This window comes from Scleropages formosus, chromosome 14, assembly GCF_900964775.1.
Source record: "Scleropages formosus chromosome 14, fSclFor1.1, whole genome shotgun sequence".
Lineage (NCBI taxonomy): Eukaryota > Metazoa > Chordata > Actinopteri > Osteoglossiformes > Osteoglossidae > Scleropages > Scleropages formosus.
Window position 1 is genome coordinate 914,131 of NC_041819.1, and position 142,608 is coordinate 1,056,738.

General features: G+C 46.2%; 6 protein-coding genes and 1 pseudogene across 9 annotated transcripts in view; 3 read left to right on the forward strand and 4 right to left on the reverse strand.

Annotated features, from left to right (window-relative positions):
• The first annotated feature begins 1,292 nt into the window (after positions 1-1,292).
• Positions 1,293-39,492, forward strand: LOC108942470 (bone morphogenetic protein receptor, type II b (serine/threonine kinase)). 3 transcript variants are annotated; one of them, XM_029258035.1, is made up of 14 exons: positions 1,293-2,673; positions 22,487-22,669; positions 23,745-23,924; positions 29,925-30,029; positions 30,127-30,218; positions 30,353-30,583; positions 31,213-31,327; positions 33,375-33,535; positions 33,940-34,087; positions 34,180-34,316; positions 34,556-34,767; positions 34,871-35,619; positions 35,845-36,213; positions 37,050-39,492. In XM_029258035.1, exons 1-14 carry the CDS (start codon positions 2,601-2,603, stop codon positions 37,334-37,336), a joined length of 3,042 nt encoding a protein of 1,013 aa, XP_029113868.1. In that variant the 5' UTR covers positions 1,293-2,600; the 3' UTR covers positions 37,337-39,492. The 3 variants fall into 3 exon arrangements, with proteins under 3 accessions (XP_029113868.1, XP_029113866.1, XP_029113867.1); XM_029258033.1 differs by having other exon boundaries at positions 34,871-36,213; XM_029258034.1 differs by having other exon boundaries at positions 34,556-34,728; positions 34,871-36,213.
• Positions 39,493-42,280: 2,788 nt separating this feature from the next.
• LOC108942463 (protein FAM117B-like) lies at positions 42,281-68,621 on the forward strand. Of its 2 annotated transcripts, XM_029258199.1 has the most exons (9): positions 42,281-43,166; positions 49,426-49,613; positions 57,804-57,896; positions 58,840-58,953; positions 66,586-66,729; positions 66,817-67,057; positions 67,159-67,279; positions 67,551-67,641; positions 67,943-68,621. In XM_029258199.1, the coding sequence occupies exons 1-9, from the start codon at positions 42,494-42,496 to the stop codon at positions 67,976-67,978; spliced, it is 1,701 nt and encodes a 566-aa protein (XP_029114032.1). In that variant the 5' UTR covers positions 42,281-42,493; the 3' UTR covers positions 67,979-68,621. The 2 variants fall into 2 exon arrangements, with proteins under 2 accessions (XP_029114032.1, XP_029114030.1); XM_029258197.1 differs by having other exon boundaries at positions 67,551-68,621.
• A 5,152-nt stretch (positions 68,622-73,773) lies between these two features.
• On the reverse strand, positions 73,774-97,079 carry LOC108942208 (islet cell autoantigen 1-like protein). The gene is made up of 10 exons (XM_018765360.1): positions 96,939-97,079; positions 95,925-95,981; positions 95,644-95,822; positions 92,673-92,745; positions 92,366-92,489; positions 92,004-92,202; positions 89,805-89,816; positions 75,655-75,900; positions 75,127-75,228; positions 73,774-73,791 (listed from the first exon to the last, which is right to left on the reverse strand). The coding sequence occupies exons 3-8, from the start codon at positions 95,734-95,736 to the stop codon at positions 75,664-75,666; spliced, it is 738 nt and encodes a 245-aa protein (XP_018620876.1). The 5' UTR covers positions 95,737-95,822; positions 95,925-95,981; positions 96,939-97,079; the 3' UTR covers positions 73,774-73,791; positions 75,127-75,228; positions 75,655-75,663.
• A 1,296-nt stretch (positions 97,080-98,375) lies between these two features.
• wdr12 (WD repeat domain 12) lies at positions 98,376-105,876 on the reverse strand. The gene is made up of 13 exons (XM_018765914.2): positions 105,664-105,876; positions 105,317-105,411; positions 103,760-103,854; positions 103,541-103,647; positions 100,890-101,005; positions 100,547-100,701; positions 100,240-100,285; positions 100,020-100,105; positions 99,656-99,796; positions 99,457-99,562; positions 99,191-99,323; positions 98,904-98,976; positions 98,376-98,716 (listed from the first exon to the last, which is right to left on the reverse strand). The coding sequence occupies exons 1-13, from the start codon at positions 105,702-105,704 to the stop codon at positions 98,645-98,647; spliced, it is 1,266 nt and encodes a 421-aa protein (XP_018621430.2). The 5' UTR covers positions 105,705-105,876; the 3' UTR covers positions 98,376-98,644.
• A 5,073-nt stretch (positions 105,877-110,949) lies between these two features.
• Positions 110,950-114,753, reverse strand: LOC108942451 (nucleolar protein 58-like; annotated as a pseudogene).
• A 778-nt stretch (positions 114,754-115,531) lies between these two features.
• Positions 115,532-118,183, forward strand: LOC108942533 (small ubiquitin-related modifier 1-like). Its single transcript, XM_018765949.2, has 5 exons — positions 115,532-115,701; positions 117,421-117,495; positions 117,694-117,771; positions 117,859-117,930; positions 118,081-118,183. The coding sequence occupies exons 1-5, from the start codon at positions 115,690-115,692 to the stop codon at positions 118,147-118,149; spliced, it is 306 nt and encodes a 101-aa protein (XP_018621465.1). The 5' UTR covers positions 115,532-115,689; the 3' UTR covers positions 118,150-118,183.
• A 22,694-nt stretch (positions 118,184-140,877) lies between these two features.
• The window catches only part of LOC108942272 (frizzled-7-A-like), a 3,314-nt gene continuing 1,583 nt past the window's right edge, over positions 140,878-142,608 (reverse strand). Inside the window, exon 1 of the mRNA XM_018765472.2 lies at positions 140,878-142,608. This exon is cut by the window's right edge and continues 1,583 nt beyond it. Within this exon, the coding sequence (XP_018620988.2) occupies positions 141,788-142,608 (821 nt within the window). The 3' untranslated portion in view covers positions 140,878-141,787.

The following is a 142,608-nucleotide window of genomic DNA, read 5'->3' on the forward strand; positions in this document are numbered from 1 at the left end:
AAAATATTCCTCTAATTCCAGTTGGATTTCCAGATGAGGTGAAGGAAGATTAAAAAATATATATGTATGTTAAAATCAATGGTTAGCTAATATAGTTAGCTTCCGATCGCGTCACGATCCACAGTGAACATCTGGTATATTTTTGGTAGTTGACGCTGTCCGTCATTACTGCTGCTCGCACGTATCCAGTGGTTGCCCACCCCTCCTGGGCATTCTAGAAAATAATAATTGTAAGCCAGTGTAACAAGTAATAATGATTATGTTGCTAAACGGCATCTTGGATCCCCAGCTCAGCATGGAACGTCTCGTTTGTCATGGCAGAAATGTGCATGATGGTATAACAAATAATACCAATGCCTCACACCTGCACACACCAGTTGTTTGTTCAACTGTGGTCATATGAAGATCTATTATGTTCTTTGTTTTCTTCTTTTAACTGATCATCCATCACACAATCTGTATCATTTATTGGACAGCTCTGTTACAGGGATGCTAGTGGCATAGCAATTAGAGCTGCTACCTTTAGACCAAAAGGTCACAGGGTCAGCTCCAGCTGTAGTACCAAGGCTTGAGCAAGGTACTTACCCTGAATTGCTCCAGTAAAATTACCCAGCTGTATAAATCGGTTAATAATTGTAGGTAGCTTAACTGTTGCAGATCGCTTTGGGGAAAAGATTCAACTAAATGTATAACTGTGCGAAGGCCAGAGATCTGAAAGTGGAGGGGCTTCCAATGTAGCAGTCACTCGGAGTAACCAGGTAATTATAAATGACCTTATTGTTGCCACGATAATTACAGTTAAGGTATTCCAAACAGTCTGTGCAGTGTGTGTTCCACGTTCCCGTGGATTTTCCCACATGGGTGAGTGATGGGCCAGCAATGAATGGGCATCCAGCGCGTAGTGCATCCTGCAGGTGCACTGGCATCCTGCACTGCATCATGGGATTGACTCTGGATCACTGTAACCCTGAGCTGAATAAGCAGCGTGGAGAATGACACGCAATGCTTACAATTGCTTCAGCAATAATTCGCAATGCCAAAATAACGTCTCTTTTGATAGTCTTTAAAAAAAAGCATGTATACTTTAAACAAGACATTTCAGGTTTCCCCTTCAAAACGCACAAATCTTTTAAAAAAAAGACATTTCGGTAAGTTCTTCCCACCGTTTACACCCCACCCCATCGTCGGAGGCGCTGCAGGGAAACCGAACAGATCTTAACTGATCAGATGGGTGTGTAACGCTAGGGGGCGCTGCGCCTGTTTTCCCGCATGAACACAAGTTGAACAGACAGGCTCGTTTTCCCTTTTATGTGCGCGGCCAAGTGAGGGAGACGAGCCGCGGTCGGGCGCGGCGTTTCTAGCTGTTTCGTGGAAGCGGCCGCTGCCGAATCACTGTGTCGAAGAGGAGTCCTCCTTTTCTTCAGCCTCGTCCACAAATGACCGGATTTATTGTGTCACCCCGCTGGATACGTGCGAGCAGCAGTAACGACGGACAGCGTTGACTACCAAAAATACACCAGACCAGACGTTCACTGTGGACCGCGACGCGATCAGAACAGAAGCTAGCTATATTAGCTAACCATTGATTTTAACATACAATTTTTTAATCTTCCTTCACCTCCTCTGGAAATCCAACTGGAATTAGAGGATTATTTTTCTTGTTTTTTCCCTCACATTTTAGCAAAAAAAAAACGCGTAGGCTTCAGTATTATTTTTCCCAAAACAAAACGAACGGGTTTTCAGAACCTTATCCAGAATCTTGGAAACCGCTGTGTGGTTCGCGAGCGAAGTGCGCCGCGCTCCCGGTACACGGGAGCGAGCAGTGCACGCGGGCGACAAGTCACTGCACTACCGAACGGGATTGTTTATTAAATGGGAAACGTGGGGGGGGGGGACTAGGGATTGAAACAAAATTTTAGTATGCGCAAGATAGACTTTGTGTGAAGACAGAGATATTCCTGCCTAAATCTGTTTTGCATAGTTTTTTTTTTTTTTATTTTTTTTTTTTTAATTCGGAGGCCTTGCTTGGTTGAAGTCAAATGGACGCGTCATGTCACCGAATCCGTGAATTTGCAACTTGCAAGTGATTTGTTAACACCTCGTTTGATATACTGACTCTATTTGTACGAGGCACTTTTGAGCCTTTATAACTAATTCAACATTATGTCATGTAAATAAAGGTTGGAGTCCGTGGTCTCCGCCGAGCGGTTTGTCCACACTTGCACTTCTTTCATCTCCTCTGGCCTCTCGGTCATTGTGTCTGCGTGTTTCAGTCCTAAAATATGACTAAATACCTACTTGGTTAGTTAATATCGAAAATTATGAGGACAAAGCTGCTGTAAGGAACACAAATTTGAGACGTAAACACGGAAAACGTCGACGACGCTACGTTTTGACGGTTCACAAGGACGCGAACCGTGAGCGCGCTTGACAGACGGAGACATGAGTTTAAACTTTGACATCAGTGAATGCTACGGCTGCAGTGAATGAACTGGGACAGTCAGCGGTGATAAGTGTTTTTTTTTTTTTTTTTTTTCCCCCCCTTCCCTTTTTAAAAAACGGTGACTGTGTCGGATAGGAGCCGAAGGCGCGCGACAGCCATGGCCGTTACCGCGCGGAGGCGCGCTCTCGCCTGGGGACTGTGCGCCGTGCTGCTGCTCGGACCCGTGGCAGGTAAGAAGCTCTCACGGGTGGGAGGGCCAGAACGCGTCCTTCAGCCGTTATGTACACCGAACAATTCCACTCTCACCGTTGCTGTATGATTTCTATAATCCTTCCTTCATGTAGAATCAGTCCCTCGGGGGCATCGAACCCATTCAATGCCTACAACGTCATCAGCCAGATTTCTCATTTCTCTCTGCTGCTTTCTTCTCTGACCCTAGGCTAGTAGCAGATTGTGGATTTTGCTAGACAACCCTGATTGTCAACCAAACTGAAGTGGATTCTTTTTTGATCTATGCCATGGGTTCCGGACATCTGATTTATTCTTGTACAAGACTGGTCCAATGTGCGTCCATATCTCCTGCAGCCTGGGCATTGATATGCCTGTATGGACGAGCGCCTAGCCCTAGGTCAGATATGTAGGCTCATCGACAGTTAGTCCTTCCAAATTTATTGCTATTCATCTACACAACAAACAATTCCATCCTAATACAGCAGGTGGCATAGTAGTTGGGGACAAGGACTTGTAAACCCAGTGGTTACTGTTCCCACCTGCACAGCTGATCTACGAAGTACAGGTGGTCCCCGATTTACGATAGGGTTACCACCTGTACTTATATTGAATTTCCACTGTGAAAATACACTGTTGTATAAATGGGTGAAATGTTCTGAATGCATAAAAGTGCCAGGCAAAATCAGCACCTCATTCGCTTGGTAATTTTATAGATCTCATTTTTAATCTTTAGCGAATGGGCAGATTCCTTTATAATGGCTAAGCCGAGGTTGCTTATGCAGTTGCATCAAGGAAGATTTAGATAAGTGATTCTTTGTTGGTTGTTTGTATATGTTCTGCAGCTAAGATCAACTGGTCTCTTGCTGGCGAGTTGGTTTAAATTCGGTATGTATATATACTTTAATGGTCTTCTCATTGAGGGTGCCTTGAAGAGGTTCAACTTAAGAGCCAAAAAGACACACTTCAGACAAATACTGTTAGTAATAATGACATTAGTACCATATTATAGAGGGGTGCAATACACAGCTAATGAGGTTTTTTCAGTCTCGGTTAATGCTTATAGTAAGCTCCTTGAGATTTTGGAAAAATGTCTGAAAATAATGTTTTATGGCTTCTGTGCAGCATCAGCGTGATTTGGGTGACACAGTGGCATGGTGCGTCAAGGCCAACAAGCCAGGGGCCCAGGAAGCAGGAGAAGGTAGTGAATGGAAGTCAGGCCCTTGGCGTAGGGCTGGGAGGCAGAACCGAGCTCCCGTTCAGCCTTGAGTCAGATAAGATAGCCAGTGGGGTAGAGGAAGAATGGGATATGGAGGCCTTTGCTGTAGAAGTAAAGAGGGAATAAGGAGCAGCCCTCTGTTACATATTAACACAAGTGGTGTTTCTATTCTAGACCCAGCAGGACCCAGCAGTTTCACATCAGCCACTTCCATATATCTGGAAATGCTGCTTTGTGGTCCACCAGCCCTTGGTCTCCCATCAGGGACAAGCCCACGAATATACTCAAAAACCATCTTGCTTTGATACTGGTTTTTATCAACATCCTGAAGGATTTCAAAATAAACCTCCACACAATCTATTGGACCACAGTAGAAATGATCCAGTTTTGACTTCAATAGGACCTTGGTGAAGAAACTTCCATGTGCTCACCAAAAAGCCAGCAGAGTGGGGAGGCACCAGAGCTCTCCCAAGTCCTGCTTTTTCTGGATCCCATCAATCACATACAGTGATGCAACATAGCGTTCCTTGTGTATCAAGCAACATTTTTATTTGCATTTTGGGTGCCCTTGTCTTTGACCAAAGCCATATATAGCAAGAGTTGTACTTACGCCATTCAAATGATTTCTCTTGTGGAAGGATATGGCTGCTTTATCTGTCTCCTCTGTCTCCTGGTCATAAGATCATGCAGTTAAGACCCTTAGAAAAACATAGCTCTTAGGAAGAACTGTAATGTTTTAGGACATAATCAGGTTTTTGCACACTGAATCATATCACAGGCACCACATTGTGAGCTGTTGACTGTGTTTATCCTGTCAATGTGAAATGGTAGTTAGCCACTTACCATACAGTCTTAGACTTTTCAGAAGCATTTTCCAGTTAACTCTTGTTTTGTGTTGGTGGCTGCCAACACAGGTAGTGTAGTGGTTAGAGCTGCATCTTTAGACCCAAAGGTTATATGTTCAAATCCCACTTCTAGCTGTAGTACACTTGTGCAAGGTATTTATCCTAAATTTACCCAGAATTACCTAGTTGCATTAATGGAGTAATAATAAGTAGCTTAACATTGGAAGTAATTTGGGAAAAAAGCATCATTTAAATGAATAAATTTAAATGTGTTCTCATAGTGTAAAGTCATTTATTTGCTAAGCCTGTTCTAGCTTTTTCTTGGGGGGGATGACAGCTCAAAAACTGAACCTGGACTTGTAAATTGAAAGGATTCCAGGTCAAGTGTGAAATGAGTCTTGTATAAGTTGGATAGAGAGAAATAACTTCTGCGTTTATTTTAAGTCCTCTGCATGACATCAGAATTCGAAGCACATCCATACTGTACATATATTTTTGTGTTTCCTTTCAAATGGACAATTTGTGCTGGCAGGGAAAGCTGATAAGGTTTGGTTTGTGGATCCTGGCTTGAGCCTTTGCTGCTGTTGCTCTTCAGCTTCCTCTGTTAGCACTTGTTACTCTTGCTGCATTTTAACGGAGGACCGTGGAGGTCCATGACAGCTGGGCCCCAGACTCACGCATATATGATATTTGCATGCGATTCAAGTATCAAGCATCATTGCTGCAGTGATCAAATCCTATGTCACAGGACATTATGCGAGAAACATTACATTTCGAACCCAGAGCCTCAGAGTGCTGGTGTGTGCATTTGCTAGTGAAGCTTCTGACCTGATAGGAAGTAGATGAATTTTACTACTCTCAGCTTTGGACTGGCCCATCCTCAGTGGACCCCCCCCCCCACTTTTGTTCTCTGTTTTGTGAAGACAACTTCTAAAGGAAGATGAATACATACCCTCTCTGATCTGGTATCTGCTGAGATCTACACATTCCCACATATGAGAGTTTACTGTGCTGTCTTTAATGTATGTAGAAAAGGTGATTAACTATTAAAATCGGTTCCTTCTGATATTTGTAAGTTATTTTGAGACATTGAGTTGGAGGCTCTTGAAGTACCTTGCTAGTCTCTTTTGCCTTTCCTTGTTGGCATGTCATGGACGGTGCTTTTAGGAATGCAGTCTAATGCCTCTCAATCAGTAAAACACCATTGTTATTAGAAGGATGAAAGCAAGGATGGATGACTGTAACATATAACCTGAGTTTGCACTTTTTCTTTTATGGGCTTTTAGACCATAGTGAAAGTTTTTGTATTTGGCACCCATCTATAGAGACTGGGAGTTTGGGGCCGGATTCCAGGTATACAACTGAGTGTCCCTATGCCCCTGTTACCTCCTCTGCTTGTGTTCTCATTCTTTAGCAGTATCAACTAAGCTGTTTTTTTCCCCAACACTTTGTATTTCCTTAAATTTACTGAAGGGTCAACTGAGGAAATGGGAGGTTTTGTGTTTTTTTGATAGTTGTAATGGAGTAAACAATAAAAAGCAAGGTCACTTGCTATCTCTGTGGATGCATCTGTTGGTTCTTTCAAACCAAGGCTGCCTACAAGGATAAATCGGGCAGAACTAGATTTTTTGGCCCATATTGTCTATTTGGACCAACTCTACATTCATTCTTGACACTGAGCAATGAAAAGTTTAACACTTAAATGGCAATGCTTTAGTCTTAAAATGCAAATGTAATCATCCCATTACACATTAATCTGAACTTTGTGTGTGTTGGATTTTGGGTAGTTTTTTTGGGTATAAATGTAGTTTTCATGTAAATAAGGTGATATATGTTTAGAGTTAATACACTGATCACACAAGTTTGTAATCTAAGCTGTTCTGTGTAATGGAGCAGTCTGTTCAGTTAATTATAAAAGTTGAAATCCAAGATGGTATGTTTATCTACATTTATTCATTTAGCTGATGCTTTCTCTCCAAAGTGACTTACTCTGTTAAGGTTACAATTATTATAGTTACAAGCTTACAGTTATTTACACATTTATACAGCTGAGCAATTTTAAAGTATCTTGTTCAAGAGTACAACAGCAGAAGGTGGGGATTGAACCTGCGACCTTTAGATTGAAAGACAGCCACTCTAACCACTACACTACCAGCTGTCCTTCATATTGAGATATACTGACCAGATAACAGTTCCCCTAAAAACATCCAACCATCATTTTGAGTGCAAATTAGTCATGCTCTGAAATTTTTCCAGTTGGATAAAAAGACCCTTTCATCAATGACATGCACCACCTATCTGGTAGTTTAGAACAAACACTACAAATACATTATTAATGACAAAATCCATCCACATAAAACAATTCAGTATAGCATCTTCCACCAGACAAACTAGACATTGCATATAAAAGCATTAAAAGTGAATGTTTTTTATGTCCACACAAATTTTTTCACGTCCACAAAGTATCTAAGGGAATGGTATGGCTTGAACTTTTAATGCAAAACTGGCCCCTTGTTTTTGAAACTACTAAACATTACTTAGAAATGAAACCCTGGGATGGGACTCGCTTCTCAGTTGTGGGAATTTTTTCTGATGCTGACGCCCTACCCCAATGCTCTGTTGTTGCTGCTGTGCGTTTTCTCCGGTGTGAGAACATGAGGAGTCGTCCCACTGCAATCTTTCTGGTTCACAAGTGATGTTTGCTGCCCTCATTTGTCACTGCCCCAATGTTGCACAGCCTCTTCCTACTCCTGATAGTATAGCAGATTCCCCACAGCTCTCGGCATCACAGACATGCCTGCGGTCAGCACTACATCGTGTTGTACAGCTTATCTGATGACCATCAGAGTTGGATAGTAAAGTGGAGGTTTAAAGGGGTTAATAGCTTTTATGTTTCTCATGCTGGGTGTCAGGAGCTTTCTTTCCCTGCCCATCTTTTCATTGTTATCACTGCCTCCCTTTCTCCATCCCCCTTCTCTCTCTTGACTTAGGGCAGGGGTGAGAGGTACAGTTTGCTCTGCTGCAGCAGGTTTAGACTAAACAATAAGCCTCTCCTTGGCTCCACAGGCCTATGGGGGGAGGACAGTCTCTGTCTCAGAAAGGGGGAAGGGACAGAGAGACATTCCCATGTGATGACGTTTACCTCCCCCCCATCTCTGCTGTGGCTGAACAGATTGAATCTGAGGTCCCCCCTCCCTGTTTTTTTTTCCCTTCTTTCACCTAATGATTGGTTTCCTAGTTTCTCCTGACACATTTCACACACTAATTGAAAAAATTTCTTCACCAAAGGAATATCCCTTTTTGCAAGCTTTGTAGGATGTTTTCTTTTTTATTCTTTTTATGCTCTGCAGCTGCCCCCCCATTAACAGTAAACCACCCTCCTATCAGCCAGTTATGTATGTGATTGCTCCTTTTCTCCCTTGTCCTTCTTTTCATCTCAGTTTCCCTTATATTTTGGCCTCACAAGTGTTTATTCTGCTCCCCTGTTTTCCCTTGTCCTCCCTGGTTTGCCTGTTGCAGACCATAATTCACCCACAGTAATACACTTGTTTGAGTGTGTGCCTGCTTTCAGCAGGTCCCCAACAGTCAGAGCAGTACATCACCTCTTGAATGCTTTGTTGTTAGCCATCTTGGAGTTGGGTGTGTTTGTTTACCACCTGCTGAATCGGCATCTTGAGCCAAGCAGACGACAACCTGGTTGCTCTCTCTGCCCCCCATCAGGGCTGCCCACTTTTCCCACCACAGCAACCATGCCTTCTTTGTTTGGCACTGTCAAGGTTAGTTTTTCTGTATACATGCACACTTTCATGCACTTGTAAAGATTTGATGTGCTTATAAATGCAAATAAATAGCTGATTAATAGATTCTGTTTTCAGATTGTGAAGTTTTTGCTGGTGGTATAGTTTGGAGACTGAAGGATGGAAACATGCTTGGTAAGGATAGAGTTGGAGAAATGGGATATAGGAGTTCTTCCATATCTGATGACCAAAACCTGCAGCTAGAAAACAGCCCTGCTTGATGACTTGCAGCTTTACTGAAGAATTTTCACCAGAAAGGCAATGAACATCTAGGAAACTTGATGTTTCAAAACATTAGAGATATTGGAAAAATGAATTATTTGTAGTAAAGGCTTGCCTAAATGTGACTTCCCCCACCCCCCCACCCTGGCTTGCCCTTGTCGCCCTCTGCTCTGTGATTTGTCTTGATCGTTAACTGCACTTTGGATCAACTACAACTTGTTACTCTGTCTTTAATGAAGGAATCTTGGTAAGCAGTCAACTTAGTGACTTATCCTGTTTACTATGTAATGGCTGGTTTGTGCTGTGGGTTTATTCTTGCATAGGTGACTTTTGTACTAGCACTCTGAAAGCACTATTTTCGGACAACCTTGAGGACTAATTCTCTACATCTTTGTGGTTTGACTGCTTTTTAGAAGCATAACATCTGCTGAGTTTTCAGGGAATGGGTTTGAGTGGAACCTTTATCTCTTGTTGATGTACAGTGGGACTGGCTCAAATATAAGTGTTTTATGTGGGGTAGGTGACAAAATCAGGTATTGTTACACTGACAGCACAAAGCAGTTGGAAGAGCAGTGTTGAGGTGGTAGAGGCCTGCTGCACTGTGAGAAATGACAGCTGGACTGGATTCTGGCTTGGAAAATGGTGAAGCACATTTGCCTTCCTCCAAAAATGGTCTGCAGAAATCTGGTTGGTAGAAGTCACTTTTTTTTTTTTTTTTTTGGTAAATGTGTCTGAACGTCTGGGTGGCAAGGAGCAGGAAAACGAACAAAATTACAGCATTAATGAGGAACGTGTTTCAGAAAGCAACAATTCTGGCACCCTGCTGCAGAAAGGCATTTCCAGTGGAAATATGGGTATTACACAGCTGGTCAGACAGCTTCCTGTGTCATGGCACACAGTATCCTCACATTTTACCCATTCTATTGCTGTATAGGGAGCAGTGTTGTAACTTGAACACCCAAGAGATGTGCTTTTCCTGTCTCTGTCTGAAAGTGAGCAGTGGTGGCGTGTGACAGTGCGGTGCACTTTCTAATGTTGTAGTGAGTCGGTGTATGAGTGCACGTTGTCTTACTGTTAGTCATACCTCATCTAATGCGGCTCATGACTCTTGGACTCCCCTAACAGGGAGGCCATGCTTTTCCTTGTGTCCTTTTTAATCCTCCTCCTTCACCTTCATTGGCAGTATCGATTCTAAAAAAAAAAAAAAAAAAAGCAAAATGGAGCAAGGGAAGCAGTAGCAGCTTGTTGTTTGCATAGAACTGTGGACAGTTTTCCTTGCACCATATTGCAGCACTTCTCTATACCTCAACCCATTTTTCCTCTTTTTTTCTCAGCACTGCATGTCAGAGGGAGGAGTAGTTTTCCTGCAATCTGTTATTGGTAGCTGTACATAATTTCACATCTTCATTACATTTACATTCATTCATTTAGCAGATGCTTTTGTCCAAAGCGATATACATCTCAGCAAAAGTACAATTTATGCATTACATTGAGAGAAAGAGACATAGCTGCAGATATGAAAGTCTCAAGCAAACCCAGTCCGCTCCCCACCACCTGCTACACCGAGGCCCATCGCCCAAGCAGGTGCACAAGACACAGACAAATCTCGATACCGACAACAATTTTTTTTTTTTTTTTTTTTTTTTTTTTTTTTTTTTTTTTTAATTAAATATTATAAGATAGGGGGTGCGGTGGCGCAGTGGGTTGGACCACAGTCCTGCTCTCCAGTGGGTCTGGGGTTCGAGTCCCGCTTGGGGTGCCTTGCGGCGGACTGGCGTCCCGTCCTGGGTGTGTCCCCTTCCCCCTCCGGCCTTACGCCCTGTGTTGCCGGGTAGGCTCCGGTTCCCCGTGACCCCGTATGGGACGAGCGGTTCTGAAAATGTGTGTGTGTGTGTATTATAAGATAGACAAATGAGCAGTACAATACCAGAGTAATGGCTGAATAGAGGTTGTATCTGGGATGCTTCTGGAGTTACGATGCATGAACAGTTACACCATAGACGATCTGAAGAGATCTTGGACAAAGTGGATCTGGAAAAGGTGGGTTTTCAGACCCTTCTTGAAAACAGAGTTTCCACAATTCTGAGTGACGGGGAAGGTCATTCCACTACAACGGACCCAGAACCGAGAACCTCCGAGCTTTGCCTTTCGTGCGTGGGACCACCAAGTGAGCAGAAATAGATGAGCGAAGGGGCCTGGCTGGGGTGTACTGGTTGATCAAGTCCTGTAAATACCTGGTGAAGGTAACCCTAGTGTTTCAACAATGAGTAAGAGTTTGTTATTAGGAATATGGCATACTGAACTCAAATTTTGGGGATGGATCAAAGTAGTCCCTCAATATTCAGTTCACTTTTAAATGTTCTTTGTGAATGCCCCCCCCCTTAACACCACAGAATCTTGATTGCAGTTCATGTCATTATTTTTCAAACTTGTTTTATGGCAACATGTAGATACAAATAAAGTTGTCATGCATACATCTAGGTGAATAAAGGAGTCGAAATGGGATGTTGCAATTTCTGTTTAATGAATTGTACTGTGAGACCTGTTGAGTAAAAGTAGTGGTTTTGGCATCTATGGATGCGGTAGCATGTCACATTCTGAGAAGCAAACAGACCATGAAATAAATGCGCCTGTACATTCCGACAGTGTTTATCGTGGAGCGGATTAGCATGACTGCCCTTGAGTCTCAGTCATTGAGGTTAATGATGCTGGTGTGTAAAGAAAATTTGACGACTGAACAATGTGAAATGGTGTGCTGTAGGTCTGAGATAAGCCACCTTAATGTAAGCATGTCCTGTGTCTTATGTGTTTGTGTTTCCTGTCTGTAGTCTGAAAGGAGCTGTTTGCTTAGTAACAGACTTTACTGTCACATTGTCAGTGGGTGCTGAAATGGAAGCAACGCTCAAGAAGTTGCTATGGTGACGGGGATGAAGCCTGAGGAGGATGTGGGGAGGGATTTGGCGATAGCCATGGCAGTATTTGCACGTCCTTGTATCTGCTGGCTGTCAGCACATGACTTGACATATTATGGTCCCACAAACCCCCACATCTCAGTGCCCCTACCCTATAATCTGAGGTTTTATCCTTGTGAACATGAAGTGTGAGTAAACAGGCCTGAAAAGCACTAATGTGAGCCTGAGGCGAGCTGGGTAAATCCCTGTATACCCTAGACACCATCTGTCTAGGTGGTTTTCAGAGCCGTCTGACTCTTTTCAGTGACCAGACTGCTGTACCCCATACTCGAGCAGTGCTTGAGTTTCTCCACACAGAGAGCCCCAGAAATCCTGGAGAGGACAACCTCAACTTGGAATGACCTGCACCTTATAGTATGGACTGTTCATTTTAGCGCATGAGAAGTTATGGTTCAGTGACACCTCAATAGTGCTGTCAACATATGAAAACCATATCCATAGTCCCTTAATTCCCAGACTGCTCAGAGTTTTAAAATATATTTTAAATTCAGGACGTGCATAATTTAAAATACATTGATCTGTTTATCTGAAGTTGTCTTTCAATGTAAATGTTCAAATCGATGCAAAAATGTAAATTTCACCTTGAAGTTTTTAGTTTGAGAAGGGGGTGTGGTGGCGCAATGGGTTAGACCAGGTCCTGCTCTCCAGTGGGTCTGGGGTTCGAGTCCCACTTGGGGTGCCTTGCGACGGACTGGCGTCCTGTCCTGGATGTGTCCCCTCCCTCTCCAGCCTTACGCCCCGAGTTGCCGGGTTAGGCTCCGGTTCCCCGCGACCCTGTATGGGATGAGCGGTTCAGAAAATGAGTGAGTGAGTTTTTTTTTTTTTTTTTTTTTTTTTTTTTTTTTAGTTTTCCAGTACCATATTTGAATTTAAATTTTTAAAAATTGCTTTAATACATTTTTAACATTTATATACAGAGCACAGGGGATGCTGAATGTTTCAGGTATGATTGAATTAAAATCCACTTATTGGCTGTTGGGTTGACTCATAAAATATTCAAGATCATGAACGTCTCATCAGATTTAAAGTACCTAACACTTGACTAGTACCCCCTCCTTAAAAACACCTGTTCACCAGCCTGGTTTGGTGTCCTTGTTGACTCTTACAAAAGTGTTTGGGATGAATTGTACAGCTATGAATTTTACACAGGTGTGTTCTGAACATGTTTTAATCTTGGGTTTAAGGTTACATTCTTGTGTTATAGCTGAAATACTAAGCCCTTGTTAAATGCAAGATCAAAGTTCCATGGTTTGAAAGAGTATATTGACACAGGGCTGGTATTCATTGATCTACACTGACTTTTTTGATAATTCTATAAGTTTATGAATAAAATGCAGAGCAGGTAAGTGGTGTCAGTTGTCAGTCAGTAAAGGAAATCTATCGATCACAACTTGCTCAGAATATTCACTCCTAGATTGAATTATCTGTTTTCAGCACTGATTGAAAATTTAATTTACAGAAAATATCAAGTTAATTGCCTTAGCATTGCACTAAATTATGCACGCAGATATCATCTCCATGGTAACTTCCTTTATCTAGAATATAAAAATGCCACACTTTGAAAAATGCATTTAAGATAAAAATTATAATACTGGTACCAGTGGGACTGAAAAGCATGCAGAACAATTGTGTGCTGTTAATGGGGAGAATGTTTGTGATTCAGAATCTTAAATTCTGTGTGATATAATTTTCAGGCTTATTTGTTCATGGACAATGGGACATTCTTTAGTGCTTTTATTGTGGATTTTACCCTAATCTGGATTTTGTGTTTTCATTCTATGTTCCGGTAGCTGCAACAAGCCTTGAAGACAAGTGTGCTGCATCAATTAAACATCACAATGCTGGTTTACACTGCAGGTTATGGTACATGACTAATAGAGGAGTTGAAAAGACAGCTTCATCCCTTTCTTTTAAAGAACAATTGTAGTGTGGGCTGAGAATAAAGCTGAAGCATTTTCACTCTGAGAAAGTTTATGCACCGGTTCTCCTGCTGGACTTGCTTCTACTGTGGGAAATCTGTTCCCCAATCTGCCGTCTGGTGAGCTTACAGACCCCCCCCGGCCAGTGCTGTTTACATAGTAGTCATTAGCAGGGCTTCCAGCTCTTGGTCACCCTGCTTCCCAACTTCCTCACAAATGCTCACCCCATCAGCCTGTCTCCAGTCCCCTTGGAAAGATTTCCAGTTTCTTGATTAGGTGCTGGGGTGTTTTAGGCTTCCTTGAACCCTCTGAGATTATGGGAAATTTGGAGTAATCATCCCCCTGTGCTTTGATGTTATAAAGTGCAAATACCTGGATTTTTATTAATGAATCACTGTAAGTAAAGCTCTTTTTCCATACACTTTAACTTGCAGAAAAGAGTTTGAGTTGCTGTACTTTTCTCAGTGCATAATGACCAAACGGAGGTTTGATTTGTTTGGTTACTAGCCTTCATTCAGAAATCATGCTCCACTTCTTAAATGATGTAATACTATTCATTTCTACTGTTTAGTCATCCTTATGTATTTCAGATATTGCCTTGTTTCCTCATCTTATATAAGGGAATTACCTCAGTGTGTCTTTGTGTTGCTGCTTATCTCTGTGGGTCTGACAAGTAAATAAAAGAGCTTGTGACCATGTGGTCAACCTGTAAGCTGGCAACATCATTGCCTGTTAGACCTTGTAACTGCAAGGGGAAGTGCTGTAAGATGCAGGCACCACCAGAAAATGCAGTGAAATGGTGGGTTCACAATGGGGTCACCAGTACTGCCTCCACTAGTCTCTGTCATGGCTGTCATGGTGCATTTTATTTACAGCCTAGAGGGATTGATATGGGACCTGGCCCCCACGCCTTTACTCACTTTCCTGTCTCCCAGACAGTGTCCGCATTGCTAAGGGGAGCCTCCAAAAGCTCATTATTCAATTTCTGAAGTTTCTGGATCACTGCCAGATCTGCAGGCTCCAGAGTCTGCTGGGCCTGAGCTGGGGAAGGGTAGCTGAAAGGAGGTTGGGGCGGGGGGGGACAGGATTTGCTGCTGGACTGAATCCCCTTCCAAATGTGTCACCTACAGACTGCCACCTTTTGTTCAGCTTGAAATGGAATAGAATACAGGAGGTTACTTTGCTAGGGTTAATTTAAAGGAATTTCTAAAAATGTAATCTATAGTTTGGGGATGAGAAACACACCGGCAGATAATGGCCATGCAGTCATGCTGAATAGCTAAATCTGTGTGTTGGTGTTTATCACCATTTTGTCAGCTGTATGTGTCATTAATGTACCACTGCTCAGCTATGTTTGGAGCCGAAGTCTCAGCTGCAGGAAACCATTAAACTGCATTTGTAATACTGGGATGCCTGCCATTGTACCTTTGCAAATGATGTACAATCTCATTTCCACTAAAAGTGCATTTATAATTGTTCGTAACACAGGATTACTGCATTGTGTCATGTTCCTCTAACCTGTTGTAGATGGACATCTGAGTCAAGTGACCACTTTGTTTTAAGCATAGTTGACATTGTTTAGCAAGGCAGATGTCATTTTATACTATAGAGTGGACAGTTCAGCTCTATACCCATGTGACAGCTCTGGGGGTCACACGCTGCCCAGTTGGGATTCACATTGTGGTTGATAATACATGCCCATTACTAGCCCAAATCTAGCATCTTTTCGATCACCCTGCTCTCTGCCACAACTGAACGGGACGTGACGTGACCATTATTAGTATAAATGGCCATGCTGGACCCAGTGGAAAGCCCACGGGACCTCATTTGCCTCACTCAGGTTTGACTGGGCCTGACCCCTTTAGTGAGGTAAGTTCAGGCACCTACACGCATTTGCATTTCCTCACCAGCTGTCTCCTAACTCAGACTGCTGCATGCTTACTGACGCAAATCAATCCTGTCCAGCAATTTTGTGACCTGCACGCTTGCTTTAATATGCTCATTTAGTTAGGCTTTTGGTGCAAGCCTGAAGTCAGGCAGTGCTGCTCTCCTCCTGTTCACCGTTTTTCTTCATAGTCTGTCATAACTCTTATCGGGTTCACAAAATGTAGTTTTGGCACTCTGTGAAGAGAGGGATGTAAAAACGATAGGTTGAAATTGAGATGAAGCGTAATGGATTTCCATGGTGTCTAATCACTACTTTTACTAAGATAGACTGGAATCTATTGATTCTGCTTGAAACCAGGCTTGTGATGTTTTTGGCATCACGGAAGATGGGGCTGTCAAACCAAAGCACCCGTCTTCTATGCTTGCACAAACCTTTTTTAAAATTCCCATGTGCTGCTGTCATATGATGATAGAAGTTTCTGAGGTGAAGAGTGCATTGTCACTGCGTATGGAATGTTGAACCTGACTGTACCCCACTAGTTTATTCAATCTGAAGTGGAAGGACTTATGACTGTTGGCTGTTTCGGAGGAAAAACTGGAAAATATTTCCACTAAAGAATGATTTTTGCAGCTCCCAGAACTCACTGGTGAACAGCAGCAAATTAGAGATAGTGTCAAACATTGCTGCATATGGGAGAATGCAGGTTGTAAGGTTAATAGTGTGGCAGCGTCAGTTGGGTTCAAGCATCAGGATGGCTTGTGACGGTGAATAGTTGGCCAGATGGACAAAGAGCAGTGTGTTTGGACAGAGTAGACCAGGCTGCCCTCTGTGGGCTAGATGTGAACTCCACACTTACCTAGTGACTGGGAAGACTGCTAGATGAGCCTGTCTGTCTAGACCTTAGCCTGTTTCATTCCCCTCATATATCCCCTTTAAACTCAGCAGATTTTGTGGCTGCGAAGAAACTAGAGATTGTCATAGTTTGGTCACTAGTTCAAATCCTGGGGAATGTTCTGCTGCTGTTCCAGGGTCAAAGTGCTTGACCCATTAAAATCATTGTCATCACTGGAAGATTTTTCCATACTAAGGATGAGGCTCAGGAACATTCACAGGTATTTGAAGCTCAGTGTTTAGAATGGAAATAGGGCGGAAGCTTCGGGACTGATGACTTCTTCCCCTGGCTAATTAGTGTTAATGAGCAGGACCAGAAGGAGGAGGAAATGGAGTTTAACACCATTTTCCCCACAATGCAGCGAGATCTGCCTCTGTCCTGAATGGAAAGTAAAGGCCTACCCTAACACAACAGTACTGTCTATTAAACATTCCAGAATATTTTGTAATAAATGTATTTTGGTTTTTACCCCGTCTGCTTTTATTTATTTTTTTGTTTTTTTGGTTGTGTCCCCTGACAGGCTCTGCTGCGGTTGTCAGACTTGTTCAGGCACAGCTGCTGACAGTTCTACATCAGTAAGGGCCGTTTGTTTTGTTTTCCCCAGTAGCCTCAGGCCTTGAGCTCTGTCTTTAGCCACCGAATGCTCTTGTTAAAAATGAGGGATTTTCAGTCCCCAGGGATTGGGGAAGTCACATGTTTCTGTTTTAAGGTGAATGATGCTGGGAGTGGAATTGATGTCATAGATCAGCTCCTTGCTGTCATGGTCCACACTGCCAGGGAAAACTACTTTTGTCACCACCTTGAGATGTGGGCTTTATTTTACTGGCAGTGTCTTGCCTGTTGGCAGGCTTTTCTGTCTTCCTGGGTAAAACTGCAACTGCAAGGCAAAGCAGCGCTTTAGGTTCATAGGTGATGTCATGTAGAGTGTGTGTGTTCTCCACACTTGCTTTGTTCTGTCCTTTCCTCTCTGTCTCTGTCCAGGTGACAGCTGCAGCTCAGGTACTGTGCATAATGGCATGTTCTCTGAATCTGTGCTCGTGTAAGTATTGCTGGTAATCACCACGGTAACAGTGCAGGCTCAGGTAATGATGTTACAATTCAAGTGCCTCAGTTGTGGGCTTTGTAATAGAAGCCTGACATGTTATAGTGCATTATAATGATTGTTTTCTATTGAATGTGTCAGTGATTGACCATCATATGGTACATTTTTTGCTTCATCCACTTGTTAAATGCATGTATGCAGACCTGATTTCCACAGTTGCTAGTTTGTGGCCTTAAAAGAAATTTTTGAAGAAAATTCTTGGTGAAGCAAAAAAATTATGGTAATGAAGTCTGAGTTTAAATATGAGAAAGTGCTCCTCTCTGGCACAAGATTTGCTTACCTCTGAGGCCACAGCTCATAGGTCATCAGCTATGCACCCACCTCCTATCCAGACCTGTCTCCTGATCTGTTGAAACCTGCTTTGTTTCCTCTCATTGGGTAATAACAGGACCTTTTTCCTGCCCCTCTCCTTGGTTAATCTGGAGTTAGAGTAAGAAACCCCTGACTGTTTTGAGCAGAGCAGAGAAGAGTTTGTCAGTGGGGGGTTTCTCAGATGGTCTTAACTGTGTTTTTGTGGAGGAGAATTTTTCTTTTATACTCACACAGTGGTATGTAGCATCAGCAATCTGTCATTCTGTGTTTTTTTTAAAAAAAGTAATGTATTGAATTGAAGCCTGTCGTTGTAATGCTGTGCAAAACAAGATTATAATGATATTCCCCAAGTTCTTCAGACAGCAACATAAACAACAATATAAAAGTAGAAACCTTAATGTCTATAAAGGTGACAAGTGAAATTTTGTGACTATATGTACACACTTGAGTTAAAATACCTGTGAGGTGAGCATGCCTTGTGTCTCGAGTGAGATGTGGCTGAAGTGATTGAGTGACTAGCAAAGTGTGCCGCAGCAGACGGTATGTAAACAAGACCTCCAGTGTTCCCCAAGCTCTCTCAGTAGGAGACGCATTGACTCCTTTGTGCTGCTAATCTCTTGACTAAACCAGTTTCCTGCAGACCTGCTAGACAACACCTCCCATGTATTGCAATCCCTCCAGAGAGCAGGCTATGATGTGAGACAGACACAGAGTTTATATATGCCAGTTGCCTGTGTGTTTTTTTTAATTTTATTTTAAACTTTACAGTTACATTTATTAATTTAGCAAATGCTTTTCTCCAAAGCGAAGTACATCTCATAGAAAATACAATGTGTGCATTACATTAGCAGAAAGAGAGCCATAGATGCAAACGCGTGGTTCTTAAGTGCAGTTAGCTTGTTTCTTTCCACTGTACAGTGTTCATCACACAAGTAGTTGCATAACACTTTATCGAAGTATCAGTGATTCCAAATTACCTTCCTAGTAATTTTTTCTCTCCACCCCTCCTCCCTACTAACCTTTCAGAGGCTTTCCCTCAACAGCAAATGTGAGAAAATCCCCTTAAGCTACTTTCCAAGAGCCCAGCCTCATAGTGTTTGAAACTGAAGTTTGTTGGTTGTCTTTTGGCGTGACTAGACTTCCTCTGCATTAGCATTGCCCTCAGGGGGTTGAGACCTTTGACCTTTCATATGGCAGACCAACTTAGACAACTTTAGGACCAGTGATATAATTACTAAACAAGAAAATGCCCAGCCAGAGGATTCTATATGCATGTTTTTGTATAAGAATGTGTTTGTGTGTACAGCCTGGAGCCTTGTGGTGAGGCCTGCAGGTGCTAAGTAAGCAGTGTGTTGCATATCCTGGGAGTCTGCGAAGGCCTCAGACTGCTGGGGTGAACCAATCTGCTGGGACATGGGGGGAAATTGGCTCCACTCAAGTTCATGTGGAACTGTGCTTCTAAGAAACCAGTGCCAGACTGCTCTCTTCGTCTCACGTAATCACTTACTTTCCATGGCTTTTTAAACAAGAAACCCCACTGTGTGCTGCAGTGGTTTCAGCTGTGTGTCGCATCATTAAATAAAATACCCATGATGCCATGTGGTGTCTGTGCTCAATGGGTGGCTGGTGCCAGCATATTGTCATTTCTAAAAATAAACAGCTCAGGCACGCTGAATCCTGTTGTTCCTCCCTAACTCTCTGTCAAGCTGTTGTGTAACCTCAAGTCCAGAGGTCTGTCCATGCTGTTGCAGGGAGCTTGACGATTAAACTTGGATGGTCCTCTAAAGGCCGTCCAGCACAGATGCAATTCAGGGGGTGGAGCTATTTGTGGGACCTGGCTCTCTGTCCCCCCCCCCCAACAAATACTTTCAAACTGCAGTGGTAGAGAGAACCCATCGGAATATTTGCGCACAGGCCCAAGAGAAAAACAAGGCTTAGAGTTATTGCTGTAATTAAAATTTTTCTGCTAGTCCAGTGTGGTGCTTGTGCGTCACAGTTCAGTCAGTATTTGTTTTGGTTTTCAACCACTTTTTCTGAAGTCTGCAGCTGTGGCCCCTATTTTTTTTTTCCATCTATTTTCCCTGTCTGCAAGTTGCCCTGGTGTCACTTTTGGCTGATGATTTCCAAGGCCAGTTGCTCACTTTGGGACAGTCTGAAAGATGTTCAGTAGAATGGTGAAATACTTTGGTTTTTTTTTTTTTTTTAAATAAATTGTACAGATGCCTGCATTGCTTTTTATCTTAATCTCCCTAAGACTTTTGTGGCTGCACTTTGCCCTTGTTCTGTTCCCCTGTGACAAATGACTGAGTAAATGTACTACACATTGAAATCCTGTAGGTGGACTTTGAAGGAAAATATGTATAATGTCAGGGTCTCGCAGCCTGTTTATTTGCTTGCATAACTACCTATCCCTTCCCATTTTTAGAGCAATCAGAGGTGGGATGGATAGGGGCAGGCCTGTTTCTCCCTGTTCTTTGCTAATTGAGTAGCTTGAGGTCTGCTCTGGGACAGTGAAGCTTTAGCAAGATCAGACCTTCCACTAAAGGGGAAAGAGGACGGAAGGGAATCTCTGAAGAGCTGGGTCCCTGCTCTATGTACAGTTAGAGAGAATGGTGTAGTGTTTCATTAGCCAGCCTGATCTAGGGAGGGGAGGATCTCTACTCCAAATGCCACCTTCTTCTAGGCTGTTCCAAGAATACTGATGGTGCCTAAGACCACACTCATGGCGTGGTGGGTGTGTCTGTTCCTCCTGTGCCAAGCCGCAGCCTACCAACAATCCTGTGTACACTCTGCTCTGGTGGTTTGAAGCTGCAAGACATATTTTTGCATAATTTTCAGAGCAGTTCTGTGTGCCTTGTACTACTCACAGTGGGAAGGAGACCCCTCCCCCACACTCTCACACGTGGCCTGTACTGGTCGCCACTGCATTTCCTCCCAAATTACAGGAAACCATAGTAACTAATGACCCGTCTCTGCTTTTGTTAAAAGAACCAGGCATGCAATCATGTGTGCAAGCATGCAGAGATGATTCCTTGTGCATATTGTGATGTTTCTCACACACAGTTTGTTGTCCAAATCCTGGGAAGTAAACAACTTATACTTAACCTCAATTGCTTTAGTAAATGTGAGCCTATTTGAATAAAAGTGTGAAAGCAGTTCCTGAGACAGTGCTAAGAAATAAAATTGAAATATAATTGTTTTCAGTATTGTATAGTAGTGATGACCACACATCAATAAACATGATTCATTAATGAAATCTAATTACTATGTTATAACAATGTAACTTGTCAGCTTTGAACAAACTAACAGTTCTCAGAAATATATATTGAAGTTTTTGCCAATAGAATGATGGCAGAGACTCAAATTTCCAGCACATTCACTTAAAGTGCCTACAGGCTGAATCAACTGGGAAGTTCCTGCACTTGTCAGTTTCCCATTAATGTGGTTATGAATAACCAGAAAGGAATATCTGCCATGGTTTTTTTTTTTTTTTTTTTTGGAAGAACTCAGTGCACAAAACTTGTGCTCTTCACGTTCTTAGATTGAGTGTGTATGTCTTATGGTTCTTCAGCCCACTTGGGGAAATGGCAGTTCTTAATCTGCAGGGCATCAAGGAACTCAAGAGGGACTGGAAGGTGGTTCACTTTTATTGTGACAGCCCACCTAGACATGCTTGAGCTGTAACCTTGTGAATAAGCCCCTGAATTCACTTTTGGAGAGGGATGCAGTATTGAAAGTGGTATGCTTTGGGAGGAGATCTCCCATTAAGGTCATGCAGGCCTCTGGGATGGTGCCCAGCCTTGGCTCTTTTTGTGGACGGCAACAAGTAATTTATTTCGTAGTGCTTTTGTCAGCAGACTTTTCCCTATTCTGTTCAGGTTCCTGGTTCAGTTGTCATCACTGTCACCTTTGCCTCAGTGTGTACCACAAGCCTCTGAACACCCTCATGTCTCAGCCTCTGACTGTTGCTTGGTGGAACAGCATCGCTTCTCCATTTCCATCCTCTCCTGTACTGTGCAAGCAGGAGATGGAATGGATATAGAACGATCAACAGAATGATTACAGAATGGTCTGTGTATCCGTGAAGCAGACACACTAAGGTATTTTATTTCACACACATCAGTACAGCAGGAAGTAGTTGTCTATAAATGTCACTGAGGAGGAGACAGTTGGGGAAGGAGTTGGTGGAGTGATAGATGACAAGGGGAGCCAGTTTCACAGTCTATCCACAATGAATCCTGTGACATAGACCCAATGGGGGCTTGAGTGGGGTAGCATACCTACTGGAACAGGACACATCCTTAGTGGTCCGCCTTCTGCAGTTGTTGCCATGGTGCTAAGAGGTTGGAATGACTGCGGCGAATTGCGTATATCTGTATGCTATGAGCATATGTCTGAGCAGGGTGCTGTCAGGAAACAAGAGGATCAATAAGATACAGTCCCCCTGAAAATGGTTTCTGTATCCAAAGCCCAGTAGCTAAGTTTCATTTGAGCTGGTGGCAGATGGGCCTGTGGTATAACCCTGCTTACCACCCTTCTGTGGAAAGCTCCCTTTTCAGGCACATGTTTCTGTAAAGTGACTGAGTTGTGTTTGGGTGTGTGTGTTTTTCTTAACCACCCACTGAACATGTCCTCTCCATCACCCAGCTGCTCAGAGCGAGGAGCGGGAGTGTGCCTTCAACGACCACCAGCAGCAGTTTGATGAGCAGCACGTGGGTGGTGATGGACGTATCTCATGGGAGAATACCACCATTCGCTGTGCCAAGGGCAGCCGCTGCTATGGCCTGTGGGAGAAGGCCCACGATGGGAACATCCGCCTGGTCAAGCAAGGTGGGTTTTTCCCTACGGGGGGCAGGATTTGGGGGTGGAGCCTGTATTTGCATGTTTGTGATTGGTGTGCATAAGATCTATGTTGACAATATAGAGAATATTTGGTTTTGTGCGGTGGTGATGAAGGCAGCTCATCGGACACGTGCGTGGAAGCGTCGCCAGAGAGAGTGTCGCGGTCTCCGCGGTCGCTCACTTTCAGCGCTGAGGGCGAGCCGCTGCCGCACACGCGTCCGATAAGCTGCCTTCATCACCACCGCACAAAACCAAATGTGTAAAAGCGCAGTACTAGTTGGCAGTATAAGTATTTCAGATGATGAGTGGAAGAGCACCGGTCCATCCCCACATGATGATGGGGTGGGATTTAGAAAGATGAACCCAACATCTTTGCTTCTCGTGATCAAACCATAGAAGAACATTTACTGGACTCTCGTGTTTAGTTCTATAAACGTGTAGATAAAGGATCACGGTCAGACCCCCCATTGTGAACTGTGGCTCCGGGTTCCAGTGCCTGTCCATTTCCGTGAAGCTCCTTCCAGTGTCCTTCTTCCACACAGGTTAATATTTAAACGACACAGTGCTGAATGGAGCCTGCATCCAGTAGCTGTGATCAATAATCCATTTGACCGCGCAGCCCAGATACGCGTTGTGTGAGAGAGGAGATATCATGGCTCGTATTTGCATTCGTTCGTTTTGCTGATGCTCCTCTCCAGAGCAGCTTATAATGTTAAGATGCCTACGGTTATTTGCCCTTTTATACAGCTGGGTAATTTTATTGAAGAAATTCAGGGTAAGTACCTGCTCAAGGAGGGAGGCGGTGCAGTGGCGCAGTGGGTTGGACCACAGTCCTGCTCTCCAGTGGGTCTGGGGTTCGAGTCCCGCTTGGGGTGCCTTGTGACGAACTGGTGTCCCGTCCTGGGTGTGTCCCCTCCCCCTCCGGCCTTGCACCCTGTGTTACCGGGTAGGCTCCGGTTCCCCCGCAACCCCGTATGGGACAAGCGGTTCTGAAAATGTGTGTGTGTGTGTGTGTGTGTGTGTGTGTGTACTAGAAGCATATTTTTCCTCATATCTGTCACAGGTTGCTGGGCTCACATTGGTGACCAACAGGAGTGCCATGATGACCGCTGCGTGGTGACCAACACCCCCCAACTCATCCAGAATGGCACCTACCGCTTCTGCTGCTGCAGTACCAACATGTGTAATGTGAACTTCACAGAGAACTTCCCCCCGCCCAGCCCTACCAGTGCCCAGCCTATCCGTAAGTCATAGTCATCTTCATAAAAGTTTGCAGTGGTCACTTTTCTCTTGCTGACTATTCCTTCATTAATGTACAGAGGCAGCCATATTGCACTATTACAAACTCTCCCCTACTGAGGTCAGCCTGAGACCTGTCTTGTTCTTCTGACAGATGTTGTACTAAGTTCTCAATTTGCTGCCTCCTTTCCCTTCACGTGAACTCCATTAAGCCCAGGACAGCACACACCCCTGACCAGATATTTCAGTTCATCCATCAAAAGCAGTAAGGCTGTGGACCCAGTGGGTGGCACATTGCCTTCAGGCAAAACAAATTTTGCTTTCCTTCATATCTCTGTTTCTCTTACATTTATTTATTTAGCAGATGCGTTTCTCCAAAGTGACTTCCAGTGAACTCTGTGTAGTGTTATCAGCCCACACACCTTATTCACCAAGGTGACTTGCACTGCTAGATACATTACTTACAATGGGTCACTCATCCATACATCAGTGGAACACACTCTCTCTGTCACTCGCACACTATGGGTGAACCTGAACAGCATGTCTTTGGACTGTGGGAGGAAACCGGAGCACCCGGAGGAAACCCATGCATACACAAACTCCACACAGACTGCACCACCCAGGCGCTATGAGACAGCAGCGCTGCTCACTGTGCGTCTGTGCCGCCCTGTTCTTTCCCTCCCCTCTGGCTGTATGAGTCGATCTATGGAAATTCTCAGCTCTGCCATGAACAAGTAAAACACTGCAGACTTAAATCACAGCAGGATCACAGTGGAGAGTGAATAGAAGAACTAAGCAATGAATGGGTCACCAGGCGTCGTGCGAGTTATTGTCCTGTGGCATGCGGCTAGGGACAGCCTTGGAGCCATTTTCCTTATATTCCTTTTTGGCGGATGAAAAGGCCTCAAACAGTGTGTTAATTTGAGATGCGAGGGTGTGGGCTGAGGAACTGTATAGAGAGGTCGGTTGTGGAGTGTTGAATTCTAGTGGATAACATTTTGCATACGTTGATAATGTGGTATGCAGCTAACCATGCATGTGACAGAACTTCCTACTTTCCTGTGTTGATAGTTCTGTGCCAGACACAAGGGCTGTATGGGGTAAGGGGGTGGTGGGAAATTTTAGTGGTCCTACTACCCATCTGTCCTAACAGTCTGTTTCACAGACAGAGTTGCTGGGCATTTGTAGCTCTCACTGCCTTTCCTCACTTCAGGGCTGTGTGTCTGCCTCTAGTGACAGTGTGATGGTGACAAGATGGTAGGTATGTGTTTGGGAAAGTATATTGAATCGGAGCAGAGATTCACAAGACACACCCATGTACACATACACGTGTGCGCATGGGCACTCGCTGCAAATATGTAGACCTCTGTCCAGACATGCACTGCTATGCATACAAATGCATACACAGATACCAGACAGGCTTACAGACACACATACTTTCACCCAGACAAGCAGACGTATTTACACACACCTGTGTTCTCACCTCAGACACATACTGTCTCCTGTAGACTTACCAACAAGCAGTGATTCACACAGACATGCTCACACCCACACTGATGAGTTGAGGAGCTTATTCTGATGCAAGACTCAAGGCTGATTGACAAGCAGCATCTCAGCGTGAGCGCCTGCTAGCTGCAAAGCCCAAGCTCATTCAACAGAGGATTCCATTTCCACCAGGCCTGCCACAGCCTTTTAACATCACCTGTATGGCCACTGTGAAGGGAGATGTTTATGAAAAAATGTCAGATTCCTACAGGAGGGGATCTGAGGGGTGTGTCAGACAGCTGTGGCTTGGGGACAGGCTCATGAATAGACAAGGGGTCTCTACCATGTAATATTGCATGTTTAGATTGAGATGATTTGTAAGAGCTGTCTGTCACAGGGGTAGTCTAGCCTGATGGCTGCTGTGTTTTGTGTGTATGTATGTCTTTAAGGTTAATGCATATGTGATGAGGTTATGCCCTTTGTCCAATAGAAATAAAGGTGTTGTGAAGCCTGGAAAGGTAATGGTAAATCAGGTGGGCATCAGTCCAGAGACTCTTTAAATCCACAGAACAAGGGAGACAATCGGCCCTGTCCATAGGCATTTGTACAAATCCCTTTTAGATGAAATAGTAATAAAGATGAGCTCATTCACTCTGGACCCTTTACAAGGCTTGCCATTTGGATTTATACCCGACTTCCCCCAACATCATTGATTCCCCCTCCCTCTCTCTCTCTCACTATTGCAGTCTTGAGATGGGTGGAAATTTTTCCAGTGATAATTTAATTCTGTTTTCCAGTGATAATTTAATTCTGTTTGCATTGTGTTCGTAAGGGGAACCAGTAACAGTACTGGTGTTCCTTATAATAGTCTCCTCTCATCTTAAACTGCCAGACTTTCCACTTTTTTTTCGAGACCATTTGAAATACAGGCGTATGTGGGCGAGACTCAGACGGATAGGCCATCCATCAAGTGTCATGTTCTAGCCTGAGGACGTTTGCCGTCTGCTTCACGCCCAACTGCAGACCTGTGGGTCAGACCGTTGGTTAGATAAGAAACTGTCTTATTCATGCTGCTTTTTGAAAGTGTCTCATTGTAATCCAGGTTCCCTTGTGAGTCTCTAATTAGACACGTCACCTGGTGCGTAAAGTCTGTGCTTTATGTTCCTTTATTTACATTTACATTTATTCATTTAGCAAATGCTTTTCTCCAAAGCGATGTAGATGTCATAGAAAATACAATTTGTGCCTTACATTAGGAGAAAGAGACATAGCTGCAGATGTGACTCTTTAAGTACAGTTAGTTTCCTTCACCGTATGCACCGACATTCATTTTGTTCATTCAGTTCATTCAGTCAGACACCTAATTAGAATCTGATGTACGTATGGTGGAAGAAAAAGGCATGTACAAAAAGTAACCCATTAGACTCATATCAGCGGGTATCACCTCATATTTGTGCTTTTTTTTAGTGTGTCTTTGAGCAACACAAAGCTGTGGGAATTGCTGACATACACCCGTACGCACCTCCACAGTCAGAGTGCTGATAATCTGTTCTCGACGCCAGCAGTCTGTCGGGTGGAATCCACGCGTTGTGGGAGTTTTGTTCTGGTTTGTTCAGTGGGATGCTTCTGGACACGCACAACCCCACCCCCTATGCCACAGCAGACTAAAAAGGGCCCCCCTTCCTTCCGTCTCCTCCTGCCGACAGAGATAACGCAGGAGCAGGAAGAGGCCTGCACGGAGCTTGCTGAGGAGCACAAGAGCGATGCAGACTCCTGCTGGTGTGGGGGTGGGGACAAGGATTGTTAACAGCGCCTTCATACTTTTACATTGACAGTGCTTTTTCTATAGCTGTGTCATACATACAGTACATTGAGCGAAACCGTATTTGTGGGCCACACACTGTTAGTGTTTACTAAATAACAGGACTTGACCTTCTGCAAAGCTGTCCAGCGTGTATAAACACACAGATCAGAATGATGTATGCCAGACACACAGACCTTTGGGCTGTGAATGTTTCACACCCATGTCAGCAGTTCAAGGGGTGTGTTGGTGGGCAACCTGCCTATGCTGTGCTGAGTATATGGGAGGTTGTGAAAGCAGATGGGAGTTTTTGCCATGAATGCATTACTCACTGTTAAGGGGCTGCCAAGTTGACAGTGATAATGAAGACACCTTACTTGCTGAGGGGAAAACTGGTCCAACACACCATCTGGACTGGTTGGGGGGTACATGCATTAGCTACACCATAGGTTGAGTCCCACTATGGGCAGAGTGAGATGCAGTCCTCTGAGCTGTGTGCAGCTGCACCATTCAATACAGTTTTCCTTCTGGTCCTTCTGCCCCGTCTGTCAGCCAACTCTCACCAGCTCTTCTCTGGTATGGAGATGAAAAAGAGCACAGTGCAGATGTTTTGGTAGGTGGGGGGGTAACTGATCCCCTTGTACGTACCAAGCCCTGAACGCTGCGCTTGCTGACGGGGAGGGAGTTGGAGCCATTCATTCTGCAAAGAGTAAACAAATACATTGATTGCCCTGCTGGCTGAAATAAATTGTATTTAGTTTTTTGTTATCTTGTGCTCTGCAGTAACATACCACTCTGAAACTGAAGAGTAATGAAATGAGTGCTTTGCAGAAATTATTACTATTCTGGTAATAACCTAATTCATTAGGCCATTTCACCTGCTTGCAGAACAGCAGCGCTAATGGGAATTGAGTGCTGTTTGGCTCCCAGATATAAGTAACGACTAATCTGTGACGTGCGGTCGCAGAATGGCCCTACGATGAAGGTGTTTCGTCACGTGCAGTGTTGATTACACCTATGAGGGTTACTTTAAAGTTAATGCTGCCCGCTCTAGCAGATGTTGGTGTATCTAAAATAAGTTTTCATGCCAGTATTGTGTATCCCAAACTCGCTATGTGACTAGCTTTTTGTTTTGTTTGAGGTGCATGCATGTTGATTGTCAGGTTATTTCTGTATGTGTGTGTCTCAGACTCTGACTTTCAATCAGGTGTTCGTGTTTGCTTGTCTGTACTGTATGTGTATGTATGTCTTTCCTCAAGCCTCTTTTCTCAGCACCTGGGATTTTAAATCATCCTGGAATCCTCACTACTTTCTCTCATGTTCTTCTTTGTCCCTACTGCTGTGAGCTGGCCCTCTTGTGCTGTGTTGATAAGCCAGAAAGTGGCCATGTAAGACAACCCAGCTCTTTGCTGCACCGTTGTTCCAGTCATCCCTCTGCTGTCTCAGTCTAGGGAAGTGTAAATGTGCCCTAGTTCTCTTGAACATCTTGTCATTTGCTTCCAAGTGCCCTCTTGAGAGAAGCTAGAAATGGAATACACACTTAGCTACTTGTGGAAAGATTTGTATTGTAGTTGACACAGGAAAATGTTACTTTCCTGCCACTTTGGTTAGGCCTTGTTTCCATGTCATTTTGAAAAAGCTGTTTCTTCCTTGTTAGCAGAGAGAATAAATGTTCCTTCCAGTTTCCCATTTGGGAGAAAATCCCTGTCCTTTCAGGAGGCAGGTTTATATCCAGCCTTTCAGGGCAGTTGTGCCCTTTTACTGAACCTGTTACTTAAAGAGCTGGGAAATGTGCAGGAAGTGCAGCCTTCTGCGACCAGGGTTCTGAGAGTCCAGTCGCACTCCTCCTTGGCTCCATAACACCATTCATAGCACAAGACGCCAGTCTGCCTGAAAAGGGTGGGGTGCCTTCCTCCTCCTGTTTTTATTTCTTAATAGGAGGCAGGACTGACATTTCCAATGTTTGAGTCACAGAAATCCAAGGAATAAATGAATGCATGTGTTAGATATGGAAGGCAGGAGTGTCTTACTCCCAGGAGCTGGGCAGAATTCAGTGACAGAATTATGGGCTTATGGGGGAATCAAGGTGAAGGAGCAGCTGAGGAGGAGAAAAGAGATAAGGAGCAGGAGGCAACAGGAGAGAAGAGGGGACTGGGCAGAGTGGAATTCCACAGGGCAGTGAGAGGGAGGGGGCACTAGACGCTCCATGACATGCCAACATGGCTCTGTCTCCAGTACACGTAAACACTCGAGAGAGAGTCTGGTCCCACTGTCATTGTCTGTGTGTGATTATTTTAGAGGGTGAGTTTGCAAGTACTTGTGTGTGTTTGTGAGCTTATACACATGAACTAGCATTTTATATTTATATTTCATTTAGCAGATGCTATTCTCCAAAGTGATGTACTGTTATATATACTGTAAATGTTTGACTTGAGCCCTTTAGTGTGTATGTGAGACTTGTCATTCTGCTGTGGTTGATGTTGCTTTTAGCATTCAGGAGAAATCTGCTTTTTTTGTAGTACTGTATTGTGGGAGTTTCTAATGTACAGTTGTATCAAAGCATCATCTTTGTACAGAGGATGACATGAAAAAATTGAAGCAGTTGGAAGGAAAAATGTGTGAAGATAAATATCTGCTGGCATGGTGTGGAACAACCTGCAGCAACCCAATTATGCAGCAGTGCGTTGCTAAGTGATGCGTTCTTTCCACTTTTCTCAGAGCCAAAGCTGTATCGTGAGGAGGCAATCGTCATTGCCCTGGCATCGGTCTCCATTGTTGCCGTTCTCATTGTTGCACTCTTCTTTGGATATCGAATGCTGACAGGTGAGTAGCTATGTGATGGGGTTTAGAGGAGGCCTTCGTATGACCTGGTTCATGATCCCTTACCCCAGCCTCTATGTTGTTGTGTGTCTGGCTGAAGGAAACAGAAAGCAGGGTCTGCACAACATGGATGAGATGGAGGCAGCAACGTCTGAACCCTCATTGGACCTGGACAGCCTGAAGCTGCTAGAGGTGGGTCCTCTGAACTTTATTTTTGTTAACTCTTCTTGCTTTGGACAAGCTCGTATCCTAATGCATTTATATAGCCCACAATTTTACATGTAATCCTTAAAATTTTAAACTACAGTTTTGGCCATTCTCCTCAGCTGATTGGCCGAGGCCGGTATGGCTCGGTGTACAAGGGCTCTCTTGATGAGCGGCCCGTGGCAGTCAAGGTGTTCACGTACGCCAACCGGCAGAACTTTGTGAACGAACGCGGAATCTACAGACTCCCTCTGCTGGAGCATGACAACATTGCACGGTTCATTGTGGGTGATGGGCGCCTGACAACGGACGGCCGCATGGAGTATCTGTTGGTTATGGAGTACTACCCACATGTGAGTAATAAATGGAATACAAACACTTTGGACTACGGATTTCAAGGTGTGGCTGTCCAATAGGAGGTGCAAAACACACATTGACACCACTTCCACTGAAAATTAAAGGAAAATGTGAAATTCAAGCTGAAAACAAATTTGTCATGAGATTTAGAAAACAGTGATTAGAGTGAGGGTTTCCCTCCCCTTATCAGCTGCTCATTCGTTTATACCTTCAATTCTTTCTTAGCTGATGTGTGGTCCCAAGGTTTCTAACTGGATTTGTAGAACCATGGCAGTAATTCTAACACCTGCTAGAGAATATTCTGTTAGCACAAGTGACATGGGCCTCTGCTGAACCGGGATGCACACCAAACTTTGTAGGTTATGTTCAGTTAATATATCAGAGGAACGTTGTAACGTCTACGTGGACATTACTATGGTACTTAACATAAAAATACAATGTAATGAGGTGATATAGTTGATGAGCTGCCCTGTGTGTAAAGTTAAATTCTGCTTGTATTTTTCTTTGTGTACCCGTTTTCCTTTATCTCCGTAACCCTACTTTTTCCTGCTCATGTTGTCTTTCACCTCCACTGGTCTCTATCTGCTACTGTGCCCCCTCCCCCCATTGGTACCCCTCTGGACAGGGTTCTTTGTGTCAGTACCTGAACTTGCAGGCAGGCGACTGGGTGAGCTGCTGCCGTCTGGCCCACTCAGTCACTCGAGGCCTAGCCTATCTCCATACGGAGCTGGTGCGAGGAGGTGAGTTCTGCGCCCAGACCATGGTCAGCTTGCTGGTCTTGCACGGAACATTCTTTCCAATCTACTGTACTTCTACCATGCTGATAAGCTGCTGTGTCTTTATAGATTTTAAGAAAATGCAAACAAGCCATGAGTTGATTTCTCAAAAGAAAGTTAAGTTGGTTACACTTAACACATATCTGTAAATGCTGACTTGGAAAGAGAACTCACAGGCCCTGGAAAAGGAGATGAAGTGGAACAAATCAATAATTCATGGCTTTAAAGGACAAACTGCAACCAGCATCTTCTGTTTGATGTGGACAGCTGAAGGTCATTCCTTACGCCAGACATCAGTTGAATATTAGTAGTAATACCACTGAATGCTGAGATCTGTCATCAGTGTAGTCCGTTCATAATTCATTGCACAAATGATTAGTAGATAAATGGAATTGTGGCAATTGAAACAAAGTATATGTCAAAGCAGTGCCACAAATATTATGCCAGTTCATAGTTTTCATTCAATTTCTGGATATTTCACTACACAAAGGGTGACCTTTCTATCCATATGTCCATCTGTCAGACTAGGCTTTGATCTTTCCTGAAACCTGACCTCTGAGTGTTATACTTTCCCTATTGTAGTCTTTATTTAAATAAATGAAATGGGATCCACAGTGACCCCTTGATGTGCTGAGTATATGTGGGGATCGCTTGGAGATTTGAGGTAGAATGTGATGGTTTGTAGAAATCCTGTAATAATGTCTGGAACTCATCCCAGCAGTAGTTGAAGCGTTCTGCTGCAATCAATGAACCGGGGGGGGGGGGGGGGGAATAAGTACTCCCTACCATATAGCAACATGTCCAGAAATAGACTGTTACTAAAAACTGTCTTGTGCACATTTTCATGTGCTTGGTGAAATATTACTCCGAGCTCTTGACTCATTGTTTATTTTTAAATATACCACTCTTCAGCCCAAGGCCGAAAATAGACAAACAATAGACAGCAATCCTGAAATCTATGGAAGGGAGCTATACTTAAGCTTGGAAACTCAGGAAGAGGCTTGGAGGAACGTTTTTCTGTAAAAACTGAACAGTCGCGTGTAATTCAAGTCTAAACTTTTGGAGACAAGTTCAGACTGCAGGCACTGAGACGGTTGTTTGTTTAAAGTGAAATGCATACACTTTCTCTTCCATTTGAACAAATTTCCATTGGTGCTGAGAAAATAAACACTGTGGCACTGTGAGGCATTCAGGGACACGTGATGCCTGTTCTCAAAGCATTGATACTGGTGAAAGAGGGGAAGTCATGTGAAAAACAATGAGCGCATGTGGGCCAGGCAGAATCATCTTTAGAATGATTTTTTTTTTTTTTTTTTTTTTTTTTTTATTATTTTTAAATGGGGGGCAGGGGGAATTATGTGCCATAGTAACAGGTTTTTTTCTGCAAGGTTGATTGGACAGCTAAGGCCCACCTTGTTCCTATGATAAAGTCCCCCTGATGTTACACTGAAATTATTGTAGTGGTTCAGAGTCCTTTGATGTACTGACAATAGTAACTATGAAATTTGCAAGGAAAGGGATAGAAGGCCCATCTTCCTTCCCTCCTTCCAAAACCACAGTGCTTTCTTCAAAATGCCTTCTGTTTTACTTAGCGCCTTCTAGTGGAAAACTATGTGCAGTGTGAGTTTGAACATTAAAAACAAAACAAAAAAACAAAAATAAAATAAAAAACAAAATAAATTAACGGTGAAGCTGTGGAATTTAAATGACTAGCAGCAGAAATGCGGTACATTCAAGGAAACAATGATAATATGGACTTAGGAGATTCTAGTGTTTGATATGGATTCTGTTTTTTAAAAAAAGGACCCTTAATCATCTTCAGTTCATATTCAGTTGAAGTACTTTAAGAATCTGTAGAACTTGCATGCCACGTCAAGTGAACTTGGTAGTTTTCTTCTGTTTTTAAAAAGAGTTGTGAATAGCATGAGTACAGTTGTTCTTTAAAATATGTTCCTTATGACCAGGAGCTGACAAGGGTTAATTCTCAGCTGCCGTTTCCTCTACGCTTTAGACTTGTACAAGCCAGCAGTTTCCCACCGGGACCTCAACAGCAGGAACATTCTGGTGAAGAATGATGGCACGTGTGTGATCAGCGACTTTGGGCTGTCCATGAAACTCACTGGGAACCGGATGGTGCGGCCTGGCGAGGAGGAGAATGCTGCCATCAGTGAGGTGAGACTCTGGTTTAGAAGCCCATGTATAAATAATCCTCTGACGTTGATAAAATAACTTCAGTTGACAGGATCTTCTCACTTTTAGCTCTTGCTGATGATGCTATATTTTCATTTAGCTGATGCTCTTCTCCAAAGCGACTTACAATGTTAATCTTCCTACAATTACTTACCCATTTCTGCAGTTGGGTAGTTTTTACTGGAGCAATTTACGGTAAGTACCTTGCCCAAGGGTACTACAGCTGGAGGTGAGATTCCAACTTGTAACCTTTGGATCTAAAGGCAGCAGCTCTGACCACTACAGTACATTGTCACTACTCACGCCCAGTGTTATATGGCTATTGAAGAAATCTGTTGGAAGCTAAACCAAGACCCATTTACCCCTCTGTTTATCGCCTACTCCAGGTGGGCACCATACGTTACATGGCTCCCGAGGTGCTGGAAGGGGCAGTAAACCTGCGAGATTGTGAGTCTGCTCTCAAGCAGGTGGATATGTATGCCCTTGGCCTCATCTACTGGGAGATCTTCATGCGCTGCTCTGATCTCTTTCCTGGTGAGCCTCCTTCCATCAACATCCTCAGTCCTATGAAATTTCCCCTTCAATGCTTGAAGCCCTGACTGACCCTCTTCACAATCCTTCTGTAGGGGAGACAGTGCCGGAATACCAGATGGCCTTCCAAGCAGAGGTGGGGAACCACCCTTCCTTTGAGGACATGCAAGTTCTTGTGTCAAGGGAAAAGCAGAGGCCAAAGTTTCCTGAGGCATGGAAGGAGAACAGTTTGGTGAGGACCAGGAAACACCTCTCTTGTCAGCATGATGCACTTAACCAATAAGTGACCTCTCTGTTCAGTTTCCCTGTCCCTGAGAGGCAACATTATAAAACTCCACCCCCTTTCCTTTGGTTGGTTAGACATACCTGTCTAGATCCTTCTAACTCCAGTTATTTCCTGACCCCAGAAAAAGGGCCTTCAGGCTTGCCATAGCTGTGAGTGTTTGGCTCATCTTCCTTTTCTCCTAACAGGCAGTTCGTTCGCTCAAGGAGACAATGGAAGACTGCTGGGACCAGGATGCAGAAGCGCGACTCACGGCTCAGTGCGCAGAGGAGCGCATGGCAGAGCTGCTACTCATCTGGGATCGCAACAAGTCTGTGAGCCCAACAGTTAACCCCATGAGCACAGCGCTGCAGAATGAGAGGTGCCTTCTACAAACCAGTCTCCCATGTATCACAGAGGGGTAATGGAGATATTGAGATGGAACCCAACAGACCTGGCTACTAAGGTTCCTGGTGGTGTGTCACAACTTCCGGCATACTGACTGGTTTTGTCTTCTCTTGCAGGAATTTGTCTCACAGTCGTAGGGTGCCCAAAATGGGGCCCTACCCTGACTACTCCTCCTCCTCCTACATTGAGGATCATGAGGGCATGGTGAAGAACCTGCAGAGTGAAGCCTCAATCTTGGGAGGCTCTTCAGGTGGTGGGAAGGGTGGTCAGGGGAGCGGTGGCAGTACTGGAGCAGTTGGGGTTGGAGAAAAGAACCGCAACTCCATAAACTATGAGCGGCAGCAGGCCCAAGCACGACTGCCTAGCCCTGAGAGGAGTTCAGTAAGTCTCTCCAACAGCACCACTGCAACCACCAGCACTACTGGCTTGACGCCTAGCACCATCATGACCACCATTTCTGAGTCAGGCCACCCAGAGGAGGTAGGCACCAGTGCTGGGGCGACAGTGATACCAGTACCTGTGTGCCTGCAGCTCACTGAAGAAGATCTGGAGACCACTAAGCTGGACCCTAAGGAAGTGGACAAGAACCTGAAGGAGAGCTCTGATGAGAACCTGATGGAACACTCATTGAAGCAGTTCTGTGCTCCTGACCCACTCAGCTCTGGGAGTTCCAGTCTGCTCTACCCGCTTATTAAGCTGGCTGCTGAGGTCACAGGGGGCAGTGGGACAGGGGCAGTGGGGCAGACCGAGTTTGGAGTGGGAGTTAGTGGGATTGGAGATGCCCAGACCACTGTCTTCCCTTTGCCCAAGCAGCAGAACCTACCCAAGCGGCCCACCACTCTGCCGCTGAATACCAAACCCCTGGGTAAGGAGTCATCCTCCTTGCGCCTCAAGTTTGGAAAGCATGGAAAATCCAACCTGAAGCAGGTAGAAACTGGTGTAGCTAAGATGAACACAGTAGTTGCTGTTGAACCCCACCTAGTCACAATCACAAACAACGGGCCTGTGGTCCGGGCTGCTGCAGCTGCTGCAGCTGCTGCAGGCGGGTACACAGGCCCAGCCGCCTCATTTGGGAACTCCAATCCCGCAGGGCCCCAGGCTGAAGGTTCTGTCCCTCTGCTGCAGTCTCAGCTTAGCAGCGAGGACAGCCGCTTGAACATCAACTCCAGTCCGGATGAGCATGAGCCCCTGCTGCAAAGGGAGCAGCCTGCTGCCCGGGACCGGCTGCCGGACCTGCACCACCACACGGGTCGCACCAACTCCAACAATAACAACAGCAACAACAACGGTGCCTGTCCCAGCACACAGCCCTCTTTAGCACCCCTAGCCTCTGACTTGGTCGCTGTAGCCACAGAACCGCAGGGGGAGGCCCTGTTGCGGCAGGACAAGCCGAGGAGAGCGGAGCGGCCCAACTCCCTGGACCTCTCCTCCACCACACTGGACTCTTTCTGCCTGCAGGGTATGTTTCGCTGGATTGCTCCACCCTTCCCAGTCATCTTCCTCTACCTGTAAGCCCCCGTGCATCTAAATGTCCTTAGATACCATGTGGTTCTTGATCTAGGGAGAGAGCAAATGAGGTGAGGGGATTAGTGCCTATCTGCCCTACTCAAGCAGTGAAGGCAGGGTACTACATAAGTCATTACCCTGTTTTCACTGAGATGCAAGTGGATATGTCCTCTAAATGGTGCCTGTTGGCAGAAATTTCACAGCTGTGATAAGAATCTGGAGAACTTTCTGCTTTGTAGCTTGTGAGGGAACTGATGAGGATGAGGAGATCAGTGTATCACGGAAAGGAGAGATGACTTCAGCGCTGACAAATTCATAACCAGGAAAATAACGGGAAGCAAATGGGTGTATTCAAGGCTATCCATATTCCTTGTCTAGTGCCAGTTTTATTTAGCACATTTGGGTGGGGATTTTTCTGTACAGATTTTGTACTTTGACAAGACCAACTCTGAATTTCCTGTATCCGATTACTATGAGCATATTATTTTCAAATTACAGAAGTTTGTAGTTTCTAAATGGATTTTGAGTAAGGGGTGCAATAATGTAGAGCAAATATTAAATTGCATAGTGGCTGTTTTCAGTTTCCACACAAACAGCCCTGTTATAGTAATCCTTAGGAAAATATATACTCTTACAAGTAGCCAGTGATACCAAGGCTTTCAGTGGTATAAACTTTTTTCCCCAGACAGAAAAAGTACAAACTTACTCCAAGTTTTGGCCTCTAGAGAGCAATGAACATTGAGTTGTCTCTTCAGTGAATTCTCAGTTCCCAATTGTTACACTTTTCAGATGAGGGCTTGCTGCAGGATGGGAAAACGGGATCGGGTGAGAAGATTAAGAAGCGTGTGAAGACGCCTTACTCACTGAAGCGGTGGCGTCCCTCGACCTGGGTCGTGTCCACCACTGCCCTGGACGGAGAGGTCAACAACAACGGGAATGCTCACCATGGCCAAAATCTGAGTCAACCCAACACCAGCCACTCCAAATCCAGCACTGCTGTGTTCCTGGTGGGGGGGGGCACCGCCACTGCCATTGCTGGCATCCCCTCTGACCCCCCAACCATGACCTGTCTGTGAAGTATGACCTTCGCTTGGAGCCACAGCCATGAGGATGGTGTTCGCTGGAAAGCATCGCTATTTAGGTGTTTTCCCAGGTCTTTTTCCAGGAAGTGGTTGATATTGTTTTTTTTTTTTTTTTTTAAAGTGTGGAAAATGAAGAAATGACTTAACAGCCAAGAAGCGCTTAATTTTGTATTTTTCCCTTGTATTTCTCCAGCTGTCAGAAGAAATTGCTTTAAACAGAACCCAGCTATGCAGCAACATTGGCTTAAAATGCTTCCCCCCATCTTTTTTGTAAATGTTCTCGTATGTCTGAAGTTTTTTTTTTTTTTTTTTTTTTTTTTTTTTTTTTGGGTAATGTTTTGTTGCACTTTTCAAAAGTAACCCTAATCGCACAGTTAAGTATCTGACCATGCAAAACAGTGGTCTTAAAAATGTATAATGAAGACATGACAATGTGTTGATGATACAATCAGAACTGACCACTCATGTAGATGCTGTTTTAATGTGTGAATGCATATGTAGAATGGTCTATAAAAAGAAAGTGGTCTTTAAGACACAATTGCCTGCTATATTGTTTCACTGTTTTTCACTATTTGTTAATTTTATGCAAATTTTATGATTAATGATTTTTATGTATAGCTATTCCTTTTGTGTAATGTGTATCCAACATTTTGTATCTTTTTTGAACGTGCAATAGGCTTTAGCTTTGAGGTACTGTTTCATTTCAGATATTTTCTGTTTTCCATCAATTTTAATTGATGTTGCAAGCAGCTCACTTTTGAGTGGTAGCAGTCCTGCATTCAGCCTGCGTCTCCTGACTTTTGAGACAATCCTTTAGCATCTCAGACTGAAAAACAGTTGGTATAATAGATGGAGTAGTTCATTTTTGTTCTGTCACTTGGAGAACAGTAGGATCCATACAATCGGAAAATGAAGCACTGTAATTGATGAACTCAAGCGAACAGCTGCTCGTTTTTCTTTTTTCACAAAAGAGAACCACTTTGATTCACGATCCACCTCCTTGTGCTGCGGGTTCGTCCCTGTTGCCCTGGAGAATGCATAGCACAGCCCAACCTCAGACCGCTTGCAGCCTTTCTTCTCATTCTATGCAATACAGAGCTCTGCGTTCGAACCCAAGTCTCGGCCAGTGTGTTCGTCTGTATGTTGTGCTGGAGCAAGCTTGTAATGTGCAGCGTAGCATGTGGGAGAGGAGTGTGTTTGGCTGGGCCTGCCCTGTGGAGGTAGTCGCATGACTTCTTAGTTGGGGTAGCATAAGGGCAGGAGGGCTTTACTAACCTCCCCTCTTCACAAGCAGAGCCCTGAACGTAAGGCATGTCTAAATGTATACATTTCTCACACACATGCGCACACACACACGCATGTTGTGTGGTTTTAATTTTACATGTCTGCTATTTGTAAATGTATAAACTACAGTTAAGCTTACTGGAACAATTTGCCACTGTGTAATGCTTTAAAAAGGAAAATTTGAACTTTGTTTGAAACAGAAGCAGATGCAGTTCTGTTTACCTGTGAATGTTTTCTGCCGCTTGAGCTGCAAGCAATTGCATGGAGTGGTCTTCGACTTGAAAGGGAAGTGGTTGGGAGGGATGGGCTGACCGAACTGGGCAAAGTGGTGGCTTTTAGCTCACAAATGGTGGTTTGTGTCCTGTAAAATGTATATGATGTCTTATTACAGCATAACATTATGTTCTTATAGCTTTTTTGTTGTTAATCAAACTCTGCAGTATTTGTTGGCCTCAGGAATTTGAGGTTTGCATGTCTATGAAGACCTGATTGACCCAGATGTATTTGGATACTAAAACAATATTGCCTCATTAGTGACTCTGCAGAGATTTGTGTTTTGCCTAATGTAGCTTTTTTTTTTACTTTAATCCTTTCATTTTTGTTGTACGTTAATGTAAACGTAATATGGGACTTCACTGTATATCATCAGAAGCAGCCTTTCCCTTTATTTTTACCTCTGCTTTTTGCAGGAGAAATAATCACACTTGCCACCCTGCCTGCCAGTCCTAGTCCCTCCTGATTTAGAGGGCATTACAGTGCATATGCCGACAGGGCTGCTCTTAAATCTGAGGAAGCGCGAAGCTGAGTTTTAGCTGTCATTTTGATATTTGCAGTGTGACAACTGTGAAATCTTTCTCACACACACATACACATACATACACAGTTTGAAAGAGACCGCATTGCACCTTGCTGGCAATGCCAACGTTCACTTAAACTGAGATGTCTCGGTCACTTTGTTTTCAACGTCCTGCTTCTTAATAGAACAGTCCTTGTCTGTCCGTAATGTCCGTTGGACCTTTTGTGTAAATGGATTTGTATATAATGCAGTTTCCTTTGCTATGTGCAGCATTTTCAGTTACACATCTACTACATGAATGAGAAACTAGAACTACTGCTCAGCTCTTGCTCTGGGACCAATACGAAGATAAATGACACTGATTTATTAAGTTGATTTAGTGGTGCAGTTGAGCAAAAAAACTGCAACACCTGAACTTGCCATTTTCTTGAAGGAAAGATTAATTTTACAGAAAGCGGTGTACTTTTGCTGATAAGCACTTGGGTCATGACCTTTGGCAGGGGTTTACCTCAGATATTACCGCTGTCCGTTGGTTTGGCACAAGATGAGTCAGGAACCACGGGTGTGTTTCGTCTTTCTCCCCTCCTGACGTGTATCAGTTCTTAACCTAAACTCCCAACTAAATATGGCCATGGGTTGTAGTTTGTTTTGGTTACTACTGGGATGCAGTGTGTCAATCCCTGGACTTCTTACTTTGCCACAACATAATGCACACAAACACTTTCCCAAACACCAGTTTTCAGCACTTAGTTTGTTGTGTACGTGTTATGCAGTGGAAGACGTGTCAGTCCCGTGAAGGAACTACGTGGTTCAATGTCAGAAGACGGGGGCCCACACAATCTCAAACCAAACCCCTCTCTGCTAAAGAAATACTTGTACTGCAGCGCTCGTGTCCAACCGCATCCCGTCAGCACGGAACCCAAACAAAAAGTGGCATTGCTCAGAGGTTACCGCTAATGGGCTGATTTAATTTTTTTTATCCCTGAATTATTCATGTTAATATTTCCTTTTTTTGCTTTTGTAAATATATTGCTTTTATTTACTGAGGCAAAATCGTATATAGTGTCATTACAGATTATTTTTGTGTGTGTGTCGCTGACCTGCTTTTCCTTTGCAGTTGAAGCTGGAAGTTGATACGACGTCCGACTTTTAGTGTTGCTCTAGACAAGAAGAAGCCACTCTGAATTTTTCTACTCAAGCTTGTAAAATAAGCATTTTGAGACAGATATAAACAAATGCTAACATATTAGTCTGTTGGTTTTAAGACTGGGCTGAACATGACATTTAAACAAGAAGGCCTGCTGTAAACCATACATTATTCAGTTGATTAAAGATTATATTACTGAAAAAAAAATATTGTGATTTTTTTTTTTTTTTTTTTTTTTTTTTTTCTTTCTTCTTCTTACTTGGTGGTATCCATGTAAAAAAAAAAAAAAACAGTCTGGCCCATCAAAGAAATGTTTTAAACAATTCTAGTGGTCCTGCGTAGTGACTGTCCAATGTGACATATCAAATACAACTGAAGCTATAATAAAAGTTAAAGGCAGCAATCACCTGACACTGATCATAAATCGTGTGATACTGCAGTAACACAGCTAAACCACTTAAGGATTAAAAAAAAAAAATAAATGTAACCCCTTTGTCACAGAAGGCTCCCACACAAAATTGTGACAAAATCCTGGAAAAAAGAAATCTGGTATAGCTTTTTTATTGAGCGTTTAGCATTGAAATTGTCATATTTCTGATATATACAGTATGATGAGTTATAATGTATTATAATAAACTTTATCAGAGTACTGTTGTTACGAGCGTGGCCAGGTGGGGGCGGTGGTGCGCAGTAATAATAGTTCAATACACGTGTCTCCAGTAACAAAGCGGAGAAAAAAATACCCCTTAAGTTTACCTTAAGCATTTTGAGAGATAAACTTTTTTACATGTAAAAGTTCGCACGGCGTCTGTTTCACACCAGCGAGTGGTATTGTGGCAGGTATCACCATTAGTAAATGTTGACTGATTTGGGAATTCAAGTTCTGTAAAATGTAAACTGCGTCCTGCAACGTGGTCGGACGAAACAGTAACAAAAAAAGATTAACAGTGACTCTGAATAAAGAGCACAGGTGAAGACGAGCAGAGGAAATCAGTCATTTACGTATCTGATTTTCAGGGATATATTTTTTGATTGAGATTTTGTGAGGAAAGGGTTTATTTGTATGCAAAACAAAAGTTGTGTGTTTTTGGACTTCCTTTCCAAAAACTTGTTCGTTATTCGGGTGTCGTTTTATCCTGTCGGTCGAATTTGTAGATTTTAATGTACATTAAATAAGTGGGACTTATAATAAGTGGGACTTTCTGTGAAAGTCTTAGCCATATTTCTGTAAACAATAAGATGTACAGATGGGCTGCATTCAGCACCCAGCTTCCAGCAACTTCTTTAATTCACCATATGGGCAAACAGGCGTATGTAGTTGGTTTCCAAAGAGGAGGCCACATGAAGTGTATGAAATGACAGCATCTTAATTTTGGGTACTTTTCTCGCGTTGTTGTTTTACTTGAGCGAGTTTTCCTTCTAAGTTAGTGTACACCTTTAAGACGAGGAAGGCGGGGCTTTGAGGAATATCCATTCAGAAGTTTCAGTAACTCCGGCAGAGCCAATAAGAAGCAGCCCTCAAAGCTAATTATAGGAGGGGCTGGCAAGGACGTGTTGTGCGTCTGGTGACTGAGCGCGCTTCCTGTATCTTTAAGCAGGCGAAAGGTGGAGCTTTGTGGAGGATCCAATCAAAAGTTTGAGCAACATTAGTTCAGCCAATGAAAGGCGGAGGAACTCACCGTGGGAGGGGCTCGCTCGGTGGTGGTGTGTTTGCTGCGAGTGACTAGTTTCACTGGTGTCACGGTGTGTCCGTGGGGTTTGAGCACACTGGAGTGGAGTTCGTTGGCTAGGACACTGTATGGAGTTTACAGCCGGGGAGCCACGGAAGCGCTCCCGAAATAAGGTTTCAGACAGTCAGATGTTGTAACTAGTCGTTTTTGCACTATTATGCCGTTGGACTAGAACGTTGTTCTCGGACAAAATCATGTCTCAGAGAGCTCGAAGGAACGAGTCTCCCACCTCCAGCGGTGGCGCCGCCGGCGGTGGCGTGGGCGGCCCCGGCGGTGGCTCTGGTGTCGGCACCGCGGGCCGCTTGCTGCCCATGAAGGCCACAGTTCCGTTCCAGCTGAGACCCCAGACACAGGCGCAGCCCCCCCTACAGGCGAGGTCGCCTTACGCTGCCACAGACGGGGGAAGCGGCAGCCCCACACGCGGCAGCCCCACGCGCAGTGCCGCTCACAGTAACAGCAGAGGCAGCGGCAGCGGCGCGTCTACGTCACTGAGCCGGAGTCCCCCTCGCGCCGTGGCTCCGCGAGCGTCTCCGTCGTCTCCTACGAGCGCTGGTCCTGCGAAGGGAGGGCCGCCCGCGGCGGCCCACGTGTCGTCATCGGCCAGCAGACTCCCCCAGGCGCATGGCAGAGGCCCCTGCGCGTCCCCGAGCGCCGTGTCCGGGGGGTCCCCGTGCCCCTCCCCCACCCTGCAGCCCCAGTGGCTGCCTGACTGCTCCGAGGGACAGTCTTGCTCCTCCTCTTCATCGGCATCATCATCAGCATCGTTGGGGGGCCGGGGCAGAGGGCACCCCCCCCAGCGGGGCTCCCCCGAGCAGAGCAGCAGGCAGTCCCCAGAGAGGAGGAGCCCCAGTTCGCCCCTCTGCAGAGGTACGTGTGGCCGGAAGGGGTAGGGGTGGTCGGTGTCTCTTCTGGGAAGGTGGAGGGTGGCACAGGTAACACAGTCTACAGGTGTGATGACTGCACACACAAGCATCAGCTGTCATTGGGTGAACGGTTGGTTGTTGCAGTTTTTGCATCGCAGAACCATGGCTTCTATGAGAAGTGGATGGACCGTTGCCGTGGTTCCCATAAGAGCGCAGCGTTCAGTGCCTCTTATTCAGGGTCTCTTCACTCCTCAGCTGTTTACATCCCTCCTGCGTAAGCACCGTCACCTTCAGCCAACAGAGCAGCAGAGGTACTGCACCTTCTGGTGTCACTGAATGACACCAGGAGTGTTTCATGGGGCTCAAACCCGTAGCCTAGTGGCAAAATCGGAGGTATCTGGGTGAATCTGCTCACCATCATACCGTCCTAGGTGGCTTCAGATACGACTTCTGAGAAGGGAAGTTGTTTAGCTGAGAAAAATTGTAGAAACCGGTCAGTTTGAGGTCCGGTAACACACGGCAAACCGCAGTGCCAGTATTCCAAGCACTGGAAACGTGTGTGTGTGTGTGTGTGTGTGTGTGTGTGTGTGTGTGTGTGTGTGTGTGTGTGTGTGTGTGCCCGTGCACACTAAAGTGGTGATGTGTTTTTTTTTTTTTCCCCCCATCATATACAAACTAATGTCAATAAAAACAACTTCTCCTTGCGGTTAAAGTGCTGAGGGGGAGACAGACTGAGCCCGATTCAAACCTGCCCCAGGAGCTGCAAGGCACCAGTGCTACCTGCTGTGCCACCATGTCACACATGCAGGTTTTTTGCTTGTGTGTGTAGATTAATACATCTCCACCCTATTAGGGATTTTTTACTCAGATTGTTTAGATTTGATGAGTTAGGAGGCTGGCTTGGAGAGGAGGCCATCTACCCAATCTTGGTCGGAGGATGGCTTTGGAGAAAGTCGAACCACATGGCTGATCCGCGGCTTCCTGTTCCTGCTCTTGGCAGCATCTGGTAGGCGCTCTGCCCTGGCTCACATGGTGTGTGCGTAAACATGAATCAACAGATCACAGCCCAGCTCACTCAGCTGAGCTCCAAGTCGAGGCACGTTCCTTGTGGCCTCCTGGTGCCGCTTTCTCCCATCCCACTATGAGCCTGTGGGTTTGCTCATGTCCCTGGAAAGTCCTTTAACTTTCCAGATGAACACACACTGGCAAAGATCCTTTCAGTGCAGTGGATGCAGAACAGAACGGGGGTGGAGGGTGAAATTGTGGGGGGGCTTCAAGAATGCCTGTCAACTGGCCAGATAATATAAACGCAGCCTTTCACACCCCCCGTCTCCAGATCCTCAGCTACAACGCGCCACCTTGTGTACCGCAGTGACAAAGGGACGTTCCAATTTCACGTAGTGTGAAGGACAGAAATGTTCTCTCATCCAGTTTGAGTGACTGCTTGTCCCAGTGCTGGGTCACGGTGGTCCACAGTCAATTCTGGAGGCACAGGGTGCGAGTCAGGGTACACCCTGGACAGGGTGTCAGTCCATCACAGGATTCTGTTAGTAAATATCTCAGTCAAATTGTTACAACAATGCTGGCAACTCCAGTTCTCTGAGCTCTGTTCTCTTGCCAGAACCTCTGGTCACAAGCTGCTTGGAGGAGGCTGTGCAAGTGTGGGAACAGAGGGAACAAATTGCAGGACTGGGGGGGAGGGGGTGGGACTTGAACTGAGCCTTGAAGAGATGTGGTTAAAGATCCAGTTGCTTAAATAAAATTGTGGATGATGAGCTGTTGTACATGGTCAGGCCTGGTCAGAGTGGTTATGGTCTGACAGGTGTGTCTGTATGTGTGGGGGGGGGCAGCTGATAGCTAAGTGGTTGGAGCTGCCTTCTGTGGACCCTAAGGTTGCAGGTTCGAATCCCACTTCTAGCTGTATGACCCTTGAGCAAGATACTTGTTCCAGTAAAATTACCCAGCTATGGAAATGTGTAATTAAGTGGAAGGAATAAATGTAGATGTCTCTGTGTTTGTGTGTTGTTCAGGGACAAGACAGGACAGGGTCAGAGATTACGAAAAATGCCCTCCTGTCCTGCTGGCATCCCAGTACTAAGAGGGATGAGGTCCTCTTCCTGGTGAAGGTCCACTAGGGGTTCCCACCCCTTCACCTCCCAGATAGACTGCTTGCACACGGTGACACATGAGGGCCAGATTACCACTACATTACTGCCTTTATCCTTCTACCTCCGCTTTATTTTTAGAAATAACCGTTCCTTTATGGTGTCCCAATTAGGTAATCAATTAAAAGTGTTTACAGATTTAAAACTCATTTCTTTAGATGAAATAAACAGAGGGATCACTATTTGAGCACATTTTTGTTCACTAACTCAAGGGACCTCATCTGGGGGCTCCTTACATTTATTTATTTAGCAGATGCTCTTCTCCCAAGTGACTTCCAGTGGGTACTATGTAGTGTTATAAGCCCACACACCTTATTCATTAAGGTGACTTACACTGCTAGATATACTACTTACTCGGTCACTCATCCATACATCAGTGGAAGACACGCTTTCAGTCACTCACACACTAAGGGTGAACCTGAGCAGCATGTCTTTGGAGTGTGGAAGGAAACCAGAGCACCCAGAGGAAACCCACACAGATGCAGGGAGAACATACAAACTCCATACAGACTGACCGGGGAACAGACCCACGTCCTCTTGCACCACCCAGGAACTACGGGACAGCAGCGCTTCTCGCTGTGCCACCGTGCTGTCCGTATTAACTCCTTATTAACCCCTCCTCCTGTTGTCCCCTGCACCTGGACTTCCTGCATTTGCCTCTCCTTTTGTAGCTTTCGGAGACCAGCGAGTTCAGCCGTAGTGCAGCTAGTCAGTCCTTCCCAGGCTGCTGACAGCGTCGCTGAGGATGACTCTGAGATGGGACGCATGGTGGAAGCAGATGAGCCGTTGCCGATAGCGACGGTGCTGCATTCCTCTGCTCTGTGGTCACGACACCTTGCCATGCTACAGCAGCGTGCGGTCCAACATGGTTCCCCTCCTGCGGTCTTTGAACCGCAGCAGAGCTTCCTGGAGGAAGTGGTTAAAGCCCCACGTAGCAGCTGCGTTTCTTAACCGTCCGAAGCTTGAAAAGAGCAACTTCTGCTTCTGACATTTCACTCACTGGCTTGGAAGACCGCAAGACTGCCGCATTTGATGCCACATCCAGGGACCTGAAACGGTCTCTTTTTGGCTGTCGACGCAGGAAGGCACGTTGGGGGCTGAGAGAGAATTATCTTTGCGATTTCTTTACATGCAGTTTAGCCTTCACCTCTGAGAGGAGAAACAAGGCTGACAGACAAAACAACAGGTGGAGCTGTGCTGATAAGTCCCCCCCCCACCACCACCACCGAAGGAGCAGTGCGTGATGAGCTGTCAGCACACCGTCTCAGGTTTTAATCAGTGTTCTGTTTTAAAAGAACACGACCACGTAGCGCCTGGGAGTTTAGCAGCGAATGTGCTTCACCGCTGTCTGGTCCGTGTGACTGTCGGCGGTGCATGTTTATATTTATTCATTTAGCTGACGCTTTTCTCCACAGCGACTTACAATGTTAACGTCTCAATTATTAATAATTGCTTACAGTTATTTACCCATTGATACAGCTGGGTAATTTTACTGGAGCAATTTAGGGCAAGTACCTTGCTCAGCAGTACTACAGGCAGAGATGGGAATCAAACCTGCGATCTTTGGATCCAGAGGCAATAGCTCTAACCAGTACGCTACCACCTAGCATATTGTTATTTAAGCTGTTCTGACACCTGAAACACAAGGTTGGGTGACTTACTTTCCAGATCAAGGACATAATTTGTCTGATTCTGGGGGACAAAAATATTCTGAGTTGTGCTCAGTGGAGTTACATACTGATGTACACTCACTGGCAACTTTTTTAGGTACACCTAGCTAGTAGCAGGTGCTATTCTCTTTAGTTTCCACATCTAGACACATTCCACAACGTTCTTCATCCACACTAGGTTAACAACCTCACACAGTTCCTGCAGATTGCTCTTCTGCAGACATCACCATCACCACCACCTCAAAAAAAGATATTCTATTGGCTTCAGAGGTGTGCACTGTGCAGGACACAAGAAGTAAAGTAAAAGCACTATTATGTTTGTGGAACCATCCTGAGATGGTGCTCTGTGACATGGCATGTCCAGCTAGGCTGACCATAAAGGAATGCACCTGGTCACTAACAATGCTTTGGTAATCAATGAAATTCAAAAATGCTCAGTTGGTACAAGAAACCTAATGGGTGCTAAGCAAACCTGCCCCCAACATTACACTGCCACCACCAGATGTACCTAATAAAGTGGCCAGTGAGTGTAAATTGATAGACTCTGGCATTATTTGCCATGTGGGTTTGCACATACTAGAAATTTTGTGTAGTATACACTCTTTCATACATTTAATTTTTATCAGACATTATCCAGACGCTAGTTATTTATAGTAATATTTACATTTCTTTAGCAGACGCTTTTCTCCGAAGCGACTTCCAATGAACTCTATGTAGTGTTATCAGCCCACACACCTCATTCACCAAGGTGACTTACACTGCTAGATACATTACTTACAATGGGTCACTCATCCATACATCAGTGGAACACACACACTCTCTGTCACTCACTCGCTATGGGGAACCTGAACAGCATGTCTTTGGACTGTGGGAGGAAACCCACGCAGACATGAGGAGAACATGCAAACTCCACACAGACCAAGCTGGGATCGAACCCATGTCCTACTCGCTGTGCCACAATGCTGCCCAGCATATTTATATGCGCATTTCAGAAGAATTACCACAGAAGTCAAAATAGCAGCAGTATTGGATATAAATAATGTGATGGGTGAGATTCTTAAGAAATACATATAATCAGTGCAGGTTGTTTGTATACAGAAAGGTGTATGTTCATGGGTACATTACACTTGCTTGACATATGAGGGAACGCAGCCCTCCATCCCCTACCTGTTGTGCCTTTTCTCCAGATAATTGCTGGCTGAATTTGTGTGAAAATCTATCACACTCTGCAGCCTTTGAGGACCAGGGTAGATGCTGAATTTCTAAAGGTGTCCATTAAGGCAAGAGGGATGTGTTCTGCTGCCCACTTGTTTGATCCCACAGGTCTTGAAAAACTTTCTGAACTGAATGTGTACATGTGTCTGCACTGTGTGTCTGTGTGAAGCTCGTGTGCACAGTGTCTGTGTTTGTGTGTCCGTTCTGCTTTATAGCATGTCTGCACAGCTCCTCGTCAGGGCAGATGCAAGGTGTGCACATACATCTCCCCACATTCTGCAGTGGTCACTCCCACCATAAGCTTGGCCGCAGCAGAGCACTGCAGTTTATTTTGCCTGTTAATCTAGCTGACACTTTTCTCCAAAGCAACTTACTCAGATTTGTATACACAACATACATTCATTTACTAATTTATACAGCTTGGTAATTTTTAGTGTATCATTTTGGGGCAAGAACCTTCATCTAGGGTACTACAGTCATAGGTGGGATTGAAACCCACTAATGACTGCACCACCTGCTGTCTCTACTGTCCAAGGCTCGGTTCGCTCCCTTACCAGACAACACAAGAAAGTGCTCCCGTTGCCTTGTGGAGAAAGTGCTGTGGGAACGATGATGAAGGTTCCTGTCACGGTTGTTTTTCTCATTCCCGGCGCGTCCCTTAGTGAGACTTGGACAGCAGGGCCATGGTGAGGAAGGCAGGAGGGCGTTGTTTTTGGTCTTCTCCTCTCGGGCTCTAAGGCTCCCTTTAAGAAACCGAGATTCAGCCAGATTGAGCGAGAGAGAGAGACAGGAGGCAGGCGGCCTGATGGGCATTCGGCGGCCTTGGGGCCAAAGGAAAGCTTGGGGGTGGGGGTGCTATGCGGCGCCCAGGGACAGGCCTGGGGGATAATTACTCGTAGAGTCTCACAAAATGTAGGTCAAGACAAGTGGACCCGTATGTGGACGCCTCGCCCCCGGTACAGCTACTCATATGCTAATCAGATTCATTGCAAAAGGGGGGTGTGCAGACGCGCTCTGTGTGTGTGTGTGCCTGTGTGCATGAGAGCGAGAACAATAGTGTGGTCACACTAAACATTTTAATCGTATAATAAATGTTAGTGTTTACAATTTCCACTGTTATCTGTTCAAAAAACTTTTCTCTTTATTTCCTGCTGTCCTTTCCTTCACCTTTTCTCCATTATTCCTGCTCCCTCCCGTCCCTTCCTCCCTGCAGAGAAGCCCAGGGTTCCTGTGGCTACTGCTCCATCCTGCTCTGCTGGGTCCTCCTGCTTCACCTCCAGCACCAGCATCCGACGCACCTCCTCCCTGGACACGCTGACCGGCCCCTATCTGCTGGGCCACTGGCCTCGGGACTGCTGCCACGCCTACTGCGCGCCCTGCATGAGGGACAAAGCCACACAGGTAGGGCTCGGGCCCCTCGGGCCACCCCAAACCCCCAGGGTCCGCGCCCACACGGATCCCATTGTTTAGCAACAAGGCAGGCTGCACTCAGAGCCCCGGGCACCCAAAGGACCCTTTGCATCTGTTCCTCTGCCGAAAGGAGGGAGAATGGGAGCTGTGGCGTGACAGAGCGACCCGGGTGTTTGAGCTGAGCTCAAGTCATACCCACTCAGCACTTGCAGTTGTGTCCAGGACAGCTGGTAGTGTGGTGGTTAGAGCTACTGCCTTTGAGCCCAGAGGTCACAGCTTTGAGTCCTACCACCAGCTGTAGTACCCTTGAGCAAGCTACTTACCCTAAATTGCGCCAGTAAAACTACCCAGCTGTATAAATAGCTGAATGATTGCAAGTAGCTCAACATTTTTTACAAAAAGCAGCATCTAAATGAATCAATGTAAATGTGTTCAAAGAGCCCCAAGCATGGACAGATCCGTTTTGGTGTCCCTGTGACCCCAGAGGAGTACGGGAGCGCTGCTCACAGGGTGCTCGCATCACGTCAGGGCCGGGAGATGGAGCTTTTCACATTATACTGTTGCGTGCGTGCGTGCGTGCGTGCGTGCGTGCGTGCGTGCGTGCGTTCGTGCGTTCGTGTGCGTGTGTGTGCGTGTATGTGTGCGCGTGCTCGTGTGGCTGCAGTCTTCTTGGTGCACGCACCCTATTACCATGAATGGACCGCAGAGGTTATGGCAAAGCCGTAGAGCGAGATTGGGGGGATGGAAACAGGAGGCGGGAGCAGCAGGGGATGTCTGCGCAGACGGATGGATGGATGGAAGGATGGATGGATGGAGGGACGGAGAGCGGGCAGATGGAAAGGAAGGGCGGAGCGGCCCGCTGGAGAGACGCTCAGACATGGGGAGCGGGGCATTTCTCCGGCGAACCTGGTCCTCAGCCAGGCAGATAACTGCATTCTTTCCCAGAGCTCTTCCGCAGCACTCACCGCTTCCTTTCTCCTTTTTTTTTTCTTATTTTATTTACACAAAACTTAGTGGTGTTCAGTTTTAAAAGGCAGATTTTTTTTTCTTTGGGGGGCTCCTCCTCTTCCTCGGCAAGTGTGTATCTCCAGGGAGGTCGCATGCTGTTTGTGTTTGCTCACTCTGCACTATTGCTCCTCAAGCGGGGCTCTCCGCCTCTCCAGACTCCATCTGTTGTCTTTCTTTCGCTTCCCTCCTTTCTTGGGCCGCTCTCTTCCTCATTATCCTTACTGTTCCAGACGGACGCAATTCCAAAGGCCGAGCGTTTTACTGCACCAGTCTAGGTTAGGTACCATGCTCAAGGGTGCAACAGCATGGCCTCTCCTACAATGGCAGCTGGACACTTTGAGGCTCCAGGTCCTGCCCAGTATTATGGAAGACATTGTGACAAATACACCACAAAATATTGCTCGAGAGTGACAGTTCGGGGGGGCTACTGACGGGTTCCTCCTCAAACCCCTGCTCCTTCCATCACGGGGCTAAAGGGCGCAGGAATCGATGGCTGTGGAATTCAGAATAAGTTTACAGCGCTCCATCGTGGCAGCTTCTTGCCAAAACAACTAGAGTCCATGTGAGCTGCGTTTCCATGGCTTGTTGCCATGGCGCTGTGCTGGTGGACCTGGTAACCAAACAAACACCAGTAAAGCAGCTCAGGGAGTCTGCAGTTGGTGATTGATATATAATATTCATGTGTGTGTCTGTCTGAGTGTGTGAGAAACGCACACATACACGCTCACTAGCAAGTACAAACACACAAGCACATATTTATAAATTAATGCAAAGATGTCTAGTCTGTTGAAAAAAAATCTGACAATCTGGTTTTCTTAAATGGAAATTCAACAAAGACTTGGAAGCTCTCACTGTAATCTGTTTTGGGAACTGCAAAGTGGGGATTGTGGGATTGATGTCGTCAGCCGGGAGTGCGACAGACAACCAGGCAGCCTGAGAAATGGAATGTGGAAACCCTGCTGGAGAAAGTCCTGTGCTCTTGTGCAGGTATGAAAATGGACAGAGGGCCTGAAACCCCATTGGTCTTTTTTCTGTTCTGGAAACCGGGTATGTTGAGCTTCAGATGAATCGTCCCCCACCATCCCCCTGACACCCTCACTTCTGGACTGGTGAGGCTAGTTGGGGTTGGGGTGGCCTATACTCCCAGAAAGGACACAAGCATGTCGGGGTCTTGTATGGTGTCCCAAGTACCAGGTACGTTTGTGCTGCTGTGTGGGCCGCTGAAACCGCAAACACACATGGAGACAGAGTGAGCGGTGACATTTACTTCTATTTATTTAGCACATGAGGGGTGTGGTGGTGTAGCAGGTTTGGCTTGTGCCTGCTCTCTGGTGGGTCTGGGGTTCGAGTCCTGCTTGGGGTGCCCTGCGACGGACTGGCATCCCATCCTGGGTGTGTCCCCCTTCCCTCCAGCCTTGCGCCCTGTGTTGCCGGGTTAGGTTCCGGTTTGCTGCGACCCCGTTTGGGACAAGCGGTTTCAGTGTGTGTGTGTGTGTGTGTGTGTGTGTGTGTGTGTGTGTGTGTGTGTGTGTGTGTGTGTGGTTTAGCAGATGCTTTTCTCCCAAGTGACTTCCAGTGAACTCTATGTAGTGTTATCAGCCCACACACCTTATTCACTGCAGTGACTTACACTGCTAGATACACTACTCCACACATCACTTGAACACAAACACTGTCTGTCACTCACACACTACGGGGGAACCTGAACAGCATGTCTTTGGGCTGTGGGAGGAAACCAGAGCACCTTGAGGGTGGGTTCCCTCAAGGTGCTGGGTTCACAGACACGGGGAGAACATGCACACTCCACACAGACTGAGCGGGGATTGAACCCACATCCTCTTGCACCTCCCAGGCACTGTGAGACAGCAGCACCACTTGCTGTGCTGCTGTGCAGAAGCTTGGAGAGCAGGTTGGGGTTACACTGGTTCAGGTGTCATTTGTGGGACTTGCCGGTGCTACCGCGGACACAGGGCCAAAGCTCTTGCATATCTGCTTCCCCATTTTAGAGTAAATCGCGGTATCCTCAGGCTGTGCGCGTCTGTGTGGCTCGGTGGAAAAACCCACTTGGCACCTCCTCTGATTGTGACTCCAGAGATGCACAACTGGTAGACTTTTCCAAAAGTAGCACATGCGCGGAGACAGAGCCCCTCGCAGCCCACCTCCGAACTTCTCCACCTTTTTGACGTTCTTGTCTGCATTTTTTTTTGGTCGCAGCTGATGGTGACAACTGGGCATGATGGGTAGTTTGTGCAGAGGCTTTGGGTGACAGCATTTAGGGTGGAGCTGCACATGTGGTGGGGTTCTGGGGCACCGATGAGGTGTGTGGGAACACAGGCGCCATCTGTGTCGAACGCTCACCTTCCCTTGCAAACGTCATCAGCACAAGAACATCAGCCTTGGAACAGGAGTAACAGTTTCCATTACACATTATGCGCACTGCTGATTTATATTTAATAAAGCTCCACGTTTTATATCATCTGCAATGGAATAGCGTGCTATCCAGCTGTACCCTGCCTGTGCCCTAAATTTCCAGGATAGGCTCCAGACCACTGTGACCCTGCATTGGACAGAGGGCTATTGGTGTTTGAATCAAATTAAAATCAGTTAATGATGTTGCACATTTTCTTTCATGCAAACCAAACATCTTAAAAATGTAGCACTGAAAATGCTTCGAAATGCAGCAGATTTAAAGTGACCCTGAGAGCTGAACCTGCAGCTCTTTAGCCTACAGGTGAGGTTCCTCATCGGTGACACAAGCTCTCGTACCCCACTGAGGCAAGTTCGCCAACGTCACTGAGTGAGCACGCTTAACTGCTCCTCAGCCAGTTGGTGTTTGAAAGTACCGAAGGTTGCTGGTTCAAATCCCACTCCTGTTGTAAGTAGGCTTGATGAAGCGGCAACACTGCGAACACCATGATGTGCGCATTTGTGTGTCGCTGTACAGCTGATACATTGTAATTTGCTGTAATGGTTAATAATAATAAGAGCGGTGACACGTTCTGTTGCATTCCATATAGTTTTTAGCAGGTGATTAGTAATATTAGAGCTGATTTTTTCCCCTGTTGAATATGCTCCTGGCTTCACCTTTCCCGAGAGCTTCCCCTGGGGTTTCTACGAAGGTCATTAAATCAAATCAGCGAGTCAGTGAGGGATGTGGACCCTCGCAGACCCCCAGCTACACAAAGAACCCCTTGTGTGGCACTGTAACTACCATAAAGAGCTCGGTGCAGCGCTGTCGGTGTGGGCGCTCAATGCCATGGCCCGTCGTGAGTGTGTTCCAGAGGGAGGGTCGTCCCCCCCATTCACCTGCCAGCATCGCATGTTGCTGCTGTCATTCATTCTTCTCTCTTTGTGGCCGAGAGCTCCTGCAGGCTGTGAAAAGTGTGTGTGTGTCTGTGTGTGTGTGTGTGGGGCACGGACCCTGGCTCTGACGTTGACCACACTCGGTGTGTGAGTGGCTCGATAGGATCAGCGGGCCGACTCATGGAGGTGCGTGAGACCGAATGAGGGAAGTGCTTTGTGCATGCCAGCATGAGGGAAGGCCCCAGGGCTGAAACACAGCTCATACTTGGGGTGTGTGTGTCTGTGCAAGAGAGTGAATGAGAGGAGGGGGTGGTGTCACTCCCCCGCACAGCTGCTGAACAGAGTGCTACTTGTGGTGTGGGCCGCTACACTCCCCTGGAAACCCTACACTGGTGGGAAGGAGGAAGCGGACCCTGGCAGTGCGCCGACGCTGCCGCCTCCTGTCGCCCCGCTCCGGCTGGACAACAGGACCAGTCACAGCCCCCCGAGCGAGGTGCCCTCACTGCCCGCTTTCAGCTGGGTTTGCAGCGGCAAGGAAGCCAGTGGAGCTGGACTGCAGATGCTGTGTGTGTGTGTGTGTGTGTGTGTGTGTACGTGTGTGTGTACATACCCACCTCACCCGATCGGAGCCCCTGCTACAGTCACACACAGCAAGGCGCCAGCGTCCGCCCTTTGACAGGCCCGTCATGAAAGCATAGGGTTCGGACGCAGGGGCAGTTGGATCCCGGCCTTGTGTGAACCGGGCCAGACCCTTTGCGTTGGAACTGGGCCTGTCCTGCGGAGGAAATAGCTGAAATAGCGCTGCCTCTGGGGGGTGAGAGGAAGGGATGGAGGGTGGGAGAGAGGGAGGCCTGCAGAGCAGAGCAAACACAGAGCGTTACATCATGTGTCACGGAGCTGGAAGAAGTGAAGAGTGCGCTTTTCTCCGCCACCGTGTTCGTCTTGTGCGTGTTTATCTTCTCGCAGTTGGAGGCGTGCACAGACGTGTCTCTAGACGAGGAAGACACACTGCGTTTTGTGTCCTGTGAGCGAATGAGGCCAGACATGCCCTGCGCTTGCTCCACTTACATTTACGTGTATTCATTTAGCAGACGCTTTTCTCCAAAGCGAAGTACATCTCAGAGAAAGTACAATTTGTGCATTACGTTAAGAGAAAGAGACATGGCTGCAGACATGTGATCCTTAAGTAAACCTAGTTTTTCTTTCCACTTTTTGCACCGATGTTCATCGCACGAGTAGCTGCATAAAACTCAGGATGGACGAATCCTGATCGCTTATCTATAGTGCCGCTCTTTTACTGTTTGTGCATGTGGTAGAGACATGCAACCGACAAAACTAAAGTGCGTCAAACAGGCCGAGGCCCTAGATACGAACACGCAATTTTTAAAGCACAGCTTGTTTTGATGCCCCCCCCCCCCCCGCGCTTTCCTGACACTTGTATTCAATTAGCTGTGTGAGAAAGTGATGGACCATTGGAAAAATGCGTAGGCCAAGGAAGCAGGTGGCCAAGCACTGACATGCAAAGATGTTAAGTGCTCAGGAGGGAAATGTGTTTGAAATAGAGGGTTTGAGACCCCTTGGAGGGATTCAGCAGCTCTGAGGGACAGAGGGAGCTCATTCTATTGCACTGGGGCCAAAACTGAGAATCAAGACTTGGTTTTTGGACCTCACCAAGTGGCCAGTGGCAGAGCAGGGCGTTGTAGGGTACAGTAATAAATGTATTAACGGAAGCTTCTTGGATCGCTGCAGAGGAATAAACTGAAGAGCAGTTTGCATGAAAACGAGTGGGAGCTTCAGCAGGACAGCAACCAGAATGGAAAGAAAGTCCGGATGGATGGGTGGGAAGCGCTGTGGTGTGTTTCCCAGTCATCCTCGCCGGACCAGGCCTTTGATTGGGCAGGTTCCTGTCCTCACCGGTTCTGCTGCATGCCGAGCCACGAGGATCCGCCCACAACGCAGTTTCCTCTCCGGGACGTCCTCAGAATGCTTGTTCCCTGCCTCTTACTCTTCCGAAGGCTTCTTATCTGCGCTCGGCTTAGAAAGGAATGGGAAAATGCGAACAAATAGCGGGCCTGAAGCACGCAGGGGTCACACACTGGACAAAAGACCCCCCTGCCGATACTGAATTTAGGCAGTTGAGACCCTTGTGTTTTGTCACGTGTTCGATGGGATCCCTCCCTGAGACGGAGGCGCTCAGCCCACGGGGACCCATCCTGGGCACGTTGCATGTTACCTCAAGTCACTGCGACGATTCGGGAGATTCAAGCTGAAGCGAAGTCTTCCCTATTTTATCGTTGTGGCCAGAATCCAGGAAGGGCTGGAGCTGGAACACGTTGGGAGTTTGTGTTTGCATTATTCTGTCCTGCTGTAGAGCTATGGGGCTCTGAAACATGCTATTCGTTCCAGGGCCAGAAACACGGTCCCACACTCCAGCAGCATACGTGCGTGCGTGTCTGTCTGTCTGTCAGTCATTGCCCTGCATCTGGAATGTACCCTGTCTCATGCCTTATGCTTCCAGGATAGTCTCTGGAGCACTGCGACCATGCAGGTTGTTCAGGTGATGGAAATCAATGGATGAATGAATGGAAAGTGATTCCCTCCCCCCCCAAAAAGCAGGAGGAGGTATAACGCAGTATCAGTTCGCTGTCCTCTTCTGTGTCCCATGTGATTTAAAAGATATTTTTCTTCAGTGGGAATGTTCTCATGGCTCCAAAGCTCTTTGGCTCCCAGCTTTTCAGGAAGTTTCTCTCCCACTAACCCCCCTGCATCATGGTGCTTCCAGTTGACGCGTGTGAGGGTGTCGGCGGCACCACTGTGCACCACCATGGGTCTTCATGGGCTGGGCGAAGAGCCGTCGTCTCGGAGCAGCTTGTAACTTCCTCTGTGGCCGCAGGGACGAGATGCTGGGCCAGTTCCACGAAGACCAGGAGGATGTTGTCACAGGGCCTTGTCCTCCGTTTTTCTGCCATGTGTTCAACACCCTCATTAGTCTCTGCTGCGGGGGGGGCAGTTTTTACCTTTTGTACAACTTTGTTTATGCAAGAACCGCTCCCACCAAGTGTGATGAGAATCAATTCTATGGACATCCATCACCAACGCAGGCCCCCTGACCCCCCCCAGCCCACCACGGGGTTTTCGGCAGCGCGTCACTTTTGAGGAGAGTCCACAGGGAATGGCCGAGACGTTGTATAACGGTCTGTCTGAGTTTATTTTTCACCTCCTGCCCGGCCCCCGCTGCCTCGGCCTTCCCATCCTCCGCCTCACTGGGCCCAGTGATTGTGTGTGACTGGGGGGGGACGGCGGATGGTGCCGGCATGGGGGAGCTCTGCGAATCTCACTTGAGTGAAGTTTCACAGGCTCAGCTGGTAAGGTGTTAACACTCAGATTAGAAGGACCTGCAAATCTCACCCCCTCTGTAGTTTAGTTTCTTCTTTATTTCTGTTTATTTTTTTATTTGGGGGGGCAAAACATTGCATTTATGCCATGAAGTGAACTTCAGTTTTGACACTGATGCTTATTTTTTGCCCCATGCTTTGGAAATTAGCACACGGAAATAATGACAGCAAGTGATGTAGGGGGTGGAGCACCTGCAGGACTTGGGTTTGAATCTCGCCTAATGCCGATGCAGTGAAATTTACCCAGCTGTATAAATGGATAAATAATTATAAGTGGTAAATAAGTTGTATATCAGTGTAAGTTGCACTGGAAAAAGGTGTCAGCTAAGTGAGTAACAAGAGGAAAAGGCAGGCAGGGCACACGTGGTTTCGGCCATACGTGTTCGTTCGGTCGCTTTGCTCTGACCACGGGCATTCCCCAAAAGCTGTAGGTTCGCACTGGTTAAGTGTCTCTCTCTCTCCCTTCACCTTGCAGACTCCCAGCGCCTGGGCCGATGAGTGTTCGGAGAAGAGGAGGAACTCGCACAAGCGCTCAGCCTCATGGGGAAGCACCGACCAGCTGAAAGAGGTCAGGGACGATCCCCCTTGACCGCCCCCACCCCCGAACGCACACCCATCGGCCCTTTTTGTTCCATTCAGCAGGGTTGGGAGTTAGAGGGTGCCCTTCTGCTGTCACACACTCGCCCTTACTCGCCTGCTCCATGGACCCCCATGTCATTACCATATTAATCAGGCGACTGAAAGCAGCTCACATTGCAGCCCGTCTCCAGTCATGCTGCCCCATCATGTTCTTACTCTCTCTCTCTCTCTCTCTCTCTCTCTGTCATGGGACCGGTGGGCTGTCAGCACATCATGGCCCTTCCCTCACGTCACGCTCTCCGTTTCCCTGCACGTCAGCTCACTCGCCGTGGTGAAATGACACGGTTTGTCGTCCCGCTGATTTTTTTTCTTTTCTTCTTTTTCTTCTTCCCTGTCTTTTCTTTAATCCGCCCTTTCCTCTGTGCCGCCCCTCCCTGCCCGCACACTGCCCCTGAATGCCTGTTTTGTGATGGGCGAAGGCAGTCTTTCATGTGTGGAAGGACAGAGACAGAGGACGCCGGAGACCGTGCTTCCCTTGCTCCCCTGAGCCCAAGGCGGTCACCACTTATCTGTTCATCAAAGCACCAACAGCATGATGGGATGTACTCTGATGTGTTCGCGAAAGTTCTTTAAATACAAGGTCTTTTTAAATATGTGTTACGCATGCGGGAATGGGGGGGGGGGGGGTGTTTTATTGGTTAAAGTCACACCTATCATATGTATTCCTGGAATTTGTTTGGTAAAAATTGCAACACAAGTTGTTGTTGACATTCTCACCACCAGATGGAAGGTACTTTTAAATAAATTCTTAGCATAAGGAGCGCATGATGTTTGGCCAACAGAATGGTAATGAAGTATAAAAAAATGGCAAAAATTGCACTGAAATAAATCCTTTAGGCGCTTTTCTCTCGCCATTCTTGTCCCTGCCCCAGATCGCCAAGTTGCGGCAGCAGCTCCAGCGCAGCAAACACAGCAGCAGACATCACCGAGACAAGGAGCGCAAATCTCCCTTCAATGGAAACCATGCTGCCATCAACCAATCACAGGTGAGCCCATGAATCCACATGATCATTGGTCCCACTGCACTGGCAACATTACTGCTGCCAGCCAATCACAGGTGAGCCCACACGACCACTGGACTCGCTCTGCTACCGATATTACTGCCATCAGCCAATCAGAAAGGAGCCTGTGCACCCACACATTCATTTGTCCCACTTGATTAATTTAACTGATGCTTTTCTCCAAAGCGACTTACAACGTTAAGCTACCTGTAATTTTTTACAATTTATTTCGCTGGGTAATTTTACTGGAAAAATTTTTAGGGTAAGTACCATGCTCAAGGGTGCTACGGCTGGAGCTGGGATTCGAACGTGCGACCTCTGTGTCCAAAGGCAGCAGCTCTAACAATTACGCTCCCAGGTGTCCTGGTAGAAATATTTTCATCAGTCAGTAACGGGTGAGCCTGTACACCCCCATTGTCACTGGTTCCACTTCATGAAGACCCTTGCTGCCATTAGCCAATCGCTGATAAGCCTGCGCGCATGTGCACACGCACGCATGCACACACACACACGTTCAATGGTCCATTTTATTAGAAAGTGTAGTGTCATGCAGGTGAGTGTGCGCATGCAATCAGTAATTCCCCATCATTTGCAACCAAGCAGCCATAGCTGGCCCTTTCCGCTAGGGCAGCAGTAAGCACGTAGCAAGTATCTAGGCTTATGTGTCCAAGAAATTATTAGCATAGTGGTTAGACCTTTAGCTTGCAATGAAAGAACTTGGGTTCTGATCCCATCTCCTACTGTAGTACCTCTGAGAAGGGTGTAAGAATTGCTCTGGTTTTAAAAAAAAAAAAAAAAAAAAAAAAAAAAAAAAAGTGTGGACAACTGATAGCATAGTAGTTAGAGCTGTCTTTGGACCCCAAGCTCGCAGGTTCAAATCACACCTCCAGCTATAGTACCCTTGTGCGAGGTACTTTTCCTCACTTGCTCTGGGAAAATAGCCCAGCTGTGTAAATGAGTAAATAACTGTTGGTAACTGAACCTTGTAGGTTGCTGAATTAGGGAGGTTGGTGGTGGGCAGAGACATCAGCACTGAGCACTGTGACCATGTGAGTCCATTTCGGAGAGATGCTCCAAGACAAAGTGACAGAAACACACACCAACTCAGCAAACTGAGACACACACACATTAACTGGCCGCGTGAACTAGATGATTTGGGACTTTTCTTCAGGACACGTTGCTTTGTGCAGGACGCAGTGTGGGCTGCAAGTGTTTCTGCCTCTGACGCTTAATTAGTGTGAATCAGTGTTCGTGTGAACGCGTGTACCGTGGTATTCGTGCTTGTGAAAGTGTGCCTGTGTGTGTGTGTTTGTGTGTGGGGGTGAGGTTTTTTCCTAAACTTGTGGGATCTGTTTTGCCCACCAATGTAGAAATATTTAAAAACAGACCCAAGGAGAGTTTGTTGGAGGTGATCTTGGCAATAATTTATTTCATTAAAAGGAGACATGCGGGGGGTGTGTGTGTGCGTGTGTGTGCGCGTGCACACTCTGTGGGCCATAATCGGCCAGGTGCGGCGTTTTTAGCCTCGTTTTGTATTAAAGGTCTGTATTCTGGGCTGGGGAAACGGGGAATAAATTATGGGCAGCACACTGAGCTCTCGCCGGGGCTGCTCCTCTTTCACTGCTTGTTTTGTGTTTGCCGATGAATGAGCCGAGCAGTTGGTGAGCGCGCCGTGCGCTCGACCCCTACTGGCCCCTACTGTACCGGCCCGGGCGAGGGCACCGCTGCGCGCCCGTCTTTTTGTGCGCGCACGTGCGTTGCCTCAAAGCACCATCTGTCACCACGGCGCAGTGTTGGTTGGCCGCGTATTTCCCTTCGCCGCGGTTGAACGTCTGAGATTAAATGCAAGCGATGAGGAACCCGGTAAGAAGACCTGGAAGAGGCACAAGTTGCGTCTTTGAGTCTCCCGCGCGGCAGCAGTTCCTCCAAGAACGACTTTCATACAGATCTCCGTTGGGTTCTTTTTGTTCTAACTCCAACTGGTGTCAAAACACAAAGCAGTTCCCAGCCCCTTAGCGAACAGGAGGCTGATGGGAAATCCGAGAAATTGTCTCATCCCAAAAAAGGGTTTTATTTTATTCATGCTCACTCTCGTGAGAATCATCTAACATCGTTTTACTGCCTTTACTCACTGATTTGCTTTCGGAGTACTGAGGTCAAGCCAAGTTGTTAGTAAAAGCGTCTCACGATTTTAAGAAAATCCCTCCACAGAACAATGTGCTTTCGTCTTCGGGGAGATCATGTTACAATAATGCTCCCCACGCCCCCACCGCCGTGTTCTCATGCCCAGCTAGTCGACCTTGCGTTACAGCGTGCTCAGTGGCCAATGAAGGTGGGTTTAGGACGGAGCTCTTTATTGAAACGTACATGGGCGTACAGATCGGCACTGCTCCCTCCGATTCTGCTGGGCTCTTGTTGTCTTCTTGCAGCCCCCTTCACCCTGGTTTTTCCCTGCTCCGGGGTCACTCTCTGGTTCCTGTTAGATGTAATGGTCAGCAGCTGGATGGGGGGGGCGCAGCAGCACGCACGCCGGGCCGTTAATCACGGCGCCGGGGTTTATTTGGACGGTAAATGCCGAGGGTGCTGAAGCGTGTCTGGATCCAGTTGGATGGGGATGGCGGGGATGGGAATGGGGGGGGTTAACGGAGCACCGTGCTCTTGTTCGGACGACAGGCAGCTGCTGGGTTTAAACACACATTGTTCAGTTAACAGAGCTGGACTTGGGCTCTCAAGAAGAATGAGAGCAAAGTGTTGATTGTTCATGTCAGTATTCATGTATTGGTGCAGCCCTGCATGCCTGCCTCCTTGAATTAGTTTTCTTAACCCCCGCCCCACACACACACACACGCTTTCCATCCCCCAGTAAAAACATGAGCTCAACTGCTTTGGTTTGGCTGAGTTAGGCCTCTCAGCTGTGGAGACTGTGTGTGTTAGGAGTGGGTGAGATGTGGGGGGCAGGGTGCAGAGGTCAGGGGTCACGGGGTTGGAGTACTTGTCCGGGGTGTGTAGGAAGCAGGGACTAGGAGTTAAAGGGCGCATTGATGGGGTCAGGAAAGACGGAATGACGAACGTGATGTAAAAAGTACAAGTGCTGTTCCACACCGAAGACAACGGGTTGTGCTGGTGTGGTCGCCCTGGAGGTCTGACAGGAAGCAGCTGAGCCAGAATGGAGGTCCGGTAGGATCCAGAGGTGGAGCTGCAATGGAGGTCTGGCAGGAAGCAGGGGTAAAGCAAGGGTGGAGCCGGAGTGGAAGTTTGGCAGGATGCAGCAGCTGAGCCAGAATGGAGGCCTGGCAGCTGGGCCCAGTGTCGAGCACCATGTGAAAGAGATTAAAGCTGCACAAAAATGTAGACCTCCTGAAAGTCAGCTTCTTCCACTGCATTTACCAGAGATGGGAATGAAAGGGGGCTTTTAACAGGACTGTCTGGATCTGAAAGGCTCACAGTTATTTCAGGCATCACGGCTACACCTGGTGGTAGGGCCCTCAGCACATCATACCACACTAATAATTTACTATAATACATGTGTGCTGGCGCTGCATTCCTGCATCAGGTTGTACGAGTTGGTCGAAATGTGGCGTCTGACTGAAAGTCGGGGGGGGGGATTCACCCTTGGTCCTCCAGTCAACATCTTGCGCACGTATGGCCTCCGAGGGTGGACTTGTGCTTATCCTGTCTTCGTGTGGCCAGACTGAGTGTTATTCCGTTACCCCACCTGTCCGGTAACTGTGTATTTATACTGTGAGATTATCCAGATGAACCAGGCTATTTCCATGAGTTCCCACACTGGTAATTTAACCCTAAGTGTCGGGTTATAAGTTCCTATAGTAGATCCCCCCCCCCCTTTTTCTTTTTAATGAATAGAAGTGACTTTCACATGTTTTCTTGTTGGCAGCAAATCACCTCTGGGGTCTGCAGTTATACTGAGGACTCAACTGTGGTTGGACTCGTCAGAGCAGGAAAGGTGTCAACACTGTCCCCTGGAGGCGGACTCTGGAACAGTCACAGATGTGTCCCCACCTCTCATGGTCTCTACATTTGCAGGCAGATTTAGAACAGATGACCTACTTGTTTAGTTAAAGCCTTCAACCTCTGGCTCGAAATGAGGTCCAAGCTGGCGTCGGACGGTTTGAGACCAGTCGCCTCGTGTCTCGTTCCGGGGACTGGTGCAGCAGCCGGTCCATCTGCATCTCGGAAATCGCGGAGCGTTGCGAAAGCTGCGCTGAGGTCAACGTTAGTGAACCAAACCAGAAACTATGTACACATGGTGTCTATCTAACCAGTGTGTATTTTAGCTCAAGTGACCTGCCAGGCTCCATCTGCGTGCGTGCGTGCGTGCGTGCGTGCGTGCGTGCGTGCGTGCGTGCGTGCGTGCGTGCGTGCGCGATGGTGGGGAGACAGTGGTCCATTCAGACAGGAAACCACAAGTAGGGGGTCAGTGCTCAGTTGGAACAGATCATTGATGTCCAGGACTGGTTGGGTAGATCCCCTCAACCCACCCCTCCTATGGGCCTGCCTACATGTTCCATGCCTGCCATTGTCTCCGGCGCATGAGCCCACGCGTGGGATGTTTCTGCATCTACTTGTGCATGAATTCATTTCGTTGATGCTTTTCTCCAAAGCAACTTACAATTTTAAGCTGCTTACAGCGAGTTACCCATTTATACAGCTGGATAATTTTTTTTAAACCGTTTTCATTCAGCGTAAGTACCTGGATCAGTGGTACAACAGCAGGACGTGGGATTCGAACTTGGGACCTTTGAGTGGAAGGCGGCTCTAATCACTGTGTCACCTGCTACCCAGATGAATAGAATAGTGATGGGTTTCTGTTATTTTTATACCTCACACACACAGACAGACAGACTGAAATGATGTGCAGTGTATATGGGTGTGTGTATATGAGTGTTTGAGAGTAGCTCAGTGTGTCCCTGTGGTTGTGTGAGAGGAATGACTGTCTCCCCCGTTTGAATAACGTTTCGCACAGGCCACACCGCTTACATTTACCCTACTGTGAAAGGGCACAGCGGTCGGGCCACCTTCTAGAGCTTTTGAGCGGTTCAAAGGGACTTCTCTCTTCTGACCTGCAGTAGGAGAGCAAAATGCAGTCAGCAGGGACACACACACACACACACACACACACACACAAAGTTCACTGTGCAGCCGCAGTGAGAGGAGGAGGCAGCGTCATCCAACGGAACTGGTTTCATTACGGCGCTCAAGGCTTCACGGCTGCATGTTGTTGGTAAACAAGTGTTTACTCCCAGTGCACAGGCACCCTTACACATCTTCACTTAGAGCAGAGCAGCTTGTCGCCATCAACTTTAGTGACGTTAAGGGGCAGCGACGGCGCCCCTCTTGGCACGGGAGGGTGCAGCCGTTGGATGGCGGCTCTGAGTCGGTCACCTGGGTGCTATGGGCCCCACGCCAACACAACATCAAATTGTCGTGGCGACGGAATATTGAGAGCGCAGACTGCTCGTTACCGAGCGAGACTGAACACCAGCGGGCGCCTGTGTGTGTTTTTTCCTCTAACTTGGGGCTATGTCTCACTGTACACAATCAAATTAGGGCAGCTTGTCACATGTCTGCTAAGTTTGAAGACGGCCCAGTTTCTGCGAGCCCTGTCCCAGTTCACCGCAGCCCCGGGAAGCTGGGAGACGGGGACAGGAACGCGGAGGGGTAGGAAAGGGGCAGGGCTCGTCCCAGTTGACTGCAGCTCTTCTCGCAGTGCGCTTAGGTGTCCCATACGCAAGGGACAGTTCGAAAGGTTGGAGCGCCTTCATCTATACCCTTCCGCAGCCCTTGGCCTCGTTTAACCCTTTAATACTGCTGATCACAGACTGATGTGTTAAACGTCTTCTCTCGTTTTTTTGTTGCCGCTGTTTGCGGAGATGTGCTGTCCCTGTCCCCTCCGTTTGTGGACTCGCAGGACAACGGGAGCGGCGCTTAAAGTGCTGCTCTGGAGACTAGAAAACACGAACGCGAGTACTTGGATGGGCACCGTGGGTGTACCCTTGAGGAGAGTGTTTACCCAGAGTGCACTGCTTCAATATGAATCCACCTCCGCTAAATGGATTAATTTGTTTAAAAATAGTGTTTGGTAAACAAATGTATATAACAACTAAACAGAAGCACTTCAGTAGTATTCCAGTGTCTATGATGAGTACTCTGTGTGTGTGTGTGTGTGTGTGTGTGTGTGTGTGTGTGTGTGTGTGTGTGTGTGTGTGTGTGTGTCCGTCCGTCCGTCCGTCCATACGGACGTATTTTCACACATTATCTATCGCAGGCAAGCTGCTGTTAGAAATGTCGCCTGTGAGTCACCAATGAGACGCACGGCCGACACGAATACCAGATGAGCTGCTCCCCTTCGGGGGTCGGTACAGAGACAGTGTCGTACCTCCTGGACACCAACTGTGTTACTGAGGGGTGGAGTCAGCTCCAAGGGGGGGCAGAGGTCCTCGGAACACGGTACGGAGCCAGTGCGCACTTGCGTTAAGCTGAAGGGGATGGGTGGGAGTGAGAGAGGGAGGTAGAGAGAGGTGGCGCCGCAGAGGGAGGGGGCAGTGGATGGATGGATGGACGGATAGATAGATATCAGAGACGGGGAGAGCAGAGGAGAGAGAGGGAGAGGGAGGGAGAGCGAGAGGGAGGGAGGGAGAGCGAGAGGGAGGGAACACCAGAGCTCTGCTCAGGATGACCGGCAGCGGACCCTCCGCGAAGGTGAGGAAGCACTCGTTTGAGGAGCACCTCTGTCCCGTCCTGTCCTTTGTGCTGCATTGTTATTTACGGTGCTGGACTGAACACACACCGTGTGGACGTCCTGAAGGAGGATGGGACACATGCGGAGGAATGTTGAGGATGCTCAGGATGTACGGGACTGACTGCGGGGTTTCACTACTGCACAGGATTGGGGTTTGTGTTGTGGCTGTAAGTGGCGAGGGGGCGAGAGGTGCGCTGTGCAAGGTGATGGGACGCCCACGGTGACCGGAGTGAGGGGTGCGGATGTCCACAGGCTGGGCAAGGAGCGCGCGGTTTTGGAGCGCTCTCTGTAAGGCTGGAGCAGGAAGGCAACAGCCAATCGCAGGACGGGATAGCAGATCTGCCAGGGAAACAGAGTTATGTAACGCAGCAATCTGCAGAGAGGGAGAGGGGAGCAGACTCCAGCTCTGCCTGCTGTTTTTGTGCATGCGTGTGTGTGTGTGTGTGTGTGTGTTTCTTGCGTAGAATCACTTTGTGCTCAAGCTGTACTGCTGTATGACTAAGGTATGTATGAGTTGGATGGAGGAGGGTACTGCATGAGCGTGTGTCCCGAACTGCGCCACTGTGGTTATTTACCGTGGCTCACGGCAGCGCTGTGGAGGTACGCTGGTTGTCCAGGTTCAACCATCTGCACGTGTGGGACCTCAGGGAATGAGCACTGCGTCTTTCGTGAACTCGAACCCTTGCTTCCCACTTTTACCCGCTTCTCTCCATTTGGAAAGCTTCCATGTCCTAGCGTGTCCCCATAGCTGCAGGTTCCAGGGACCCCCCTCCTTTCCTTTCTTCCTTCCCATGCTGCACTTGTCCAGAAACCCAGGTAAAGGACACAGTTTCTCCCATCACCCCCCCCCCCCCCAGGCACCGATTCCCAGGAGCGTCCTGATCCCCGTGCCCCTCTCTAAGTCAACGGTGTCGCGCTTCAGGAACAGCGTGGAGGGCTTGAACCAGGAGATCGAGCGCATCATCATCCGCGACCCGGCGGAGCGGGAGGAGCAGCTCATCGTAAGTGGCATCGAGACACTCGGTCCGCAGTGACCAACTTGATGGTGAAGTAGCTGCTAGTCCTCCTGTGTATGTCCCCCCCCACAGCTGCAGGACATCCCTGATGGTCACCGTGCCCCCCCTCCACTCCCACATCGCAGCAGCAGCACCCGCAGCATTGACACTCAGACCCCGTCGGGAGGTGGGGCTGGGGGCGGGACTAATAACCACAGCAACAGCAGCAGCCGCTCCCAGTCCATCTCGCCCTCCTTCGTTACCGTCACCAGCGAAATGGGGGCCGAAAGCCCCTGCCCCGGAGAAGACATGCTGAGCGACGGCCGGGAAAAAGGTGACCACACACATACACACCTAACTCAATAGTCTTCTGCCAGCGCCCCACACACACCCCCCATCGAGCATGTCCTCACAGAAGTGCTGATGTTTCTGCAGAGCCGTGTTCCAGCTCCCCTGTGCCCAAATACGCCTCGTCCCCAAGACCCAACAACAGCTACATGTTCAAGCGGGAGCCACCCGAGGGCTGTGAGAGAGTCAAGGTGTTCGAGGAGACACCGTGAGTGTTTCTCACACACATGAATACATGTATACAAATGGTCGTGGGTGCGAGCCACCTCCTTGTTGTCTAACAGTTTATGCTTCTTCTGAATTAGTGCTTCATTAGTGTAAGACCTTTAAAAGTGTGTAATGTTGTGGCGTTACTATAGTTACACTTCTGACATCTCTGAAATTCAGAAGAGAAACTGCAGAGTACAGAGACGTGCGAGTGTGTGAGTGGCGCCTGATCGCGATGTTTGCTCTCCCTCGCTCCTTCCTTCGGTGTCCAGCCCCAGGCCACCGCACGAGATCCCGCAGTTCCTGTGTCCAGACAAAAATAAGGTCAACTTCATCCCCAAGAGTGGCTCGGCCTTCTGCCTGGTGAGCATCCTGAAGCCCCTCCTCCCCACGCAGGAGCTCACCTTCAGGGGCTCACCTGGGCTGGGGGTGCATGCCATGCCCCCTTCTGTAGGCTCCGCCTCCCCGGCCATAGAGCAGGAGCAGCGAGTGTCCCGGGGAACCAGCACCACCAGCCAGCAGAGAGAGAGCTAAGGGGTGGGGCTGGGGAGGGGTGATGGGCGGTTTCCGTCATTCTACAGACAGTGTTCTTTTTCTGTTGCTGGACCGACTCCTTGTCCTCCTCCTTAAACATAACTGAAATGAATTACTTTTTGCTATGCAGGTCTTTAGTTTACCTGAAAGGACTGAAGAGACATGAGTTGGCTGGGGTGAGGTAGCCCACAGGACCACCCCCACTTGCCCTCCACCTAACCCTACTGTAACCCCATTGTAGGATGTGGTCAAGAACAGCCATGGGCTTTTACCCTTGACCTTCACCAAAGGTAGTGGCCCTGCAGTCAAAGCGGACCCAGGTTCTGCACCAATTCTGTGCCCAGATTGAGGGGTTGGGGAGGGGTCATACAGACTGTTAAAGTACAGACTGTGTTTGTTTAATGTCCTGTTTTTCCCCCACTTTTTTGTAGAGCCTTTCAAAGCTCTGGTTCTCCTCCTTGGTCCTGGTTTAGACCTATGAATACAGGCTCATGTTCTCGATGACACAATTTGACTTAATTGATCAAACAGCACAAGTGAAAGTACGTTGAGCACTGGCTGCTCACCTTATGAACACAGGTGAGGCCAGGAGTCTCACTGGAGCTCAATTTGTTCATAAATCCAGTTTTTTTTTTACCAATAAGACCCAAGGAAAAAAATTTAATAGTCTCTTGAATTATTCACAGGTTATGTTCAGTAAAAACCTTCGATAAAGCAAACAAATACTCTACAAAACTTTATTAACTTAAAATATTAAAACTTATTAAAAAGTACATCGTGTTATTAATCACCAACACTCAGGAACACCAGACATAAGCTGTAGACACTGTGGAAGTGAGTTGGATTAATCCAGTCCCACAGTCTTATTCCATTTGGGGTTTTTTTTTTTTTTTTTTTTTTTTTTTTGGCTGGCTGGCTGTGGAAGTGCAAATTGCTTTTACTGTACTAAAGACAGGACTTTGAGACAATAGATAACTGAAGAAAATGCAATAAAAAAGCAAATTGGAAATTTTTCTTCAAAAAAATTAACTCAAACATTCATAACACAGATTGAGTTTACTGTTTTAGTCACGTAAAACTGAATTTGGTTGTGGAAGAAATGTCTTTTCACTAGGACAGGTTTTCTTTGAATAATAAATTTAGATTAGCACAATGTTACACACTGAAGTATCTCATTTTTACCAAGTAATGCCTTCAAACAATGGCTTTGTTAGTCTTAATCATAATTCAGATGTTACAAAAAATCAGTGTAACAGTGAAAAGTGTGAGTCCACTTACCGGAAACTAATTTTTGTTCACAAGCCATGTGGTGGTTTGGTCAGGAAATGAGGCGCCATGTCTTCGTAGCTCTTCTGTAGGAGTTCTCAGAGATGTAGGACACTTGTATGTTGTTTGTTCTCACTCATCTGTTCAGCTCCTCCCATACAAGTGCTTTCCAGGTGGACTCACACTGTTTGCTGGTGCTCTGTATGAGTGTCTCCCAGGACTAAAGTGGAAAACCAGTGTTTTGACATATTGAGAATCCCTTTTGGAGACTCTTCCGAAGGGTTCTTCAGACCCGGAGAGGGGACGGACTCGGGTTGATGAAGTGAAGGATGCAGCCTTGGAAAGGCGTGATCACGCTCCTGCTCTCGTCTGGCTCCCAGCCAAAGACAAGACTTAAATGTGCCTGAGTTACACAGCTGGTCTGGTAGTCTCATTTCATTCCTTAGTGCAGAGAAAGGATGGAGGGGTCCATTTGTGCTCGGTAAAGTAAAAGAGCGTCTTCTCTGTGCCCTAAATGACACACAGTTTGCCTTGTTGTCGTTGAGCAAGTTGACAGCCACATAATCTCCTTGTGCAGGTCATTTTTGTAATTTCTATGCTTTTTAATGATTTTTTTGTTGAGAAGTTTCAGAAACAAGGGGGGTTTAATGTTAACTTTCAACAGTAGGTAACTGAAGACAGGATAGTGTGTGACATAGTGTTGGTCAGTGGGCGCTTAGGTCAGGGAACAGGAGGTTGGCCAGATGGCGTAGCGATTCTTCAGCATAGTGTGGTATGAAGACGGGTCATCCTAAAACGCCCTTCCTGTCTACTGTTCAACCTGAGTCTGAAGGACAATTCTTGGGTGAATTAAGTAAAAAGACGTGCAAACTGAAGTGCGTAAATGCATTTCCCTAATCCACGCCGCATTTTCTATGTTCCTGTGTCCTCAGTCATTGGACAAGTAATTGGACAACACCAAATGTAAACTTTAACCTGTGAAAATCCTGATATGTTAATCACTTGAGGGGCATGGTGGCAAAGCAGGAAACACTGGTGCCTCAACTCCTTGGCAGTGTTTGGATGTGGGTTTGAATCAAGCTCAGTTGAGTTTGCGTGTTATCCTTGTCTCTGTGTTTCCTTCCACAGTCAGTGAAGTGGTGAGTCTAAATTGCCTACGGTGTGCGTGCGCGAATGAGTGTGTAATTGTCTTGAGGGACTTGCGGTCCCATCTGGAGTATACCCTGCCTCATGTTCTGTGCTTCCTGGTTAGACTGCAGACCACTGTGATCCTGCAGTGGACATATGGTTATTGACAATAGATTGATGGATGTTAGTCAGGCACAAATGAAATAAGCATAACAAACCAGAACTAAATGCAAGATGCAGTTTACCTGTCTGATTTCAAGAATTCAGTCTTTGGAGCAAGTTTTGAATATGTCAGGTGAAATTGACACTATGATATTAAAGCTTAGAGCAGTCACAATCCAGCACCTTTGGCCAAATAACTTGTTTTTGCCATGTTTTCACAAAGCTGAAGGTCAGCCTGCATCCACCATACCAACAGCCAAGAGACCAGTGACCACGCAGAATAAGCTGCACCTTCACCGCTTATCTTTACAGTTTGATTTTTTTTTTTTTTACTGTACTCATGTTGTGGAATTTCCTTTAGTTTTATGGTGTTTTGTCCTTTTTTTCAGAATTACAAATGTATACAATCTAATTTAATTTTGAAGCCTCCTATAATTTAACGTGTATTCCTGCTACAGGATCCTTTCGTTTGGAAATAGCAACCAAATCAAACTGATCTGAAGTTGAAAAAATAATGCACACACATGGCAGGGGGAAGCTCTGTGGATGTCTGGGCCAGGGACCATTATGTGGATGAAGGGTTATATATGTTATGCTGCCACTAAACCAGCCCATGTGGGTATGAGCCTTGTATCTGAGGTCAGACCACATGTATGTTTAGTTGTGCTGGCAAATGGCCATGTGATCCTGGAAAAGCTACAGGGTCCTTCTGTTCCACAATCCAGGGAGTGGTTCACATTAGGGGTTTATGTTCCCTCTTTTTTTCCTCAAATCTTCACTACTATAATAGTATTGCTGTTTGTGTTAATGTTTATTCAGATTATATTGTGCTTTAAGGAAACAAACTTGAATACTGTATTCCAGCACTTTCCCTGTGTCACACATCTCAGTCAGGGCCATCAGATGTGATACTCAAGTGGCCTGTTGGACTTATGCCTGTTAAATCTTATGACTTCTTGCATAGTTCTGTACTCAGGAATGTAATAAAACACACAATGCAATCTTTCTCAAATATATTTCAACAGTTACACCAGATACCAACTGCATCTATACCTGTATTTCAGTAGTTATTTACTGTATAATACACAGCCAGGGGGACATTCTGGCCATTTAATTAAAAGACTTTGTTTCTCAAGTTTATAATTACCTAAGTAGGCAATGATATGCATAAGCATGTGAGTGAAGAAAAGGTGCAAGTGTGAGAGAAAGGGGGATGGACCCTGTGACAGAGTGATGGAGTAAAGGCTCAATGGGGGTCATGGTACCTTACATTTTCAGTCAGATACAGCCCTGTGGTTGAATGATGGCTGGGTCAGTGTATGCTGGTTTTGTGTCATTAGCATGTTTTTAAATTGAGTTGATCCATTCTGAATTTGTGTTTAATTTGAACTTCTTTGCATTTGCTGTCCAGCATGAGCAAACCAGGGATATCTGTGTCTGAGAAGCCAATAAAAACTGCACTTGCGTTAAATGTTAGTGTATTGGTTGTTACTGCCTCACTCACAACTGAACCTAAACACAGCTCTACTTTAACCCTCTTACTATAGTGAATCCTTTACACAAAGCTTTTAGAACCTGAACTGTATCAAGAAGCAACTGATACAAACTCAAAGAATCCTTCTGGAATATTCTAACAAACAGGAAGTTTATTTCACATGTATTGCACACTTGTTTCTACCTGACTCTTCTTCCAAAGCATCATACAATGTCAGGTTTAAGTCCCCCCCCCCCCCCCCCCCCGATAAACTGTACTGGAGCACTTTAGGGTAAGAAGCTTGGTCAAGGATATTACAGCAAGAGCAGAAAATTTGGGCCTCTCAGTACAAGCTACTGTTATTAAATTGACAGTGACTGAGCCTACACTGTTACAACATCTTAACTAGGTGCCTTTCAGCTTTGCTTATTGAGGCCTATGCATTTTATTAAAAGTATTATAGTATAATGGTGTAAAAACCAACAGTAGATGGGGTGTTCAAAACGGCTACAAACTACAGCCTACAGTACTATATCCCTACGAGATGCTGTCCATACACCAGTGCAGTTGTTGGACTGCTGGTGCTTTCACCTTGTATGAGCTGTAGTTTCCTGTCAATGTGGCAATATGAAACGGCACACCAACTTCAGTTTGTCATAGGTACAAGTACCATGTACAAGTATCACGAAATTCTTCCTGAATATGTCTCCAGACTATGGACAAAGAGACGATAGAAATACTGCACAAACAAAAAAATAACAAAAATGACAATTACAGTGAGTAGTGCGATAGCAATAAATAATGGTAACAGTAAAAATAATAATACCAGTTGACAGCCAGAGGACTCAGAACGTGAGAGCAAGAATGCAAATGCTTAAAGTGGCAGTGTAATTTACCAATGTGCTTGGGAGGAGCAGTCCAACTCCAGTTACTACAGGTGGCACATTGGTTAGTGTTGTATACTCCTACAGCAGTGTGGTAAAAGCTGTTACTGTACCTAGCAGTGCGGGTTCGAATAGACCTGAGCTGCTTTGCGGATGGCAGAGAAAAGTGCCCATGCAGGGTGACTATGATCTTTCATGATCTTCCCCCACCTTGTTCAAGTTTTCAGCATGGCAGCCATAAACCTCATTTCAATGCATTTTGCCAGTGTAAAAAATGGGTCTAATGTTATATTATCTATTAAAAAATACTGCTGTGATATACTTGTCCCCAAATTCTACTGTGGTATAAAACTCAGATTGTGATTAATTATGGTAAATCATTTGCACAGCATTTTGTTTTAATTCAATACAATTCTTGAATCACATCCCGCCATATGGCAATATACTCCTTAACCCTTGCCTTCACTGGTAACGGTAACATTTACAAAACTGACACTACATTTTACTGTACTGTGTATAGAACAGCAGCATCAGTTACAGTGCTCAATAAAAGGCAAAAGAAAAGTATAAAAATATATGCAAGCAGGTAAACCAGACTGCAAAACTCCAGCATGTTCAGGACACAGACACGGAATATTTTAACTACCTAGTTCAAAGTCCAGCATTGCTGGTTAAAGAGAGCACCCAGAGGGTTTCCTCAAATTCATTCTCTGACACACAAAGCTGAGATACATTGATTGACATCAGGTTTATTCATTCTTGCTTGAACATTTTTAAAAAGTCTAGCACAAGAGCTCAATCATCCCATTCATTATGTTTTGTGGCAGAACCGAAGTCAGGCATGAGGAGTTTTCAACTGCACAATGTCATATTCTGCATGTATTAGCATGTGAGAGAAACATTATGCTCACTTGACATCTCGCAGATGTCCTGCTCCATGGATCCCACCTCAGGCGCTGGGCAGGTTTTCGGTAGAGGGACCAATGGCATCTGGGTTGGACAGCGGGTCCAGGTCAGCCAGAAGGTTGAACCAGGATGACATGTCCTGTGGCAAACTCCTGGGCACTGTGTAGGATGGAGAATGATACAGAGTGAGGGATGGTGGGTCTCAACCATCACTTATTGTGTTGGAAGCCTCAGTCTGAATTCCTGATGGTCTGTGTATATAAAGCTTTTTCTCCTCCTTAATTATACAATTACCTCCCATGTTTTGATGCGTAAACAGACACAGTATATTTGAAAATAGCAACTAAATTGCAGTTTAGTCAGAAGAAACATCCAAACTGCATGCACCCTGGAATAAACAGCAAGGGTAATTAGGAATTACAACATGTAAACCAGTTCTTTACTGGTGCATTTTGTTGGACATCTTTTAAATCCTGCAATGGATTCAGTGAAAATCCCAAACAAGAATGAATAATTAAAAAACTTGTTTGGAATGAAAACCTGCATGCCCTATGGCTCTCAAGGACCAGTCCTGCTGAGCTTTGGGTTCATATGAAAAGACTTCATACTGCTGTGTTCCTTCAAGCAGTTTTAAAGAAAAAAATTTTCAATACAATTTTATTTTAGCTCCACAAGCTTTAACAAAAAAAACTACAATCTCAACATCTGGAATTTCTTATATCCCACACCCAGTTGCAAATGTTACATAACTAGGAAATTTTTTAAATCATGCAGAATTCTACAATGAACAGAATGAAATTGCAGCCAGTATTTCACAAATTACAGACGAGCATCCTTAGCATTTGCTCCAGTTCAGATATCATGCAAGATTCTCACTTCCACATAGGAACCTGTATGGCTGATTTTGGTCTTCAGGAGCTAAGCACCACCCAGTGGTCCACTGATGACACAGCAGCTGTGCACTGCACCTTGTGAAGGGCAACGCTCAAGGTGTCCGCTCTCCTTCTTGTGTTTTCAGCAGGACCCTGGACTGAGTAGAGTAACTTTCACTTCTCTCAGACTCCTTCAGCAAAGGTATATACCTCTTCTATCTGATCCCAAAAAATGCTTTTCCTTAATCAACTAGTTCCTGATATTTAATCAGTCGCCATTGACAGTTTGAGTTTGTTTTGTTTTCATTAACTTGAGTATGCACAAAAAGGGTTGGTTGTGGAATGCGGGTGTTATTAGAGAAATAAGGGCTGGGGGTGGATGCAGAGGTGTGTGAAAAGGTGCAGTCATGCAGGCTGAGAGGCTCCCGCCTTTGAGAACACCGAGGCTCCAGCTTTCACACGGAGGACAGTTTGGTGTGGGGGGCCCCAGAGGCCCCCAGGCTGTCCGGTCACTGTCAGCAGCATGGCTGCAGAAAGTGCACTGTCATCGCAGCAGCTCAGCTGAGAAAACTGGACACACAAAAACACATGATGCAGGCTTTATGATGCAGTAAGTTCTCACCATTGGCAGCTATTGTAGAGGAACTCAGAAAGGGCGGGACTACATCAGCAGGCTGCGTGGACTGTATTGGTGGAACGTGAAACAGGGATGGGACTGTCCAGCCTACAAGTACAAGGAGATGTGTACATTCAGTATGTGGGTCTCAGCTAATGTGGTGGTTTTGTCAAATCAGCAGCTGAACAGAAATAACTTACAGCCAGTTTTCAGTAGCTTTCATCAGGCACTGCTACTAAGGAGCTTCAAGGTTGTTTCACCAAGAGCCATATTATAAGCACAAGCCAATACAAAGACATACACGGCATATGGAAACAAAGCAAACAATGTATAAATGGAACTGAAGCAGACAAAAGAGGATATCTATCTTTCCTGATCATGGTATCTACCATCTCATGCTACATCATTTGACCCCTAACAGTAGGACTGTTCTTTCTTTATAACACAGCAGTAACTCCACAATCTTTATAAATGCTTATTGAAACACATGATGGTTGTGCTGTGCCAATATCCTCATGCCTGACAGCAACACACCTGTGGAGCTCAAGTTGTGGTCCAACAGCTGAGAGGGCAGGAATCCAGCAGGCCCAGAAAAGTGAAATGGATAGAAGGTTTGCGGTTTGGCAGAAGCACCCATAGAGAAGGCTGGTCTGGGACTGAAGGCCCCAAAGGCATCCTGCCACTCACAGGTGAACTCTGCACTTCAAGAAGGGCCCAGGTTGAGGTGGTCTTGCAGGGAGGACATCCCTTCACAATCCTCTTTATCCTGTTCATGAGCAACTACAAGCAGACAGGCACTTGGATTCACTTACATATTAACACCATGTTATACTGGCATTTCTGGGTGTGCGTATTTACTGTGGATCTTTGGATTTATGAGTTACTCCCTCGGTTTAGTTTGATTCCCCCTCGGTACACGATGTTGTATTTTATTGTTTGTATTTGGTTGTCAACTTGTAATTGCTGATGAATGATTGGCATTGAGTTTAATTGTACAATTTGAAATGCGATTTCTAGAACTGCCACTAGATGTCCATACGTTAATTACGTTCCTTGGTCGTTTTGCGTAAAATGCAAAAAGAAGTAGTGAAGAAGAGTGTACTGCCTCAGAGTGTACAAGTGGAGCGACGGATATTTGTTGGTATTTTTAATTAAATGTAACGTTTTGTTAGAAACCCAGGAGTCGGTCTCGTCATTTGCGAACTTGAAAGGCTACAACGTGGTTCGTGACAACAACATTTTTTGGTGCCAAAACCCGGGAAGAGGCGAACTAAACGGATAGCTCGTTGCACCTAGCCGCGAAGTAAAAGGTGAAAGAGAAAATGTCGGACCGACTACAGAGGCTGAAACATAAACGCGGAGTTTTGCGGGCATCCGCAACGAAACTACTGCGGTCTCTAGAAGAAGAAACATGTAAGGACAACGTGAATTGCAACCGTTTGAGAGAGTTGTTGTCCATGCTCTCCATTAAGGAGGAGAATCTCCGCGAATTGGATAAAGACATAGAAGACGAAATACCAATAGACGAGCTAGATGCAGATGTCGCGAAAACCGCAGACTATCAGGACCACATCAGTCTGTGGAAAACCCGTGCTGCCAGGCTGATTGAACGTCAGACTGAAGCGGCGGAGGGAGTAAGGGCGGCCCGGGTAAGTGATGTGAGTACGCATACAGACAGATTAACTAATAGATCATCGGTGAAATTACCGAAGCTGTCTATAAGTAAATTTAACGGAGAAGTATGTCTTTGGCAAGAGTTCTGGGATCAGTTTGAAACTGCTATCCATGAAAACAGAGAATTAAGCAAAACGGAGAAATTTGCTTACTTGAAGTCATACCTCGCTGGACCTGCTGCCCGAGCTGTTGCAGGATTAAAGATATCGGACAGCAATTATGACACAGCAGTTGATATGCTGAAGGAAAGATTTGGAAGAAAGGACCTTGTGGTGAGTGCGCACATGTCCAAATTATTGAAGTTGACTCCAATAAAGAAATCTTCCGACGTTGAAGCATTAAGACGACTGTATGACGAGTGTGAGGTACAGATCAGAAGTTTAGAATCCTTAGGTGTCGTATCAGACACTTATGGAGGATTATTGTGCCCCATACTGCTTCAAATGATACCAGACGATCTTGCCCTTGAATACACCCGCAAAATGAGTCCAGGTCATGAATGGAAGGTTCTCGAGCTTGTTACTTTTCTGCAATGGGAGGTTGAAAGTAGAGAGCGTGCGATGCACTTGACTAACGCAGGAACCATAACCAAGGATGCACAGGCTTCTCACAAGCAACACTGTAAAGTAGATGTACGGAGCGAGACAAGGGTCAGAAGGGCAAATGTGCCTACAGCCGCAGCTCTCCACACAGGCAGTTCGACCGCACCTCTTACTTGCATATTCTGTGATAGCACAAGCCACAAATCAGAAGCGTGCACGGATGACACAGTGAACACCCGAAAAGAGAAATTAAAGAAAATGGGGAGGTGCTTTATTTGCCTACGACCACGACACATCGCAAAGGTTTGCAAAACAAAGGGTGTGTCATGCACTGCTTGTGGCAGAAGACACCACGCTACATTGTGTGACAAGGCCAAACAAGCAGAAGCCCCCAATGACACTGAAGGTTCTACAGATGCACTAATTTCATCCGTTATGCCCCGTACTGCAAACACACACACGAAGGGTCAGAATACTGTGCTCTTGCAAACAGTGAGAGCATGGACTGAAGGACCCAGCGGACGGAAGGCGGTGCGCTGTTTAATGGATGGTGGGAGCCAACAAAGTTTCATCCACGAGAAGCAGGTAAAGATTTTGGGTCTGCCAGTTCAAAGGAGGGAGACTCTAAAGTTGCATACCTTTGGTTGTGAGAACCCGGTAACGGCTGTGAGAAATGTTGTAAAATTAGTGCTGGAGAATGTCTGGAATAAGGAACAGAAAATAGAGATTGAAGCCATTGAGACACCGCAAGTGTGCACTGCAATTATGAAGGTGCCTGGTGAACACATTCGACACCAGCTAGAGAAGAGAGGCCTACCACTAGCAGATGTCTCAGTCGATAGCAGGGAAGAGCCAGAAATATCCGTACTGATTGGCGCCGATTACTACTGGAGGATATTGTCAGGAAGAGTAGAGCGAATATCAGAAGCCCTAGTAGCTGTAGAAACAATATTTGGCTGGGCAGTACAGGGACCAGTCTCTGCTTCAAATATGGGTGAGGTTGCTTGTATGAACATTGGAATAAGTGAATGCAATGAAGTCTCAAAGCAGCTGCGCATGTTCTGGGAATTGGATTCCCTTGGCATAACACAGGGAGATGGGGACAGCGCAGATGACCGCGAAGCTAGACAGAGCTTTGAGGAGTCAGTCAAATATATTGGAGGGCGATATGAGGTAGGGTTACCGTGGAAGCAAAATGCCCCACACCTCCCAGACAATTTCAGAATTGCCCAGAAAAGACTCGATGGACTGCAGAGGAAACTGAGAACCGATGTAGTATTGTTCAAGAGATACAATGATGTCATTGAGGATTATCTACAGCAGGGGGTGTGTGAAGATGTCCCAGAAAACAACTGTTCACAGGTGACGGAGGACAATGTAATGTATTACTTGCCCCATCATGCTGTTATCAGAGAAGACAAAATGACAACTAAACTGAGAGTGGTCTTTGATGCCTCCTCTCATGAGCGTGGCAGTCCATCTCTTAACGATTGTTTACTGACCGGTCCAAACCTTAATCCAGACCTTTTAAGCATTTTAGTGAAATTTAGACTGCATCCAGTTGCATTCACAGCAGACATTACAAGGGCTTTCCTACAGATATCCATTGCAACGAAAGACAGAGATGCCTTAAGATTTTTATGGATAACAGGACCACCTGACACTGAGAACACAAGGCCACGCAAGATGAGGATGACTCGTGTCGTGTTTGGGGTTTCTTCAAGCCCATTCCTGCTAGCAGCCACTATCCGGCATCATCTACAAGGGTACAGAAACAGCCATCCACATGCTGTTAACATTCTAGAAACCTGCCTTTATGTAGATGATCTGATTGCCAGCGCAGAGGATATTGACGAGGCTTATATGTTGACATCAGGAGCAAAGGAGATCTTGTCCACAGCCAGCATGAACTTGTGTAAGTGGACGACGAATTCCGCAGAACTGAAGGCTAAGTGGCTGAATCGTGGATTTGAATGTATGCCAGAACCTGAAGCACATGGTTGCGTGCTAAAGGTGCTTGGGTTGGTGTGGAGGCCAGCTAGTGATGATTTTGTCTTTGACCTTAGACAACTGATGAGCATCTTAAAGGAGCAGGGTAACACGAAAAGAAGCGTCCTAAAATCATCAGCTAGAATATTCAATCCCATAGGTTTCCTGGCACCATTCACTATACGAGTTAAGTGCCTTTTCCAAGACATGTGGCAAAGGGGCTTAGGATGGGACGAGGAGCTGCCAGAAGACCTCAGTCATGAGTGGCAACAATGGTGCATGGAGCTCCCACAGCTGCATCAGATTGCCATTCCGAGGTGGTACGGAGTAAGCGACTGGCAGAATGCGCAATCCCCACTTCTTCATGTCTTCAGTGATGCCAGTGAAAGGGCATATGGAGCAGTTGCATACCTCCAAGGACGAACTAAGGATGGAAGAACTGTCACCAGTTTTGTTGCATCCAAATCGAGAGTGGCTCCCATAAGGAAACTAACTCTACCACGTTTGGAGTTGATGGGAGCTTTAGTTGGAGCTAGAGTAGGGAGCAACTTGTTAAAGATTCTGAACATGATGCCATCCCAGCTTTGTTTGTGGTCAGATTCCATGATAGTTATTCAGTGGATTCGTGGCTCAGCACAAAAATGGAAGCAGTTCGTTGCGAACAGAGTCACAGAAATACAGTCACTGACAGCACCAGAATCATGGTCACATTGTTGTGGTAAGCTCAACCCAGCGGACCTTATCACAAGAGGACAGACAGCATCCAAGCTGAAAGGAGATGGGTTGTGGTGGTCAGGTCCACCTTTCCTAACATCACCAACACAACCAGAATCAACAGTGGAAGGGTGTTCTGAGGAAGAATTGAAGTCTGAGATGAAGCCATGTCAAGTGACAGTCCAGCTTAGCAACACTGAAGTGACTCAATCTGAACCACTACTACAACTAGAAGCATTCAGTAAGCTTACCACTGTTTTAAGAGTCACTGCTTGGATCAGACGATTTGTCCATAATTGTCGTGCTCAAGACAAGAAACAAGGAGACCTCACAGCAGAGGAACTGTCAGAAGCTGAAAGATTGTGGATTCAGGAGGCACAAGGCAAGGTGTTTGCCAGAGAAATAAATGAATTGAAGACAGGGCAGAATATTCACAAGGACTCAAAAATCAGAGACCTTAACCCTTTCCTTGATGAGTACGGAGTAATATGTGTGGGAGGAAGGTTGCAACAGTCAAGATTGAGTGAGAGAGAGCAGCATCCATGGCTGCTACCTACCAACCACCGACTGTCTGACATGCTGGTTATGTGTTGCCACAACAAGGTAATGCATTCAGGGGTCAGGGACACATTGGTCCAGCTGAGAGAAAGATACTGGATCCCAGGTGCCAGACGGAAGGTAAAGAAGATCATATCTGCCTGCATGATCTGCAAAAGGTTCACAGCAACCCCAGCTCAGCAGGTGACTGCACCCCTACCGAGGGACAGGATTGTTGAAGCGCCTCCATTTGAAATTACAGGCACTGACTTTGCTGGCCCTCTTTATGTGAAAACTCGGACCACCGTAGAAAAGGCATACATTGCATTGTTCACCTGTGCTGTGACGCGAGCGGTTACACTTAGAGTTGGTGTCAGACTTGTCCACAGAAAAATTCCTCCTGGCTCTAAAAAGGTTCGTGTCCAGGCGTGGCCTCTGTAGAGTCATCTACTCAGACAATGCTCAAACCTTCAAAAGGGCTGATCATGATCTCAGAGAACTCTGGGCAGCAATTAAAGAGCCTGAGCTTCAGGAATATTTTTCCTCAAACGGCATCAGGTGGAAGTTCATTGCAGAAAGAGCACCTTGGTGGGGTGGATTCTGGGAACGGTTAATCCGATCAGTGAAAACAAGCCTGAAAAGAGTGATGGGGAGAGCTTCACTGAGTTTTGAAGAATTGTCTTCGTTGTTGACAGAGGTGGAGGCTATAGTCAATTCAAGGCCGCTCACATTTGTGTACAGTGAGTTGGAAGAGCCTCAACCGTTGACACCAGCACATTTTCTTGTTGGGAAAAGACTTACTTCTTTACCACCAAAGTCTTTCCACATTGAGAGTCAAGCCACAACGTTGGCAAAGAGGAACTCACACGAAGATGGAAATATCGTCAGAGGCTTCTGAATGAGTACTGGAAGCGATGGAGAACGGAGTATCTGTTAGACTTGAAGTCTGCACATGCCAATAAGATACCCCCTCCTACTCCACTAAAGGAAGGAGATCTGGTCTTGGTTGGAGATGACCGAATGCCACGACAGATCTGGAAAACTGGGATAATAAAGGAGCTGATCCCAGGCAGAGATGGACGTGTGAGGTCGTGCACTGTGCATCTTCCAGCTGGGACTGTGTTAAGAAGACCTGTTCAGCGTTTATATCCTTTAGAAATTTGATGGTGTTACGGTCTTCATAGGGGGGGAGGATGTTGTATTTTATTGTTTGTATTTGGTTGTCAACTTGTAATTGCTGATGAATGATTGGCATTGAGTTTAATTGTACAATTTGAAATGCGATTTCTAGAACTGCCACTAGATGTCCATACGTTAATTACGTTCCTTGGTCGTTTTGCGTAAAATGCAAAAAGAAGTAGTGAAGAAGAGTGTACTGCCTCAGAGTGTACAAGTGAAGCGACGGATATTTGTTGGTATTTTTAATTAAATGTAACGTTTTGTTAGAAACCCAGGAGTCGGTCTCGTCATTTGCGAACTTGAAAGGCTGCAACGTGGTTCGTGACAACAACACACCATGTGGAATGTAACCAAACTCAAACTTTACTGTGCCTAATTGTACTTTTATTTGAATGCACTTACTGCACCTGTATGTTCTTACACTACTGGCTGCTTTTGATCAAAGGCATCTGCTAAATTAATAAATTTCAACTATATTTATACCCCTCTGTGAACCGCCACCTTACTGTGGTGGAGGGGTTTGAGTGCCTGAATGACTCCAGGAGCTATGTTGCCTGGGGCTATATGCCCCTGGTAGGGTCTCCCATGGCAAACAGGTCCTGGATGACAGACGAGACAAAGTGCAGTTCAAAAGCCCCTTATGAAGAAACTAAAACCAAGGCTTTCGTTTACCCCGCCCAGTATGGGGTCACCGGGGCCCCATCCTGGAGCCAGGCCTGGGGGGGGCTCGCATGCGAGCGCCTGGTGGCCAGGTCTATGCCCACGGGGCCTGGCCGGGCTCAGCCCGAAGCCAAGACGTGGAGCCGCTCTTCGGTGGGCTCACCACCTGCCCGAGAGACCGTAAGGGGCCGGTGCATTGTGATTTGGGCGGTGGTCGGGGCCGAGTGCCTGGCCGACCCAAACCTTGGGCGCCAACTCTGGTTTTTGGGACTTGGAATGTCACCTCACTGGCGGGGAAGGAGCCTGAGCTGGTGCAGGAGGTTGAGAGATACCGTCTAGATATAGTCGGGCTCACTTCCACTCACAGCTTGGGTTCTGGAACCACTCTTCTCGACCAAGGGTGGACTCTCCACTATTCTGGCGTTGCCCAGGGTGAGAGGCGGCGGGCAGGTGTGGGCTTATTAATAGCCCCCCAGTTTGGCCGCATGTGTTGGAGTCTACCCTGGTGAATGAGAGGGTCGTCTCCCTGCGCCTTCGGACTCTGCTCGGACTGCTGCCCCCGCGACCCGGCCCCAGATAAAAGCGGAGGAAGATGGATGGATACTGGAAAAGATACATGAGTTTAAATGTCTTTGAGCAAGGCAGTTAGCTTTAGTAGCTCTAGTAAATACCCTGACTGCACAAATGAGGTTCAGGCCTACAAGGCACTTTGAATAAAAGCACCTGCTAATAAAATCAGTTCCACTGCCCACCAATGACCTCAGAATGATTTTTATAGACATTTCATTGGCCAGAATGATAAAACAAAAATTTTGGTGTTCAGTACCACATTTTTCTCTGTTTGTTTTATAACATACAAATTTCCTGTCCACAAGCCCCATGATCCACTCTGTGTCCCCAGGCCACTTTGTTGCAGTTCTGGAAGCAGACCTCACAGGCAATGGCTGCCATCCAGGAGGCATTCAGAGGTTGTGAGCCGTACAAGTTCACTGTCCTCCAGGTACTACTGCTGAGAGCATGTTGGTTTGGTGGTCAGATGGAGCATCAGCTATTCTCATTTGCTGTCTGTTTTATATCTGGGTGTATTATAAGTGCATTCTCAATGTTCAGTGATGACTCTTGATCTCATATTAGGACTTGCAGGATCCCTTGGAACAACAGAGAGAAGGGAACAGTGAGGAGGAGAAAGAGAAGCATGCTGATCAGATGCTGGCAGAACTGTGAGAGCACATGTGTATGCACACACACACACACACGCACACACACACACACACACACACACACACACACAGACACAGACACACATACTATATGCACACACACTTCTTATAGAGCACTCTTCTCACACAGTGACTCAGGATCAGAGAACAAGGAACAAGGGATCAGAGGCATAATACAAATAAAAGATTGGCTATAGATTAAATTACTGCAATAACTATGCAATTATTAAAACTTTAAGTCTACTGGCCATGGAGGAAAAGAACAAAAAGCTCCCAACTCAAAGGCAAGGGTGGGGGACTCTGGATATCAGTGCCAGTGGCTGCCTGGGCATTCTAGACTGAAAAAAGACTTAAGTCAATTTACAGGTATTCATAACATTGTTGCCTTTCAAAAGCTCACACACACACACACACACACACACACACACACACACACACACACACACACACACACACACACACACACACACACACACAGCATATAATCGACTGTGTCCTTTACTGTAATGTACAATGTTGTCTTTGTTATGTACCAAGCTGCTAATAGGATCAAGACTCATCAGGAATTCTTCAATTTACATTTATTCACTTAGCAGATGCTTTTCTCCAAAGCGACTTACAATGCATACTATGTAGTGTTACTAGCCCACACACCTTATTTACCAAGGTGACTTACACTGCTAGATACACTACTTACACTGGGTCGCTCATCCATACATCAGTGAAACACACTCTGTCTGTGTCACTCACACACTATGGGGGAACCTGAACAGCATGTCTTTGGACTGTGGGAGGAAACCGGAGCACCTGGAGGAAACCCACGCAGACATGGGGAGAACATGCAAACTTCACACAGACTGAGCAGGGATCGAACCCATGTCCTCTCACACCACCCAGGTGCTGTGAGACAGCAGCGCTACTCGCTGTGCCACCAATAAAAAAATTTAACAGTTTAAAGCTGTGTGCTAAAGCATTTGTTAAACAGTTAAGACATGGGCTTGAGAGGAAGAAAGCCAGAATAGTGATGTTAGTTCTACATCTGTTTTGTACAGACTAGTTTTCCCTCTGAGGTGGTCCTTTCATTCAGGTGCAGCCACTATTTGAAAGCCACGGTGTCCCCTTACCCCCATCTTCCTTCTCTCCCCAGATTACTTTCCCTGTGCAAAGAAAAACCAGGTGACCTCGTCTCAGATGGTACAGTCCATTAAAATGTAAAGATTTCAAGTGAGTAAAGTGCTCCTGTTGAACACAAGTGTAAAAGCTGGCTGCATGCCCAAGGCTTAAAATCCTGCTGTTGATCCAGACATGAAACCTTGTCTGATTCAACTCAGGACTTCTGTGAAAATTCATGAGGTAATCAGGTGACCCTTCTGTGGAATGCAAACTTGTGGTCACATGATCATATGGCTTTGAATACCAACAGTTTATGTGGCTGTCCATCAAATGGTTCTGGTCTTTTGGTGCAGTATCTATCAATGGGAATGATGAACCAAATCAGGATGTCGCCAACTGTTCCAGGATGAATTCTGGTGAGTCACAGGAGGGTTCTCTTACTGGCAAATTGAGCTTGCTTGCTTGTTTGTTTGTTTGTTTATTTATTTATCCCTGCCATGTGGAAACCATGATAGAAACCGTATTTTTGGCATGTTTCTATTTTAGTTTAATTCTCTTTGTCTATTGGTCAAAATGTATGTGTGTGTGCGTCCATTTACTCATATTCAAGTTCAAGTGGTTTTTGTCATTCCTATAGATTGTATACAGTGGAACGAACTGTTGTTTCTCCGGAGACTGTGATGCAACACAGAACAGTACGCAGGACTACATAAAGTACAAATACACAAGTGTGAGACGAGTGCAGGGCAATAAATACACAGGACACGGGCTGTAAACTGTTTGCAGTGTGTGGAGTCATTCTGGGTTAGCTGTTTGACTGCGCCTGGTGAGTGTTGCGAGGCAGCAGGGTATTGAGTAACCTGACTGCCTCAGGGAAGAAATTGTTCTTTTATATGATGCAGACACACATGACCTGTTTTGACCACCTTGATAAGACCAGCACATGCAGTGATCTTCTGCCTGTAACCTCTGACCCCCAATGCCAGAAACAGTCAGATCTCCTTTCACATCCCTTGGCTGCACAAAGTGGGCCTTTTGGATCTAGCTCCACAGAACTCTGTGGGAAGGGTAAAGATGCCACATCTGGTGATAATTTTGTCTTGCAACTTTTAGTTTCCACCACTTTCTGCTATCTGTGTATTCTGCACACATTAAGCTGGTGATTACTTACAGGGAGCATTCTTTGTACTCATGCTGATGTGCTGAGTACTAGGGCTCACACATTGTCATATTTCTCCCGACACCATTGATACTTCACTGCAGCTGCACTGCTGGGTGTTTTTGCTTGGTGTGTGTGTGTGTGTGTGTGTGTGTGTGTGTGTGTGAGTGAGAGAGAGAGAGAGAGAGAGACTTTTATACGCTGCAGTGGCCTATCTCTTACTTATCCAGTCTGCCGATGCCATCAGTCCAAGAAGAATTTCAGGTCTCAACTGTAGATTTTAGCAGGTCATCTTCCCAGGAGCCAGAAATTACTTTTAAGCAGTCATGGTTATAAATATAGTTCATCATCATCATCATCATCTTCCTCCGCTATCCGGGGCCGGGTCGCGGGGGCAGCAGTCCGAGCAGAGTCCTCCAGACATCCCTCTCCCCGCACACCTCCTCCAGTTCCTCTGGGGGAACCCCAAGGCGTTCCCAGGCCAGCCGGGAGACATAGTTTCTCCAACGTGTCCTGGGTCTGCCCCGAGGCCTCCTCCCAGTGGGACAAGCCCGGAGCACCTCCCCAGGGAGGCGTCCAGGAGGCATCCGGAACAGATGCCCGAGCCACCTCAACTGGCTCCTCTCGATGCGGAGGAGCAGCGGCTCTACTCCAAGCTCCTCCCGGGTGACTGAGCTCCTCACCCTATCCCTAAGGGTGCGCCCAGCCACTCTGCGGAGGAAACTCATTTCTGCCGCTTGTATCCGCGATCTCATTCTTTCGGTCATGATCCAGAGTTCATGACCATAGGTGAGGGTAGGAACGTAGATCGACCGGTAAATTGAGAGCTTCGCCTTACGACTCAGCTCCCTCTTCACCACAACAGACCGGTACAATGACCGCATTACTGCGGACGCCGCACCGATCCGTCTGTCGACCTGCCGCTCCATTTTTCCCTCACTCGTGAACAAGACCCCAAGATACTTAAACTCCTCCACTTGAGGGAGCAACTCCCCCCTAACCCGGAGGGAGCAATCCACCTTTTTCCGACTGAGAACCATGGCCTCGGATTTGGAGGTGCTGATTCTCATCCCCGCCGCTTCGCACTCGGCTGCAAACCTCCCCAGTGCACGCTGCAAGTCTTGACTTGATGAAGCCAACAGGACCACATCGTCCGCAAAAAGCAGAGACGAGATCTCGCGGCCACCAAAACAGACACTCTCCGTTCCCTGACTGCGCCTAGAAATTCTGTCCATTAAAAATAATGAACAGAATCGGTGACAAAGGGCAGCCCTGGCGGAGTCCAACATGCACCGGGAACAGGTCTGACTTACTGCCGGAAATGCGAACCAAGCTCCTGCTCCGGTCATACAGGGAACGAACAGCCCGTAGCAACGAGCCCCGAACCCCATAATCCCGAAGCACCCCCCACAGGATGCCACGAGGGACACGGTCGAATGCCTTCTCCAGGTCCACAAAACACATATGGACTGGTTGGGCAAACTCCCACGAACCCTCCAACACCCTAGTGAGGGTATAGAGCTGGTCCAGTGTTCCACGGCCAGGGCGAAAACCGCATTGCTCCTCCTGAATCCGAGGTTCGACTATCGGTCGGATTCTCCTTTCCAGTACCCTGGCATAGACTTTCCCAGGGAGGCTAAGGAGTGTGATCCCCCTGTAGTTGGAACACAATCTCCGGTCCCCCTTCTTAAAAAGAGGGACCACCACCCCGGTCTGCCAGTCCAGAGGCACCGTTCCCGAACTCCACGCGATGCTGCAGAGGCGTGTCAGCCAAGACAGCCCCACAACATCCAGAGACTTGAGAAACTCGGGGCGGATCTCATCCACCCCCGGAGCCTTGCCACCGAGGAGTTTTTTGACTACCTCAGCAACTTCGGCCAGGGTAATGGACGAGTCCCCCTCCGAGTCCCCAGCCTCAGCTTCCTCTACGGAAGGCGTGTCGGAGGGATTGAGGAGATCCTCAAAGTACTCCTTCCACCGCCCGAGAACATCCTCAGCTGAGGTCAGCAGCGCACCACTTCCACTGTAAACAGTGTTCGTGGAACACCGCTTCCCCCCTCTGAGTCGCCGGACGGTTTGCCAGAATCTCTTTGAGGCCGACCGAAAGTCTTCCTCCATGGCCTCACCGAACTCCTCCCAAGCCCGAGTTTTTTGCCGCGGCGACTGCCAGAGCCGCGCTCCGTTTGGCCCGTCGGTACCTGTCAGCTGCTTCAGGAGTCCCATGAGCCAGCCAGGCCCGATAGAACTCCTTCTTCAGCTTGACGGCATCCCTTACTTCCGGTGTCCACCACCGTGTTCGGGGATTGCCGCCGCGACAGGCACCGGAGACCTTATGGCCGCAGCTCCGAACCGCCGCACCGACAATGGAGGAGCGGAACATAGTCCATTCGGACTCAATGTCCCCCACCTCCCTCGGGACCTGGTTGAAGCTCTGTCGGAGGTGGGAGTTGAAGACCTCTCTGACAGGGGCCTCCGCCAAACGTTCCCAACAGACCCTCACTATGCGTTTGGGCCTGCCAGGTCTGTCCAGCTTTTTCCCCCGCCATCGAATCCAACTCACCACCAGGTGGTGATCAGTTGACAGCTCAGCCCCTCTCTTCACCCGAGTGTCCAAGACATATGGCCGAAGGTCAGAAGAAACGACTACAAAGTCGATCATCGACCTCCGACCTAGGGTGTCCTGGTGCCAAGTGCACTGGTGGACACCCTTATGCATGAACATGGTGTTCGTTATGGATAAACCGCGACTAGCACAGAAATCCAATAACAACTCACCGCTCGGGTTCAGATCAGGGAGGCCGTTCCTCCCAATCACGCCCCTCCAGGTATCACTGTCGCTGCCCACGTGGGCGTTAAAGTCCCCCAGTAGAACGACAGAGTCCCCAGTGGGAGCGCTTTCCAGCACGCCCCCCAGGGACTCTAAAAAGGCCGGGTACTCTACACTGCCGCTAGGCGCATAAGCACAAACGACAGTGAGAGACCGTTCCCTGACCCGAAGGCGTAGGGAGATGACCCTCTCATTCACCGGGGTAGACTCCAACACATGGCGGCTGAACTGGGGGGCTATTAATAAGCCCACACCAGCCCGCCGCCTCTCACCTTGGGCAACGCCAGAATAGTGGAGAGTCCACCCTCGATCGAGTAGAGTGGTTCCAGAACCCAAGCTGTGAGTGGAAGTGAGCCCGACTATATCTAGACGGTATCTCTCAACTTCCCGCACCAGCTCAGGCTCCTTCCCCGCCAGTGAGGTGACATTCCAAGTCCCAAAAACCAGAGTTGGCGCCCGAGGTTTGGGTCGGCCGGGCACTCGGCCCCGACCACCGCCCAAATCACAACGCACCGGCCCCTTACGGTTTCTCCGGCAGGTGGTGAGCCCACCAAAGAGCGGTTCCACGTCTTGGCTTCGGGCTGAGCCCGGCCAGGCCCCGTGGGCATAGACCTGGCCACCAGGCGCTCGCATGCGAGCCCCCCCCCCAGGCCTGGCTCCAGGGTGGGGCCCCGGTGACCCCATACCGGGCGGGGTAAACGGACGCCTTGATTTTTTCGTCATAAGGGGTTTTTGAACCGCGCTTTGTCTCGTCTTTCATCCAGGACCTGTCTGCCATGGGAGACCCTACCAGGGGCATGTAGCCCCAGACAACATAGCTCCTGGACTCATTCAGGCACTCAAACCCCTCCACCACGATAAGGTGGCGGTTCACGGAGGAGCTTTTCCAGTATCTGAACCAAAATGCCTGCCGTGTATGCATTAATTCCTTGCGCAGAGTCCCCTGCTAGTCATCCCTGGTATGTATTGAGCAAGTGTGACAGCATGTTGCAGCGGCTGACACCCAGTACTTCCACTTTCTGGCACATATCATTCTTCAGCCTTTCGAATTGTACCTTGGTGGTCCTCACCTGTGCCTGCACCTGGCCATGGAAGAGAAAAAGGCAGGATGAATAGAATTCATCAACCACAGAAAATAACCAGTGATGATAAAATAAGGCAAGCGTGTGACATTTTGGCTTTGACTGAAGTTTGAAAATGTGCTGTCAAACTCCATGTATGTCTGTTAACTAAAGGTTAATAACACTCACATTCTCACTCTTTTACACACAGTAGACGGGTGTGGGTGTGACAAATCACAGCGCTGTCTGCTCCAACAGTCACCTCTCAACCTATGCCATTTGATCCCAGATGAGAGAAATCACAGGGGAATCAGCTCCTGCTGCCTGTATTGTGCCGTCTGAGTTGCGCCCTTAATCTGAAACCATACGAGTCTCAGCTGTTGGTCCCTTAGTCCCTCGTACCTTCCTGTTCTAATCGTTCCTCAAAGCTGATCTATGCACCCCCCCCACCCTATACCCGCTGGCATCAGCTGACAGCCGGATTCCATGCTTCCTCTGGCCCCGGTGGCCAGACCAGTCCCATTGTTCCAGACTCAACTCCTACTCAGTCCTGTTGGTTTTGGGCTTCACAGAGGATCAAGCCTGTCAAGCCCAATCCTGCTGTGACATTCCTTCTAGGAAAACCTTCCTCCTGACCTCCCTGGAGGAGAACGGGGGATAAAAGCTTTTAATGTTGAGCTTGGACCTCGCGTGTGCTCCCAGACGGAAGAGATTCATGTTGACAGGCCAGTGGTGGCGACTGAAGTTTAAAAACAGAAACAAAGATTTCCTTTTCCTAAAGATCAAAAAACATTCCTGCTGCATAATAGGGAAGAGATTATCAGACCATCCATCTGTATACATGCAGTTTAACAGCACCATTTAGTGGTGGGGAAGGTATTCTGCAGGTAAACATTTCAACTTTATCAGCATACCCAAAACTCCACAAGTAAAGACATCTTTAGGAAAAATGTGTTCCTACCTAAAGAACATTACAGGGCCAGTGTTGTCCTCAGGATAGTATCTGACTGGCTTGACTTAAAATTGCCATCAATATGTGAGTTTATTCTGCTCTATGAGAAAGGAATGCATATGAAAATGCTGGTGTCTGGTTGCAGGCATGCAGATGATCGTTCACCCATATGGAAGATATGGCAAAGACAGGTGAGCTTTCAGTATGCTGGCCAGGGGTTCTAAGTTACCCTCTGGAAAGTGTGACAAAATTACACCATGTCTTTCAGTCACTCAATAGCCATTTTCATTTAAAGTGACTAAAACAGCATCATTTATAAGAATTAAGCCTAACACCCAGTTATACATAATTATACTATATATACACACACCGTTCCACTGAAAAGTGACTGCAGCTGCTGGGAAGTAGTCCGCCCCCCCCAAGTATTGAGGTAACAAATCTGAGCAAGAAATTAGCCACCATGTCTTCCCAGCACTACTGAAAAAGTTCCCAGAGATGCAGGACACTTAAGAGTCCATGATAAACATGGAAAGGATCGTTAAATAATTTTGAAATAAATGACAAAGGACATTTCGTTCCACTATATACAAGCTATACAGAGGAATGACAATAAAAACAACGTAAACTAATAACACTTGAATTATGGATAAACCTTTATGCAGCTTCCCGCGTAATGTATATTGGTTTAGGCCTATATGGTGGAAAGTGACAAATGTACTGTGCTTTAGAATCACATGTCTGCATCCAAGTCCCTTTCTCCTGATGTAATGCACTCGCTATTTTTCTGTAAGATGCACGTAGCTTTGGAGAAATGCGTCTGCTAAATGAATAAATGTAAGTGTTCCTCTGCTGCTTGATAGACTCAGAACATTCACACTAGCACTATATATACACTTTTACTGTTGTATACACCTGGGTATTCACTGAAAAAGTCAGATTAAACTAATCTGAAGAGTTTGAAAGCGGTACACCTTTACCAACATGCAAATGCAGCACCATAACCACTGTGCCCTGCTGTACTGCTGATTTCACTAGATTAAGTTCTATGCTACCTTGCATCATACTAGCATCCATTCCCATCCTGCTATACATTTCCATTAGTTTACAGATGCCTTTATCCATTACATGTAAATGCATTCTATGCAGCTTGGATTTTTACATGCACCCCCTGCTAAATATCTATTTCATCAATTCAGGATAAGTATCTTTCTTAAGTGTGACAGCAGGCCATTCCTGGGATTTGAACTAATGCCCACCTTGCGGAACTTCTCCAGCTGTTTGTAGGTGTCAGGGTCCAGCTCCTGGGAGACATCCCGCATCCATAGTAGAGCCCCCCTGTATTCAGTGCACGCTCTCTCCATGTCAGTCACTGTCAGCAGGGTGTCAGCAATGGCCTGTCGGTGAAATGTGCCCACATCTTGATGTATCCTCTGTATTGGGGCTGCCAGTGTATGCCTGACCATCGGGGGGAAGGGGGAGCTTTAGAAATGGAAGATTAAATACCGCAGACCCCCCCAGATTTGACGAGTTTCAGAAGAACACCCAGAGAAACATTAACCAAATCACAACATGTTTGAAGAGTGAGAAGTTTAAGAGTTTGTATCACCCAGGCAATTACCTCAACTTGGCAGAGGACAGGAGAGCCTTGCCAGTGGTCTCCGTTATCCTGCCTGCCTTTGTCCAGTCATGCTGTGCTTGGTGGAGCAGGAAGAGCCCCAGCTCATTCTCCTCCCTGGAGATGTCTAAAAGCCCATGCAACCAAACAGAGAAGGAAGAACAATTTTTAACATCAACACAACCCACAAAGCATAGGCTTTGGATGTCCAAGACCTTGCATTGGCCAAGCAGTTATCGATAATGGATGGATAACAAAGCCACTGGTCTCCTCTCCACCTCTGTCTTACAATAGCACCTGGTCCACTTACATGAGATCATCTGTTGATATTTCTCAATCACCTTCAGTAGTTCTGTGCAGGTGGTCTGAACAGAGTGAAAGCACTGAGAGGGGAGAGGAAAAAAAAAAAAAAAAACAGGAGAGATCTTACAAATTCAGTTCCATGTTGCTCTAGAGTTTAAAATTTGACAAACACACCTCTTCCTTCTCTCATGCTGATATGAATTTTCACATTCTTATCCCTCACAACAGTTACCATGATGCAATATGGAAAAATACTCTTGAAAATTTAAACCTTGTGATCTTGATGAAAGGAAATTTCCATCCAGCACCATCAATTTTTTCTTAAAACTGATGGGTATACAATAACAAACTAACCTCACCTTTGACCTTCTTGACTATGAACTTAATTCAACAGCTCCCAGTGCAAATTATTTTAAAAGTTTGTTAGAAGAATGTGACATGAAGCAGGCAATTAATTGCATAACTACAGATGTAGGTATATGCTGCATCAACAACTTTTCCTCTGCTGGTAAAAGACTTTTGTTTACGTTTATTCATTTAGCAGATGCTTTTCTCCAAAGCATCTTCCAGTGAACACTATATAGTGCTCTCAGCCCACACCTTATTCACCAAAGGTGACTTGCAATGCTAGGTACACTACTTACAATACGTAAGTACACCACTGAAGTCACTAAAAAAAAAAAAAAAAAAAACCACACCTGCTACATGACCTAATTTAAATAAATAAGGGTTGGGAGTTAATAGCATGATTTTTTGGATGGGAACACAGTGGAGCAATACTTTCTCCCTCCCTCATTCAGCAACTGGTGGAGACCAGGAGGCAGACAGCCAAGTCCTCTGGCGAGTCAGGATGCCTTTTGTATACCCCTAAGCATTTGGAGTCCTCTAGCAGGGGTACTTACAAGACATTACACTATGCATTATATTTTGTGCTGGAGGTCCATCACTGCAGTTCATGTTTTGGGTAAGTCTATTGCTGCTACCGCTTTTTCCCGATGCGCATTCTTGTTGTGTAGTTGTGCAGATACAGGCAGTCGGCTGGAAGGCGATCAGGATTCGTCTATCCTGAGTTTTATGCACCTACTCACGCCATGAACATGGGTGCATAAAGTGGAAAGAAAACTAGGTTTACTTAATAGTCACATGTCTGCAACTATGTCTCTCTTTCTCCTAAGGTAATGCATACATTTTATTTTCTCCAAGATGTGCGTCACTTTGGAGAAAAGTGTCTACTAAATGGATAAATGTAAATGTAAGAACAAACCCTGCCCACGGTATTGGTGCTCAACTGTGATTCCACAATCCCTTCTTTTACTCCACTCATAACACAGAATTCATCGATACAGAATCCAAGTATAATAAAAAGCAAAAGCATAATTACAAGAAATTTAAAGAAAAATAATGTAAGTTGCATGTCATTTACTTTGAAGCACAGACGACAACTGTACGAAGCTGGAAATATGACATGAAGGTTCAGAATGAAAAGATGGCAGCAATTCACTAACAGCAGATGTGAAAGCTATTATATATCTACAGCTTGCTCACCTCCAGCATGGTTTTTTTTATACCTTCTCTATGCTTTTAAAAAAATGAAGACAGCACTTAATATTCACAATTGCTATTTGTTTGCACATCAAGTGACACTTTGATGCACGATTTGAATTAGGTGTGCCAGTCAAAAGGCTTCTCAAAAAAGTCTGTATTGTCAAATGTTCATAACATGAAAGTTCCTAAATCAGGGACCAAGTGTATTATATGCACTGCACTAAACTACTTAGTAATAGAGGCCTATCACACAACTGAGCAATGTAACAGATTTGTTCAACTACACATACATTCACACAGTATAGGCAATTTAAGCTTACCGATCCTCCTAAAACACATGTCTTTGAACTATGGGAAGAAACAGGAGATCTGAAGGAAACCCATGCTAACATGAGGAGAACATGGAAACTTTGCATAGATTGACCAGGATTCAAAACACATGTCTAAACATACAGTGCAGCACAATTGTGAACTTCTCTGCTAGTCCAGCTTACTTAAAGTAGGTATTAAACAGTGTTTGTTAACTTAGGTAACACCTTCAACCTAGCCCACTCACAGGATTCAAGGATTTTATCACCCCGAAATGTCAACAGAAGCAAGTTTGCACTGGAGAAACCAAGGCAAAGCACCGTTATTAACAGGTACAATAACCAGTCCAAATGCACGATTACAATCCAATACTCACTCAGCCTGATCCCTACTGTCCTCATAAAAGGAGAGTCAAATGCATTGTTTTTGTGCTTATGTTTTGGTCACCAGACAGCTGCAATGAATTATATAATTTATACCTTATAATTAAGAGAACATTCACTCACTCACAGACAAAAATACAAATTTCCAGGAAAGTGAGTGTTATATACCAAGACACTTTACACGAACTACCACTGAGGACTTTAACACTGAAATCCTTCATTAATATTAAATCCTGTTAGATTACCCATCTTCCACACTCAGAACTGCAGAAGGCAGCATGAGGCCTGGAGTGAGCAGGAGACCACACAGATGTGTGCCTGCATCCAAGCACACACTTGATTTCATTTCATTAAGTTCCATCATCCACGATTATTCCACCAGTTCCACTGCACTGCAACACTGAGTTGTTCTGACAGATGAAAACAGCACAATGCACAAAATAGCTTTCGGGGAACAAGTGAAAAAAGAAAGGGAAATGACCAAACAGTTCAGTCAAGTCTGTCTATCGAACTTGCCTGTTTGCCAAAAACAACAAAAGGGTAACAACACTCCTTTGTCCCTTTGCCTTTCAACTGAATTAAATTAATAGACTGATAATATACAGCCAAATGCAGAAATTAAAACACATGGAGAGGAAGCGTGCCTCATATTTTCCCTAAGTAAACACCAAGCGTAGAAACAGCCCATTGTGTGATGTGACAAGAAGAGGGACAGACTAACAAGCACACAGACACACACACCTCGTCCTCGAGCTTAGCATCAAGGTCAGCATCAGAGGCCACCATGTATTTGTCCTCCTTCTTGCCTGTGGCTTTAATGAGCACCTGCTTCATCGTCCAGAACTTCTTCTACACACGGCGGATCATGATGGAGTTGCCGTCACTCGATGAAGTTCCACCACCGTACATCCCCGCAAACCCTGTTGGGGGATCAGGGAGGGACAGAGAGAAGATGTCACTTACTGCTGTGTTCCTGTGTACTCAGCACGCAGGGAAAACAGAGCTCCCACGACCATCAATACCTCCACCTCCATCAGCTTCTTCAAAGTGCATACCTGCAACTGCTGTCCATTTCCGGTCTGTGAGAAAAATAACCAAATATTTACAATCACCTAAAAGTTCTGAATTTTAAAAAGATTTTAAGAACTACAGGGAAGAACATGTTTAGAACAATTTAGGTGAAGCTTTTACTGCTCAGTGGAAAACTCGCCTTAGCAAACACAGCACGTGCTGCATCCCGAAATTCCTGAACTTTCGCAAACAAACGTTATAATAAAATAATTGTTGGAGATTCTATTCAGTGTGCTCTCATGTCGGTGAAGTATCGATCACATGACCTTTGTTGTACGTGATGTGTTCTGATGAAGCACGTATGTAAATAAACGTTCTTCCTTCCGGTTTAGGCAAACCGATGGTGTGAGCGTGTACTTTGTTACCTCCGTTAAGTATAATCTATTTACCACTTCTCTAACGCAGAGATGGCTAATATAATAATGCATAACGATGTAAAAACAAAGCCAGCGACATTCACATTGTGGAATAAAACTAATTTTAAACCAGTTAACGCCGGTGTACGAAAGTGCTTCCCGTACTCTGAGAGTGAAAACAAAAGCCGGAGACAATTTTACTGATCTGAGTTTAAAAACATGAAATATTAAAAAAAAATATACAGCACAATTAATTATTAACACATGCTTCTAATACGTTTGAATTAATAACAACTCAACTCTGTCGCACAAAAGGGCCAGTTACTCACTGCAATTTTATCACAGCAAATTTGCCTTAGAAATCAATGTCGAGCGATATTCTACCTTTTCTTTCTAATCTATTTCACTACAACAAAACGCACCAAAAAAAAAAAAAAAAAAAAGTGAAGAGTTTTTCCCCTCAGCGAAGCAGCTGAATCGGTTAAACACGTTCTTGTGAAACGACGTCCTATCAAATACTTACATAGTTTGTACAACAACCCGATAGCACTCACCCACCGTCCTCATGACATTAACTTTTTTTTTTTTTTTTTTTTTCTGAAGCCTCACCTTCCAGCGCAGTTTTACCGTTATGTTAGACGTCCGAGCTCGCGGCCCACCTGCGGCAGCGCGCAGAACCGCGAAAACGCCCACAGCGCGCGAGGCCACCGACGGGGCACCTGATGTCATTACCTGTACGGGAGCTGTGGTGACGTCACCTGCATAGGCACCAGGCTATTGTTGCTATTAGTATTAGCGACTTACTGTGTCAGGATAAGGGGGGCGCGGTGGTGCAGTGGGTTGGACCGGGTCCTGCGCTCTGGGTTTAAGTCCCGCTTGGGGTGTCCTGTGACGGACTGGCGTCCCGTCCTGGGTGTGTCCCCTCCCCCTCCAGCCTTACCCCGTGTTGCCGGGTTAGCCTCCCGAGACCCCATATGGCACAAGCGGTTCAAATGATGTGTGTGTCAGGATAAATACCTCTGCTTATTAACATAACAGTGAAGCTTTGATAGTCTACGTTTGGTAAAAACACCGTACATGTCCTGCTTACTTTTTACCGAAGTTCAGACCAACAGCTGGTAGCACAGCATTAGTGCTGCTGTGTCGGAGCGCAAAGGCACAGGTTGAGGTTCGATTTTCACCTCCAGTTGCAGCAGCCCTGTGTGAGCGACGAATTTGCCCTGAAATTGGTAAATTACTGTGGGTATCTTAACACTACCTCGCCTTGGAGAAACACAAATAAATGTTAATGCAGCTAACTGCTTGCTTTATTAACACAGTGAACAGACAAGCTTTGGAACAACAATGTACTCAACTCACGATAAATTAACGTTCCACCCAATACTTATGCCAGTAACTGTTGTTCGGTAGGAGGGAGAAATAATTAAGCCAAAACAGTGATGATGGCAATCTGCTCACTTTTTCAGAGAAATAGGAGTTGGTATTTCTGTACTTGACTAGGGATGGGGAGAAAGTTTTTTTTTTCCCCCGCTCCAATCACCTTCGGAGAAAGAATATATTTGATTAATACTATGACATCCACTTCAGGCTGGGACACCATCTGTATGACATAAATGCTGCTTTCCTTTCACTTTGGATATAGGACAACCACACACATCATGCTATGCACAGAAGCAAGTTCTACTGAATACTGGACAAACATTGTGCAGGAGCTGTACCAGTTCACAAATTTAATCTAACAATAACAGTAATATATATCTGACTATACACACACATTTTTCGGAACCGCTTGTCCCATACGGGGTCGCGGGGAACCGGAGCCTACCCGGTAACACAGGGCGTAAGGCTGGAGGGAGAGGGGACACACCCAGGACGGAACGCCAGTCCGCCGCAAGGCACTCCAAGCAGGACTCGAACCCCAGACCCACCGGAGAGCAGGACCAGGTCCAACCCCCTGCGCCCCCCTGTATCTGACTATACAAATATTCATAATCAGGTCCTGAAAAGTTCAGGTAACAGGCAGTTTCATATCAGCACAGTACAGAATTGCAGTCATTTTTAACCACTTTAATCTTGAGTATGAAACATTGTACATCACAAGAAAAAACATGTTACACAGCTGTATACAAGAAAGGTAGAGAAGTGAAAATAAAACCATAAAATTGTGAGAATAACTGTATGAATATCTTCTATGCCTCTTTTCACATCCTGAGTTTTGGTGCTGAGCTGAGCCATATCCAGTTGTGTTATGCTTGCGATTGCTACATGGTTCCACTGCGAGTGGGAGACATGGTGAAGCTCGCAGGTTCATTGCATCAGGCAGCAGACGTACTAGCTGAGTACCTGTAGGTGTACAGTTTGTTGTCTGCACCACCACTAAGCAGCAGCTGAATACAGAGTGGGAGAGAAAAGGTTCAAAGATCAGTCCTCCCAGCAAAAAGCAGAGGAATATTAACCACAGTCTAAAATAGTCCATAGGGCATATGGAAATTGTACAGAAAATGTTTCCTTTAGTAATATAGAAAGATTAATATATACAAAGTTTGCGAGTCGGTTAGCATGCTGAGCTCTCACCCCATCTTCTCTCCAGTCCACGCAGAGCACTTTGTCCTCATGTGCCGCCATATCATACAGGGGCGCCTTGCAGCTACAGGTAGACAAATTATTGCATTTCAGCAAAAGAAGATTTGAAATCACTGCTGTCAGTCAACATAATCATAATTATCATCATCATCATCATCATCTTCACGACAACTGCAAGGTCCTCCGTATGACCAGACCTGGCAACATCTGCAAGTACTGAGCTACATTGCCTTGGGGGGTATATAATTATTGTGAGTATAAGAGAAAGGCTTACAAACCTCCTCGTGTCCCAGAGTTTCACCACACAGTCCAGAGACCCCGAGATCAGCTGCTGCTCATTGGAAGGGGACCACCTTACTGCTGTCACCCAGCCTGTGTGGGACGTTAGGGACAGCAGCACCAGCGAGCCGTCTGTGGGTTAAAAAAACAAGTTATTCAGATAAGCTGCATGCAGACAGTTTGAGGTGCTGCTTGTGCAAAAACATGGTACTGCAAAGCAACTGCCAAAGAGATGCTCAGGCCAGACATGATGGTTTTGCCTTACCCTTGGAACGTGGGTCCCACAGTCTGACGTGGCGGTCAGTGCTGCCAGAGGCAAGACGTCGACACAGTGGTGAGTAGGAAATGCAGTTGAACACCTTGCTGCCCGTCTGTGGGACATTGTGGACAGAGCCCTACTGAGTCTCACACACACACAGAATGACCAGTAAGAATACTAACAGCTTGATTCATGTGTCACTAACCAATGTAGACTTCATATTCCCGGTCTCGACGTCCCATAGGCGGATAGTGTGGTCCCAGGATGCACTGCAGACCTCTTCATTGTCAGACCACAGCACAGAAGATACAGCTTCAATGTGTCCTGACAGGGTCATGATGGGTGTCTGCAGAAATATGAGGAGGAAACCCAGGTTAACACAAGGTCAATGTGCAGACTCCTTCCAGAGCGAGCTGGACTCACACCCTCAGTCTGAGGGTACTGAGGCACCAATGCTACCCAAGTGAAAATATGATTAAACTCATTGGGTGGTATTTACTTTGCGTTTAATGTGATTGGCTGAATGCTGTGATTATAAACCTCCACAGAAGCGGCCCAAAGGAACTCACCCTCGTTAATCCCATCTGTTCCGTCTTCTGTTTCTTACGAGGTCTGTCACGCTGCTCCTCCAGCTCATCCTCCTTATCTGTGGGCACTGAAAGCAAAAACCAAGCAAAACATGTCAATTACAACATATATTGGTTTTTAATGCAGTTTGAAAAAAATATTTAAAAAAAAAAAAAAAAAAAAAAAAAAAAAAAAAAAATTACTGATATAAATAAAACAAACCTGCAGACCAGATCTTCAGCATTTTGTCCCAGGAACCACTGCAGAACTTGGGAGTAAAAAAAAAAAAAAAACGAAGACTATTTATATAAACATCACAACAGTGAAGTTCCCATATGTTTGCTTTGTATTAAAAATAAAAAAAAAAAAAAAAGATTTCATTTGAATTTAGTCAGTCATCTTGGATTCATCTGAATGACTTTCCTCACTCACCACTAATGCATTTTTATAAATAGACACAAAACAAATACCTTGGTCTTAGTTCAATAGAGTTCCATTCTCACTTCCAAATAAACTCAGGCTCTCACACCTTGGTCTGATTTGGGCTGACTGCAATGGAGTCCACACTGCCAGCATGGCCGCGGCAGCAATGCCGGGCCTTGAGCTTGTTCCGCTCCACATTCCACTCCCACAGGATAGCTGTCTGGTCCATGGAGGAGGTCAACAGCAGGGAAGTCACTCCATCTGTAGAGGAACACAGTCTATTGAGCCACCATGACACAGCCGTAGTGCCAGAAGACGAGGCATAGCCCCAAGGACACCTTTCTTCACACAGAAAGGAGATGCGAAATTATCTACATGAATACGAAAACACTCCTACACCTTACATTAGTACCAAAAGTATTTTGCACCCTCCTAAAAATTGAACCCACCTCTTTTAACCCAGGCCACATCCTTCACAACATCTGTGTGTCCAGCCACTGTCATTACTGCCTTTCCCTCCTGAGTCCAGATTCTGGCTGTCTTATCATATGAACCTGTCAAGATCCTGCAGCAGAGACAACCCCAGTATAAGACAAAGCATCTCCCAATGGAGAATTAATCCATGCACCCTTTAAAGCCCCCTGAAAAGTCAAAGAACTCCAGAGCATTGTCATGGTATCTTAGTGGTAAAGCTATAGTATAAATCCTAATATGTAAGCATGAATGAGAAAAAACATGGTTATTATTGTCATTTAGATGATATCAAAGCTACTTACAACTGTTCAGTTTATACAGTTAGGCATTTTTTCTCCATTACCTTATGGAGAGGGCTTTGCTCATTTAAGGTAACCAAGCGTGTGTGTTTATACACACACAGAACTGTGAAAAAGTATTTACCCCCATTCTGACTTCTGTTTTTGTGTATATCTCATACTAAATTGTTTCAGAAATAAAAACAAAACCTAATATAAAACAAATGCAACCTATGTAAACACAAAATACAGTTTTTAAATGATAATATTTATTGAAACAAAAAAGTTATCCAATACCCACTGGGCCTGTGTGAAATTGTATTTGCCCTGTAGTGTACACACACACACACACACACACACACACACACACACACACTTTCCGAACCGCTTCTCCAACACGGGGTCACGGGGAACCGGAGCCTACCCGGCAACACAGGGCGTAAGGCCGGAGGGGGAGAGGACACACCCAGGACGGGACGCCAGTCCGTCGCAAGGCACCCCAAGGGGGACTCGAACCCCAGACCCACTGGAGAGTAGGACCCGGTCCAACCCACTGCGCCACCACACCCCCCCGGCCCTGTAGTAGATATCCCCAAATCTATGAAACTGCATTCATAATGGGGTTCAGCTGGACTAGATGCAACCAGGCCTGATCACTGCCAGCCCTATTCAATCAAATCAACACTTCAACAGAAGTTTTTCCAACAGGATGAAGTCGGTTAAAAGGTTTTACCCAGTAACGCACTATGCCAAAGTTGAAAGAAATTACAAAACTGATGAGGAAGAAGGTGATTGAAATCCATCAGTCTGGGAAGGGTTACAAAGCTATTTCAAAGGCACTGGGACTCCAAAATACTACAGCGACAGCCATTATATCCAAACGGAAAAAACTCAGCACCGTAGTGAACCTTTCCAGAAGTGGCCGACCTTCCAAAATTCCACCAAGAGCACAACGACAACTTATCCAGGAAGTCACAAAAGAACCAAGGACAACACTGAAGGAACTACAGGCCTCACTTGCATCAATAAAAGTCACTGTTCATGTCTCCACTATCAGAAAGACACTGGGCAAAAATGGCATCCATGGAAGACTGGCAAAGAGAAAACCATTGCTAACCCAGAAGAACATTAAGGCTCATCTGAATTTTGCCAAACCTTCTGGAAGAATGTTCTGTGGACTGATGAGTTGAAAGTGGAACTGTTAGGAAGACAGGGATCCTGTTACATCTGATGTAAATTAAACACCAAATTCCACAAAGAGATCATACCTATGATCAAGCATAGAGGTGGCATTGTGATGGTGTGGGGAGGCTTTACTGCTTCAGGGCCTGGGAAACTTGCAATAATTGAGGTAAATATGAATTCTACTCGGAGGCGCAGTGGGTTGGACCAGGTCCTGCTCTCCGGTGGGTCTGGGGCTCGAGTCCCGCTCGGGGTGCCTTGCGACAGACTGGTGTCCTGTCCTGGGTGTGTCCCCTCCCCCTCCAGCCTTACGCCCTGTGTTGCCAGGTTAGGCTCTGGCTCCCTGAGACCCTGAATGGGACAAGCGGTTCAGAAAATGTGTGTCTGAATTCTACTCCCAACCAGAAAATCCTGCAAGAGAACATCTGGTCTTCAGTCCATAAATTGAAACTCAAGTGCAACTGGATTGTATAGCAATAAAACGTGCCAAAGTATAGGAGTAAGTCCACCTCTGAATAGCTCAAAAAAAAAAAACATCAAAATTCAAGTTCTGGAGTGGCCTAGTCAAAGTCCTGACTTGAACCCAATTGACATGCTGTAGCAGGACCTTAAATGGGCAGGTCATGCTTGATAACCTTCCAATGTAGCTGAACTAAAGCAGTTCTGAAAGAAAAAAAAAAGGGGGGGGCTCAAAATTCCACCACAGCCTGTGAAACTGATCTCCAGTTATCAGTGGTTGGTTTCAGTTATTGCTGCTAAAGGTGGCACAACCAGATTTTAAGTTTAAGGGGGCAATTTTTCACATGGGTGTTAGGTGTTAATTTTTGCTTCAATAAAAAAATTCAAAAAAACTGTGTTCTTTACTCAGGTTGCCTTGTTTTATGTTGTATTTCATTTGGAGATCTAAAACTATTGAGACAGAAGAAAGCAGAATAGGGCAAATACTTTCACAACACTGTACATGTACATACAGACACAAAATCTATTCATTTAGCAGACACTCTTCTCCAAAGCAATGTAAACTGCAGGGAACAATAATATACATGAATGATTGCTGGCATTCATGCATATACAGATTTATACAGCTGTGTATTTATACACATATTTAAGTCTGCATTGCATTGCCAGCTGCAGTTAAATCGATATGGCTACGCAGGCCCTCTCACCACTCAGACTCTGTATCCACAGAGCTGATCCAGTCATCATGCATGATACACTCCTCTGGCTGCGGTGCCATAAATCGCTGCACGTACTCAATCTCCACCACTTCTTCCTAAAAAAACATACAAAGGCCATTAGGGTAGAGGGCTCCACCTCCTTGCTCAATATCCAGAATAACCCTTCATTATGACCATTGGACACTGCTGTCAACATTAATCACATACCGTGGAGATGCCTTCAGCCTCCATATGGTTGACCAGCGACGTGCGCAGGAAATTCCCTCGTACCAAGAAGTCAAACTCCACATTACTATGACCTGCTGAAAAAAGTTTGACAATGCAAAAATGTCAGTAAAACACACTTGGGCCTTACATAACATGGTTCAGTACAACAGAAACCACTATAACAGCTTACAAAAATATACATCTTTCTTTCATATGAGTTTATTATTCTGAACAGGTTCATTTCGGCCTTTTTTATGCAATCATTTTCTTCCACAAGGAGTATATCACTCAGTACAATTCCTTGTAATAGACATAGAGATACAGACCAGGTGCGTCAAAATCAAGAAGTTTCTGTTCCTTAGAGGTGTCATTCTGGCAATTCTCTGTGAAATCGAGCGTATTAACTTCTACATTACACTGAAAACAATGAATGAGTGCTAGTGCAAATGAAACCTAAATCTCATGATCAAATGAAGAGCATTTTGTGTCAAACATTTATTAGTAATGATACACAGCATACCTAATGGCAAAGTGTCCACATGCTTGGCTGAATAAAAAGTTCAAGTTCAAGTTTATTGTCATAGGTACAAGTACCATGAAATTCTTCCTGTATGCTTCTCCACAGACTATGGACAGAGACAATAGAAATACTGCACAAACAAAACAATGACAGTGAGCAGTGCAATAGCAATAAATAATGGTAACAATAATAACAATAATACCAGTTGACAGCCAGAGAACTCAGAACGAGAGAATGAGGACGCTTCAAGTGACAGTGTAATTTGCCAATGTGCTTGGAAGGAGCAGTCCAACTCTAGTTACAAAAGGTAGCACATTGGTTAGTGTTGTATACTCTTACAGCAGTGGAGTAAAAGCTGTTACTGTACCTAGCAGTACAGGTTCGAATAGACCTGAGTCATTTTGCAGGTGGCAAAGGAGAGAAAAGTGCCCATGCAGGGTGACTATGATCTTTGATCTGAAATACTTCTAATCTTGTGTAATTTATTTTTTATATGATAAATATTTGTGAGAAAAATTATCTGAATGTCTCCTGAAAATGACAGAGTGCAAAAGACATTGGAAAAGACTGCAAAGGAAGAGAAAAATTCTGAAGGAGAGAAGAAAAAAAAAAAAAAAAAAAAAAAAAAAAAAAAAAAAAAAAACTTTGAATGACAAGCTAGGCATCATAAAATTAATGCAGAAACAATTTTTTTCCCCATAACAAATAATGGTAATTTAATCCCTGTGAGACAGGAATTTGGCTAACGGGTGATTTCACTGAAGAAATGAACCCCATTATGAGAGGGATGGGTGTAACTCCAAAAACCAGGGAAGCATCCAAAGCCTGTATAAAGTTGTAAGGCATGCCAGACTCTGTACCTGCTGAATCACTGAGTATTGAGGGCTCCTGAACAGGAACGGGGGTTAAGAAGAAACACACAGAAGTAGTTCACACACCCAGAACACAAAAGCAATAATGCAGGAGCAATGACAGACCACAGTCTGTCCCAGGATCCTTCACTAACACAGTCCCCACACATATACAACAGATCTTACTGTGTTTGGCTTCCAGCAGCTTATTGATGATATTGCTGAGGTCCTGCACCTGGGAAGCAGCCGGAATGGAGAATGGGACATCATCCACTTTATACCTGAAGGAGAAAACATGGTCACCATGACAACAAGCAAAGGGAGCACCTCCTGCTCTGGATAGTGCAAAACTAATTTAAATTTGTATGCCAATAAAATAACAAACGACCTCAAGTCACTCCTAAAATATAATTTATTATAATGTTATGTAACTTCAGCAAAAATAACCACAACAAAAGTTTAACTAGACTAGTCTAAAAACACCACCACTCGACTCGAGTCAGTGATTCATTTCAGGCGCGTGTTGGACTTACTTTGCATTTTCTGTGAAGAACCTCACTTGGAGCTGAGACATTTTCGATGGCTGTCTTAAAATAAAAGTACTTTAAAATCTCTCTAAGACGTACAATTTCTGTCCTATTCCTGTGTACAAAAGGAAAACGTGGCTAATAGCTAACAACCAGCTAATGAATTTGACTGAGCAGCGCTAAAGCTGCATGGACGCACCACGTGGCCCAGAGCGTGTGACCGAGTGCGCAGGTCACCCAGTCGATCGCAGAACATCAAACGAATCGATTCATTAAACAGGTAATGATGTCGTTGAAGTCATTCCGGACACCTCAGGTATTATAACTTGTTCATTTACATGTAGCTTATCAGAAAACTATTAATAAAGGGTTGTTTTAATGCTGCAAGGAAGTTGCAACTAATCAAATTTGGTGAACTTAAAAACGGTAAGTGGTTAAAGGAAAATTGTAAGGGGTTTCCTTCCTGAAGGCAGGTGTGGCACAGTTAGAGCCGTAAGGTTCCTGTTTTGAATCCTCTCTCCCAATACCCTTGTTTCAGCTTTTTTACTACAAATTGATGTATTCACCCATATAAGTAGGTGATACACACAGAGATTTGCTGAAGCAGCCTTCCCAGGTGGGGTCATGGTGAATCGGAGCCTGACCTGGCAACATAGGGTGTAAATAGTATGCAAATTTATGTTAATGAAACATCCAATCAGGTCTCATATAGATTATGAGGGCAGCACAGTGGCACCGAGAGTAGTGCTGCTGTTTCACAACACCTGGGTGGTGCGAGAGGAGGTGGTTTTGATCCCCACTCAGTCTGCGTGGCGTTTGTATGTTCTCCCTGTGTCTGTGTGGGTTTCTTCCCACAGTCCAAAGACATGCTCTTCAGGTTCCCCCATAGTGTGTGAGTGACAGAGAGAGTGTGTTCCACTGATGTATGGATAAGTGACCTATTTTGGGCTGTTAACTCTACATAGAGTTCATTGGAAGTTGCTTTGGAGAAAAGCATCTACTAAATAAATAAATGTAGATTATGAGATGCATTTATAGCAAGCAAAATATAAATAAGTAATTTAGGGTAAGTAAATTACTCAAGAGTACTACAACTGGAGATGGGGATCAAACCTACAACTTTTGGAGCCAAAAACAGTTGCTCTAACCACTGTGCTAGCAGCAGTAAAGAGAGCAACTTACCTCTTGTGCTGATACTTCTTAGCCTTGGCTAACATTTTTTCTGACCCCCTGGTGCTTCTAACCAGCGAAGACAAAGATACATAGTTTTACAGAGAGAAGACAGTATCATCTTAAGCAGTGGTCAAAAATACACAATGTGGGAAACAATAGTGCACAAAGAGTTTTGTTCCAGTAAATATAAAAAATTTATTAATTTCTGAACTAGACGCAGCGGGTTTGGCTGGTGCCCGCTGTGTAGCGGGGCCGGGGTTTGACTCTTGCTTGGGGTGCCTTGCGGTGCACTGGCATCCTGCCCAGGGTGCGTCCCCCCACCTTCAGCCTTGCGCCCTGTGTTTCCGGGATAGGCTCCGGCTTGCCACAACCCCACTAAGGACAAGCGGTTGTTGACATTGGTTGGTTAGTTGGTATTTCTGAACTAGCTTAGTAAATACAGGATCACAGAACCCAGAACCATCCATCCATCTTCCTCCGCTTATTCGGGACCGGGTTGCGGGGGCAGTAGTCCAAACAGAGCCCCCCAGACTTCCCTCTCCCCGCACACCTCCTCCAGCTCCTCTGGGGGAACCCCAAGGCGTTCCCAGGCCAGCTGGGAGACGTAGTCTCTCCAGCGTGTCCCGGGTCTGCCCCGAGGCCTCCTCCCAGTGGGACATGCCCGGAACACCTCCCCAGGGAGGCGTCCAGGAGGCATCCGGAACAGATGCCCGAGCCACCTCAACTGGCTCCTCTCGATGCGGAGGAGCAGCGGCTCTACTCCGAGCTCCTCCCGGGTGACTGAGCTCCTCACCCTATCCCTAAGGGCGCGCCCAGCCACTCTGCGGAGGAAACTCATTTCTGCCGCTTGTATCCGCGATTTCATTCTTTCGGTCATGATCCAGAGTTCATGACCATAGGTGAGGGTAGGAACGTAGATCGACCGGTAAATTGAGAGCTTCGCCTTACGACTCAGCTCCTTCTTCACCACAACAGACCGGTACAATGACAGCATTACTGCGGACGCTGCACCGATCCGTCCGTCAACCTGCCGCTCCATTTTTCCCTCACTCGTGAACAAGACCCTGAGATACTTAAACTCCTCCACTTGAGGGAGTAACTCCCCCCTAACCCGGAGGGGGCAATCCACCTTTTTCCGACTGAGAACCATGGCCTCGGATTTGGAGGTGCTGATTCTCATCCCCACCGCTTCACACTCAGCTGCAAACCTCTCCAGTGCACGCTGTAAGTCTTGATTCGATGAAGCCAACAGGACCACATCGTCCGCAAAAAGCAGAGACGAGATCCTGCGGCCACCAAAACAGACACCCTCCATTTCCTGTCTGCGCCTAGAAATTCTGTCCATAAAGATAATGAACAGAATCAGTGACAAAGGGCAGCCCTGGCGGAGTCCAACATGCACCGGGAACAGGTCTGACTTACTGCCGGAAATGCGAACCAAGCTCCTACTCCGGTCATACAGGGAACGAAAAGCCCGTAGCAGCGAGCCCTGAACCCCATAATCCCGAAGTACCTCCCACAGGATGCCACGAGGGACACGGTCGAATGCCTTCTCCAGGTCCACAAAACACATATGGACTGGTTGGGCAAACTCCCACGAACCCTCCAACACCCTAGTGAGGGTATAGAGCTGGTCCAGTGTTCCACGGCCAGGGCGAAAACCGCATTGCTCCTCCTGGATCCGAGGTTCGACTGTCGGTCGGATTCTCCTCTCCAGTACCCCAGCATAGACTTTCCCAGGGAGGCTAAGGAGTGTGATCCCCTATAGTTGGAACACAATCTCCGGTCCCCCTTCTTAAAAAGAGGGACCACCACCCCGGTCTGCCAGTCCAGAGACACCGTCCCCGAACTCCACGCAATGCTGCAGAGGCGTGTCAGCCAAGACAGCCCCACAACATCCAGAGACTTGGGAAACTCGGGGCGGATCTCATCCACCCCCGGAGCCTTGCCACCGAGGAGTTTTTTGACTACCTCAGCAACTTTAGCCGGGGTAATGGACGAGGCCCCCTCCGAGTCCCCGGCCTCAGCTTCCTCTGCTGAAGGCATGTCAGAGGGATTGAGGAGATTCTCAAAGTACTCCTTCCACCACCTGAGAACATCCTCAGTTGAGGTCAGCAGCGCACCACTTCCACTGTAAACAGTGTTGGCGGAACACTGCTTCCCCCTTCCGAGTCACCAGACGGTTTGCCAGAATCTCTTTGAGGCCGACCGAAAGTCTTCCTCCATGGCCTCACCGAACTCCTCCCAGGCCCGAGTTTTTGCCGCGGTGACTGCCAGAGCCGCGTTCCGTCTGGCCCACCAGTACCCGTCAGCTGCTTCAGGAGTCCCATGAGCCAGCCAGACCCGATAGAACTCCTTCTTCAGCTTGACGGCATCCCTTACCTCCGGTGTCCACCACTGTGTTCTGGGATTGCCGCCGCGACAGGCGCCGGAGACTTTATGGCCGCAGCGCCGAACCGCCGCCCCGACAATGGAGGTGTGGAACATAGTCCATTCAGACTCAGTGTCCCCAGTCTCCCTCGGGACCTGGTTGAAGCTCTGTCGGAGGTGGGAGTTGAAGACCTCTCTGACAGGGGCCTCCGCCAAACGTTCCCAACAGACCCTCACTATGCGTTTGAGCCTGCCAGGTCTGTCCAGCTTTTTCCCCCGCCATTGAATCCAACTCACCACCAGGTGGTGATTAGTTGACAGCCCAGCCCCTCTCTTCACCCAAGTGTCCAAGACATATGGCCGAAGATCAGAAGAAACGACTACAAAGTCGATCATCGACCTCCGACCTAGGGTGTCCTGGTGCCAAGTGCACTGATGGACACCCTTATGCATGAACATGGTGTTCGTTATGGACAAACCATGACTAGCACAGAAATCCAATAACAACTCACCACTCGGGTTCAGATCAGGGAGGCCGTTCCTCCCAGTCACGCCCCTCCAGGTATCACTGTCGCTGCCCACATGGGCGTTAAAGTCCCCCAGTAGAACGACAGAGTCCCCAGTGGGAGCGCTTTTCAGCACGCCCCCAGGGACTCTAAAAAGGCCGGGTACTCTACACTGCCGCTAGGCGCATAAGCACAAATGACAGTGAGAGACCGTTCCCTGACCAGAAGGCGCAGGGAGACGACCCTCTCATTCACTGGGGTAAACTCCAACACATGGCGACTGAACTGGGGGGCTATTAATAAGCCCACACCCGCCCGCCGCCTCTCACCCTGGGCAACGCCAGAATAGTGGAGAGTCCACCCTTGGTCGAGAAGAGTGGTTCCAGAACCCAAGCTGTGAGTGGAAGTGAGCCCGACTATATCTAGACGGTATCTCTCAACCTCCTGCACCAGCTCAGGCTCCTTCCCCGCCAGTGAGGTGACATTCCAAGTCCCAAAAGCCAGAGTTGGCTCCCGAGGTTTGGGTCGGCCGGGCACTTGGCCCCAACCACCGCCCAAATCACAACGCACCGGCCCCTTACGGTTTCTCCGGCAGGTGGTGAGCCCACTGAAGAGCGGCTCCACGTCTTGGCTTCGGGCTGAGCCCGGCCAGGGCCCGTGGGCATAGACCTGGCCACCAGGCGCTCGCATGCGAGCCCCCCCAGGCCTGGCTCCAAGGTGGGACCCCGGTGACCCCATACCGGGCGGGGTGAACGAGATCCTTGATTTAATAGTCATAAGGGGATTTTGAACTTATTGCCTACCGTGGCAATAAGTGCAAGGAGGAATGCTAGACCATGTGAAGAACACACACACACACACACACACACACACACACACACACACACACACACACACACAAAACATGCACAACATGCACTTTAGTGTGACCAATCCACCTAGCTTGCATGTTTTTGGGCCAAACCACAGGAGAAAGCATAAGCATCAGGATAAACCCACACAAATGTGTAGACCATGCAAACACCCACAGAGGTAGGCAACAGCTCTACCTCTGCACAAAAGTGAAAATTGTGTGTTGAACATTAAATTACAACACTGTAAAATCATAACTGAAAAGCACTGCTGTGTCATCAACAGTCATTATAAAAGGCCATGATCATATAATTTTTGCCAAATGGCAGTGAAAATATGTTGCATATGCAAAGAAGCACAGGTTGCAACACAAGCAAATACTGCATTGCTATCACTCCAATGTTTCAAAGTAGCAGGCAGGAAAACTTACTGCTCTCCCTTCCAACTGGCACAGCCTGTCCTCCAGCCTGGCACGATTCTCTATGTCCACCTCTGCAGTAGCCTCTTCAGCAAGGACATCATACTGGACTGCCAGCCCCGTTTTGACTGTCAGATACCTGATTGTGCACAAGAGCCAGAACTATTGTGAGGAACTAAACCATGAGCCTGGCTGATCTATGTGCTAACTGAAATCCAGTTAGGCGGAGCCATACCTTGCCCTTACTCTTAGATGTAGACTCCCCAACCAAAGAAGCATGGTAAAGGAGCCCATATTTAGGAGTGTCCTGTTGTGTCTTCTCAGCCCTGAAGAGGGCCTTCTCACCTTCTAGGATCTGCACTGTGGAGGCTGGGTGCTTGGCCAAGTTCATCAGATATCCTGTCCAGAGAAATGGTGAATGGAGGTGAGATTTCTGATTAATTAGTGTTAAGTGATCGGCACAGACCTCAAGCAACTAAAGATTATCAAGAGAACTCGTCAAATATTATATAGGGCTTCAGTTTCTTAGCTCACCCTTGTTGTGAGCAACACATAGCAGACCTGATAGTTTGGGTATGCTGTACCCAGAATTCACCAGCAGGTAAGATTAACCAAGCCCCCACAAGCTCCCCCAGCATCACAGGTTGGGTGCGAGTGCCATCATGCAATTCTTCAGGTAGTCATACAGCGAAACATGGTTTTCTGAGATGTGCAGCAGAAGGACAGGTTAGAAACTAAACGGTTAAAATGACCCAAAAGAACAAACAAGGTTTTTGGGGAAAGTATATGAATGTGGTGGCTTTCTGCAATTTTGGATCAGCAAATGCAGGGAGTATAAACAACATCTCTAAACTGTTCCCCTGAGAGACACCTGATCACACAGGGGCCCGATGCTTTCAATATTCGCCTCTGACACTTCTGTTCCCATGGAGATCTCAGCAGCAGAGTTCACTTCTTCAGACAGGATGTCTGATTAGTCAGTCATTGCCACATTAGTGCGGTCACCTTGACAACATTAGAAGAGCAGTCAATTACAGAAGAGACACACTGAATTACTCAGATCAATGAGCAACGTATAATTGTAGCAGATTATCTAAAACACAAATATTCATAATAAGAAGTGCAACAGAACTAGAAAAGCGGTATTTAAAAACTACACTTGTCAAAATTATCAAAAAAAATTACAGACTGCTTGAACAATCATGCTTTGTCCAGGCTGAACTGGAGTTTATATCTAGGCAAGCTACAAATACAAAGACGAAAAACTGAGAAAAAGACTTTGGCTCACTTGCAAAGGTTGCCTAAACCTGAAATAAGTCAACCTCGTCAGTTTCATTACCATACTTGAAAAACTGGTTTTGGACTACCTGAAGGACATCACTGGACCCTTGCTGGACCCCCTGCAGTTTGCTTATCGAGCAAACAGGTCTGTGGATGATGCAGTCAACATGGGACTGCACTACATTCTACAACATCTGGACAAACCAGGGACTTATGCGAGAATCCTGTTCGTGGACTTCAGCTCAGCCTTCAACACCGTCATCCCACACCTCCTCCTGTCCAAATTAACCCAACTCTCTGTGCCCGCCTCCATCTGTCGGTGGATCACCAACTTTCTGACAGACAGGCAGCAGATAGTGAGGCTGGGAAAATTCTCATCCAATACTCGCACGATCAGTACTGGCGCCCCCCAGGGATGTGTGCTCTCCCCACTGCTCTTCTCCCTGTACACCAACGACTGCACCGCTAAAGACCCCTCTGTCAAACTCCTGAAGTTTGCAGACGACACCACACTCATCGGCCTCATCCGGAATGGCGACGAGTCTGCTTACAGACAGGAGGTCCAAGAGCTGGCTGTCTGGTGCAGTCATCACAACCTGGAGCTGAACACGCTCAAAACAGTGGAGATGATCGTAGACTTCAGGAGAAACACCTCAGCATTATCCCCACTCACCATCATGAACAGCACTGTGGCAACAGTGGAGTCATTCAGGTTCCTGGGCACCACCATCTCACAGGACCTGAAGTGGGAGCCCCACATAGACTCCATTGTGAAGAAGGCCCAGCAGAGGTTGTACTTCCTTCGCCAGCTGAGGAAGTTCAACCTGCCACAGGAGCTACTGATGCAATTCTACTCTGCAGTCGTCGAGTCCGTCCTCTGCACCTCTATAACTGTCTGGTTCGGCTCAGCTACGAAGTCAGACATCAGAAGACTGCAGCAGAAAGTTCGGACTGCTGGAAGAATCATCGGCACATCTCCCCCAGCTCTCCAAGAACTGCACTCGTCCAGAGTCAGTAAAAGGGCTAGCAAAATCATTCTAGACCCCTCACATCCAGGCCACTTCCTCTTCGAACCCTTGCCATCTGGCGGGCGCTACAGAGCACTGAGCACCAGGACAGCCAGGCATAAGAAAAGTTTCTTTCCTCAGGCCATCTACCTCATGAACACCTAAATCTCTCCCCTAGAGAGTAAACCGTGCAATACATAATGCTATTTATATTTATATTTATAACTATTTATCACATATCTCTTACTCACACTCCCTTGCATTTGTATCTAGTGACTATTTTTGTATATTGGGTACTTTATATTTTTAAATATTTTTTTTCCCTTGCTCACATACTCTATCTTCTCACCTGTCTTGTCACTGTCATTCTGTCTGTGCTGTGGTAGTTCCTGTCACCAAGACAAATTCCTTGTATGTGCGAACATACTTGGCAATAAAGCTCGTTCTGATTCTGATTCTGATTCTGATACTTTTCTACACAATGAAGTGGAATTGTGATTCAAGTGGATAAACACAAGCTGTATAAGCATGATTGAGCATAGCCCAGTGATTCACATGTGCAAGGCCTAAGAACATGCTGTGGATTTCCTGGGCCGGCAGTACAGGGATCAGGACCTCCATCTGACTCCTGATTCCCTTGATGAGCTAAAGCACAGTAGGAGTGTGAACACAGTTAAGGTTCAACTTGTCCTACAGGGGGTGGCAAATAGCTACTTAAGAATTCAGGTTGGAGCTCTGGTACAAACAGAGCTACTTCCCATCATCCACTTTGATGACACCTTCAAGTTTGTGTGCCTCTTTGGCCACAACTTTCTTGAGGCACTTCCCCAGCTTTCCCTCTACCAGGACCAAGGCAGTTATGCAACAGAGCAGGGAGGAATGTGAGCTACCACAGTCTGACAGTTCCTTCAGTGTTGGATTGTAGCCCAAGTGTACTAAGTAGTATCTGCTAAAGCTTCCATTGAGTCCTGGAACTTGGGAAGATGTTTCAGTTTTAGGCTGTGAAAGAGAGCCATAATTTCTCTTGACATTTCTCAGACGACAGGAGTGTAGCACCGTGTAAGCGAGGTAGCTACACTTCACTTCACAACAAAGAACCCTTTGTCCATCAACGACCGTAGCCTTGGTGTTGCTGTGGCACTGCTGAGTGTTAGAGAGCAGTGATAAACACCTCCCATTTTATTGGCCTTTTCTGCTGTCTCAAACTCCTTCCACAGGCTTTCTACCTCCTGGAGCTTCTTCACGTCCAGTCTATAGTGAGCAGATCCTAACTGTCATGCAGATAAAACTGAAGCACAGTGAAGGGCCACTGGAGGGAAAGCAGCAGTATCAGATATATTCTACAATAATAACGCAAGAAATTAATGGAGCGTTTGGGTTAAATTAAAAGTATCTTTCAAATTTTTTCTTTGGTGACATAATACTAGGTAGGGAAACTATGGACTTTAAAAACGGTATAGCCAGTTACAGTCTCAAACAACACCAGCATCTTTGCACTTTTTTTTTGTTTCTGTACTTCATCCACCGTAACTTGTACAGACTCAAGGTTTGTAGGGTAAGCTGTAAACCTCTGGCCTGAACCACAATGCGCAGGAGTCGTAGCCCACGTGCCTGCCGTCGGTGGCGAGTAGCGGCCATATTGGTAAGGTCACACTCAGTGTTGATCGTGTTGTCTTGATTCCTTTTCGTAATGCACTAGGATTTAATGCAGCATTATATTTCATTTGGAAAACCACATGCCTGTAATTTTATCAGACCACAAAGAGCAATATTGTTTTAATTACTTCTCAAATACAGTAGGCTATAACGCTTAAAGTATTGTAAATATACTGTACAGACTAGGACACTTCGTCATCTTTTACTTTTCACGCAATTCTCAAAACACTGAGAATAGCAGTTCCAGAATGTTAAGGACTGAAATTTTCGGTGCACACATCATCTATTGGTGGGTCAGGAATCTAAGTACATGATCTCATTGGTTGGTGTATCTCTTGAACAAATGAGACAATTTAGCTCTTTACCCTTAATCGTTCGTGAACATTTCCAGTTTAACTGTGTCAACAAATTTTATTGCAAAACTTAAAATGATTATCCAGCAACCTACAAATAAATCGCCATCACATATAACAGGTTGTGACGTCAGACTGGAAATATGTTCTTGGGCGTTTCGATTCCTTGAAATACCATGAGCCACAGCGACATTGTATTGGTTAAGACCACCATTTCAATTGTTTTTGATGAAGGAAGTTGTCTCGGCTTCACCTATCGCGTTGAGCCATTTTTTGCGGATGTCCCGCCCCACGGATCTGACGCCGTACCCTGTTTTTGTGGGGGTTGTTGGCAAGAATAGATCCAAAGAAGAGAATATAGAGATAAAATCTCAACCGAAACCCTACTACTTCAGGTCATCCTCACACTACACACCATGTCAGATACAGTGAGTATAAAACTCATTACAATATCAATTACTTGCAGCAATCCGCCGAAACGACGAGGTGGTGGACTCGAATGACAACACAACAGAGTAGTGTGTTAGCTGCTGGTTTGTTACTCTCTGTGCACACAGATTATCCGAAGTATCATAATGGCGACTGTTGTTATCTTTCTGCTTTTAGAAACCTTTCATAAATCACGATCCCGTGTTATCTGATTGTTTTTGTGTCTTAATTACGGTTCTTAACTAAGTATTTTCCTGTTGTCAGTGGTCTTACTTTTCTTTCCCAGACTCAGCTGGCTGGCTAGTCAGGTGCTAGCATAGCTTAGCTTAACCTCGCCTCGTTCAGTCAGTGTATCTAATAACTGTCTGACTGCTGTCTACCTGCTCACTCGTAATTTGTCACAAAATCGTAATGTAGAAGACGGCGTTCTAAGGCTGATCTGAATAAGGAGTTTATGGTTCAGGTTTGCGTAAGCAACAGCCTGGTTGTCTTTGGGACATGACATGAATGTTTGGATATGTAATTAGCTTAATGCTTAAGTAAACTGCTTAATTTTTCTGACCCAAGAGGCAGGTATTCTCCTGAGAAAACTGAGTTTAATAAACCACCATGCAGTCAGATTTCCTTGCCTTAAAGTTTAAACAACACTTGATGGCCACAAGTGTATACTATAAAATAAGTGTAAGAACTGTTCTTAGGTACTTAAGCAAGCTTTGGCTTTGGTTTTTTCTGACTTGAAGTGTAGTCTGTTTTGTCAAGTCAGATTTTAGCCTAAATTTCAAATGTAATGCATGATGACATGCTGCATGTGATATATCCAAACCCCAATGATAAATTAGAAAAATACATAGTATTAATAACACTTGCAGTGAAGAGATCTCTGGGCAGTATTTAACACAATAATACAGAGAGGGAAGATTTTTTTGGGACTTGCATTGGATGCAGGAGCAGGTGGCCAGAGGCAGGTCCCTACTTGGCACATCCTGGGACAGGTGGATAGAGGTGGGTTCTGTCATGAGGCAAGTGGACAGTGGGAGGACCTGACATGGTGCAGGGGCAGGTGGACAACAGAGTCTGATAGTAGAGAATGAGAGTTTTGTCTCTCACTTCAGGCGTCTGAACTCTTGTAATGGGATGATGGGAACATTATCATTATGTTCTTCGCGTGTACTACTCTTTGGCAGTATTTTCTATGCAATCTGTTAGTTTAAAGTTGAACTCGTCACTGATGCCTGAGTAAAGAGACTCAAATTATGAAGAAGCAAATGGAGTGCGTGGGACATGTTGTGTGTCCATGTTTTACTCAGATGTCTAATATATGGAAGGACATAATGCTTTCTCTTAAATTGCAGTAATGGAACTGTTTGAAATGGTGTTTAGGCTACAGTTTGTAATTCTGTGGATGGTAATATGTAGTGATACTTGATGTCTTTAATTCCAAACTACAGTTCATTGTGTAACATTTTGTACAGTGCACTTAATTGGACTTTAAAATGTTTAGTCATTGATAAAAGTGGAACTCTCAGTTCTTTCATGTTCTCACTTGTTGAAAGCCTTGAGGAAAATGCTCGGTTGTTGCCAAACACTGGTATGATGTTTGTGGTAAGCAGGTGTGATGCTGATGGCCACCTGGCCTAGAAACCACACACTGCTGTGCTATTGATGATATGCTCCCCTTCCATGATTAAAGTGGTGTGGCACCATGTTGATCATTACAGGAAACCAAGCCATCAAGCCAGGATACAGGAGATAAAAAGGATGGGGAATACATTAAACTGAAGGTGATTGGTCAGGTAAGTGAAGGATGGGAGAGGAGGTTAAGCTCTCCAAAGAGATTCTGACTGGCTGTGTCATTGCGAAAGAGGATTTGGTCACAGGGTCTCAGTTTTGCTCAATTTGATTTTGGCCTCTACAGTCCATTTTAGTGATAGAATACATGATAGAATTTGTCTGAAACATATAGAGGTAATTTTGCATCAATATTTCTGTAGGACAACAGTGAAATTCACTTCAAGGTGAAGATGACAACACATCTAAAGAAATTAAAGGAGTCATACAGCCAGAGACAGGTGAACATTATCTGCATGCCCTTAAGTACTGTTTGACTAATTTTTATTGCCTAACACTTAATGCTTCCTTTTCTCTGCTCTTAATAGGGTGTTCCTATGAATTCTCTAAGGTTTTTATTCGAAGGACAGAGAATTGCAGACAGCCAGACCCCAAAAGAGGTATGCAGCATTCCTTTGGTACACTATTTTTGTGGGATCTGCCTGGTATTGTGACAACACAAAACCATTGTCTGAATTTGATCGTCACTCATTTGTTGCCCCTGTTTCTTTGGTTGCCTTAACTTTTATGTTTTCCTTCCTTTCCTTCAGCTTGGAATGGAAAATGAGGATGTCATTGAGGTGTATCAGGAACAGACAGGAGGACTTTGGAACAACTAGGCTTTCAATATTTCCTTCCTCTATTTTTTTATTTTATTTTTTTAAATATGGATTTTTTTTGTTTTTTGTTTTGTGTTCCTCTTGCTAGGAAGTGGTTTAAACCATCTTGAGTCTGATGTCCCACCCTGATTATTGTGAGTGAATCAAACTGAGGAGGTGTGGCCAGAAGGATGGACAGGTGAAATCCTTCTTTCCTCCCCTCTTCTACTCAGAGTGTGTGTTAAGAGAAATATATAGAGAAACACTGCCTACAGTGTTGTGATATTCTACATCTAAGCGGTAGAATACTATCACATTTCTTCAAGGTCTGTCTGTTATAGACAGGCAGGCTGAGATCAGGACCTGATGGGAATGCTTCTGAAATATAGGATAAAGAAATAAAATCACCACCCCCCTGCACACAGACAGACATGGCATAAAAATCAGCACTTTCACAGATCTCATGGCAACACCTTTTACCAATGTGTACCTCTTCAAAGCAGTTTTGTTGCTGCAGTTTTAAAGCAAGGTGAGAACTTATCACTGTTTTTATAATTAAAGCAGATTTGTGGTGCTTGGAAGGAAGCAGGAAGAATTTGGTGTGTTTTCACCCATTAAATCCCATGGTGAACAGTTTTGTGTTTTAGCCCATCACACAGACAGCCTCAGCGATCTTTGCTATACAAACTTAGTTATTCTTGGAGCATTAACGCAGCATTTCAGAATTCTTTTTTTGCCCCAGAAGTATAATCTAAATTAATTTTCATCTTCTGTGATCCAACACATTGGATTGCTTGCTCATTACTCTAAAATATAAAAAAAAAAAAAAAATGCTATGAATACCTCTGAATTCCTGTCGCTTTCTAACCAAAATGGTTTGTTTTCATACAGCAGTGAGGAAACATTGGACTGGAATTTTTTCCAAAATGGAGTTCCAATCACATTTATGTAATTTTTGACAAGAAAGTTTACAACTGTCCCAATTATTTGGTAAATATTTTAGGCAGTTTTTTTAATATTTTTACGGTATATCACAATTCAGCTTGTTTTACTTAATGGAAAACTGGATTATAGTTGATTTATTTTATTCACTGTTGAATTTTTACATACTTGGCTCTGTTCAGTTAAAGGACTTGCCCCATCTCTCTTCCCTGTTTTGCTCCAGAAAATAAATGTAATGCTGAAATGTCTCTTTGCTGTGTTGAATCGTGGGACTCATGACATCACACTGCAGATGCACAGTAGTGGCGCGCAGGGATGTCGCTCAGTTTTCCTGCAGTGGAGAGAAGTTGCTCTTGATGGTTTGAGGTTATATGGCTTTTTTTTTTTTTTTTTCCAAATAAAATGTGGTGCAAAAGAGAACCCAGATGTACTTTTGTCTCATTGCTTTCTGTGTTTACTCGATGTGCTTGACAGCTGGTAGCATAATGATTAGAGCTGCTGCCTTCGGACCCAAAGGTGACAGGTTTGATTCCCACTTCCAGCCATAGTACCCTTGAGTAAGGCACTTACCCTAACCTGCCCCAGTAACATTACCCAGCTCTGTAAATGGATCAATAAATGTAAGCTTGTAATAACTGTAAGTACCTTAACATTGTAAGTTGCTTTGGAGAAAATTGTCAGGTAAATGTAAATATGCCAATTGTGTTTTTGTGAAGAAAATATGCGTATTTTATGATACAATATGATTTTATGCTATAAGTAGACCTAAAAAGACTATAGTAGTGGTGTACTTAAAGATGTGTACTTGGTCAGGGTGAAGGAGAACCAGTGAAAGGTTTCAGTTCACCTTCTGGAAGCTACTTGACAAACATTGTTAGCAAATTTGATCAGGAAGTGGTATCTGCTTGGCGCCACCATGTTTCCCCAGGCCTTCTGCAGTAAGACCACAGCTGAAGGATGCTTGTGTTGCTCTGCTTTTACTTTTCTGTCCAGTTTGACACATACGTACCTGCACAGTTTACTGGTACTGTTTTCGATAGCGGCACATATACCCTTCCATAAATAGACCAGCACCACCCTGACGAATGGAAGGGTTTGCTAGAAGCTGCTATGAAGGATTTTTATGGATAGGTATGTTTTTGATATGTGTATATACACATGTGTACTTCAAAGTGAGAAGGCAACACGTTTCTCTGAAGTTTGGTTGTATTGCACCTCTACACTCTCTGGTCATGCCACTGTGTTCCTCATGTTGGTGGAAGCACATGTCCTGCCATACCGCTGTAGTTTTGTCTTCTGATGACAAGGCTGTGGTGAGGTCAGTCCTCCTGATCATGTTTGTGATAAAGGAACCAAAGGTACCACTAAAGAAAGCACTAACTGCTGTACAAATTATTACACTTAAATTTAAAAAAGAGCCCAAGATAACATACAAATATGTAGAGCCAAATAATTGAGACAGTCCCTCTTTGATTTAAGGAAATGGCATTAGTGCATTTACATATTTACTGTGGAAGAGACTGGTGCAATTTTTGTTTATTTTTACTAACAATGTTAACAGTGAGTCTCCAATGATTGACTTAGTAGTCGTTTCATCTGACTTGGGGCCTTGTGTTCTGGACGCTCGGGTGAAGAAAGGTGCTGAGCTTTCAACTGATGACCATCTGGTGGTGAACTGGATCAGATGGCAGGGAAAACTGACAGACAGACCCGATAGACCCAAGTGCATAGTGAGGGTATGCTGGGAACGACTGTTGGATGACGCTGGCCACAATGATTTTAACTCTCACCTCCGTGAGAACTTCTCCTATGTCCTGGAGGAAGTAGGGAACATGAAGTCCGAATGGACCCTGTTCAAAGCCTCCACTGTGGAAGCAGCCAGGCACAGCTGTGGCCAAAAGCTTGTTGGTGCCAGTCACAGTTGCAACCCAAAAACCCTCTTGTGGACACCGGTGCCGAGGGAAGCTGTCGAGCTGAAGAAGGAGGCCTTTAGGGCCTGGTTGGCTCTGGGGACTCCTGACTCAGCGGATAGGTGCCAGTAGGCAAAAAAAGTGGCAGCGACTGCTGTTGCAGAAGCAAAATCCGGAGCATGGGAGGAGTTTGGAGAGGCCATGGAAAATAACTTTCGGTTGGCCTCAAAGAGTTTCTGGAGAACGATCCGGCAACTCAGGAAGGGTTGGAGGAGCTTGGTCCAAGCTGTGCTCAGCAAAGGTGGAGAAACGCTGACCTCAGATGAGGATATTGTCGGGAGGTGGAAGGAGCACTTTGAGGAACTCTTAAACCCAAGAGATATGCCTCCCTTACAGGAGTCAAGGCCAGAGGCTTCTTGGGTATCGGAGTCCATTTCTCTGGTGGAAGTCACTGAAGTAGTTGGAAAGCTCCGCAGTGGCAAAGCACTGGGGTGGATGAGAATCACCCAGAACTGTTAAGGCCCTGGATTTTGTTAGGCTGTCATGACTGACACACCTCTGCAATGTTGCATGGACCTCGGGCACAGTGCCTTTGGCTTGGCAAACTGGGGTGGTAGTCCCTATCTTCAAGAAAGAGGACCGGAGAGTGTGAAACATGGCACCGGCGCGAGGCGACGTGTTGATTGCTTCTCCTCACAGACTTGTTAGTTTAGTGTATATTATTTTGTTTGTGTCACTGTTCTTCCAGCCAGTTTATTCTCTTATTACTTATGACCGCCAAACACTTCTGCAAATACGTGAAACAGTGCGATTAGACGCAATTCTTAGTGTTAGAGAGCTGAACTCGCTATCTTCGCTCTGCTGTGAACAACATCATGACTGCATCCCACCTGAGACCACACAGAAGATGTGATCTCGGAAACTGGGCTACAGGGCCGGCGTTCAGGTGAGAGCGAAACGCCGCGGGCTACGACCTCCGATGCCCAACATTTTCCTGTCCAGCTTTCAGTCTCTGGACAACAAACTGGATGATCTCAGAGGGCAACTTAAATTCTGAAGAGATTTATGGAACTGCTGTGTTTTCTGCTTTACGGAGACGTGGCTCACCACCAGCACGCTGGACCACGCGGTCCAGCCCGAGGGCTTCTCAATGTACCGTGCAAATCGGACTGATTCATCGGGGAAAAAGAGTGGAGGGGGCATATGCTTTCTTATTAACAACGCATGGTGCACAAATGTGGAAGTGATTGCGCAGAACTGCACTCCCGACCTTGAATACCTCCTGATCAAATGCCAACTGTTCTACCTGCCCAGGGAGTTCTCGGCTGTGCTCATGGCCGCAGTGTACATCCCACCCCAAGGGAACATACACAGCGTGCTGAATGAACTGTACCACGTCATCACTAAGTACGAGAACAAGCACTCAGATGGACTGTTCATTATCTCTGGGACTTTAACCAAGCCGATTTCAGAAATGTGTACCCAAAGTACCATCAGTACATCTCCTGTCCCACCAGAGGCTCAAACACCCTCGACCACTGCTACACTTCACACAAAGGTGCATACCGCTCCCTGCTGCATCCACACCTCAGGCAGTCAGATCACGCCTCAATTCTGCTGCTCCCGGTCTACAAGCAGAAACTGAAGCGAGAGAAACCTGTGACGTACAATGTACAGCGCTGGACACCAGAAGCGGAGGAAAGGCTCCAGGACTGCTTGACTCCGTGGGACATGCCACAGTGGTCACAGACTTCATCAGGTACTGTGTAAATGTCTGCATACCACATAAAACAGTCTGCTTTTTCCCCAACCAAAAACCCTGGATTACCGCCGAAATCCGAAATAAGATCTACGCATGAACTTGCGCGTTTCAGTCCGGAGACACAGACACATACAAGAAGAGCAAGTACAAGCTCTGCAAAGCCATCGCCAGCGTGAAACGGGAATATAGCAGGAAGGTGGAATCACAGTTTAACTGCACTCAAGATGCACGTAGGCTGTGGCAGGGAATCCAAACATTAACGGATTATAAACCACAAAGGCAGTCACTGACAGGTGCCGCTGCGTCTCTCCCAGACAAACTGAATGTGTTTTATGGCTGCTTCGAGTTCGAGAACGAAGATCCCCCGCTGCTCATCCCCACAGTACATGATAACGCCGGTCTCACCGTCTCTGTGGCACAGGTGAGAAAAACTTTTAGCCGAGTCAACATCCACAAAGCTGCTGGACTGGATGGAATTTCAGGGCGAGTTTTAAAAACATGCAGTGAGCAACTGGCTTCTGTCTTCACAGACATATTTAACGCCTCCTTAAAAAGCTCAACTGTACCCACTTGTTTCAAAAACACCACCATCATCCCTGTTCCTAAGAAGAATAAAGTGAGCTGCCTTAATGACTATCGCCCAGTGGCAGTGACCCTCATTGCAATGAAATGCTTTGAGAGGCTGGTGCTGGGACACATTAAGGACACCATCCCAGACGCTCTGGACCCACTGCAGTTTGCCTACCGCCACAACAGATCCACAGAAGACGTAATATCACACACTTCACACCATTCTGTCTCACCTGGATAATAAAAACTGCTATGCAAGGCTATTGTTTGTAGACTATAACTCAGCATTTAACACTGTCATCCCAACCAAGCTGATCCAGAAACTACTAGGACTGGGACTGAGTGCCGCATTGTGCAATTGGATCCTGGATTTCCTCACCAACAGACCCCAGCGTGTGCGGATTGGCAGTAATACCTCCTCCCCACTGATCCTCAACACTGGCACTCCACAGGGAAGCGTCCTGAGCCCAGTGCTATACTCCCTGTTCACACATGACTGTGTGGCCAGTCACAGCTCCAGCACTATCATAAAGTTTGCTGACGATACCACCATTGTGGGTCTGATCACCAACAATGATGAGACGGCCTACAGAGAGGAGGTGAGGCTCCTGGCAGAGTGGTGCCAGGACAACAACCTGTCTCTCAATGTCAGTAAAACTAAGGAGTTGGTGACTGACTTCAGGAAACAGGATATGGTTCAGCCACCCATCTACACAGGAAGGGACATGGTAGAGAGGGTCAACACCTTTAAATTCCTCGGGGTCACCCTCACTGCCAAACTCACATGGACTGAGCACACGGCATCGGCCATCAAAAAGGCCCCTCAACGCCTCCACTTCCTCAGGCGTCTGAAGAAAGCCAGGATGTCCACTACAGTCCTCACCACTTTCTACAGGTGTGCTGTGGAGTCCGTCCTCACAGGGTGTATTACATCCTGGGGTGGCAGCTGCTCTGTACAGGACAAGAAAGCCCTACAGAGGGTGGTCAAAACAGCTCAGGAAATCATCGGCACACAGCTACCAGCAGTACAGGACACCTACACCACACGCTGCCTCAGAAAGACAGTGCGCATCATGAGAGATCATAATCACCCCGCACGGGCACTTTTCTCTTCCCTGTCATCTGCAAAATGGCTTAGGTCTATTCGAACCCGCACAGCTAGGTACAGGAACAGCTTTTACCCCACTGCTGTAAAAGTATACAACACTAACCAATGTTCTACCTTTAGTAACTAGAATTGGACTGCTCCACCCAAGCACATTGGTAAATTACACTGTCACTTTAAGCATTCTCATTCTGAGTTCTCTGACTGTCAACTGGAATTATTTTTACTACTGTTACCATTATTTATTGTTATTGCTGTCATTGTTATTTACTGTCGTTGACATTGTTTTGTTTGTGCAATATTGCTATTGTCCTTGCCCATAGTCTGTGGAGAAGCATTCAGGAAGCTTTTCATGATACATGTACATGGTACTTGTATCTATGACAATAAAGTTGAAACTTGAAAGGGGACCGGAGAGTGTGTGCTAACTATCAGGGTATCACACTTCTTAGCCTCCCTGGGAAAGTCTATGCTAGGGTGCTGGAAAGGAGGTTCCGGCTTATAGTTGAACCTCGGATTGAAGAAGAACAATGCGGATTCCGCTCTGGCCGTGGAGCAGTGGACCAGCTTTTTACCCTGTCACAGATAATTGAGGGGGCATAGAAGTTCACTAATCCAGTACATGTGTTTTGTGGACTTGGAGAAGGCTTACGACTGGGTTCCCCAAGAAATTCTGTGGGAGGTGCTTCGGGAGTATGGGGTGCCGGGGCCACTACTGCAGGCCATTCGGTCTTTGTACACGTGGAGTGAGAGCTGTGTCCACATACTTGACATTAAGTCAAACTCGTTCAGTGTGGGTGTTGGACTCTGCCAAGGTTGTGCTTTGTCTCCACTCGAGTTTGTGGTTTTTATGGACAGGGTATCAAGGCACAGCCGAGGTCAGGAGGGCATTCTGTGTGGGGACTGGAAGGTGATGTCTCTGCTTTTTGCAGTCCTTTTGGCACTGTCACACGGATGCCTCCAGCATAAATTAGAACAGTTTGCAGTCGAGCGTGAAGCGGTTGGTATGAGGATCAGCACCTCCAAGTCTGAGTCCATGGTTCACTCATGCAAAAGGGTGGTATGCCCCCTCCAGGTAAGGGGAGAAAATCTGCCCCAGGTGGAGGAGTTTAAATATCTTGGGGTCTTGTTCACAAGTGCCCAGGAGGGGTGGGCAACCACTGGCCCTTGGACCCCCAGAAGTTTTTTCTCCCTCAGCTTTCAGTTGGGAATTTTTGTTCCTTTCCTCCATGGCCAGTAGCCATACTTATAGCTCTATACACACACACATTTTCAGAACCACTTGTCCCATACAGGGTCACAGGAGCCTACCCAGCAACACAGGGCGTAAGGTCAGAGGGGAGGGGACACACCCAGGACAGGACACCAGTCCATCACAAGGCACCCCAAGCAGGACTCAAACCCCAGACCCACTAGAGAGCAGGACTGCAGTCCAACCCACTGCGCCACCGCACCCCCTCAACTTATAGATCTATAAAAGTACTATATTATGGTAGTCATTAGTCAACTGTCTTCTTTGTATCTTTTTCTTGCGTTATGTCTGTGTTAAAGCGCTCTGTGTCACTGCGTGAGAGGAACACTCTATAAAAATAATTTGTAATAGAAACTGAGTGAGGGAAGAAAGAAGTGTGAGATTGGCTGCAGACTGGGAGCAGCAGCAGCAGTAATGCGGTTGCTGTACTGGACTGTAGTGGTGAAGGGAGAACTGAGCCATAAGGCAAAGTGCTCTATTTACCAGTCGGTCTGCGTCCCTACCCTCACCTATGGTCATGAATTCTGGGTAATAACCAAAATAATAAAATCATGGATACAAGCACCTGAAACAAGTTTTCTCCGCAGGGTGGTAGGACTCACTCTCCGTGGCAGGGTGAGGAGTTTGGCCATCCCAGAGGAACTCAGAGTAGAGCCATTACTCCTCTACATTGAGATGAGCTAGTTGAGGTGGTTCAGGCATCTGGTAAGGATGCCCCCTGGGTGCCTCCCTTTGGGGGTATACCAGGCACGGCCAACTGGGACGAGGCCCCGAGGTCGGCCCAGGACCCGCTGGAGGGATTATATCTCCCAGTTGGCCAGGGAGCGGCTGGGGATCCCCCAGGTTAAGCTGGAGGAAGTTGCAGGGGACAGGGGTGTCTAGGCTGCTCTGCTCTCTCTATTGCCACCGCGACCCTAGTAGGACAAGCGGGTAAGAAAATGGATGGATGGATGGATGGATGTTAACAGTTCACATATGAGTGACTGCTCTCGGGCACTGTTGGTTGCAGTTGCAGGGGGAAGCAAGACTCTCCAAACAGTGGGAGATCCTCAGAATGGATGATGATGGAGTATCTTCTTTACTGGGGAACACAGTGGTTCTGAAAACCACCCTCCCTGGACGGTAATGTGCGTAGTTTAGAGAAATTCTAAGAAAGACTGCATTGCGACACATCTCTCTCTCCAGCCAGAATTCTGGTCCACTGGTGTAACCAGCCACCCTTTTTTTCATGGGCTGATTTTTTTAAAAAAAGGAGAAAGCAGAAGAAGACACCCAAGAGTTATGTGTGGGGGAGGTCAAAGACCATCACAAAATTGGAAACTGGAGGGAAAGTGGGGTTGAGATGTTGAGATAACAGATGAGAAAGAGAGAAAGTGAAGCCCAATCCATCACCGAAATCTCCGCTTTTGTGTCCCGCATGAGTGCAGACAGGGTAGCGCCAACACGCTGAAATGCGAGCCGAGATGAAAGGGGAGCGACGGGCGGACAGAGAGGTAGGTTCCGGATGGAAAACAGAGGGAATGAAAGAGGAATGCTGGCAGTAATTAGGCAGGATGTTAATTAAACTGGGGGACCCTCTAAAGCCTGTTGTCTTCGACCTTGTACCCCCGACCTAATCACTGCACTGGAAAACCAATCTCACTTCTGTAATCTAAGTCAAAAGAAGGGATGGAGAACAGAACAAAGAAAACGATTCAGGAAAGAAGAAAAATGTTTGAACAATCACTTAAAAACATCTTTTTATTTAGTTTATTTATGTCTGTATTAGAGAAGATACTAATTTTCTTGTTGGGGGGACTGATTAACAATAACAGTGAAACTAGTGTACAGTACAGGGTTTTACAACTACTGTGGGTGAACAGCTCATCACTTTGGTCGCCGTGGTAACAACTCAACACACAGCTGTCAGAGCATGAGAGTGCAGGAAATTTTGGCAGGTTTTCTTAAAAGCTTTTATGGCATAAAGTCAACACAGACATCTTATCTCCCCATGGACCTGTAGCGGGGAGGTGGGCCTTGTGAGCAACGCTCCCTTCTAACATACGTACAGCTCACTGGGTGTCAGCGAGGGGTCCTATACATGGCGCTTTTCTGTATTTCATATTTGTTATCAATGTAGGAAGTGCAGTACTTGGGACCTTTTTTTGTAAACATGGTTCTGGATTCGGGGGGGGCATGGGGACACGGTGGTGCAGTGGGTTGGACCGGGTCCTGCTCTTCAGTGGGCCTGGGGTTTGAGTCCTGCTTGGAGTACCTTGTGAGGGACTGCCGTCCTGTCCTGGGTGTGTCCTCTCCCCCTCCAGCCTTATGCCCTGTGTTGCCGGGTTAGGCTCTGGCTTGCTATGACCCTGTATGGGACAAGCGGTTTCAGATGATGTGGGTTCTGGATTTGAATCTAACCTCCTGCTGTTGTACCCTTGAAAAAGGTACTTACCCTGAATTGCTCCAGTAAAAATTGCCCAGCTGTATAAATGTGCAAATCGGCATAAGTTACTTTGGAACAGAGTGTCAGCTAAATGAACAAATAAGCACCTGATACTTGTTCTAAACACACACTATGACGTATTGAGAGATTTCTTGTTTATTAAGTGCAGAGTTTTGTTCCATTGTAAAATTAGTAATCAATAGTGATTAGTTTCAGTTAGTGATTAAAACACAGGTACAAGAAGGAATTACAAGTTTTGTTGTAATTGTGTCCCACTATCTGATTGCACTTCTCCTTCTTGGAGACCAGATGGCGCACACGTGTAGCGAGTGTCGTTCGTCGCTCGGCGGAGCCCATCCAGCACTGTGGCAGCGCACACCCACACATCACCAGTGCTTTGTGCTCGGAATGTGCCGGAAGGACACTGGGTCTGGCAGGGAGCAAAAGAGGGAACTCGCAACCAACTGGATTTTTGTCTGCTCCTCGTTCCTGTTCTATGTGCTGAGTCTGGGTTGTATTTGTGAAGGACAGAACGTGTTCCTTCTCTAGGAGTAGGAGGGTTGGCGTAAGTGGGAAGAGTGTGTCTGCCTGCTGGAAAAGACATTTACATTTATTCATTTAGCTGACACTTTTCTCCAAAGCGACTTACAATGTTAAGGTTACAATTATTTACCCATTTATACAGCTCGGTAATTTTACTGGAGCAATTCAGGGTAAGTAACTTGCTCCAGAGTACTACAGCTAGAGATTGAACCCACAACCTTTGGGTCTAAAAGCACTTGTTCTAACCCATACACTACAGGCTGTCCTAGAGAGACTGCTGAAATGTCATGTCCTCTAAAGGATCCTTGTGTTCCTTGTGTGATCCAGGACATCAGTTTCGAGGCCCTTAAATGCGCGCATGCACACACATGTTCAAGCGCCTCAATCCCAACCAAGAATATTGTTTGTTTTGTGCCTCATACATTTTTTTCATGTCACAAAGGTCCAGCGCAAAGGACTGTGTGATGTCAGCCAGTGCCACTGCTTCGGGTTCCGGGGGCTGCAAGGGTGGGGATTGCAATATATCGCAATAGACCCATCGGAACCATCTACTTTTGCGAGTGTCCACCTCAGGAACCGGAGCTCAAGCCCCAACACTGTCCTGTTCTGTTCGGACCGCGGCAAAGGGGGGATGGGGGAGCGGGTGAGACCGCATTCCTCCACATCTTCCACAGGAATGGCGTACAGTTTATTTTCTGGCCGGGCTGTCTGCTACAATGATTTCCAGGACACCCCTTTGAAGTGCAGGATGGGGGGGGTGGAGCCTGGCCTCCCACCCCGACCCCAGTCCCTCTCCTGGCTTTCAGGCTCTGGTTTCCCCACAGCAGCAGCAGCAGCAGCACAGGTCTCAGGAGAGCGCCGCTGCTCTGTTTGACATTCCTGAGGAAATGCGCTCGCTGGGAGCCCCTCGCTCACCCGGCAGCCCCTCTCATTGCGCAGTCATCCCCTTCTCTCGGCCCGTTCCGCTCTGCAGCAAACCCTCCACAAGCACGGAGGAGGAAAAAGAAACATTCTTCTCCATGACTCCGCTGCCAAGGATGCGTGGCAAGAATGAGCTTAACAGCGACAGGCCTTTTTTGGGGACGGGGGACAAAATGACACAATCCATAAATTCAACGCTGGCTGTTGTAATTATTCTTTTCTTGTACCCAGACACACACAGGGCAAACACATGGTTACACGCTGACCGTGAGCTGGACCTCCTGACCGCTCAGCCGCCCCTGACTGGGTGCCCTGCTCCACAGCTCACTGTCACTAGTGGTAATTCCTCATGCTGTAATACCCCTCCATTAAGTGGAACAGAGTGTGTGTGTCCGTGTGTGTTTTTATCGGTCTTCCTGCTCCACAGTTTGGCAGCTTTTTAATGCATTCCAGATGCAGTATGAAAAAAGCAGACTTCCTTTTTCCCTCTTACCCTCTGTCCTGCAGCTCTTTCTCTCCATGTCCTTTGCTTTGTAAGTGTCCAACTGCGCACCGCTGTGCCGAATGTGTCCACCAGAGGGCGACAGATCATTCACTGTGAAAATGAGCGCAGATTCCAGTGACCAGACAACACCTATTACATACAGCTCTGGTACAAAACATTGTTAAAATTGGACCAGGCTGAGAGATTACCTTCTTTAGAATATTACAGTGCATTTAAACTTATTCGTTTAATTCGTTTAGTGGATGCGTTTTTCCAAAGGGACGTGCAACTCATAGCAAACAAAAGTGCATTACATTTATTTAGCTGATGCTTTTCTCCAAAGCAACTGGCAATGTGGAAGTTACAATTATTACAAGCTTACAGTTATGCAGCCATTTACACAGATGGGTAATTTTACTGGAGCAATGTAGGGTAAGTACCTTGCTCAAGGGTACTCCAGCTGGAGATGGGATTGGAACCTACAAATTTTGGATCCAAAAGCAGCAGCTCTAACTACTATGCTACCAGCTGCCCCACTGATGAGCACTTTATTAATGTTGAAGGTTTTATATACAGTGTACACACACGCAGCTCATTCATTCAGACTTTATCTTGTTTTCTTTTAGCGGGGAGCTATAGAAATCTTTCTTGCACCTGAAAGTCCTGCTAGCGAGAGAAACAGACACGACGGAAGAAGTCCTGTGTGTCTAAACACATATGAAACACCAAGTGTGAGCGGCACAGGAGCAGCGCTGTTGGTCATGCAGGAATGCAGCTTCCGAACCTGGGAAAAAGTCTGATTAGTAAGAGGGGGTGGGGTGGGGGCGTAGTGTGCCTTGCTACAGCCCAACATTCAAAGGATCTTTATTTAGAATGTGTGTGTTTGGGAGGAGCCCCGGGTCCAAGGAAGAGGGGCGAGAGCAAGGGTGGCTGGTAGGCCAGGGGTCGGGTTTCGGTCCGGTGACAGGATAAAGGAAACAGAGCAGTGAGAGGGTCAGTCTGAGAAAACAGCCTCTGTCAGTCACAAAGTCCAGGGCCTGTCCTGCGGGGGGGAATTGAGTTTCTCTGTCTGGGATCCCTCCCCACAGTAAAACACAACCAGATGTGGGGTGTCCTGGGGCAGGGGGTGGCTGAAATGAAGGGGAGTGTGAGCAAGAAAGGGAGATATGTGTATAATATGTGTGTGTCAGAGAAGTCTTCAAGAGTCCTGAGTTTGTGTATGTGTGTGTGTGTGGGGGAGTGTGCAATTACGTTAAAGGAGACCCAGCTCTCTTGGTGTAGATTAAAAGACTGAAAAAAACAGGAATATGTTTAAATTTGATGTCTCTGTTTAAAAGGGTTTTAAACAAATTGTGTCAGCTGATAGAAATGTGAAATGACATTTGAGCTGAAAAATTGATCTTGTCTGAAATATGGAAGGTTTGAACACCCCCACCCCTCAGTTTACTATGATTGACTACATGTTCATGTTAGAAAGTGAGGAGATGTGGATCTGAGCAGAAAAAACAACTGTTCTCATTCTTAAGTGACAGTGATTTCATGATTTAATTATAAAGATATTTTATTTTGGCTACAGTTGCTTTGACTTTATTAAAACTAATAAATAATGCTCGAGAAATAAGAGGTAAAGACAGAGCTTTGGCAGAGTAAATGGGGTAGGGGTATGTTATTTTTTTGCTTTCATTTTGGACTTTGGGACATCCAGCGAGGTGGCTGCTGGGGGCGTTAACATTAACAGGCCGCTCTAACCACTACACCCCCTGCTGCTCTTTACAGATATAGCATATATCTTTATATATGCTGCTCTTTAAGCCATATAGCAGGTCGTGATCAAAACATACCTGTGTAGTGTACCTAAGCGGGACAGCTCATGCTGCTGGGTCACCCTCCATCTGCAGCATGAAATGTCTTTCAATATGTTCCAGTGGTGGGGGAGCAGACATCATTTTACTCATCTTACCACAGCAACACACTGATGGAGCTTTGCTCACAAGCGAGTGGACCGGCTCCCCCTGCACTCGCAGACAGGGGAACGGGCATAAACCCTCCTTCCCGCACATGGAGGTGTGGTGTACTTCGCAGACCCACTCTGCCGTGGCGACAGCGTAGCAGGTGCGACTTGAGCTGCGGGACGCAGCTGCTGCTCTGCTTCCTCCGCCAGGATATTGTGTTTCCTGAGGGGGACGGTCATCGGAGGGGAGGACGGCCCGTGCGGCAGTCAGTGCGCTGACAAATGTGCCGCACAGCCGGTGCCGCCATACTGTGCGCGAAGCAACACGCCATCAGCCCGACTTAGCTGGGATGTAGCGGACCCCTCGTCATCCATCATCCATTATCCTCATGTTCACTTCCCCAAATTGGCTCTCGAAGCTTGTAATCATGAGGAATTAAAACGAACTGAGACACTGAGACACTGCAGAAGTGGGAGGGCAATTCCCAGGCAGGTGGCGAACAGTCGACCCCACAACTCGGTGCTCTTTGGACATATTGCTGCATGTGGGAAAAGGTTATGCATTTTATGAGGAGATGTTAATGTTTTTTAAGGCCCAAGCTGTATTTCGTCATTCAAGCCCAGGGTTAAACACTGTTGTGGGACACACCCCTTTCTCACACATATGCACGCACACACACACACACACACACACACACACACACACACACACACGTGTGCACTTTCATTGGAAAGCATCCTCACACAGGCTGATCGTGCAGGAGCAACGTGCCTTGGCAGTATGTCATCCCCAGCATTTCCTGCATCTCCCCTTAAGTCTCTGTCTCATTTCTTGGGACAGTGCTCGCATTCACCCGCGGCATCTCTGCCCTTATCCCGCAGCTTAATCTTTTCAAGGCCTTGGGTTCTTTATGACTGCTTTATGGCCAGACCACTTGTCCGAAGATATCCTTTTGTTTTCCCGTAAAATGAGAGAGAAACCGCCAGCGTCTGGTGACGCCGGATAGCCGCGCGGCGCTTGCGGTTGTTCTAATCGCGCCGTCGGACCACAGTAAATCACAGCCACCTCCTCTACAGCAAACAGTTGTCTTCTCCCTCCCCTGGGATCAGAGGAGAGCACAACCGCATTTGACCATGTAATCTTAGAAGATGTTATTCACGACTGACTTGGAGAAGTCCAGCACGGGTTTACACTGCAGGCCAAATGCTTGCAGCCACATTTGAAAATTATAACCAGTGTAAACATTGGAGACAATTTACATCATGATCATTATGATTACCATACTGACGGAGGCTCCAGACTTGTAGCCTTCCGTGTGAAAAAATATATATTTTTTCACTGTTTCAGTGATATTTGATGTGGTGTCGAGTGACAGTAACTTACGGATGGTTCACCATGCGCTGCTTTCAATTACTTGTTTGTTAAGAAGACGCCCTAATCCACAGCAGCTGTGCAGCTCTAAATGCTCCCCATTTGCACATCTGGCCATTGACTGATGCCGTTCCGACTGAGTACCATGAGCCGTGGCGCTAACGGCTTTTGGACAGGCTGTGTTTCCATCTTTGTTCAAGTTTCTGAAATTTCAGGGAGATAATTGACATAAACATGGAGGCAGTGGTGGTTTGGGATGAGAAAACCTTGAAGGAAGTGTTTATCCTGACAAAACAGTCTTGCCTTGTATGTAAATGATGACTTACTGAGAACTTCTTCTTGGGTTGCTTTGCTTGACTCCACGGAGAGCAGCGCTGTGGACGGCTACGCAAGCAAAGGGGCTCTTCATGGCCTCATTGTCCTTTCTTGGGGTACGAAGTCCTGGGCATTCTTCAGGAAGTAGCAGCCCTGTGTTTGCAGATCGCCTCTGAGGCCTCAAGGGCTAATGCGCTTCTTGGCTCTCCTTGTCTGAAGCAACAGCATGGTCCTCCCCATCTCCCCTCAGTGGCAGGAGGTGCAGAAGGGGACCTTCTTGGGCCCGTGCTGCAGGATCTGGGGCCACGAAAGAGCTGCATTTTCTTCTCAGGAGAAAGTAGAGGGCAAGGGAGTGGAGTGGTGCAGGATGCCCAGGAGGTCCTGACTTCTGGGAAGGTCAGAGGGAGCACCTCCATCAAGGAAAGACAGATCCACTTCTTTTAGTGCTTGAAAAGGAACAGTGAGCACGAAAGTGCTTTGTGTGCCTGAGTTACACAGGAGCCTGTTAGTCCTATTTGCGTTCAATTACCCGAAAGACCAATTTTCATGTTTTGATAGGCATAAAGGAGCAATCACTTGAAATACCTAAACGATTTGGATTTTCTTCTTGCAGTTTTGCACGTCTCAGCATGTTTCGTGATATTCCGTTCTACATCAGCGAATCGGCAGCCGCCGTGCCGGAGAGCCAAGCGCTGACTGGAGGAGACACACGGCCCTCACTGCTACGAATTGGACAGTATGTGGTTCCTGATTGGTCGGCGAAGCTGTCATGAGTAAAACATCCAGATATCCAGACGTCCAGGCCAGCAAGTTGCAGTTCTTCCTCATTTGGTCGAATGGGTCCAGGTTGTTCAGTCCCCTGAGGTGCTGCTCGCAATCAGCACAACACAAATTTCAAATGAAACGATCTGCGTCTTCAGTACTTCGCTCATCTGAAACGATGTCAGAGCAAATCTTTGCAAATGTCTTTTCTTTCCTGTTCTGTGGGGGCAACAGAAAAAAAGTATTTGTTTTTTCAACATCAAGACTTGTCCCAAAGTTCTTATTTAACAAGCTCATTGAGGTTCTGCACTTTTGCTGGTGTGTTTGTCTCCAGTTTGAATCCTGTTTCTACTCTAGTGCCCATGATCAAGGTTCTTATCCTGAATACTTTGTTGTCAAAATGGGTAAATCATTGTAAAGTTCTCTAATGTAGTGATAATAATAATGCAAGGATAATAATAATGCAGGGTTTGCTAGCTGTAATTTCCCAAACCCTGCAGGTGGGATCACTGACCCACTGGCCTCTTTCTAGCCCAAGCACCCGAAGGATACACTGGGTCATGGGGCATGAGCATGGGATGCTGGGAGTTATGTGATCCATGTGAGTCAATGATGGTGGTTTGAGTGGGGTCAGATATGTTCCAGCGGTCTATAATGGTAATGGTGATTTAGCTTGGGTCAGAGGTCATCTAGTGGGTATGTCCAGTGGTGGTGCTTTGGGTGGAGTCATTATGCATATTACTGGATGGGCCTAGAGAAATATTTGCCAAATGAGGATGCAGTTTTTCCAACTTCATCAAACAGGCAAAAAAACTGAAGTGAACTGATGACTTTGCTATTAGGTCAATTTCCATCATAACGGATATGAAGCTTCCTTTCAGTAATGTACAAAACCTGACTGGACTCATAGTAATATGGCCTTTACCACTGACCACAATTACCCTAAAAAACAAGAGAAAAGGGGTAAGAGATGAAAGATCCTACAGGCGAGGACACTTGTCTGTTTTCCAGGACCGTTCAACAACGGCTTGCCTGTTTATTTAGTTTCTTTGTTTGTACAGATTGTTCATTTTATCTTTTTTGTCTTTCATTCAGATTAAGGTTTAAGTTTATCGTGTTTTTTTTTTTCTACTTGATTTTGCTGCTTGTGTGTGTCCTATCTGCTGGCCAGTGACAGACAGACAGGAACGGGGGAGCTCCTGGCAAAGTTGGACAATTCTGCTCTGCCAAGAGGCAAAACCTGTATGTGATGTTAGTGTCCTTGGTCACGTGACCATGCCAATCTCCACTGCTGACATTCTGGAGCCAGCGGAACATGACATTTGGGATGCTCTCAGCACAAGTCGCCCGTACAAGAGGCGAGCTGCTGAGGCCTGCATCCCTGCCGGGACCCGCATGACTCTGAGAACAAGAGACCCATCAAAGCATTGCAGTGACATTTTTTGGCAAGAAACCATCACAGTAAAGATCTCCACCGTCAACATGTATTCAACAACTCATTTTGTGCCTATCGTTATCTGATCTCTGTGTACACAGAGCGCCGGACATGCTCCCCAGCAAAAATCGCATCCCAGACACGCTGATTCCATCAGTCCTTCTGGTTTTCAACAAGGAGACAGAATTACCCTAAATTTCCCCAAAAAAGCTCCCTGTTGCATGATCTCATATAATTTCACATAAGGTCCAAAGGGTACCATGCTTAAATGTGGAAATGTATAATGTAAGAAAAGGTCTCAACAGATTTATACTTGGTTAAACAAGGGTTCTTTTTGCTTCTTAATGCTGTTAACTGTGCTAGATGTTTTTGCCAAGTACAGTAAAATGGCAGAACAAAACAGGCAAAGAGGGAACACAGCAGCTGATTACCTGTGGCACAGGTGGGCTGTGGTAATGCCCATGGAGGGACATGGGCTTCTCTGTGTCAGGGGACAGAGGCTGAAGACAGGTAAGTAGAGGACCCAAGTGCGGGCGGGTTTTATTCATGCAAACGGGTTCTGAGGACAAAACGAAAACAAGGTCGGGGACAGGCGAAGGTCGTCGAGGTGCATACGTCGTTAACCGGGAGATCCAAATCGTGCTCGAAGGAGACAGTCAAGAACAAGAGGCAGGGAAACTATTATAGGAAGGACCGCTGATACTGCAAGGCACTAGGCAATTGCAAGAATCCACACCCAACTATGGACGCAGAGTCCTTTTTATGCCTGGTCTTCCTGAGTGGGCACAGGTGCGGTTGCCTGGCTCGTTCCCAGGGGCATGTCCACCTGGCTCGTTCCCAGGGGTGTGACACTCTGAGTGGTTGTCTGAATGAGTGGTGGGGGTGAGACACTGTGTCCGAGGCCCCGACTGTGGCCTTATCTCCTCAGCCCAGGTGGAGAGGAAACTCTGCCTCTTGTTACGCCTCCAGATTAGGGGTAATATCTCCCTCTGACCACTGTCTACACTGTCCAGCTTCTTCAAAGTTCATGTGTGTTACTGTTCTCTGGGGCCATTTTTTAAGGCTGGCGGGTCGTGCAGTAGGTATGAGACCATTCCTCCTGGGAAATCAGACTGTATCCACACACTGTCTTCTGTTCAGTCTCACAGTCTGGTATTTAGTGCTGATAATTCCCGCACTTCAATGTGGTTTATGAATGCGCCCATATCTGTATCCTTAAAAGGTATACACTGGTATAATCACACTGCTGAGCAGATTTTTGTTCAGACTGACTGCAGACCATTACCCACAGCTCCTTTAGAAATAAATGTGTAAATGGGACAGCATCAGTCTGCATGTCACTGTCCACAGTTGTTTTCTACATATTAGTAGAGCCACTTCTCACCTTATCTCCTAACAGCTGCATGAATTTGCAACACACAATTGGTCATGATGATCTTTGCATTTATTGTCTGACTCTTAATTCTATGGGCTGTTACATAACTAATGTATAGCAGACAATGTCTGGATAATCCTGACTCTGTGTCTATAGCTTATGAAATGCTCTTTAGTACATCCTGAACTGCATGTTGCTTTGCAGAAAAATATTTAAGTGCGTAAGGTAAATGTGTGCAAGGTAAATAGGGCAGCTGGTAGCATAGTGGGATAGAGGTGCAGGTTTGAATACCACCTCTAGCTGTAACATAAATTAATATAAAATTGTAGGAAGGTGATCAGGATTCGTCTATCCTGAGTTTTATACACCTACTCGTGTGATGAACATCGGTTCATAAAGTGGAAAGAAACTAGCTTTATTCAAGAATCACGTCTGCAACCATGTCTCTCTTTCCTAATGTAATCCACAGATTGTATTTTCTCTGAGATGTATTTTGCTTTGGAGAAAATCATCTTCTAAACGAATAAATCTAAACGTAAATAAATGAATAAATATCCCTGAGCAACATACTTCTTCTAAATTGCTCTAGTAAAACTGCACACCTATATAAATGGGTAAATAATTGTAAGTAGCCTGATGTTCAAAAGTTGCTTTGGAGAAAATCATCAACTAAATGTAGAAAATAACTCTGCCATGGACGGTCCCAAGCCCAACTGAGAAAGGAGGAGAATGGAGCGTGGGACTAGCTACCCCATACCGTAAAAACCTTGCCAGCTACAGAAATGCCAGCAAGGAAACTTCAAGACATCTCAGATCTGGGAGACAGGACAGAGACTCCTATGTCCCAGGAAGGGTGGAAGGCGTTGATGAAGATGAAATATAAAAAGTACATTGCTTTATTTCACAAACTGGGAAGGGTTATTCTGCTGTTCTCCATGGTCCTCCACCTTCTGCAGTCTGACTGAGGAAACCTTTGCCATAGCCAAGATGGTCCACCTAAGAAGAGAGGACAGAATCAGACTGATGGACCCAAGGTGGCTCATTCTTCCAAGTGGTGTGGCATCTGAAAGGTCCCCACAGTCATGCTGCCAGAAGAAGAGAAGCCAGAAGAGAAGCCAGAGAGGCTTGGTCCTTAGAAACAGAGCCTGGGGCGAATGGGGGAACCCAGGTGTCAGAGGCAGGGAAACCTGACATCCTCAAGGTCATCGTGAACAAGGCGGAGACCCTGGTCAATGTAAGTAAGACAGACTTTTTTCACACGTGCAGCCAAACCTTCCCAGCCTGCACCATTGACCTAGAGACAGTAGGCTTCTCTGTCTCACATTCCTTGAGGGTTGATTGCTGTCGTAGGACTGGAGCATTTGCAAACAGACATGACTGATGTCATTTCTGAGATGCCAACAGATGGACAACCTTGTATCTGAATGAAAACAATCAGATTTGTATACATACTCATGCTACCAGGAAACCAGCTGGAGAGCAGCTCTGGGTTCAAAACACAAGACCTGCTAAAACATGGCCTGTGCGTAAAATCATCTTACATTCAGCAAACACTGAACAGTACAGAAAAACCTGAAAACCAACTTGCATGATGGGTAAATTTAGACCAAACAAACAATAACAGCAGACAGTCACATGAAGGCAGAGTTAGATGTAAGGTTCTGCAGTCAGATCTATGTGTGTATTAAACACACACACACACACACACACACACTATGGGTGACTTAGAGTCACCAATCCACCTGAACTGCATGTCTTTTGACTGTGGGAGGAAACCTGAGCACCCAGAGGAAACCTACTCAGCCACAAGGAGAGCTTTCAAACTGCACACAGACTGAGCGGGGATCAACCTCACATCCTCTCGGACCACCCAGGTGCCGTGAGACAGCAGGGCTGCTTGCTGCACCACCAGCTTTGGATGAATTATTTACATCAGAGGTGAAATTACAGGAAACAATGAAACAGCAGGTGGTGTAGTGGTTAGAAAAAGACCCAGGGTTAGAATCCTGATTCTGCTGTTGTACCCTTGAGCAAGGTACTTACTCTGAATTGCTCCAGTAAATAATTACCCACATGCATAACTGGGTCAATAATTGTAAATAGCTTGGTACACAAACCTAACATTGTTAGCTGGTTTGGAAAAAACAAAACATCGGATAAAGGAAGAGATGATAATAATGATGGAATCTTTGATCCTGGGATGGAGAAAGTCATACCAGATAGGACATCTGCAACAACCTGGTCATTTACCAAAACCCAGCAGGACACAAAATTGCACGAAAACAAGATCTATAGTCTGATCACACAGTTTCAGTACTTGGAACATTGACGTTTGTATGGAAAGAAAATGAGGTGTCATGTAAACCTGTAGGTGGCACTAGAGTATTACCCTGTTTCCACTTTTGCGCTCCCAGCCAGGTGGGTGAAACTGTGGGCCTGAATCCAGCAGAGTCATGTGAGGGAAACCAAAGTAAACCGAGAGCGGTGGCAGTTAGTGGGAGAAGCAGCGTTGGTGGCGCCGCTCTGGTTCGGACCTCTCGTCCCCACCCTCGCGCGGGCTTTTCCGGCGTTGCGGATCAGCGAGAACGGTCAGACATCGCAGACATGTGTCAGTTTCACACCGTATGACATAATGCCCGGGCAGCCGGCATGCCCAGCGTCTGCAGCACTTCCCGTTTTACAGACGAGTGGAAGCGTTTACATGTCCTCTCTTCCACAAACTCCGCTTATATTGAGTGGAACCGCCTTCAGCTTTTCAATTCTCCTCACACCGTTTTGTACCCACACCACCTTCAGTGTGAAGCTGTGGAGGAGCTGGACTTTCCCACACGCCAGTTGACGTTGTCTCACGAGCAGTCGCCTTGTGTCCTGGTACGCAGTTGGATCCCGACTCTTCAAAGCAGGATGGTTTTTGGCTTTTAGTCTGTAAACACATTACGCAAATTAAGAACAAATACACACATCGGTGTATCTCATGATGCGTATGATGGAATACGTGTTTTTCGGGAATGAATATTTTTCTTCTCTGAGCTGGACCTTTGCAGACAGGCCGTCTGAGGCGTTTTCTCAGCACCTTCTCTCATTTCCGCGGCTGAATCGCAGTGCGCAGAGAAATGCATCTCAAACGCTGATTTTGTTTGCTGTACAACATTGCTAAAGACAAGACCTTAAAGTTTAAAATTATTTCCTCCCCCCCAAAAGTGTTTTCAGGTAACCCTGAGTTTTCTTTTTTTTCTTTTTTGCATTTTTCAAATATCTGTGCATAATTGCTGCTGTAAAGGTGGAAACTTCATAAAACTGCTGAAAAAATGGCCAAGAAATGCAAAATGAGAATATATTAAACCAGCGTGTGTATGAGTATATAAGAACACTGGACACAGTGTAAGACTTATTATGCCAAAGTTTCAACTAGAATTGAATTACAGCAAACCTTCCAAACTGGGAAATCACATGTAATATGAAAAATATACCAAAGTACCAGCAACCTGAGAAACCAGATGATATTAATACACCACAAACACAAGACATTAAAAATCTAATCACTTTATTCAGTGAAACTGTACAGGTACAAATGAAGTCTCTTACCATATTAAAAATCAAGTAAAAAACACCAAGATTATTTTTTATTTTTTATAAATACATATATTCTTTTAAAAAAGTGAAGACTATTTACAGAATGTGTATACTGCGGAAGCTTGCATAATTTTACATCTGTACACATGTATAATTGTTACGTAAAATGGGAATGGAAATCTGGACATTCTTCTGGAACAGAAGAATAATGATTGTCTACGGGCGGATAACGTCAATGAATCAGAATCAATCTAAATGAGTGATAAGACAGAATTCCTGTGTACAAAATCATAGTTTTTTTCAACTGCACAAACAGAAGAACATTATTTAGGAACTACAAATGGGGATCTGTGTTTGAAATAAACAGAAGGTATAAAAAAAAAAACATTCCATTACATGAGAAAATAATGGAAACAAATCTCACTTAACACATTAATATTTCCTTTGGCTGGACACCAGACAGAAAGAACGGAGAAAATGCAACCCTGGAGCAGCACGTTATTTTCCAGAAACACTGAGAAATGCTGGTTCTCACCTGGAAAACGAGTCGACAGACATGACAGAAAAAAGCTGCAAAGATTTTTATCGACCATTTTAATACTCTAGCAGCAACAAGTGTTACTCTGGTGGCCTGTTTTAGCCAATGCTCTGACACACTTCACCAAAGAAAAGAATGTTCAAGGCTTCACAATTCTGTCTTTACAAATGACAATAATGAAAAAACTCAAAATTACCAGAGCAGGTTTGCTCCAGGTGCTGTTTGCACTCACATGAGCCTTTCTAACGCTGAAAGGGAGGCTGTGAAAGGTATGGAAAACGTTCTGGAGTATAATTAACCTGATTAAAGATTGAGAAGGAAAGCAATGCCCTCCAACTCAAGCCTTCCAGCTCAGTTAGTTCGTAAAGCACAGATGTACTCCCTTTAAGCCCATCTCCATCTCCTCTGCTCTCTAGTGAGATGTTCACACGGTGGTCTCCCCTTGGTTGCTATTACTGAGCCTCTTGTAGAACCTGCGCCAGGACTGCAGCGTTTTCCCAGACCAAATCCAGAACCCAGAGGTGATTCCCACGATCATGGTCATTAGGTACTTGATCATGAACACGGTGAAGTCCGGGGTCATGGGGGCAAAGTTGCCGGCGGGGCAGGGCACGGCAAAGCGCTTGCACGTGTGCATGTGCCACGTCTTCTCCCACTGCTCTCGGAACGCCTGTTCGTAGAAGTAGCACGCAATCACGATGGTGGCTGGCACTGTGTAAAGCACGCTGAACACGCCAATGCGCACCATCAACTTCTCCAGCTTCTCCGTCTTGGTGCCGTCGTGCTTCATGATGGTGCGGATGCGGAACAGAGACACAAAGCCCGCCAGGAGGAAAGAGGTGCCGATGAAGAGGTAAACAAAGAGAGGGGCGAGGACAAATCCACGCAACGAGTCCACACTGTAGATGCCCACGTAGCACACGCCTGTGAGAAGGTCGCCATCCACCTGCCCCATGGCCAGGATGGTTATGGTCTTCACAGCCGGCACTGCCCATGCTGCCAAGTGAAAGTACTGCGAGTTGGCCTCGATGGCTTCATGACCCCACTTCATCCCTGCTGAGAGGAACCATGTGAGGGACAGGATGACCCACCAGATGGAGCTGGCCATGCCAAAGAAGTAGAGAATCATGAACAAGATGGTGCACCCTTCCTTCTTGGTGCCCTGTGCCACTGTCCTGTAGCCATCCTCTTTGAACTTATCAATGCAGACCACCTTGTCCTCCAGGAAGAAGCCTGCTGCATATG

What these genes read in the sequence shown, in the direction of transcription:
- LOC108942470 (XM_029258033.1), top strand. Translation starts at nt 2,601, where the DNA reads ATGGCCGTTACCGCGCGGAGGCGCGCTCTCGCCTGGGGACTGTGCGCC. An exon ending in CATCCGCCTGGTCAAGCAAG is followed by an intron (nt 22,670 to 23,744) that starts GTGGGTTTTTCC and finishes TATCTGTCACAG; the next exon opens with GTTGCTGGGCTCACATTGGT. An exon ending in ACAGCCTGAAGCTGCTAGAG is followed by an intron (nt 30,219 to 30,352) that starts GTGGGTCCTCTG and finishes CATTCTCCTCAG; the next exon opens with CTGATTGGCCGAGGCCGGTA.
- LOC108942463 (XM_029258197.1), top strand. Translation starts at nt 42,494, where the DNA reads ATGTCTCAGAGAGCTCGAAGGAACGAGTCTCCCACCTCCAGCGGTGGC. An exon ending in TGAGGGACAAAGCCACACAG is followed by an intron (nt 49,614 to 57,803) that starts GTAGGGCTCGGG and finishes TTCACCTTGCAG; the next exon opens with ACTCCCAGCGCCTGGGCCGA. An exon ending in GCACCGACCAGCTGAAAGAG is followed by an intron (nt 57,897 to 58,839) that starts GTCAGGGACGAT and finishes TCCCTGCCCCAG; the next exon opens with ATCGCCAAGTTGCGGCAGCA.
- LOC108942208 (XM_018765360.1), bottom strand. Translation starts at nt 95,736, where the DNA reads ATGAAGCAGGTGCTCATTAAAGCCACAGGCAAGAAGGAGGACAAATAC. An exon ending in ATATCAACAGATGATCTCAT is followed by an intron (nt 92,490 to 92,672) that starts GTAAGTGGACCA and finishes ATGGGCTTTTAG; the next exon opens with ACATCTCCAGGGAGGAGAAT. An exon ending in CTGTCCTCTGCCAAGTTGAG is followed by an intron (nt 92,203 to 92,365) that starts GTAATTGCCTGG and finishes CCCGATGGTCAG; the next exon opens with GCATACACTGGCAGCCCCAA.
- wdr12 (XM_018765914.2), bottom strand. Translation starts at nt 105,704, where the DNA reads ATGTCTCAGCTCCAAGTGAGGTTCTTCACAGAAAATGCAAA. An exon ending in GTGGATACAGAGTCTGAGTG is followed by an intron (nt 101,006 to 103,540) that starts GTGAGAGGGCCT and finishes TCTCTGCTGCAG; the next exon opens with GATCTTGACAGGTTCATATG. An exon ending in TCAGCCCAAATCAGACCAAG is followed by an intron (nt 100,286 to 100,546) that starts GTGTGAGAGCCT and finishes TTTACTCCCAAG; the next exon opens with TTCTGCAGTGGTTCCTGGGA.
- LOC108942533 (XM_018765949.2), top strand. An exon ending in AGTCATACAGCCAGAGACAG is followed by an intron (nt 117,772 to 117,858) that starts GTGAACATTATC and finishes TGCTCTTAATAG; the next exon opens with GGTGTTCCTATGAATTCTCT. An exon ending in ACAGCCAGACCCCAAAAGAG is followed by an intron (nt 117,931 to 118,080) that starts GTATGCAGCATT and finishes CCTTTCCTTCAG; the next exon opens with CTTGGAATGGAAAATGAGGA.